Source organism: Chroicocephalus ridibundus, chromosome 5 (assembly GCF_963924245.1).
Source record: "Chroicocephalus ridibundus chromosome 5, bChrRid1.1, whole genome shotgun sequence".
In the NCBI taxonomy this organism is placed as follows: Eukaryota; Metazoa; Chordata; class Aves; order Charadriiformes; family Laridae; genus Chroicocephalus; species Chroicocephalus ridibundus.
This window is the reverse complement of record NC_086288.1, coordinates 4,563,600-4,707,778: the sequence shown is the minus strand read 5'-3', so window position 1 is coordinate 4,707,778 and position 144,179 is coordinate 4,563,600. Positions and strand designations below refer to the sequence as shown.

General features: G+C 39.6%; 2 long non-coding RNA genes across 4 annotated transcripts; both read right to left on the bottom strand.

Annotated features, from left to right (window-relative positions):
• Positions 1–61,608: 61,608 nt before the first annotated feature.
• LOC134516569 (uncharacterized) lies at positions 61,609–97,609 on the bottom strand. Of its 3 annotated transcripts, XR_010071361.1 has the most exons (12): positions 96,382–97,609; positions 95,163–95,569; positions 91,911–92,075; positions 89,146–89,423; positions 87,980–88,144; positions 85,589–85,798; positions 82,057–82,379; positions 79,557–79,754; positions 75,253–75,332; positions 70,082–70,286; positions 65,158–65,266; positions 61,609–64,028 (listed from the first exon to the last, which is right to left on the bottom strand). It is a non-coding gene; the product is annotated as an uncharacterized LOC134516569 (long non-coding RNA). The 3 variants fall into 3 exon arrangements; XR_010071362.1 differs by lacking the exon at positions 85,589–85,798; XR_010071363.1 differs by lacking the exon at positions 89,146–89,423.
• Positions 97,610–100,584: 2,975 nt separating this feature from the next.
• Positions 100,585–114,354, bottom strand: LOC134516570 (uncharacterized). The gene is made up of 7 exons (XR_010071364.1): positions 114,210–114,354; positions 113,568–113,697; positions 108,962–109,465; positions 105,237–105,367; positions 101,504–101,621; positions 100,824–101,237; positions 100,585–100,747 (listed from the first exon to the last, which is right to left on the bottom strand). It is a non-coding gene; the product is annotated as an uncharacterized LOC134516570 (long non-coding RNA).
• Positions 114,355–144,179: the final 29,825 nt, after the last annotated feature.

The window sequence follows — 144,179 nt, the reverse complement described above, 5'->3', positions numbered from 1 at the left end:
TTTTTTCCCTTCCTTTTCTTCACTGCCTTTCAAATAAAAATTTGCCATGATTTTCAGATTACCATACATTAAATTCTTCCATTAGTAACAGAATAAGTGCACCAGGTCAGCAACAGCGTAATTGTTTCCAGTGTATTTTTCTGATGAGTTTTAATACTAACACAAAAAAAAAAAATCAAGGCCAACACCTTCAGGTTATATCCAGACTGATTTATTTTTTTTTCTTTCTTCCAAGACTGACTGAATTGCTGCTAATTAGTGTCAGGTTTCTGCATGAAATATTTCCTGTGCACTGTTGGTCTCCAGTTCGTTTGCCCAGGTTTTCCATGAGGGCTGCTATCTGTCAGAGGGCCACTTAAGCTCTTCCCAACCAGGCTCCATTTAAATTTAGATGAAAGCGTAGCATCTTTCTGAATAATCCAGTCACTATGTGTCTTTAACAGAGAGGAAGTCATAGTATCAGTAGCATGACCTTGCTGAAGAACCAGAAATATCTCAGAGATTGAGCCACTGGTTTAAAAAAAATAAATATATATACGCATATACGTATTGGCATCTAGTTATTTAATACGTACAGTAGTGCCCCAAAGATCCATCAGTCTGCTAAAGCAAAATGAAAGCAACCAAAAAAAATTAAATACTTAAATTGGCAGAATTAAAACTCCAAAGTTTTGTTCGTATGTACATGTTTAAGCACCTTGTCGATGTTCAGTTGTAGCTTGGAAGAGGCCAAGAGCATCCAGCACTTCCACCTGACTTGAGGTTATTTATTCAGGAAATTATCAAAGATTTGAGGCTTTAAGTTTTAGACTTCTGTCTTTCTAAAGACCAAGACCTTTGGAAAATACAAACAGAGTGAGCATTTTTTTCAGTTGTTTAATAATTTATTTAAACCCACATCTGAATTTAAATGGATATGCTCTTTTGAAAAATTAATTAAAATTAAGGTTTTTCCAAAGGTATCCAGAAGAACGTTGTCTTTCAGGTTGCTCAGCTACTTCGTGTATCTTACAAGCTTGCCCAAACAGCTGTGTTCAGGTCCGTAAAATCGCTGTGTTGTCAGCATACCTTTGGGGTTTTGGCTAGTGCATGTTTAAAATGGATAACTCCACAAACATTAAGGTCCTCGTTTTGCACGGGGCAGAGACCCTGAGAGGTTGAGATGAAATGTAATGCAGCTACCTTCACACAGTTTTCTCTATTTTACCACTGTAGGTATAAAGTTTTATAATTCATGGATTGTTTGCATTTCATATATGTGTTACAGAAACAGCCTCTGGTTGATAGAGAGGGAGCTGGCAAAGATTATATCTTTATATGTATATAAACTGTTTTAATTGCTTTGCTGTACAGAATGACGACTAGTCATGTTACTGATATCATTGTTCTATTTTATCAATGTCTACGGTTGGAAGTTTCGAAATTCCTTCTAACTGTTTTTTGGAATATAGCTTTACTTTCTTCTGTGAGAACGGAACTGAGTCCCCATATAATTGGAGTCACCTTTGCTGTGAAGGGTAAATGAATAAGATCTCAGGCAGCAAATGGAAAAATAGCCCATTACAAACCATTCAGTAAAAATTTAATGTATTTAATACATTATATTGCCTATATCATAGTAATAACTACCATTAAGAGGAGGAGTTTTGCTTCAGCCTGATCTTAGTCTATAGCAATTCACTAGTACGTTCTGCCCTTCAGAGTTAGTCCAAACAAAGAATGCATGGGTAGGCTCAGATTCTGTATGAAGTGAAGGAAAACAGTAATGGATGCTCTTTGATATGCTGATGTTTCCAACAGCAATTAATCAGATGATTTAGCAGGTGATTCTGTCAAGTTGGAGGCCTGATCCTGTGGCTGTGGCATCAGCACCCAAGTCTGTACTATGGACCTGGGCACTTGTACCAAGCCGAGAGCAAAAGAGTATCTGCTATGTGACACTAATGAAACACAGCTGATAAAAATGGAAGAAGATTTAAAAGTAAACATAAAAAAACCCCCCAAAAACCTACCTGGAGAAATATTTTCAGGATTAGGTCATCCCCAAGTAAACTACTTCTAAAGTTTCTATTGTGCCTTTTGTTTTCAAGTCAGTATTGTATATCAGGCTTTAAGCTCCTTATTCAGTATATCTGGGCTCCTGATCTTTACTCCCTATCCTTCTGGGGAATCCTACTTTAGACAGAACAGGGAAAATAGGCATGTCCAAAAATCTTTTAAATTTTGGCCGTCTTGGCTCATTCTGAATCATTCTCAGAGTACTTGTGGCATCAAGATGGAGAAGCATGAAAGGCTAATGATACTGCTAAGGCTACAAATGCAAGCTTATCTCTTTTTTCTCCTGATCTGGAAAAAAGATTCAGTGAATACAGCATTCTGTCATTTTGTCTTATCTGTCACCCTGTGAGATTTATTCAGATATATCACATTCGTCACTGGTCACCACAGGCATCAGCTTCTTTCTGTTATACTCCCACTATGAGGGATGTGCAGCAGAAACTAACAATTAGGGAAGTGGGAGGGTTAAAGAAACCTAAGGATATTATTAGTAAAGGTGTCAGGAAAATTAATCTGGTATTTGAGTTCTGGTTTTGTCTGTTAAGATCTCCAGGAAATATTCAACATGTTATCTTAGCAATTTACACTTTTTTTGAATGTGATTTATCCTTATACATTTACAGCAGGGTTCCTGCTGTTCACTTTATGGTTTTGTTTTTCGTTGTTTTGGTGAGATATGACATTAATTTGCCTTCACATCTTTTATTCATTTTAAGTATACAAAAATTCTCTGAAATGTATTACCACATGAATTCTGGAAAATGCAGCATATGATTTTAGTAAACATTGGAGATAGACATATATATTTGTAAGAAACATAGAAATCTGTCTTGGAAGAAGATATGACAATATTTGTATATCTTAAAGTCACACTTTTTAAAATTAAGGTGAAAGCATCTGTGAACCATAATACCTAATTGATTTGTAAACTGGTAGGGTTTCTGTTCATCCTAGAGTGATATTTGGTGTCTGCCTTCACCAGCTCTCACATGAAGGTTGCTTTGCCATGTGCAGACATCCTTCCTGCTGGCAGCTTGCAATATGAAGACTTAACCCTTTGCAAATTGCAAAGGTTTGACCTGCAGGTATGGACATAAAGGCCTATAATCAAAAGAGAATTTGCACGTGAAGAATAAATTAATATATAAAATACAAAATAACACTGCATTAAAATTGATTTACTAGTCAAGTAAGTACATGATTTCAGCTTTTATTTGTGAGAAGCTCTGGTACCAAATGTACAACTTTAATTTACAGTTTTTGGCATACATGTAGATCCTGTTTAAATCTGAACTTAAACTGAATCTGACTGATTTGTTAAGCTGTGCTGTGTTCTAATACCTAATTCCGTACACTGCAAAAACTGAAAATCATTGTTATATTCTCAAAAAATGATAACCAGAATTTTGTAGTGTAAGGTCATATTTTGACCTTCTGTATAAGCGTAAGACACTTATAAACTCTCTTACTGCAAGACCCCAAGTCCATTCTATTATTATCCATGTGATATTAAACAAGCCCAGAGCAGCATCAAGACAGTAATGAAGTTTACTTACTGTTGTTTGTAGTAAACTTGTACGTAAGTGATAATTTTGTTTTACACTTTCACGAGCCAATCGAAAACAGTTGAGCACAGCCTTTTTAAGTATTTTTCTGCCATTCTATTTTCATTAAGTTCAAAAGTAAGATGGAATTTCAGTGGCGCACAAATATTTGCTTGTTAGGGAAAACAGTTTATGTGTCAAGGTTTGTGGCAGGTGTAAGTTGAATGATTCCATATGGTCTTAAAAATGACTCAACCACAGCATCAAATCCCTTGTTAAAAAGTTCAGAAAAATGCAGAACAACCTAATTTAGCATCCATCACTTTAGGAACCATTAGCTTCTCACTAAGATTGATGAACAGACGAACCGTGGCAGATCTGTTACATCCATGCTACTTTCACTGGAAAGCTATTAGGCTCCTAGAAATCATTTTGGAGTCCCATTACTCAAAAAGCAGAGTCTGTGTGAGTGTTCAACCCTCCAAAATGCAGCAGATTTTCCCCATAAGCAAAATACCATAAACATTTCTCCATAAGATCTCATATTGTGATGGTTGTCTCAAGTGTCTGCAAGAGCTAGACTCATCCTTAAGGCTTCCAAGCCAAATGTATGACCAAAAATATACACGTCAGCTTCACCCACATCAACTTCAGCTGGACCAAAACAGTAGTTCTAGATCAAAAATTCATGGCTTTCAGTTAAAGTTTGTGACCCTTATTCATGCACATGCAGCGTCTGTAGATCACACACTACAGATGCTTATAGGCTGTGTCATTCAGGATGTTTTGAACGTTTCCAGGACTTTAAAAAGAAATACATCAAAAATTACAGCTTTCATTTACTTTTGTGAGATATTAAAGCAGTTCGTAAAAACAAATTACAATGATGACCCATTCTCTGTTCTTTTTAACCAAATTTTGAGCAAAAATTTGGGGTTGTCATGTATTCATGCAGTGACTAAAATGTCAACGCAATTGTGCTTTACAATGCCAATTAATCCCCCTTTTAATATAGGAAAAATTCACTGTTACTAATTGTAGTCCTTAAAAAGTAAGAAAGTCTACTGACGGATTGAAACCTGCTCTTTTAACTGATGGATAGAAAAAAATGTTGTAACGCAGCTGTGTACCAACAGCCCAAGCTGAAAAAGTCCAAGGGAAAATTTAAAATCTGTATGGCTCTACTTGTTTTAAATTTGGTTGTTGGTGGAATGATTATATTGGTCCCTAAGATTTTAAAAATGCTCTGATCAGTTGTATCACCTCAATGAGGCGTGGTTAGGTCATAACAGCTCTCAGGCCTTGCAAAGCCTCTTGTGCACTAGTGCGAGGCCTTTGTCCAGTACTCACTGGAATAGAAAAATAAACAGAATCCAGAAATTGAAATAATTTAAATAAAAGTTTTCTCTTCACTCTCTCTGTTGGAGTGGCCAAATTGATAAACTAATCAATCTAAAGCAGCACTAGCAATAGCAAGACTGATTAAATTAAATCCTGTTACAAAGAAAGAACAGAAATGAGGAAAAAATAGGAGCCTCTCTTTTTAGAAACTGATGGTGCCTGTGCTTGCGAGTGAGGAAAATGTTTCCTTGCAGATGCTTCTGTTTCCAGTGGTGTGCCTGGTTGTTGGCAGATTTTTGGATACGGTACACAAGCATTCTCTTACATGCCCTGGCTCCTGATGATGGATGGTCATCGTTAACTGGATTTTGGAGATGTAGTGGGCTGTCTCTGGGCAAAAATGAGCTGAAAAAAGGACAGACAAGGAAAAAACCACATCTCTAGTTATGAATGTTGTTTGTTTTGGTGTTTACCAATCCAGAGCAAACTTCTGCGTTATCGTAAAAACTGGGATAAAAGTTTACCTTACTCAAACAGTGAAAATAATCTTCAGGCTCTGCTTTGGGTTAGCTGCAAATACCCAGACAGTTGAACATGGCAGATGGTCAGCAGAAGTTGGAGGTAAGGCTGGGTAAACCTGGAGACACCAACTGCTTTACTTTCATGTAGCTGGCCTGAAGGGCTCGTCTCCTCTGTAAGCTCAGTCCATGTCCAGGAATTAAGGTCTAGGTCTAATGAGGGATCTGATCTTGGAAATATTTTAATTCACAGCCGCCTGCCCCCGGAGTCAGTGATGGAAGAGCCATCCAGAAGCCCCATGCGGAGCAGAAGACAACAGTGCTGTGGGGAAACCTTCATGTGCTGCAATTTAGAAGTCTTCAAAAGAAGAACAAGCATTGCGAGGATCAAAACAAGACTCAGGCCTGAGGTAAGTACTTTTACTAGTGGCAAATAGAGTCGTAGTCATCTTTTTATTTTTCCTCTGGTCTCTGAATCTTGTGTTCTTGCTGCTCTGGGGCCTCAAATTTTCCCCTGTGGATTGGTGATGAGAGTGGGGACTCGTGTGTTGGGGCATCTGTAGGGAGGGCAGAGAGAACTGGGGTTTCTCAAGGTAGGTACTCGCATGTTTCTGCTTGAATGCCTCTTTGGTTAGATGGCTCATGGAAGCAGCTGATCTCGAATTCACGTGCCTTCACTTAGAGGTAGGAAGGATTTTAGGTGCTCTTTTCCCCATACATAGTATTTTCTATTCCCAAACTTGCTGTTTCTCCCAGAGAGAGCGCTGATTTTGCATGTGTTTTCTCAGCCAGCTGTTCCTCTCATTGATTGGAGTGAACTTGAGTGCTGACTCCAGAGTTCAAGTTTCAGAGGGGCAGAGCCATCTGAGGAGAGGACATTGTGGCACTCAGGGCTCACAGTTCTTTCAGGGTCTCAGTTTACTTACCCTCTGGCATTGGCAATTTTTTGAGCGAAACTAACCCAATAATTATTAAGTTTACTTAATTCAGAATCAATACTATTAAAGGCAATGGGACCATTTCTTAATGAAAAAAATAGAATAAAAATTATGGCTAGCTAGCATGTCCCAGCTCTCTGCCCATCAATACCTGTTTAGGTATTCCTGCCCTGCCTGCCACTGGCCACAATGCTAAACTTAGTTGCAAGTGATATTTTTTATTTCCTTGTTTAGCCTGAGAAATAATTAGGTATCTTATGTGCTTCTATGGACATATCCAGAATGAAGTCACAGGGTAGTCCATAAATAAAACTGGTAATAATTTGGTGTCTGTGATTGTATGATATCCTGCCTTGCGTTTTATGGATTATATTTTAACTCATGAACGAATTCTGCTCTTGAAATTTGGTACTTTCAAAACAATTTAGAAACCACAGTGCCAAGTTCTAATTTTCATCTAAAAAGGAAAAGTAGGAGCTTGCAATCTGCAGAGAAACACACCAGTGCACCACAAGCCTGCGCAAACTGATGCAATTGCTTTCCTAAGCAGTGAGAGAGGAAAATGTGACATTCAGTCATTTTTAGCTCACGTTTTGTTTCATTCTAACAGCTTTGCTTGATAATTTTTCCTCCAAAATACAAATAAATGTCACATTGATGGGAAGATTGCCAAGCTGTAGTAGAAAATGATTTGCTTTTTAACATAAAATATTTTTTTAAAGGAAGTGTATCAAGCGTCATTAGATCTCATGGAAAAAGTATTCAAGAAATGGTTTGAGCTGTACAGAATAACCTAAGTCCCTCTACGAAGTTTTAAGATGAATAAAAAATTAGGTTGTTCATATTCAATATTCAGTGTGTCAAACAAAATACATGTCAGTGACAGCAGCATAAATGCTAATTGATAGGATGCTGGGAATGATTTTGTATCAAGTGCTAACGTTACCGCTCAATAACTGACAACTTTAAGATTATCTTGGATGTGTTGAAAATCTGCTGTGCTTTCCAAGTGCCTTTGACATCTGTGGTCTGCAAAGAATCCAGAAAACTCAAGCAATAGGTTTCCATGTAGCCTATACTGAGTAAAAAATTTTTCATTTACCATAATAAGAATTGGGAGGAATACCTATATGGAATATTACATCTTATTTTTTGAAACTTACGAAGTTTAAATTTGTTCACATTATTGAGAAATGCCACCTTTCATTATTTCTCCCTGAATGCATGTGTTTCTTTTCTGTTATTATGATGCTGTAGCCAAACCAATGTAATTTATTTTTGTACAGAAAACTATAAAAAATCTTCTACAGGATAGACCTACACAGAAAACCTAAAACAAGTTTTTTTTCCTGGCGTCCTGCATCACTAGAAAGGAATGTGATTCAGCACTTTGCTGGCACGGGACTTCAAAAGTGTCTCTTTCTGCTGAGGTATTTAAATTAAATCCGTGGCATTCGCAATCAAGACATTCATTTTGCTCTGGTTTAAATACATCCATTCATTTTGATATTTGCTATTCGACACTTCACATCATTTTTTAAGTCTGAATAAAGCAGGAAAATTTCCTTGGAGTGGAAATGGCAGTGCTCAAAACCTGTCTCAGCACTGTGAGGCATCACCCCACCTGTACCATGACTTCAGTGGGGGCCAGGCAGGACACCCCCCATGGGGCACCCTGAGCCAGCACAGGGCCCAGTGGGTTGGGACCCACACCTGGGGTGGGACGTCATGGGTCCATCCCACCAGCCTGCAGGTATGGGGTGCTGGGCTACCACCTCTTGGGACCGGCTGTAGAAGGTGTTTAGGAGCATGTTTGTGTTCATTAACATTTCACAAGTGTCTAGTGTTTGGGGTATGTATTTAAAAGACATGTAGATGTGGTGATGAGGGACATGGTTTAGTAGTGACTTGGCGGTGCTGGGTTAACAGTTGGACTTGGTGATCTTAAAGGTCTCTTTCAACCAAAATGATTGTATGTGCATAGCATGACTGATATTGATCCTCAGTGTAGCTTAATTACAAGTCATTAGTAAATCAATAAACCACTTCAGTCCTGATTTGGTTTAAACTATATGAACTGAGCAGTTTTTCTGTCTGACAGATATCAAGAGTGTTGCTACTAAAGACTGTGACAAGTAGATAATACTTAAGTAAGCTGCTTTTGCAGAAATTTATAATTTTAGTATGGAGTATCCCAAAAGTATTTTTTTGAAAGGTATACTTTGGAAATGGTACTTGGAAACTCAAAATCTTTATTTTTGGACTGTTCCAAAGTGCCAGTAAGATTTTGCTAATACTAAGAAATAACGGGAACTATGAAAATAACAGAAACTATGAAATGGAAATATGACTTGAACCTAAAAAAAAAAATATTAAAAAAAATAAAAGCAATGCTAGAAAGCTAGCACATCGAAACATCCCAGCTGTCAAATTTCATAGCTCCACAACAAATCTCATATCTTGGCTTATTGTCTTGGGTTTGTAATTTTTTTTAATTAGACTTTGAATTCTAATAAGATGAAGATATGTTGGTTTTTTTAAACAGAAATTAGTTTTTAGCTATTAGCATATTTATATAAGTAATATTGAATGCGACCCTTAGTTAAAAATTCACAGTAAATTAACTTTTCCCTTAATATAAATGATATTTCAGATGTACTTTAATTATCCATAATAGAACACCACATTAGTCTGAGATAAATTCTCACAGGAAAAATATGATATATTTATATCAACAAACTCAGCTGTGTCAATTTGACTTGAAAGGAATACTTAAGCCTAGAATTCGGTTCAGAAAAAGTTTGAACATGAAACTCACGTCAGGGGAATGGCAGAATACTAAGCAAAAGAGGAATATCTTTTCTCTGTATAGTCAGATTTTGAAAGTTTATAAATGTGTCCAATATCTTCATGGTTAGATACTTAAAGCTTTCTTTTTAATTAGATTAGTGTATGTTATAATACATTAGAAAACAAAATACAACCAATGTGTATTTCCAATACTCTGTTTTGCAAACATAGAGATATTAATTTGAAAAAATAATTTATGAAATGCATTTCAACTACAAATGGCACTTCATAATGTCACAGAAATGAATAAAAATGCTGGCGTTTCCAAGAATTATGTAGGATTTTAGCTTTAGCTCTCCATCTCTTTCCCCACTAAGTGAAATGAATATGTAATGCCTCAAACAAAGTAGTTTCATATTGTAATCTTTGATACCAGTGTGATTAAGAAAAGCATTAAGAAAGGTTGCTTCGTGCACTGTGCTGAGAAATCAGTGCTGCTGGGGAGAATGATAAATACTGGAAGCTGCTATGAAAACAACAGTAATTACTGATACAGCTGTATATTTGTGGCACTATTTTTCATTTATGTTTTGCATCATTGCACATCATGACTACTTCGTAAAAATTCCAGATTAAATTAGTATTAGGAAAATTCTAGAAAACCAACCATTTAAAATAGTCACTAAGGTTGGACCTAACTCAGAAACCTATTTTGCTTTATTTAAAAATATAAAAAAAAGACATCATATGAAGTGCCCAGGGGTCAGTATAAATCAGGATTTGCTTTAGTGAAGTGAAGCTCATAGTTTTGAAGTTTTATTCTTAAGGAGCATGAATTTAACCGTGATAAACCTGCTCATCTTCTCTCTATTCAGATGTACGAAGGAAATGTTAGACGGGTTGGCTTTTTTGGGGATCTTAAAACCACTGCAAGCCCATGTGCAGTAGGAGATAGCTCCTAATTCCAGCGTGACCTAGAGATGTAAAACTGAGTTCAAGGCCTTATTTTACTTTCTAGCCACATGTGGTAAGAGAAAGTCAATTCCTTGAGAGCTTTTCTCGCTGAAAAGGCAAGGGAAAAAGGAGAGCAAAAATAAGCGCGCTCCTGTGGGACAATGTCCTTCGATAGCAGAAGAGCCGGACATGCTCAGCAGGTCCTGCTCCCTCGGAATTTGAACAGGAGGGATCACTTGAATAGGAAAAAAGAAAAAAATTACATTGGAAGAGCCATCTCTTACTCTGCCATTTGCCTGCTGACCTAGATTCACTCTCTGGTAGAGTTATGATATTAGAAAAAAACATTAGATATTACTTGGGTGTGTACTGGAGTGGAATTGTAAGCTACAAACAATTACTAGATTTAGACATGTGTATCTGGGTTACTTTAAAACTCTGGAAATTATTTAATCTTGGAATGGAACATGTTATAGGTTATCTTTCCATGTATACTAATACAAGGATTAGAGATCTTAAAATGCTAAATGACTCTCCATTAAGACCCAGACAGATCAACTTTGATCTTTGCAGGCAGAAGGAATAACTACTGGTGCTGTATGAGTTGAAGATGACATAAAAGCAATAACATTTTGGAGGCATATAAATTTGTCTGTCTAGCTATACATAAATCATTTCCTGTCTTTACTGGAAGATTGCATCAGTGTTAGAAGGACCAAATTATCTTTCTGTTAGTACTGAAGGGTCTAGGCACCAGAGATGTTGATCTTCTAAGGGTGATCCTTGCCTTCGGAGGAAGGAAGGTTTTATCTCTGCACCTAAACCAAAAGAGGAGAAGAAATGGTTTTCCCAGGTAATGAACATTTTTGGAGGCTTTACAAGTTTCTTAATTTGTGTAAGGAGGAAATGAAGTTTTTCTGAAGCTCATCACTTAGAAATTTTGGGCATTGGGTTATCTGAAAATTCATTCCTGAACCCAGACAGTGGCCCTGTCCTTAGTAGGGATGAACAAGTAACTGGGGGAGAGGAAAAAGAGGAGGGTAGAAAGAATTCGCTCAGCACTTGAAGTGTGAATGCGAAAAGTTACACTTCAGTTTAAGAAAACCTTTATGGAGACGGTAAATTTGAGAACAAGCATTTGATAAAAACACAAATGAAGTTTAAAAGAAAAAAAGTTAAAAAATATTTGCTGCAAGGTTGGAAACACTCATCCTTTAAATCACGTAAGCAAAGTTTTTGGCTTACCAAACTGAAATAACTTGGTGGTGCCGCTGCGCTGTTATCTGTAAGGCCAGCACTGACCTCTTGGGTTTGTTTAAGAAATAGGAAACTTGGGTTCAATTCATCCATCAGACTGAGAGCATTTGAATCCTGTCCCAGGAACTTGCTCAAAACGTGATGAAGTATCTCATTTAATAAATTAATATTTTTTTCTACGAAACATTCCTTATCAGCCTTTTTCTCATTGTGGAACATAGTGTTGGGAATCTATAAATTTTTTCTGGTTCAAGAACTTCACCATCTTCATTTTCCAACAGAAATCAGCATATTTTAATATTAAACAAAAATCTTGACTTAAATAATTTCCCTGTGTATTAAACTCGTTAAGAAGTATCAGGCTCTCAAATCCATTAATTTAATATGAGTAGTGTCGCCTGCAGTAAAGCTACTGAATTTATTGCTGAAAGATAACATTTGGATAAAGAGACCATTCCTTTACAGATGACTTCTGAAGGAAATCACTGCCCTTATAGAACCTAATTTAATTAATCTTCTAGATGAAGGCAGTAGTCAGTAGGAAGAATATGATGTTGTTTAGCTCCGCTCTTATGAATATTAATATTCAATAAAATGATTCTTCTGTTTATTCATTAATACTATAAATGTGCATTCAGAGCTCCAGCTCTAAAAGTTGCCTGTAGTTGTTTTTCTTCCTCTGTTCTTGTAAACAAAGACTCTTCACTTTCCTTCATTTGATTCATACGAAATTTTAACAACAGAAATTATGGTAAAACTCTCGTTTAAGGGAGAAAAGGATTAATGAATGTGGACCATGCCTGCCCTAAGCTGCACTTGGAGAACTGTACTGTGTGTCTGTGTGTATGACTTGAGAATTAACATCTGCAGCACCTGACATTTTAAATGGAATAATTATGCTAGAATACATAAATAGAAGTACAGTTTTTAGGTCCCTATGTGAACAGAATTTAATTTCATTATAAAAATCATATAAGAAGCCTTTCTTTAAAAGAGCAAAGTGAACCAGCCTTTATCTTTTCATGCTCACCAAGCAAATTATTTTAACAGCATTAACCCCGATACAACCAGCTCTGACCTGGCAGTGTCAAAGTGGAGATGTCACAGTTTAGGAGGGGGGCTGGAAGAGAGCCCCCTTTGTGCAGAGCCCTTCTGCTTCCTTTCAGAGCTCCCTGCTCACGGAGCCCGGGGGAGCCCAAAGGCACAACAAATTGGTTCAAAACAGTTTACAATCACTCGCTTGGTAACGTTGTAGTAAGCATAAAGGGAGGAAATATCGGTGGTGTAGTGTGACACATACAGTGCGAAACAACTTTTCCTAAACCTCTGGAGGTAACTGCTTCACGTTCAAGCAGAGAATTCTTGGTACATGACCTCTTCAGTGTTGTAGCAAAATCTTGTAAGATTTTGTGTTTTGTCTGGATTTATTTATTTCCCCCCCAGAAATACTGTATAAAGTTGTAGCTGCATATAGAATAATGGAATAGTTTTAGGTTAAAATGTATGTTGATCTACTTGATTTAAATAGAATTGATTTTTAAAGGAGACAATGTTCATGTATGAGTATACTCCGAAGCTTGGCAAATTGGTCATGTGTGCCAGCAGACCTGTAACTGAGCTAAAACATTTCTAGGAGGATGTAAGTTTAAATATTGCATCTTCTAGAAATATACTTCTGCTCTCATTACCGTGGCTGAAGTAGGTAAAGCACGTGAAAAAAAGATGATAGCTGGTAGAGAGGAGAAAAAGGGAGTCTCATGAATTTGGGCTTCTGAGTTAATCTAAGAGTGAAAAAACAGTTGTATCTCTGTTTTCAAAACGGTGTATTCTGGTACCCTTTAATTTCAGGGAATGTTTCTCCCAAAATCTGTTCTTCATTCCTTAATTATATATTTCAGGTACAATGAAGAATTCCTTCAAGCTTGATGATACAGCATCCTGAAAGGTAAGATGCAACAGAATTTTTTTAAATGGCTTCATTGAATGAGAGACTTTCCACTTGGGTACAATCTCACAAAGACCTGAAAGTCATTGCCTTGCAGACTTGGCTCTGCAAAGATGCTCTTTACAGGAGCTCCCATATTGTGCTCAGACAAGATAAAATCCTGATAATCAGCACTTTTGGTTATCAGCACTCCAGTACTTATGAAAAGAAAGAGCAACAGTTTTTCACTTGCCAGCGGCGGCAGATTGTTTGCCTGTCCTGCTGTGCACTGCACAGAGCACGCTGAATCTTCCACTTTGATACGATGGAAAATATAACTGCTATGCCATAAGTATAGCAGATACATGTGTTTCTGTGTTGCTGATTAATACAAAATATGTGAGGCCTGACCTAGAACAATACTGCAGCTTAATTCTGTATTTGCAGAGATTACGGTTTTTATGTCAAGGCGCTGAGATGTTTACATGATGTGGATGTTTTCCAAAAGCTAAGAAGTAATGAAAAATGATTTTCCCAATCTAGTGCAACTGTTGCAAGCAATGTAACAGCTGGTGATCTGCGGTTCCGTGAGAGATGAACAAACTGGTCTAGGCACCTGCAGAGCATAGATAAAAATTAATAAGAAAGTGGGAAGTTAAATAAATAATGAATTGAACATCCAAAGGGGAGAAGGTGAAAGACAAGCAGCAACCCATAGTGGTGCAATTAAGTTAGAAATTCCAATCAGTCATTAAAATAAAAGGTAAGGGTGGAAGAGTTTGCTCAGACCAAAGGTTTAGTGAAACTTGAGCAATGGCTTTAGATACTGCACTGAATACCTGCACTTTGCAGGCGTTGTTGCTTGTAGACTCACTTCAGAGTATAGCCATTTGCAGATAAAAGCTATTCTAAAGTAACAGTATGGAAATACAGACTGAGATTTTGCTTTTAGAACAGAACTTATATACATTTAGGCAGACAGGGATGGGATAAAGCACAAACACTTGAAGCCAAATACAAAAGCAGGGATTCTGGTATTCACCTAAAATTCCACACGTACCCAGAGCTGGCCAGAGCAATTACACTAATAAGCTCCCACTTCAAACCAGAAACCAGAGCACTGATAAAACACGCACCAAGAAAATTAAGCGTTATTTCAAAAGGCATTTGTGGTTGCTTCCTTTCTGATGCGAATCTTAAGGAACGGTTCTGTTGCTTTTCACACAGGAGTTTTGTATCTTGGACTCAGGCTGTATTCCCTTACTCTGCAAATGATACGTGTGGAGTCCAGCTGGCTAATCAGGCAGGGGGGTTGGGGCACTTTCCATCGCCCTTGTTGGAGCCATGCTGTCACACAGCAAAGACTGCCAGGGCAAATCTTGGCTGTCATTACACTAAAAGAGGGTACTCTGATTAAAATTAACTCAATATTTCTTTGAAAATGCTTTGCAAGTTACTTGAATATATCGCTTCCCACACTATTTTGACTCTAATTTTCATAATAAAAAAAAAAAGGGAACAAAAGGGAAATATTAACTATTCCTTATTTAATATGCAATGCAATTAAAATAGGATGTGCCATATGGTTCTGCTTTCCTTGTGAGAAGTTATGTGGCAAACTGAGGAAGAAGCCCAGAGTTTGCTTCCTTTCCAAGATGAGATGATGAGATTTTCATTCTTCCCTATCCAAGCCTCATTTGCCTTATACTGAAATGGTGTTTTCTAAAATGCTGAGGAGGTGACATTTGTCATTCATAAAGTTTTCAGGGCCTGAGCCAAGGTCCCTGCAGTGATGCAAGTATGCCCTTCCCTAGCCGTACACATTATACGCTCAGTGGAAAAACCTGTGACGAAAACGCCCTGTGCACATGTGGCATAGAGTTTTTCAAGGGTTCTGTCTCTCTGTAAGCCAATAAAAAGTTCATAAGACTGTTCAAAGGCAATTAGCTCTCAGTGAGGAGCCCTTTCATGCCAAATTTGTGCTCTCCAGCCCAGCTGTTGCAGTTGCAGATGTCTTTGGAAGAAGTTCATAACATCAACTTTCCAGCACAGAAAAAATGGTCTCTTCTTTCTCCTTTCACTCTTAGTGTGCAGATTGCAGGGTCAGTCTCTCAACAAATACTTATCTTCCTTCAGAAACCAACCCTGGTTTCATCATTTCAAATGTTGTTATAAACTTAGAGAATCTGGAAAAGGGCTTCATGTAAACTACACCAGTTGTTTCCACACACATACTGATAATAAAGCGTAATGGTTAGCCTTAGCTTTTCTAGTTTTCTCATGAGGTGAGTCAGTTGTGGTTCCCCATCCGGATTACATATAAATAAAAGTGGCAATTTATTTATCAGTTGGTAAAAGTGCAAGGCTTCTATTTCATAGATAAATAATTTTTGTTTATTGGTATGTGATTATTTGTATTAACGGGTGAAATACCATTTTTAAAATGTCGGCTATTTTCTCTGGCGTAGACAACATTTTGATCAAGCTGGAAAACTTTCCCATTAAATTCACTTCGAAAAAGAACCGTACGAAGACTAGATTTATTACTCAACAGATGCTCATCACATTGCTTAATGCTTTATTTCATGGTCCATATTCATCATCCTTTTCTGATTCTTAAATCTATACCCAATTCTTTTTGAACATCTGGTGTTCTTTCTCTTCTATGCTTTTAACAGAATCATTTGTTTGGGCAAAGTATTTCTTCTTATAATGCTCTTAATCCTCATGGGTGTTTGGAACACAGACAGGAGAATAGGACTTCGGCGATTAAATGTAAAGATGTTTGCAAGATTGTTTCATTTTCTGATAAATACAAATTTGTTCCTTCAATGACATCATCTGTTGTCAGCCTTTGACATAAATCTGCTGTCGCTGGGATCTGGGCAGAATGTCCTTGTAAAGGAAATTGTTCTGTGAACAATTGATTTGTGTGCAGACTTCAAGGTAAATTTAAAAAATAAACAAACTTAAATTTCTTTTTAGGATGAGCATTAAACTTGGGAATATAGTTTATTGAAAACTTGCAAATTGTTCAACGTATTTTCATATTACAATATGCTATATCATATTGATTTGCTTTTGGGTAAGCACATGTATCTAATGGGACTGCCGTCAACACATCATCTGAATGGCCGATATAGCAGTACTGAAAATAAAGGTTGGGTTTGTGGTTTGGTTTTTTTTTAAGTCCTAGATACTTTCTGAGAAAAATAAAACATGGATAGGAAAATTCCAGTAATTCATCATGGTGCCATACACCGTATCTGAAATCTGATCCTGTCTGCCACTGCATGCTCCACTCATTTCAGTGGAGTTGCTAATACACACTAGCCAAAAGAAGTAGGAAGGAAATATATAACGTGTACTATTTTTTTATTACCAGATTCCGGTAGTTTTTTCAGCTTCAAATTTACATGTTAACAGTATTGAAATTTCTTGTTAAATCTTCCAGGGTGCATTTCCTTTTCTTTAAAAAAGGAAAAAGAAAACAGAAAAAAAAAACAATCCTAGGAAATTCAGTGCCATAATGGTAATGGTTTTAGGCAAAAATATGGTCATTCAACCTGGAAAAGAAAATTAAAGCAGACACTGTAACTCAGCTGTTCTTTCTTTGATATATTGATATTCTTTCATTGCTTTGGTGACTCTAGGGAGGGAATGCTGCCTACACCTGCTCTCCAAGGAACTGCTGCCTTTGCCTGGAGGAAACATCACATCTGCTGAATTATACAGCTCTTCATTCTTCAGCCCAGGTTGCTGGTGAAAACTTTATACATTTTCCCTCGTCATTAATACTTCCAGCTGTTCTTCTTTCCCATGAAAGGAAATCCCTGTGTGGAGGCACAGCAGTCCTCAAGGTATGCCCAGATTTGCTTCTGGTGTTCAGACATCGTAGTGTGGGGCAGAAAAGTCTCTCGTCACAGTCCCAGCTCTGCTGACCTGCAGTAACACAGTTCCTTTCCCCTCAGCACGGGTATATCTAGTATGGTGCTGACAGTGAACTCTGAGTAGGCTTCACTTGCTGCAAGAGCAGAGAATAATGACAAAGTCCTCCACTGTTTCCCAGTTTGCTTACGTTATAGAAAGATTGACAGTGCTACCGTAAGTTATTGCAACAGCCCATTTATTCTGCTAAGAAGCTTTCTTGGAAATTTCACCCAGAAACAACTCCCAGACTATTTCTAAATCTCTTCTCTCTCACCTTAGCAGATGCACACAGCACTTTCTCTCAGTTTAGGACATTCTGAGAAGGATCCACATCAGGGAAACCTAACAGACCTTTTTTTGTCTTGGCCCTTGACTACCTCTTGGTTCGCAATCTTTAAAGCATGGGATTCGACTTCTTTGCTAGCATGCTGTATTGCTTCAAGATAGGACGTGTAACAGAGGCTGTCAAATGCTGGCTTGAGCACAGTGGATGCTAAGATCCACAGCAAAACTTGGAGGTTGGGACTAGATGCCTACCCATTACTGGAACACCTCAGAAACCGTAGAAAAAGTACCAAGTACTACATAGAATAAATTTATCAATTGTCATTTTTTGAATCAATCAGTCAAACATTGACGTTTCTCAAAGACTTTACCTAGTTGGTCTCATCTCTGAAGTTATCTTGGAAATACGAAGGAGCTACTGGGGACATGTGGCGTGTGCTGTAGGGAGGATGCCTTGTCGAGTAGGTGGTTTTAGCAGCACAAAACAAGGCCTGAACTTGAGGGCTGATCTGCTGAGAGTCTGTCTTGGGTTCCAGAGCTCCTGGGGCAGGACCAAAAGGGAGCTCCAAGAGCAGCCAAAACTCTCCCATGAACCCAAGTGGCTGCAGGAAGAGTTCAGGTTCAGAAAACACCAGTGTGATCCGAAACGGAGTTTTCGGGCCAGTGGCTGATTATGAAGTGCATTACTGACACACATGAAATTTGAACGAAGACTAGGAAACAGTTTCATTACATTGGAAAAATAATTACAGCCTGTGAGCCTTTGTTTAGTTGTTGCCTCTTGAAGAGCAGTTCCACTTCAGTTCTTCTGACAGCATGAAAGATTGCCTTTACTGGGAACAGGGTGAGCAAAGCAACTGCAGTCTTTTTACCCTCCGTAGGTCTGTCAGCAGAACGACTTGGGCATAAGGGATGTACCAGGCGATCTCTAGCTTTGCTCCTCTCTCCTTCCTTCTCATCACCAGCAGTCGTCTGCAAGCTTCATTTTGTGTGATACCATGAAGCATTAAGAGAATCTCCTCTTAAGAATAGGCAAAGCATTTGATCTTCAACTCCATGGTGAATTTCTAGCCGTACTGTTGAAATAAGCTGGAAGTTCTGTAAGTGTGGAAGATGATAGAGATGATAAAAATTCTGGAGTTTCTGTGCTGCGTTTTGTAACATAACCCCACCTACTACGTAGGTTGTCTGCTTACAGAAATCACTTACTAGCGGAAACAATTTGGCTATGCTAGGTCAATACCAGCGTCTGTCTGCACACCAGTAGTGCCACTGCAGCTTTTTGCCAACCTTGGGCTCTGGTTTCCATCAATAAAAAAGCGAAACAAAAGAAACCGAGTTCTTTGAAACCTAGGGCCTGGTGTAGGAGTGTGTAACGTTTCTGTGACAGCTTGTCCCGCTATGTTCAGGGAGAGGGTCTTTTAAGCCTAGTTTGGGTGGTTTTAAGCCCAGCCTATATCAACTTGCATCCCTTGAACAGGAGGGAGAAAGGAAGGGTGTGCAGACTGGGGGTCTCTGTTCCTCTCCAACAGCAGGTTAGCGAATATGATACATACTGCTGTTTTTCAGCATGTAGAACTTAAAATATGTGGCGCTGGAAATCAAACGTTAGCAGAGAATGTGACAAAACCTTTTCTGCCTGAAAGGAGAACTGAAAAGGTGGCAGTCTTGGTCTTTTTAGCCACCCTCAGGTGGACCCCTGATTTTTTGGGGAAGCACCAACTGTAACTTTTATTATTATGACAGCGATCACATGAAAACCCCGTGTTTTCGCAAAAATAGATAGTTCTGAATTATGTTAATTTTTAATTTTTTAATGTCATATTTGGTGAAGCACCAGAAGGCTGGGAACAGTGAAACCTCTTTACAACTTTTCAGCCTGCTCGTGCTTTGTTTTCGTGAAATATATAGAGATTTACATATATTTTCCCAGGAGGTTGCCATTTCTCTGACAAGTGTTGAAATAGTAGTTGACATCTTTAATAAAAAAATGGAGCCAGGGAGCAGAATGAGTGAATTAAAACAGCCATTAATTTGATTCTAGTTTTGATCTAAGAAAAAGAAGAGTAGTCTAGACATGAATTGGTATTCAAAAAACTGCTATGATTAGAAGTAGTCCTTGTCTGGAATCAGATACTAGAGATTATTTTGATGAGGCAGTCCAAGTTCAGAGTTCCACTGCTAAAAGTTGACATAAATAATTGGAAATCGGGGAGTAAAATAACTAAACGGTAGATGAAGTGGTTTATGAAGCAATTTCTGGGTACAGTTGTTTTTTTCTCAGCAGAGAGTAGCTAATCTGTTTTACCTATAAAAAAATATTAGGCTTTGTAGTCTTTTTCATTTTTTTCTGAGTTGATATTTTTATTTGCTTCTAAATTAAGGGGGTTAACTTCAGTAATTGCTTATTGATTGTTCATACGCAGTGTCTCATATGCAATGCTCATATTCTTTGTTCATATGCACATGTTTTCTGCCTTGTTAGATCAGTATGGATTTATTCAAAATCTTTTGCATTCTTGAGCTACCTGAAAAAATTAGGGTCGTCTGTAAATTTTGTCAGTTCACTGCACTATTTCTATAAAATAGCTGAAAGAAATGACGGCAACAGCATCTCTTCAGGTGGTTTGACATTCAAATTTTCATAGTTGTTTAACTTTATCAGTGTTAAATGGATTTAAAGTATCCAGGTGGGCTGTATCTGTTTGGCATAGGCCATCTTTTCCAAGAAGTCATGGTTTAGAGTGAGAAAACAGTCATCTGTAAAGATTCATCTACTTAAACTGAGAAACAGGAAAATGTATTGGCAATTTGTAAATATTTCATTTCAGTTGTAAATATTTCATTTGTAAATATTTCATTTTTTTGAGCAGGGATGTGAAATGGTTAGAAAATCTATTTGTATTAGGTGTGCTTTGTATCTTACTGGATAATTCATTTGTGATGTATGATCTGATCAAGTGATGTATGTCTCAACACCACGCGTGATGTGGAAGTGCTTGGTGCGGAGCAGGCACTAGCCCATATTAGTCATTACCTGGTAAAGTATTTGGAGAACGTGGATGTGACAGCAGACTTTTTCTTGATATTCTTATTGGAAACTCTAGTCCTTGTGAATTCAGAGAAAGGCTTGAAAGTGACAGGACCAGTTCTGAGAGACAGAAATAAGTGTGCGTTCCCCGAGTATGGTTTCTGGAGGTTCAACTGCTAATTCTGGGTGTTTGGGATTGCTGAAGGTTGAAATCGTTATTTAGGGATTTTTAGTTCCTTCCTGGGAGGTTTCTTGATCGTGCTGTATTCAGAAGTAAAGGAAACCTTTTTATGTGGATTCTAAAAGTTTGCATATTGTAACGGCAAAACGGGGAATCGTACTGAGACACAAATAACACGTGAAACAACTGATGCCTAAATGATGACCTCAGTGGTCTGCTGAAGACTGTCATCAGCTAAATTTCTGGTACTCAGTGCTTCAAATGAAGTCTTTGTAGACTATCGCGCAAGTTTCCAGCGAGACTTTAAAACCGGTCGGGGCTTTGAAACTGCAGCTAGTGAATTACCATAGCTTATTGCATTTATTTTTTAAATGGTGTAAGCTAAGTGAGTGTGTAACAGAGTTTCTAAATGAGAAACTGAACCATAACTTGGCACATTTCCAAAAGATCACTGAGGGGCAGAGTGTAGATCACTGAGCAACTTTATTAAATTACAGTTTTTAATTCCATTGAAGATTACTTTGCATTTTCAAACTCTGATGTCCTTGCTCTGATCTAATGCTTTCATTCTTAAATTATCTCAGAGCAGTAAATTTTAGTAATAACAGTACAAAGAACCGTTAACATTATTATTTTTTTCCCCATCATTGAAATTTGTTCAACCATTCTGTATCCAGTTCTTGTAGCTTTTCCAAGTCAGGTTGGAGGAATACAGTGGGCCTTGTTTTGATCTCTTCTACGTGGATCTAATACCCCTGTATTTCTTGCTTGTGAAGAGCTAAAAAAGAGCAAGTCTGTAAAGAGAAAAGGTAGTGAATGTTTTTTTGGCAGCAAGGATTAATTTCAATTTACCTGTAAAATTACGAGTTGAGTAAGATACTGATTACAAAGGAAAGTGGTATGGTGATAGCATTGTTTTATGGGATATTTCACATGAAGTTTTCTTCTTTTTTGCCCTCTAATAAAAACGTGTGTGCTGTTTCTGCTCCAAGGACCTATTTCCTTGTCTTATTATACCTGTGTGACTAAACCAGCCGCAAGACACTCTGGTTACGACTGAGTATCTGCCTGACCCAGCTGGTGTAGCTGACTTTTTCTAAATCTGCCTTCTCTCTTCAGGTTACTGTTCTTTGAGCAAACGACAAGTGAAAGAAGAAATCTAGAGATCCCTGACACTTCCAGCACAGGTTTAACTTCAAATTGAAATGGTGAGCCTTTTCACTGGTATGGCCTCTACTCTATCCCCTTGGGTATAGATGATCTTGGTTTTGCTTAACTGTTCTATATTTCACTGGATGCCACTGATGAAAGCTTGTATGACTGTGAGAACACTAATTTTGCTCAGAATATCAAACCCTGCCTTTTCTTCCTTTTCTCCGTTCTCTTTGGTGAAAATTTGTAGCAGAACTGAGATATGGCATTCAACATGCAATATGGAGAATTGTCACATAATTTAAACCAAAGCGTTGCCTTGGACTAAAGATAGCTAAATTAACCAAAATATGTGCGGAATCTGCTAGGATGCTTTGTATCAGATCCAACTTGGCACTACTCTAAAACAGTAACCATAAAGGTGAAAAGCAAGGACCATTAAGCAACAGGAAATTAAATCTAACAGATTGAGGTTAAAATTTTTTAATGTTTACAAAAACATTGACATTTATAAAATGTTCCTTCAGATGGCATGGCACAAATGTCAGGTAGAAGCCGTAATACATTTTCTATTCAATGACTTTTAAATATTTGAGTCCGATATTAACACATTGATCCCTACATGTAACACTGTATTCCAGAATGTCTACCTGGTGAGACAGTTGCAAAATTTATTTTTTTATATTTGTCTATTGAGTGATGCATGATTGTGGAGTCTCATGGGATATTTATAATTTAATTCCTAATACTGTTTGCCTGAATTATTCATTTGCTGTATTACTGCCATGATTTTGGGGCAAAGGTGATGTTTGCCCCATGATGATACAGCTAATGCTTAGCTGTGTTTCTACGAGTTCTTAAAAAATAATTGGATTAGAAATCATGCACTGAGAACCTGCTTATTATTCTTAATGGTTCAGGACTTATTTAAGTGTTTTAATCAAGCAGTAAATGATGTATATCTCAGACTACTTTCATTCCTGGTTTTTGAATCACAATCTGTAAGCACTAGAGCACAAGCCTTCTTCATTAGGAAAAACAAATTTTTATAGCATTTTGTCTTTCTCATTCCACGCAGTAGGAAATAAAACCCAGACATGAATGTTAGAGGCAAGTCATACTACGCTGTCTAAATAAATACACAAAATTAGCACATCGGTAAACTAACTTGATCATAATTAATCTAATACACCTGCAAAATGTCTTATCCAAATCACTCTTAATTGGTTGCCATTGATATTTGTCTGAATCGCTAATAGAAATAGAGCTTTTAGTGAGGAAAACAGTCTGGTGTATATTTTCATTAGACTTCCTGTGGCTGTATCGCGCTGCACCTGCCTGCTCCCCAAACGCTTGTTATAGCTGTCATATACTTTTATGAGGATGGGAGCGATGTTCTGGCAAGCTAACTTGACTCAAATTGTGTTCGGATATAAAACGTGAAGACCCACTTGTGATTGCAAAGGTAGTAAGTCTAATTTGATTAGTGCTCTGGTGACATGGCGTATTATGAACGTCATTTGTCATTTCTCATAACTACTCGTGAAAGGATCATTTTCAGTGAAGGCGTAATTGGAGCCCGTGAACACGTTTCAGGGGAAGAGCTGGGGAGAGGCAGGGAAACAGCAGTAGATCGTGATCAATATTGGCTTTAAAACAAAAAGAAACAGGAAAGGCGTCGGCCAGGAAATCCTGTTTTCTAAAATGAGTAAAAAAATCTTCAGTGGGAGTAGGATTTTCTTCTGAAGATTTACGTTACTGAGTCTTGGCTATTAAAAAAACCCACAATTTAAAACCTTAAAACTCTGTTGTTAAACAACTGGACCTTATTTTCTAAAAATTTTCTAAAAAAAAAAATTTTCCATGAGTTGCTAAGCAACTGGGCTTGAAGGAAAAGGGCAGATCCTCACTTTATGTGAAGATTTCTATGTATATGTTTGTATATAACTCCTCACAGACACAGATTTTTCAAAGATATGCATCAGGTTAGCCTGTCTGTCAGGCAGATTCAGTTGTGTACACACAAATCAGCTGATTAAATGATTTTACAGAGATGGCAAAAATTAAATGTTCTGACAGCGTCAGTACGATGAGAAAAATAACTTCCCGTGGAAAATTACAGAGGTTTTAAATATTTCTTTCTCAAGCATCCCTCTGGAATACGTGTTTAAAAATATTTGTTTTCTGCTTTCCAGTTTTTAAGAGTATTGGTATATAAACATTGCTGAAAGGATTCATTAGAAGGCTGTGAATACTGGGGGAAGAAGTAGGGTGGGGTCTTTTTTTTACAGAATATTCTCTCTCGTTGTCAAAAACATGACTAAGGTTAGTGTTAAGATAACAGTAGTGTGACCCCAAAGTGAAAGTAATTGATATTTGTGTCGTTTTTTATTTATACGATTAATTTCACAATCAAGGTACATTAATGATACTTCCTACTGTTGTACCTGGGAAGATGGAAGACTAATACAACTATGAACCAGGAATAAATTTAATTAATTAATTAATTTAATGGGACCAACCTAGTGAATCTAGCTGGACTTTGCAAAGCAGCGTTAATAGAATTACCTTCGGATACCAAACTATCTTTGGGTTCACTACTAAAATAATTGGAATTTCTGCCACTGGACTCCTATGAAAATATGAGCTTTTCAGGGAAATTTGGGCTCTGATTCAATTGCCAAATGGGATTTTCATAGTAATTTAAAGAAATTTAAACAGTTACAAAAATAGGTCACGTATGTATATTCTTTTCTTCTTCATTTGTGGTAAAAATGGACACTTGTATTTAGATTTCTGTATTTTAGAACAGCCTAGCAATCAAATGTATACAGGGACATCACTGTATCTTTTTTCTGAACCTTTTTTTTTTTCCCTCTAGAAAAGTATTGTTACACAAATAGCTTACAGATAACTCCTTGGAAATGCCAAAAAGAAGTGCTCACCGGAGGCGGCAGCTCTAAAGTGGGGGAAGGACCATGTCAGTGCAGGGAATTAGGAAAGGTCTGTAGTCTTTTTCAATATAATAAATATCGTTTGGGGATTTTGTCCTACAAGCATTATAGATAAATATAATACATGGTGCTGCTGAATTAGAGTTGCTTTGAGAAATAACTTGTTAAGGGAACAAGCAGAGTTAAGTGAAGAAAAAGTAGAAAACATTATCAATACAATGCCAATGTTCAGTTCATCTTCCAGTGGGGATACTGGTAGTGAAACAACCTTAATTCTTCAAAAACTGAGTAAGGTCTGCTGGGTTTTTTTAAATAAATGCATTATACTAGATATTATCAGGAGACTATTACGCTTTTTGAAGCCATGTGTCTTGCATTTTAATTATCACCTACCATCTAGTGCGTTGAGTGTTTTTGAGCTTGTTCAATCCATTAAAGCAGCAACTGTGTTAATAAATTCTAGTCACTGATTGATATTAAATGACATATGTAGCAAACAGTCCATCTGTCTCTGTTGTGTCGTTTCATGCCTTCTTTCATGTTTCCATTATAAATTCTGTAATAAATAGTCTGATCATTTTGAGTGACATTTGGGATCTTTATTGGACAAGACATTTCAAGTACATCTGTCTTTCTGCTGGTTTGTAGCTGACAGTTCTAACATCTATTACCTTCCAAAAGGCTGCATTTGGAGTATTCTCTATATTCCCCCTCCTGCTTTTTTTGTTTGTTTCAGGGTACATATTGCATTTCTTTTTTATTTTATTTTAAGAGATACTGTGAACATAACTGTTTGAGCTTGATTTATATGATAAGTAAATTTTGCACTCAAGGTGAGCAGTAACAGCTAAAAAATCAGCCCTTGTCACAGACACACCAAAGTTTGATTAAAATTAATTTTATTTTCAATATGGAGAAGTGAAAATAAAGTCCTTGCCTGTTTCCCTTTTGTGTGTCAGCACGTTTAGTCCAACAGTGAAGCATAGTAATTGTTAGGGACTAAACTGTAGTGTGATATATTAAATTCTGAGTTTGTAGTTTTCTACTTTAAATATTAATATTTCATTATTACAACACTTTATTTTCAAGTCTTATGGAGAATGCAGCGTCATAAATTTTTAACTTTTCAGCCATACACTTCCCGTATACACGCGAGTTTTAATAGCGTTTCCTTCTGTTTCCGAGGAAGCCCGAGCTGGTGGATTGGATGGCTCAAGGGGCCAAGCAGCAGCTCACGAGCTTCTCACCTGAGCGCCTGATCCACGCTCCGCTGGAAGCCACCGGAAGCCACTGCTGCCAGCAGGCTTGGAAGGAGCCCTGACTTTGGGGTCGGTCCCTGACGCCTGGGGAAGTCCCTGTGGCATCACTGAGATCAAATGATCTCCTCGCTTGCAGTCGAAATCGGGGCCAAGTGAACTACTATTAGTTTCTAAAGCCCTTTGGCAGCATTTAAGTGTTTACAGGTGAGATTTTGGGTTGACCCAGTCTCTTAAAAGCAAATGCTATGTTTTCTGGTCTTTCTCCCCTCATACACAGTCACGTCGTACAGTATTGCCATACGCAGTCAAGTGGATATAAAGCGAATTGTAATGACACCATAGGAATTCTTATGTCTTTTTTATTTATTTATTTATTTATTTTTCTAAAATGTTAACCGTCTTTAACCAAAACAATACATTTGCTTAAAAACGCAGCTGTGGGCTATTTGAGAATTTTCAGAGTGGCTCACCACGTTATGGGAATAAGCACCTCAGCAGGAGAACTGCCAGATCCTACTGCATTGTATAAGAAGAGCCTTTGAATATCTAAGTGTCTACAGGCACCTCTACGCTACTGTGAAAGCATTAAAATAAACCTCAGGCCAAAATGTCTAGGGTCCATCTCAAAATGGATGACAGCAAGTGCTGAAAGTTTTCAGCTTTAATCATCGTGTTTCCGTTTTTCCCTCTCCCTCAGAAGACAGCGACGGGCATGTGTTTAGAAGTCAAAGCGTACGCTTAAGTAAATAGTATATAAATAGGACTGAATCAAGTCACATTTTAAATCCAAGGAGCTCTAGTTCAAGGCCACATAATTTACTCAATTTTAGCCATAAATCTCCAGATCAATAGCAGAGGTGGAACCCGATGAGAAATATTTAACCTTTGGCAAACCCTTCTATCTGTTTTGTATAGACCTTGTCAACACAAAATCCCGGCTCCGTCTGCAGGCACAGGTGCCTACAGTGGTTACCCTTGGAAGAAACAGAAATGGCATTTATATTAGGCAAAACATAACATGTATGCAAAAATGTTCCCTTATTCAAAATTCTCAGTTTATTTGCCTGGTCTCAAAAATTTTTAATTTAAATTAAATTGAATTAAATTAAATTAATTTTTTAAAAAATTAAACACAAAGGTGTTTTTAAACACAAAAGTATGTATTTAAATTTGAAAGCATATGCAAAAAGAAAATAACCAGGATGGTTGACAACGGAGAATTAAGGGTACCATAAGATTTCTTATGCTATTATCTAGTGCTGCTCAGAAATGATTTATTTCTTTGGCTACTAAATTCAAAACTTAAAGCATTTTAATTAAGTATGACTCAGAGAGAGTGGCTTTTGTTATTGTCTTCCATTTCACTGAAGGAAAATACAAGTCTTAATACTTTGCTGAAGAAAAACACAAACCTTCACGAAAATTATTTTGCCATCTAGGATGTTGTTGGTTTTGGTCTAACTGAAGTGTTGTATTTTCAGATGTGAAAAAAAAGTTCAAGAAACGAAGTGGCAAACTCGCCAAACTCTTGTAGGAACCAATTGCTGTTGCTGCCCCTCTTAAGCTAAGAATTTCGGATTACTGATCTGTGTTCAGTGGATACTTAAGTTTTGAAAAAGAAGTAACAGAGCTCCGATATGTGGTGCCTTAGAGTGCCTACCAGTCCAATGAGCGGCACGCTTCCGTGGCAGGTGGAAGACGGTAAGTAAAAATACTCACAGGCCGAGAACTGGGATTCCGATTTCTGATGCTCTGACCGGAGAGCAGTATGATAAGAAGCAACCACAGCATTCCAATTTTTCCTTTTCTATTCAAACATTGTTCCCAACCAAAAGAACTGATGAGTTTGGCTTGAATTAGCAAATAGTGTTATAATGACAGATAAAATATTTTCTAGAAAAAAATGTTTTTCATAATAAAGTTTTAAAAAGGGCCGTCTTCTGGAAATACTGCCTTCAAGTAGCACTTATCTGTTTTGCATGTTAAAATGTAACCAAAATACTCTGTCTGGTCTGAAGTGGACAGAAAGTACAAACCAAGCTAGAGAGGCTGCTGAAATACTTGAAAACATGGGGAAAAGAAGAGAAATAAAAGGTAAAAAAATGCAGAGAGGCAGCAGAACAGACAGCTTGCTTGTCTTCTGACTTGTCAGGGAATATCTCTTAGTGGGTGGGAGATGTGAATAAGAAACACGATAAAGTTGTAGAGCAGCCAGTTTAATTTAAGTCGAGAAAAAACTTGGATGAGTAAATCAGAAATAAACAACAGCAAAAAACCAGAGGTGGATGTGGGAGGAGGGGACATGGCCTCCATGAGGATTTAATTTTAGTTTCTGTTATCTGTGTATGGCCCTGGAAAGAGTATTTGGCAGATGAACCGTGCAGGAGGAGCTCTTTCAGGTATCGTACCCTGAAATTTCCGCCCGGTAAAGGGACATTCAGACAAGATAAGGTGAGGACTGGAGAATCCAAAGTAAAGTTTACAAAGTAAACGTGATTCTTCCTTTATAAAACTTCCAGATGAAGAGAAAGGAAAGAAATATTACACCATAACCATCAACTCTTTTGGTTTTGGATGCAAGTATAGAGAAGTACAAGAAAGTCTACCTGGGTATGTCCCCTGCGGACTAACCTAAAAAGCGTGTTGCCTTTTCATGTTTGACTCCCAGCCTTTATGAGAATCTGGATGTTAAGAATCCATTTTGGCGTCACTAGTGAGAGTATTTTCAGGCCAATAAAGCCTTACTGAGTTCAGCTTGAGAAAAACAATCATTATGATGAGGTATGAGTGAGAGAAATAGCTACGTAGAAATATCACTGTCAAGCAAAGAAGGAAAAAGAAAAAAAAAAAGACTTTGGCTCTCATCTGTCCTATCCAAGCAAACGGGACTCACTGTGGACATGAATGCGTATTTAATAGGTTTGGAAGTGTTATTATCACAGGTGCAAAGCGGGCAGGAAGGTGTAGTTGCTTGTTCCTGCAAAGCCTTGGAGCAACGAGGTGCACTATGCTGTATCTGCCACCAATACTATCGCGTTTACACACATAACAGGAGGATCCAAAATAACCTCACGCATTTGCCATTAATCTTTAAAGTGCGAGTGCAATTAACTTACTCAATGGGAAAGCTAAAAATCACTTTCTGTAAGCAACTTCTTGCTGACATTTTGGCTTTGGAAGTGAAAAGGAAATATGGTGGCATCTATGTCAGTTGGTAATGAGATCGGCTTCAGGAAAACGTCCGTCTGCTCTGCTCGTTAGTCCTGATAGCTCCTCATTTGTAAGCATGCCTGTCTTATGGGTGGCACTGCATAGAGATTCAGAAGGTAGTTGGTCAGCCTTTCATGATAGGATTATCTGTATGTATTAGAAGTATATAATGCTTAACTTGAATTCATTAACTTTTCCTAGTAACTTGGAGCAACAGAGTTCATGAACGCATTGCTTCATTTATTTTAACTTCATCTCTCAGCACTGCAGAACCTTCAGATTCTCTCGAGCTTCTGCTAAGCATCATTCTGTGAAGCCCGGAGAGAGACCTGGTGAGCTGAAAAAGAAACAAAAACGCAGAAAGTTTTGATTGTTAGAACTGGTTGGATATCAGAAAGGACTCTTTTTAGGCAATTCTTTGAAAAAAATCAGTAACAAATTAAGTTTAATCTCTCTGACTTATGATCACACAAGTTATCTGAAGGGAAAAAGCGGGAGCACATCAAATGCAATTTGCAGTAAGTCCTGGGTGCAGCTTGTTCTGCCATCCACTGCAATCAATAAAAACCTTTCACTGATGTTAATGGTTTGGGATTGAGGCCTGCAAAGTGAACAGCTTCATCCTGATGATGGACTTGTGCGCTATTTCACCAAGTTTGGCAGATATTTTGAGCCAAAATAGGAAAAGTGACAAAACAAATGATTTGCAAAAGGTTAGAACAATAGAAATTCATTTGAAAAACTATAACTTTTGCTTTATTTTTTTTTAGGTTGCTATTTGATCGTGTAAAAAATAATTTGAAAATGTATATTTCTCAAGCCTAAAAACTATGTTTGTGTCTGAAGCCTTCTTAATCCTGTTTTGGGTCAATATCTAGTAGAAAATGCAAATGGATTTGCGTGAAAGAGCATTTGGCAGAAAACTTGCAATTAAATAGTAATATCAAAGATTCAAACAGAAAAGCTTTCTTGCACAAAGCTTTCTTGATTTCTAGAATTTCTCGCCAAATATTGCTACTGAAGCCAGGATTTTGCTGTTTGTTTCTGTCTTGTGGAACCAGGGAGGGCTTCCCAGGCACGGTCTGGCTCCATGCTGGAACCAGACCAAGTCTGATAAGTCGGATTCCCCCAGGAGCGGGATGTACATTCATTTTCGAAAGAACGAGCTCTAAAGTTAAGGTAAGATTTACTGAAGTGGGGTTGTCTGTTAGTTCATGAGCAACTTTAGAGATAAAAATTGTCCTTTTAACGTATTCAAAACATAGTAATATTGAGCGTGCAAAAGGAATCGGTGAGAGCGTTCTTGTCACTTTCTTGTAAGTTAATAAATGGGACTGTTTGCATGTTAACCAGACTTTGACTTTTCTCGTCACCGTGGCACAGCTCACTCTAAATATCATTTACTGTGATAATTGCAATATTTTCATGCATAAAACCCACGTGTCAAAAACCCTGCACCCCTTTTAAATGACCCAGTGCTTTAGAACAATTCTTCATATAACCGGGATCTTGCGATAATCCAAACTCAGAGGCAAGGAGGACTGATAAAGACAAAAGGGATTAGGGGCAGAGTAGGTAGATGGAACTGAGGAGGAGGAGGTCACAGAGAAAGCAGCAGCTCTGGAAGAAACTCCCTGTTAAAGCGCAACTGTTCTGAAACAAAGTTTGGGGTCTTGTAGGGTTAATATAACATTGGCTTGGCTACATAACCAGAAGAAAGGGCTACCTGCATAAAGCAGCATACCTTATGGATGTGGTCTGGAAACCTGTCTGGCAATGGAGGCGCAAACCACAAAAAACACAGTTTGCCTTTCTCATTATAAAAAGCTTTAATCTCTATGGAAAAATAATATTACAGGACTGGTCCGTGTTAACACCCCGATAATGGTTCAGACTGCCACATCTCTGATTAAGTCTGTTCTGGTATTTGGGATATTATAAATTCAGCAAAAGTGCATGAATGTTAGTCCAAAGCTTCAGTAGACTATTTAGTATACTGTAGTGAATTTCTGTTAAGGAAGTTGAGGGCACTTGATAATGCAATATTTCTAAGTGCTTTCTTTGCAGGCTATCATAGAAAATTCATTTAATAACCCAAAGTCTCTGAAAGATGACAGAAGTAGGAAGAGTGTAAGCAGATGGATTTCTGGAGGTCTGCTAGTGGTTTACAAGTTGTGATGGTTTTTCTGTTTGTTTCTTTTTTAAATCAAATTTCAATTGTGATGGATTTGCAGAATGCAGAAGATGCTGTGTTTATCCCCACTCCCCGCCCCAAAAAGTGGAGCATGCTTTTTGTTTGCTTATGCTCTCTGTTTCCAGGACATACAATGCCGGCAGTCTCACGGGCAGCTGGACAGCGAGTGAGCATCTTGCGACAACGTATAAAGGTGATTTTTGTTTTATTAAAATGCATATTACCCTGAAGCAGATCAAAGAGTCAGAGCAGATTTGACTACATCATACATATTAATGAAGTAGAAATCTTTTTTGGAAAGACACAATACATTGATAAATAGTTTTAAAATTCTTACACCCATTTCTCAATTTCACATGTCTCTTCTGGATATAAACAATTTTTTGTGAAAGAAGGTTCACATATTAATTTACATTATATTAAAAAGGGTTTATTCGTTTTTAAAAATACAACAAAGTTTTGAAAAAACAGCCTGTAATACTGGGGGGAATCATTAACTGATGATAGCAGTCACAATAAATAAATATGAGTATGTAAGCTCTCAGATGTCATCTGAGATACTAATATTGTCATTTTATAAACTTGTTAGGCTTGTAAGATGGAAGAAGCTGAAAATGGACATACGAGAGAGAACAAAAGGAAATGCAGTATGGTACTTCCAAAAGTAATCGCTCAAGAGAGAATTATTGCAAACCTAGATCCTTAATGGGAGGAAACTGCACAGAAGGCAGAAATGACTGAAATGACCTAGAGATGACAGTGCCTGTAACAATGAGGTAAGCGCTAATGATGCAGTACAGAGGGAAGAATGCAAACACACCACATTATGGATCAACGAATAGACAGTCCCCATTTATGTGGCACCATTGAGACCATCCGAAAATGCCTCGTTGGCAGACAGTAGTGGTAAAGAGAAAAGTAGTGATACAGAACGCTCAGTAGGAATTCAGAAGTGAAAAAATCCCAGGAAATTGATTAAAATTGTTAGAACTATTATTTTTTTTTTGTAGTAGTAGTAAAATTCTTTCTATTGCTTGTAGAATTCACCGAATCACTTATTTTGGAAAAAAACCCCACCAACAACAAATTCTGTTTTACAACTTCAGAATACATTATGAGAGAAAATACTTAAGTTTTTTTTTTGTTTTTAGCTTTGAATATTTCTTTTTAGAAATCATTTTTATTTAAGTAAATACTTTATTCTTATCAGAAAGAATATTTCTACCCCAAAATGAAGTCACATAAATATATATTGAGCAACCCGGTCTAGTGGGAGGTGTCCCTGCCCACGGCAGGGGGATTAGAACTAGATGATCTTTAAGGTCCCTTCCAACCCGAATCATTCTATGATTCTGTGATATGTGTGAGTGTGTGTTTTGTTATTTTTTATTTTTTTTTCCAGTTGCCAAATGACTGAGGTATTGAAAAACCACAGTGACTCAAGAAGAAAGGGAGACTAATGTATGTGATTGATATTTGTCAGTGGATAAAAATGGCGCTCAGCAAGGCAACTCTGATTCCCTCAGGCCGCAAAGCACTTGGAAGCAAAAAAGGCCATACAGTAAGTATAATTACAGGTTAAAAAAACCCACGCAACCAACAACCCACCCAACCAAAATCGTCTTTGTTCATGCCCTGTTTTTTTTAAGGCACCCCTATGTAAGATACTTGCGCAACATTACTCTTAGCCATTTCTGCACAAAGTGGGGTGAACCTGCTGGGGTGAAGCCAGTGGACTCCTGGGTTTCATTGCTTTTAAAGCACTAAGGTATTACAGTCTGGTAGCAGCTACTCTTCAATTTGGGGCTTATGCGCTTTGACAAGACACTCTTTATTTTATAAACATCTTGAATGGAAGTTGGAGGGAAGTCCGCTTTGCTTTTTGGTTTGGTTTTGGGTGGTTTTTTTGGTTGGTTTGGTTTTTAAATTGTTTTATTTATTTATTTATTTTTCCTTCTTTTTTTTCCTTTCCAAAGTGAGTATATAAGGCTCTCTCAGTAACCTCCTGAGACCCTCTCTTCCATGCAGCTGCGGACAGTGGGGAGCAGCGATTTGCCTTCCCCCCCCAGCAAGAAGGACCGGGACATAAACTGCCACCTGACAGGTATCGGAGTAGAGTCTAAGGACAGATTTGAATTTGTTTTAGAATATAGGTATGGCTCTGTTTAAGAACTTGCATAGGTTGCTGCTTTAGTTTCTGTAAGTTGGGGGTTTTTAATACTTTTCCTGGTTTGTTTTCTATAGCGTGATGGTGCTGTCGTTTGATACTGCTGCATTCCGCACAGTGACTATTGAGATGTGAAAGACCCATAGAAAAGCACTTGAGGCTTCTTGGACACAGATAAAATATTTAGGAAAAAAAAACCCAAAGGGAGTTACTTTTAAAAGTTATTTTTGGGAAGGAGTTTCATTCCAATAGTATCACTGGAAGAAGTGCGAACTTACCATTTTCTTATCAAGGTTTTGTGCTCAGTTTTCACGTGGTGTTTTGAAAATTCACCCCTACTGCCAGGTTTGAAATCATGTGAACTGAAGATAAAAAAAATGGATTTATCGTCAGCGATTGCTCAGAATCTGGATGTTACAGCAAATTCCAAGTTGCCCAGAGAAGTTTGAAATCATTCTGTCCACCTTTGACAAGGAAGGATTGTGACCCAGAGCTGAAACTACAAGTTGTTAAAAAGGCAACAGTGTCAAGCGTATTGTGGGGGCAAATATTGTGATGCAGCTGAATGTCGTTGGGAGGCAAGGTACTGTATATCAGCCCTACATAATGAATGCAAATTGTTTTTTTAGGATCCAAATGGGAAAGCGTGAAAGGCTGCGAAAGCTTTAATTTATGATTTGTTCATTTAAAGCTTCAGACCATTAAGTACCCATTAAATCACTATTTTATATGCTGCTAAGTGCATCTCTATCATGAGAATAAAAAGATTGGTTTAATTCACCCTGTATCCAATAAAACATTTTAATTGAGGGCATTTGTGATAACAAATTGACTGGAATTGGAAAGTAAATTAATGCTGAGCTCTGATAACAGGACATCTTTGTGATTTTGCTTTTAGCGTCTTGTAGGTGCATGAACAGTTACGTTACATATGTGTTTATTTGTGTTTAGATTTCAATTACAAGAATTCTACCCCAAATAAAATTTTCATTGCGCCGGTAGGGTTCCCTAGACTCATGTCTTTCATACTAACTTTTACTGATTTTTACAGATTTTTTACTCTTTTTAACCATTTTTACTGTGCTCTTGCCTCACTGCTGAGGGCCTCCATTATTTAGGCTGTGTCCTGAAAACGGGGGAATAGAAGCAAGTCGGTGAGAAGAAGTTGCACATTTTCCTCCCCAAGGGTATTTCAGTGTTTGCTTTCATTTCAAGAGAAGCTGAGGTTTTTAACACCTGTCTTCAGAATATGGTGATTTCCAAACTCATTCGTTTGGAAATGTTGACATACTTTGTTTTGGCATTTTTGATTGGAATTTTCTCTTTGGGGCTGAGAAGTACCCCTCCCAGGATGAAGTAATTGAAATATGTGTAGCTAGATAATGAACTACACGACTAAATCTTCTACAGCAACTTGAATCTCTTGCTCGCTTGTGCTAAAGACATCCAAATTCCCATAAGGCAATATTCTAAGAAAAAAATGCAGTTGCCAATCATTGATTTTCAAGCAAAATGTGTTGTCCTGTTTAATACAGTGAATTGTTCTGATTTGGTGAAAACAGACCCAAGACTCAATTTTCTGAAGAAAAATTTGGCATTATGAAAATATTTCTAAACATGATTTTTAGGTAAAATTACTTCCTAATAGTTCTGAAATTGAATTCTATGTCAATATATGCATCTGAAAAGGTCACCCTCTGTCTCTCAGGGACTGCTGGATTGCTTCTGTAATGACTCTTTCTCATTAATGGGGGGGTTCTCAACTGTGGGAAGGAGAAACTGGAAAGCAGAAGGGCTGACGAGAATACCTATAGCAATCTGCAGCCTGGAAAGACAAGTAAAGGGCAATCCTGCAGATCCTGGCGCAGACACGCTAGCCAGTTAAGCAATTACATTATCCTGGGCTTCTCGGAGTAGCTTTTTCTGCCAGCCCATCTGGTCTTCTCCTTAACTTCTTGTACAAGTTTCCTATTTGCAGCTTTTCCATCTTCCCCAGAGTTGCTTCTCCATCACACGTTTCTACTTTCTGGCTTTGTCTTTCCCCCAGCTTCTTCCCTATTATTGATCAAGTAACAGAAACTCATTGCTAAAAATTGCTAGACAAAAACTTTACGTTTTTATGTCAATCTTCTGTGATTATTCAGTATGCTGTTAAAATGAGCTTTTAAAATATGTTTATTTTGAATCTGGTTTTAGTGACCCTCCTGCTTATCTGTACGTGAATAATTCCTCTAAGAATTTTCAAATTCGGTAGCCTAAAAGTTTTCCAGTACTTAAAGGGTGGCTAGGAAGAGGAGGGAGGAACCACATGGAGACAACAAGGGGCAACGTGTACAAGTTGCACTGGGAAGGGTTTCCTCTTGATACAAGGAAGAAATTCTTCTACAGTGTGAGAAGAATCAATCACTGGCACAACCTCCCCAGGGATGTGGTGGGGTCTCCGTCACTGGAGTTTTCCAAGATGAGACCGGACAGGTTGCTAGATAATCTTGTCTAGGCTCCCTTTTCCATGAAAGGTTGGACCAGCTGATCTTTTGAGGTACCTCCCAACTTGGGCTGTTCCGTGATTCTTTTTTTTTTTTTAATAATTGAACCAAAGATAGAGGATGTCACAGGAAAAACCGAAGCACTTAAAGGAAGATGAAAGGCTACCTTTAAGAGGACTTGTGCACAAGTTTTGCAGCAGTGTCCCTCCAACACTTTGTGGGGTTGTTCTCTTTTATACCAGATCCTAAAATTCAGCAACTACAATACAAATTTATTCACATTTTCCAGGTATCATAGAAAAGACTTGGCTCTGGATTGCAGGGGTTTTGTGTGTTTTTTTGTTTTTTTTTTTCCCCCTTTAGCAGACCTTTTGTTTCTGCACATAGAAAATCAATCTTATTTAATGCATTGGGAAACTCTCTCTCTTAAGACTCACTGCCTTTCACTTTGGGTTATCCTCTCAGCCAAGTCCTGTGAGATTATAATTGATTTTAAAAGTCAGCAGCAAAAGTATTTGATCTTTAGGTGACAAACAGTCAACGAGGAGCCCTCAGGATCGGTGTTAAACGTCAGTGAAATTAGATTCATGCTAGGATAGGCAGATTAGAAAAATTCAAATCAGGCTGTAATAGTGACAGTAATAAGTGGAAACTCAGCAAAATGAATCTATTAGTCAACAATGTGTAATGTCATAAACTTGAACAAATGATTATGGAGCAGCTCAGGCCTGAATTAAAACCAAACAAGCTGAAACAAGCAATATCATTGAGATGGATAAGTAAATTTATTCAAGTGGATATCATGACACTTACATTAGAATAAAAGCCAAAGTTTTAACTCATCTGTTTAAGATAATCTGGACATCATCACTCAAAAGGGCAACAGCACCTGCGTGCGCTGCTACTGGTACCAGGATGTTGAACATTGAATGCTGAAGCCTGTTAGAGCTAGAGGGAGTAGAACGTTGTAGGCAGCAAAAGGTGTTAAAAATCTTCATCAGTTGTACTGTAAAAAACGTGGGATGGAACAAAGAAGTTACGGGCCGTTTTCTCTGTTGCTTGCAGGTAACAGTGGTGAGGCTATTTACTGTTGTGCTGTCATAAGCTACCACACTCAGTACCGTTTGGGCCAAAGCAAAAAAAGAAAATGTCAACTGACAACTAAAGAAAGGGCCAAAACCCCTTGTTGGTGGTTTCTTGTGGGGCTTTAAAGAATCTGTATAGAAAACTGTACAGAGCTTACTTAGGGCCTCAAAAATGTTCTCATGAAAACGTGCAAGGTATTTAGCATCAAGAACACCCCAAACAGTACTGGTATGCAGAACGGCAAGGCAACCGTAGCAAAAACCAAGGTCAAATTCAATTGACCTGGCATGAAGGAGCACAAAGCAGCCTGAAGCCACGTAGCCGCAGGAAAGATGTATAGGATACTTCAAACCTCTCGACGTAACCTCGGATAAAATAACCGTAAAACTGCTTCCAGGAAGAAAACCTTTCACGGCACGTAGTCTACTTCCTGAACCATAACAAATACAAATAATGAGAGAAAAAACACATTCTTTTGGAAAACATTAATGAATTAATTAAAAGGTATAGCACATCGTATTATGTCGTAGTCTTACATGCAGCTTATTTTCAAACAATGCAAAACATAGTCTTGGGGGATTTTAACGCTAGCTCTATGAATGCTATAAAATTTGGAATCTTTCTGTAAGGTCAAGTTTTCTAAATTATACCTTTAACATCTTCAGCAAATGAAGCAAAGAGTACAACATTGATTTTTCTGCAGCAAGAATGCTAAGTGAAAATACTGGAATTGTCCAACTGTAATATATAAATAGATTAAGAGATACATAATGCTGCAACAAAAATTTAAAGTTGTGCGTAAAAACGAATGCTAGCACTTAAGTCGTGCAAAGTTTTACCTTTTTTTTTGTTTGGCATAAATGTTAGCAGAAACTAAGCAATCATTTTCTTTCTTACAGGTTTAGAACAGCAGGTGACACTTACTAGCAGCAAATCCACGATGCCTCTGGATGCAAAGCAGCCATTCTGTTTAATTCATCATACCTTTTGGATCACCCTGTTGTAAGTCGAAAACATTTGCAAAAACAGAGCCTGTTTTATTTCTTTTCTGTAATCTGTGAGCCTCTGAAAATCTTGCTTCTTCCGATTGCCTATTTTTTAAGTGGAAAAATGGATTACTGAGCTTTATTTCTCACCCAAGATGTACTTAACTGGGATGGACCAGATTTCAGCTCATTCCCCGTTTTGTTTTTTTTTCCCCTGGATGTAGGAAACAGCATGCCAGTTCTTGCATATAAGTCCAATATAAGTCCACTCCTTTATGTGAAATCAGTAACTTCAAAAATATAAATACAGGTATAAAACTCAATCTAATGCGTTTAAATGAGAAGGGGAATAAATGAGTAGTAGCTGTGCAATACAGGAGTACAAAAGCAAGCGTGGATTTAATTTTCATTCCAGGCCCAAATATTTAATCGTCACAGACGAAAAGTAGTGCACTCCATCTAGTCCACTCGTGTCGTTCACTCAATGCATGGAGCACATTAGGGCCTGTCTGTGAAATACGCATTGTTCAAGTTAATGTAAAGCCTTCTACCACTGCTTAGAATGAGGTGACTTCTGAATCTTTTATTAGTGCTCTGAAATCTAGACCTTCTCCAGCCTCCATTAAAGCCAGTGGGAAACGTTTTATTGACTGGAGTAAATGGCTTGAATGCCTCTCTGCCCCCCTTCCTTTCCTTCCTTCCTTCCAGTTTTCATCTGGGTGGTGGCTTTCCTAGCTGTATCTCCAGGCGACGCAGGGAGATCGGCAGTTAACTCGGACACAAATGACAAGCCAAAATAAACTGCACAAATCCAGTTCTTTTATCTAACATTTTTAAGCTTGTGAGATGTTTTAGAGGGTACCTGGGTGACTTTGTGCCAGCTGGTGCCCTTGTAGCGCTCTGCCTTGGCCATGTTCTCATTTTCAAGGGCTTTCTGTTGTTTTTCCCTTCGTTGTACTAAAATCTCCTTGTTGCCTTGACAAATATTTGTTTCCGTTTCTGTGTAAGTAAACATCTAACATAAAATTGTTTCCGGATTCAGTATTCAGATGACTGCTGTGCTACTGTTTACCAGAGTTCAAAACCTGGGCAAATAGCAATTTGTTTGGGCTGAATAAGTAATACCTTATTTTAGAGGGCACAAATAGCCATGTAATTATTTTGAATTAAGAAATTACCATATCATTTCAGGCTCATTACATGGGTATTTATTCTCAGCAGATTATATGCAGACTGTTACAATAGTAACTAGTGTAACTTTTATTTTAAAAGGGAAATAGAGTAGGGACGTGCTTCTGGTAAGCCTTAAAGTCCTTAAAATGGGAGTTCCATGACAGAGTTGTGAAGTTCAAGTTGAAAAGTCTTTTTCAAGTTGAAAAGACTTATTATTCTTTCATACCGTTTTAGTAGAGAAGCAACTAGCCAGTGCACTTTTTATTTTGCCCTTTTTCATGTTGCGTGGCAAAAAATAGATGGCAAACCACACAGTCCTAATGAGGAAGGGCAGAAGCCCTTCAGATGGCTGAAGGAATCACTTATGTGTGTTTCAGCTATAATTTCTATAATTTCTAAAAAATATTGTTAAATCAGAAGTAAATTTCTGATGGCCATCATTCTAGTTTTTCCAATATCTTACCGGGAAACCAGCTCACCCTGAAAACTGTGACAATCTCGGAAGCTCTCTGTGGTAGCTGAGCTCTTGCAACAGAAGTGCCCTCAATTCACACAAGGGAAGCTGGGAGCTTTGGGAGCCGCAACTCAGGCAGAGGCTCTGAGGACAAGGAGCTGAGTGCCGGCTCCTCTTGATAATCTTCATTCCAACCTGGAAGTCAGGAAACCGAAAGCGCCCTCAGGACTTGATTCCTGCGCTCAGGCCCTGAGCACCACTCCCTGAACTCCTCAGATTGGTGATTTTATAGCTTTACTGTGAGCCACAAGGTTTGTGAACAATATGCATCGTTCCATCCATGGTTTCCATGTGAGTGATGGATTTCTCAATGGGGAGGGAGTAGTGATAATTCTGGAAAACCTGTGTTGTCAAAATACCGAAACAGTAAAGTAAAACCGTATCCAGACTGGGTAACGGTGTCTATGACTTGTGTATCCCTGGTAGAGAGTAAGTAGTTGTCATTCTCTGAGCAACAGTCCTGGTATTGTTTAGGATATCCATTGATTTTAGCACTCTCTAATAGAGCAATTAACTGGTTTGTTAATGCTAATTCCCTGCCATTTTCTCAGTGTCCATCACGTTCCTGTGCTAAACTGCACTATGATGGTGGTGTGTGCTTCCACCTTTCTAGCCCTCACCTCTCAAGTGGCGGCTGCAACTAACCCCCCACCTTACCTTCATCCAAGAGATGAATGGACCATGGAGAAGGTGGACCAACAGCCTCTGAAGGGCCTGATCCTGTGGACACAGTGAGTCTTCGGGCCTCTTGTTACCTTCCAGCTTGTGCTGCAGGACACACAGCTGGCCCGAGTCCTTCGCTTCCCCGGTCCAACTTCCTCAAACAAGAGCAGTGTTGCTCTTGGTTTCCTTTCATGGCTATAAATGCTTATTTAATCTTTCTAATCTTCTTAGCACCAGCTGAAAAGACTAGCATGCAAAAATGTGAGAAATATTTGCTGTGAGGTAGAAATTCACCTAGTCATAAAGTAATTGCTTCTAAACTCTTAGTCATTCATGGCATGATTTTAATTGCATTACACTTAAGGGATCATAATGAAACAGACTTACAAATTTACCCTGGAGCACTTTTTCTGCAGTATTGGGTTGGAAAGCTGTAATTTGAATAAATGGAATGAGTAACTGAAGACAGACTTGCCCTCTCCCCAATATGTCTCATTTAAAAAAAAAAAAAAAGAAGAAGAAAAGAAGAAAACTGTATCATTTAAGTAATTAGCAAGATGTTGACAAAATGCAGGAAGCGTGCAGTAGATATTTTGTATCTCAGCTGAAAGCAAATTAATAAAGCAGATTTCTGTACAGAGAAGCTAAGCTTGTTTTCAGATGGGAAAAATTCTTATTTTTGTACCATCAACTGAAGATGAAGAGGCAGTGAGAGAAGAAATGTCCATGAAAGCCTAGCAATAGCCTTGTTACTCATTTGCAAAAGGGAGAGCAATAATATTCAGAAAGCCCTTAGGTGTATTATATAGCTGTCAGACCTTGGGTCTTAGAATAGAGGAGATAATGACTGCTTTTGCTGCTCAGCACAAGAGAAACCAAAAGAGGTATTATTGAGGGGTGGCAGTATTTTGCTGTGATACGCAATAACAAGAAATTACTAAATTCTACCTCAGACCCTTCCCCGTTTTCTCCTCCGCTCTCATCAGGTTGCTCTTGAGCCGCTTTGCTTAGACATCGTGGCAGTTTCCTCGGTTTGCTCCCCATCGCGTAGTCAGGGCTTTGCTGAAAGTCACAACTTGCTGCTTATTCGGATTCAGCGTGTCTCCTCCTTTGGTCTTGTTCCTTTGTAAAGCTGGCTTGATTTCAGTTAGTTAATTCAGGTCAATGCCTTCCTTCCACAGATGGTTGGAAACAGGCTGTTTTCCAGAGGCTTTGAGAATGAGCGTGTCCGGTGAGATGGGGCTGCTGTTAAAGAGCTGAACGTTGGCCAACTCACCTCAATACAAGCTAATGAGGATCACACAACTACGCATCTCAGATGTGTTTGTTAGGTAAGTCATTTAGTGATGGACTACCCCTATATATCTGGATGTTGCCCTTCTTGTTTGAAAATTGACCTCTAAAATAAAAGCAGATCGTGCCTTTACCTCACCCTCAAAACTAGGACTGATATTTTCTTACTTCTCAAAATCACCGGTTTTTGCTGCTGGGAATGAGAAGCATTCTTTCAGTGTCCTTTTGTCACCCCTGGTATTTTACAGTACTCTTAGAAAAGGTACAGTGAATAGTTGCACTTTCATAGTGACCCTTCACAATGTATATCAATAGATGGCAGTAACTGAGTCTCATTGAAAAAAACATACCTGAAAAAATGTCATAATTGGCTTTTTCTCTAAGAAAAAAATGCACTCTTTATGGATTAAAAAGAATGGAAGTTATTTCATAAATAAGGGTCAAAGTACAATTTCCTTTTTTTTTTCTTTCATTCTCAAAAGTATTGATACCAAGTTGCTTAAAACAGCACCAAGCTTGCTGGAAGCCATAACCTGGAAGACTTCACAGGTTCAAAACACGGATCAGAAACAAGGATCAGTTCAAGTCTATGAATCCTTCATTGGAACCTAGTTGGAGACTTGTTACTCATGAACGAAGCATAAAGCTAAAGAAATTTGTAGTTGGAAGTTATCTCAAGAGGTCAGCTGATCCATTCTCTTTCAGTGGCACAGAATCAAGAAGACGTACATCTCACATGGTCCCTATTTCCTGACCGAAAAAGAAAATTCTGCAATGATGTTGCCTGGCCAGTGTAAAAAATAGTAATTGTCAAACAATAGCGAAGGTTTTCCATAACACCAAGCCACAGTCTTGTTCAGTGACAATTTATTCTTCTCCTCTCGTGACTTCTACTTATTTTACTGTAGTACAAAACACACAATTCATCATTGTATTGCTAAAGAAGTTTTGACAAAATCAAAATCTACCTTCTTCCAAAGGTTTCAGCATATTTATTATACATTTGAAGTGAAAACCCATTTTGAAACATCACATAGATTTTTAGATCACTTAGATTTTTCTCATCAGAAGCAAAATGTCACTAAAATCAGCGTAAGCCAGTAAACTAAAGCATATGGCTGCCGATGTATCAAAACTTCTTGAAGGGAAGAAAATAGCCCTCTGGCAGAAAATCTCTGAACACCATAGCATCTAAATTCCTGGGTTGATGGAGATATTTTGTGCTTTTTTGCAAGCACTTTTTTTTTTTTAATCTTGATCATGATTAGTTAAATTCTTTTGTTTCAGATTCAAAGATTTCTTTCTTCTCCCTTTCTGCCAAGTGTTTAAGTGATGCTACAGTGAGAAACATTCTGAACAGATACATTTTTGTGGTATACATTTCTGTTAGCAGTCAGGGGAAATGCACTTGCCTGGTCACTGGCAAACCAATATTTTAAGATTTCTAGTTCAGAGCATTCTAAAATGCTGGAAGCACCCTGTGCCGTGTTGCACCCTCCGAAAGAACCAGTTTTTCCATGATATGTAAGGTACGCTCTATCTGGATAGAAAGGTATCTGGATAGAAAGGTATAGTAAGGGCAGTTAATTTTTGTGTGCTATTATGAAATTTTGTACTTGTTGCTATATCATTTTAAAACTGTCATTTAATAATGTATTGGTATTACTGTTTCAGGCTTTGAAAAGTATGAAGCACTGCCAGACCCCATTGCGTTACAGCCTGCCCAGACTTGGGACTAAAATATAACTCCAGATCCCCAAAGCCCCAGTTTAATGCAAGCACATGGAAACGTACCGCCAGTGGACAGAGACAAGAAGGTAAGGAAATAAACTCTGCTGATTGGTATGATTGGTGGTTACCCCCGCAACTTTGAAATATTATTGAAACGCAAGATACTTCAGCTACGTTTACTGATCTATAAGAAGCAACACAGATAGCGTTTCTTTAGGGCACCAGTGGGAAGGAAGTTAAAGAGCAGAGCGTGTGTTGTTATCTACCCCAGTCTCCAGTTAAGCTAGAATGCACCAGTATTGCATACATATCTACTTAGATAATGGTTTTTGCACTCTTCGTTCTGATCTTTCTTTTACAATCTTGAAACTACTGAAATAGATGTCTATATGCTTCTGCCTGCAATCTAAATAAATGTAATTTTAATCCAAAAGTTAATCTTACTTGCATATCTACAAGGTGATATGGTGCATTCAGTTTACGAGAGATACATTTTTAATGACGAAAAAGAACCGTTAAGTAAATTGGTGAAGAATATTATCCATCATTTTCCCCAAATCGTAATACATTGTTTGATTCAAACCTTTGTCAGCCACACAGCAGTTCATTTTCCTAAACCGAACATTAGAGACAGCTGACTAACAGTAATGTTGCTCAAAGAAAATTGAGCACACACTGTTCAATGGGGCAAATAATATTACTGTTGTCAGCAGCGTGGAAGTCTAAATTCCTGCAGCTGTTTGCAGAGGTGTATCCTGGTGTCCCTTCCTCTGCTCACCCTGTGGCACTGGCCACAGTTTGCATTCCCAGATCCAAAAAAAAGAGGTTTTAAGTGGCACATGTGTTTTTTTCAGTTGTTTGAAAATCCAAAGCTCAGATATGATCCTTCCTGAAATCACATTCAACACGTACTGAAGTGTAAGGGTGGAAATGAAGAGATTTAGCCTAATTAGATTCATCTTCACCTGCGTATTGTATCTGTCCAGAGCAGAACCTGAGTCTGTAAGCTGTAACCAGAGCTCCATTCCCGTTTTTTCAGAGCAACGTAGAGTCACTGTATGGAAGTTTGTGCTCAAAGATCTGCTATGAAGTATTAAGCAGGATTTTTCTTTCCACAGTCATTTAATACAAGTAAGAAAATCTATCCTTACTTAATATAAAGGAAAGAATCCCCAAGCTGCTAGAGGAGAAGGTGGATTTCCAAGGATTAAAAAAAAACAAACGCACTTCATAATGGCTGACTTCAAAGAAAATTGTGTGATCCGTTTTTCCAAGATAACTTTTTTTTTGGCCATGGGGTTATAGTAATCCTTTTTCTATAGTAAAAAATTCTCATCCATAGTTGAGCCCTTTCTCCAGAATGTATACTCCACTATTGTGGTATAAAATTATTTGTTCTTGCCAGTAAAAAAAAAGGATTCCCCTTTAATCAGATGGATAATATTTATTGTACGGACTGAGACTATGGGGTGTAATGTTACATGCAGGCCTGTATTTCAAAATAAAAACTATAATTCCATTCCAAAAGGCTTGTTATTTGACAGATCAGGATTAAAAAAGATTGCTTTCGTAAATGGAAATGCAGGTGTATGTAGTCAAGGTGATGTTGGTATAGACACACAGCCACAATAATTTTGTACCTTTTAAAAATGTTTAAAATTTTAGCTGTAAAAGAACCAGAAGAAATATCCACCTGTTGCTATCTTTAATTTGGTCACTGTACCCACAGAAAATTAAATAGAGAAAGAAAAGGAGGTAAACTCCTAATACCATGAGTTATCTTCATTTCCTATCGTCTATTTCAAATCATGCTGTTCTTTAGCTTTGGAGTTACAGATGGCGGTTGCACTATAGAGCTTCTGAAAGCATCATGTAGGTTTAAGCACCAGACCATCAGAATCCCAGCTGCTAGTTAACAATCAAGTTTTGATTTAATTTAATCTAATCTTTTTCCTTTTTCTAATTATTTTTCCTTCCACTAGAGTGGAGACAAGTTTGGGTTGTTTTTTTTTTTTAAAAAGAGTAGTATAAGAATATAAAAGAAACATAGATACTACTACCAACGTTTTTTTCTTCTCCCTGGCCTCCCAGTGTGCAGAAGATTCACAGCCTCTATTTTGCGAGGGTTGTTGGGCTGATGAATAAATGCTCTGCAGTTTATTTTGCAGACTTCAAGTCTTCCCTCGGAGCTTTCAAAATAGTTGTTTGGATTTGCAAACTTTCACAGCACTTCGGCAGTACTTCGTACTTTTCTAGACAACAGAGGCCTTTCCCTAGACACGTTAATTATGCAGGCAAACCTAGCATATTATGAAAAACGCCTGTAGAGATTCTTAGAGATCAAACTATGAGGTCAGTAGAAGAGAAAGACCATGCTCTTGCCTCTTTTTGCTGCCAGACACCCCGGCCCTGACAGACAGCAGGTCACTGCATGCTCCTTTGCCCTCCTCTTTTTATTTCCCCAGCAAGCTGCACAAATATCCACCCCCCGCGTAACCAGCCGCAAGGCTGAGCAGGACACACTCGGTGTCGAAATATCCTTGTGGCCTAAGAGCGAAGCGTGGGATGGGCTTTGCAAGCATCTCTCTTGTGGTAGCTTGATGTGGCGTGTATTTCCTTACACTGACACACAAGTGGTCAGTGCTACAAAGATCTTAATAAGATCTGTCGAGTTTGTCCCGATACGCTTGGTGTGTTACTCTACTCATGGGAACTTACTAGGTTCCAACTGAAGGCCGAAAACCAGCCATTCTTGTACTCTAGTCTCTGTCAAATCACTTGAGTTAGTTTCTGATGACTCTACTGCGTTTTTGAAGGGGTGCACCCGGTCCACGTGCACCTGCTCTGAGTAGAAATCTCCACAGAGTAAAGGCAATCTGAATTTGAAATCTCAGAATAAACAGGATGTGTGGGAGTAATGACTTCTATCTCCATCTTTCTTTCTGAAGATACAGATGGTCCCCGGGGACTGTCCCTGCTCTCTGTGGGTACTTCTCCACCAGCAAACCCCAGAGGACCCCCGAATCCAGAGATCTCGGGTGCAAGTCAGCTCTTTGTTAAGGTGAGATCTCCTTTTCTCTCCTTTCCCAGACAGCCTTGGAAGGAAGACAGCAAATCAAAGTATGCTCCGAGCAGTCGCCTGGTAGGCGGAGAGGATCCTGGAGCATGCTGTGGGGGCTCCGCCGGTCAGGTGTTGATGTCCCTCTTGTCTTCTCTAGAGTAAGGACCCTTGGCTCACAGATGACTGCTGGCAGTGCTTGAAACAGGTGATGTGAATACATATGATTTACTAATGTTTTCTTCAACTCATTTGTTTGTCCTTTCCCCAGACTGACCTACTGTCATGCTTAATAGTGTCAATATGCTGAGTTTGCTTTCTGAAAATACGTTTTCTTTACAGTTACAAATTCACAGAGACCCTGCTAATGTGATTGTTTTAGCACTGAGGGTGTTTTGCTGTAGTGCTAGTTGTGTGCTGGAATACCCAGCGGCTGTAGAAGCAGTTCTAATATTATTGTTTCAATCAAAATAAATGCGATAAAGACAGAAAGAAACCCGTTAGCTAAGAACCTTGAAAACGCATTCATGCCTTCTGCTAGAGCCATGAAATTGCAGCAAATCTAAATAAATAGAGCAAATGAAAATTTTGCATTGTGATTAATTCAAGTATCAGAAGATACCTGTGGCTTTCCAGCCCTTAATTAAACCATAGGTGTTTCTTTGTTTCCCCTTCCTATGTGTGTTTTGCTTTTATCAAGGATGGACAGCCTAAAAGGCTTCAGGATTGTGCTTTGTCTCAGAAATGGCCCTGGCTGGGCACTCTGAGAATGACGGCGAGTCTGTGGTTTGCTGTGAATTAGCCTCGTGCGCTTGCTGGGACTGGAAGTCATGTACTGTAACTAAGGCGATAGACAATTCACGGCTTTAATTCTGTAAGGTTCAGGGAGCCTCCTGCGAAGTGCTTGCTTCTAGTGCATCTTGGAGGACTTGAAAGAACATGAGGTTTGCAGGAAAAAAAAAAAATGAAGAAAAAATACGCAAATTCTAATGCAAATACGTTGTTTCCTGTCAGCTTTTCTAAGTACAGACAGCATGTTACAGCTCATTGTTGATGAAAAGAGCTCAGTTTTCCAGCAAAATACCCCTTTTACATTTTCTCAGGCAGGGAAGAGATCTGTTTTCTGTTTCAGCTTTTAAAATGTGGCACGTAAGGGGAACTCCATTTCTTTTGTCAGGATGCAAGAGTAAATACTCTGTATTACATATACCCACTAATTATGCGGAGTCTCATGATTTTGTTTGATTCACTGGCATTTTAAAACGTAAAAATATTTCTTTCTGATATGAAGTTTAAAAAAAATACAAAAAGAATAAGAAAAAAGAAAAAAATCGCCCTGGGAGAGTTTGAGACACATGCTCTGTGTTTCTCTCCTTTGCATTTCAGGCAGGAGCCCTTCCTGGAGCTGTGAGCGTAGGCTTGGCTCATCCCTCCAAAGCCACGTTTGGATGCTAGCCCGCATGGAGCAGAGTTTAGCTATCTCTGCCACACAGTCCTTGACGTTAGGAGGCTTTTCTGAGTGATTTGAGAGGGCGTTGAAGAAGACCAGTGGAAGAGTTTGGCAGGCCAGGGAGAAACACAGATCCCAGCTGCACCCAACTGGGAATCTGTAAGCACAGCTTTTGTCTCCCTGCAGAAACGGCCGATTTCTCAGCTTCTGTTTTCACCTCTGTTTACAAACAACTGCACACGCTGTTTTTAGAAAGCTTGCAGTAAGCATGTACACCGGCCTGTGGTACGCTGTAGTGTTTCATCCATCTCCAGGAAAACAAAAGCCAAATCCCAGAGTCCTTTTCAGGAGGGAATCCTGTGTGGCATCTCAGGATCCAGAGTGCAGGTAGCAGGTAAGAAAAACGGTGCAAAATGGGGCATAATAATTACCTCCTAGTGTCTCCCCTGAAGTGTGATTATTCCTTGTTCCTTCATAGAATCCTCCAGTTTGGAAGGGACCGAGTCCAACCATTAAACAAACACCGCCAAAACCACCACTAAACCATGTCCCTCAGCACCACGTCTTTTAAATACCTCCAGAGATGGCGACTCCACCACTTCCCTGGGCAGCCTGTTCCAATGTTTGATAACCCTTTCGGTGTAGAAATTTTTCCAAATAGCCCATCTAAACCTGCCCTGGCGCAAAATCTCTCTGGGATTTATATGGCACTTTCCGAGACTTACAGTTGGTTTGTTCTCTTTGTTCATTTTTTCCCCTATCGGTTACAAACTCATATAAAAAACCCAGGCTAATTTAGAGTGTAACATAATCAGGGGTTTTGCTTATTCATAACAATTTATTAAGCCGTGCAGAGATACTTCTATTTTAAAAGTTTTTAGATTGTGTCTCTTATCTTCCTAAAGAGCAGTAAATGCAAATAGCTTATACAATCAGCTCTATCTGCTTAAACTTGCTAAATCATAAGGAGTCACGTTACAAAACAGCGCAGAGCTGTTCCAGGCAACACTCTAAATTTATGGTGCAATGATGCCAGATGACAATAGAATTGCAAAGGAAGTGCTTAGTACATCAAAAATTAATACCTAGTGAGTCCATTTTTTTATGGCGATGATTATAAGTATTCGCTCTGTGTTTGAACATAATCTGCTCAGAACAGCAGTTTACTAAATGTACTAGGGATTATTGAACAAAATACAAGTTGAGGTCGCGTTTGGGTTTTCATTGGGCAAATAACTATCATTTTCTTCTCAACCAAAACTAAAACTGCAATATTCCTGGAGTCAGTGCATACAAATGGGAAGTTGTTAACTGTGCTCTGAGCGATGCGGAGGTGTACAGGGGAAAATAAGCACATCGCCCCGTACTTTTCTTAGTTATGAGAATAAATGTATCCTGTGACTCCAGGAGCTGTTACTGGAATATTAAAACACTGACCAAACATCATAAGAGGTGGCGATGGCGTCATGGGCAGCTACCTTAGTATATATACACAATAAAGTAGGACAGTGACAAAAGGCCGTCATTCCTCAGCGGAAGATGGGAGGGAGGGAGGAGTTCAGCCTCTCTCGACGTGGGGCTGACTCAGTTCCTCCCAAACAGCAACCAGACCTTTGCACTGTACCCTTCACATAAAAGTTTCGCAAGCCTTGTAATTTCGCTACCTTGTAATCCCTTTGTTATATTATGTACCTATTTTATTTCAAGTAACAGATCGGTTATAAACATTTATTTTTAATAATGAGTCCCACCTCTGGGCATGCTGAACCAGAACTCGTGTATGGTTTACCCAGCACTCCCTGTGCAGCTCTTTCCCTCAAATGAAAAACGCGCAACTTAATCAGTTGTAACCTGAGCTATATACCAGGAGGGCTGTTGATCCTAAATGTGAAGAAATCACCCTTTTTTGTTGTTGTTGTTTATTTGTTTATTGTTTTATTTGTTTGTTTGACTTTGTTTATTATTTCAGGTTTCACAGTCTCATGCGACAGCCATATAGTTTATTTTAGCAGCAATCATAAAATTGAATTATTTGGTCCTAGGCATGCTCTTTGCTAATTTGTGATGCGGTGAATTTATTTCAGTCAATTTTGTATCTTTTACCACTGCTCCTCGTGTGCATTTGCATACAAACCCAGACAAACAACTATTAGAACTGAAAAAGCATTCGGCTGGGTTGTTTGTGGCATGTAGTGTACCCTGACTAATTAGGTCAGCATTTACTGTAGTTAATGTGCAATTTATTCAAAATGCAAAGGAGGTATAAAGAGGGTCACTAACTGTGTGCGTGTTAAACTATGAATTTCCTTCCTCTTTTTTGCCCCCTCTGATTTGGAAATTTTCCTGCCTGTGTTACGCAGGAGATAATGTGGATGCAGTGTAAGACATTAATGAGACCAGCCCAGCTTTTTTTTTTTGGCCAAGCCTCCTCCTAATGATCTGATAGTTTGTTGCTACAGGAAAGAGAGAGGGATGCATCTCTGGAAACTAAAGGTCAGACGCCCTGGGCTTGCATGGGCTGATCAGACCCGAGGAGAAAAGAGAAGGGTGATGCTTTCTCCGTGTTGAGAGTGGCCTCTCGAAAGAAATGTATTTGAAATAACAGTGGTCAGAAGCAGCATGTCACCAACCTCCCATTCAGTGGTGCTGGAGAAAAAAGGGAAAAAAAAAAAAAAAGCTCAAAACCTTGAATATTTAACGATGGCTGAGCAAACTTAGAATGAACTGAGGAAGAGGAAAAGTCACAGAAGTTAATGCTCCCAAAATACAGCAAAGCTCAGTAGTCCTTAAAAGCAATTAAAGAGCTTTTACCATCTGTTAAGTAATTACCTATCATCATTAGTTATTAGAAGTAGGAAATGATGTAAAGGGCACAAACATAATATAAAAAGAACAGCCAGATTCTTACGGGTTTCTTGAATGAGGTCATAAAAACTTGGTTATTAATACCGAAATAAAAATGACAAACATTTATGGGCGTTTTCGTAGCCGCTCCGCTTCAAAAATAAAAGCATTACATTTTTCCTAACTGTAAATATTTAACTTGATTCTTGCAGTTGTTACTAGTATGATAAGAAATTTATTATAATATTCATCTCCAAAAACCAACATAAGATGAAGAAGATTTAGGGTTTCTAAATTCAGTGCATTATAGCTTAGCTAAAACCAATTATGGGAAACACAATTTGAGGATCATGACTTGGAACAGATTAAAACCAAGTAACCAAAAACCCCCAAAGCTGTGTGTGCTTTTGAGCCGCGTGACTCTATGCATAAACATATGCACACATTCTTACTTGTATATCAAAATGGGCTTCTCTTTCCCTAATCCCGAATTCTAATTTCTATTTTTCCCCCTTCTTAGTCAAAATAGGTTCCCTAAAATGTATTTCTTTCAAGGTATTAGCTGCATATCTTTAAACTTTCTGCAAGAATTTAAGTCTATAGGTCTGAGGTTGCAGAAGGATCCTTGGGTATGTACTTTGCCAGCTTTTAGTCTTATTTCATTCAGAGAACGGGCGATGAACTATGTTGATAAATCTCACTGCAAGTTCATAGTGCACATTAGAGCTATATGAATGCATGAAAGCTCTGTCTGCACAATTTTTAAGATGTGCTCTCAGTTGTTTTTCATTAACTGGTTCAGAAAAACATCCAAAAAACGATGTGCTTTTCCAGTGAGGGAGGATAATTCTGTGTCAGTCAAGAAAACCCAGCAGGGTGCAGGTCTACTTTTAATGTACTTAAATCTGAAATTTCATAGTTGTAGCCATTTTTTCTCAGGTTCTTTGCTGGAAGAGTCCTTGCAAAGACGTTGGGCCTCCCGTTAAACTAAAATTGGTTGCAATTGGTTGCAATTAGCAAAGTTCTCCCGGGGGCAGCTTGTGGGGGCTGAGTTTGCCCATGCTGCAACAGAGTGAATGTCAAGAAAATGCCTTTTCCTTGACGAGATCGGTTGGCTGTTTGTGAAAAATCAAACAGGCGCATAGGTAGCAAAGGATGAGCCGTGGCTGCATCGAGGTACGCAGACAAACGACCTGTCCTGAATGTGTTGTCCGAGACAGCAGCGTGAGAAACTACCTATATCAAAAGCAAATACTGCCCAAGCGAGTGGCCTATCCTGGCCATATAATAGCACAAACAAAATAGAAATAAACCGTTGAACCTTCGTAGCCATGAAGAGAAAGTCATGTCCGTGCTGTCCAGGCTCACCCTGGTTTACGGCTGCAATATCGAGATAGCAGTGTGAGAAATGGACAAGTCTTGTAAATAATAGAACAGGGAGTTAGCAGATTGCTGTGGCCGATTGTCAAGAAAACTGTACAGTAAATACCAAGAAAGGGGTATCGGGAGAGCAAAACCAGGGCCACTGGGGTAAGAGCACGCAGGGCAAGCTGTGTAACTGGGCGAGAGGAGGGGTTTGAAAGGGATGAACGTGGTAAGCAGAATAAGGTAATAAAAGGAGTAAAAACCGATGCTGCTCCAGGGCTCCTTGCAGGCAGCTCCGTGCCTGATCAACGCCATGGTTCCCACCGTAATCCTGTCTGACTTGCTTCTCCATCCGGGAGGGAGACGGCACGTCTTCCCGGGCCTCGGGGGATCCCCAGGAGCTCATCCCAGCACCAGCCACAGATGGGAGCATCTCTGGGACTGCCCAGCATCATCTGCCCTTGTCGAGGTTTTGGCCGGATTGGCCGATCGGAACGACAGATGGCCCTCCCCGCCTTCTCTCCTCAGAGAGGAGAGGAAGAGATAAGGAGGTTGACGAGTTTAGAAAAAGAACTAAACTACTTTAATGAAAATAATAATAAATCAGGAAATAAGAAATAATAATAAAATAAGAAAAACCCTATACAATATAGACAAAACCGTATCCAGCTCCCAGGACGATGATCGCATTACCAGCAGACGCAGGGAAGGTCCCAGACTGGAGTCAGCGATGGACTGTTCGGATCAGTCAGGAATGCTCGGATCGGGATCAAAGGCAGACAAACAGACAGGGTCCTCCTCAGACGTCGGCCATTGAAGGAAAGCGAGCCAGAGCAGCCTGGGCCCTGTGATCCCTCAGCTTTTATACTGAGCGCGATGCAGATGGGATGGAAAACCTTGTTGGGCAGTTTTGGGTTACCTGTCTGGTCCGCCCCTCCCTATAGGTGGGACCCCTCTACGCTTCTCCGCTTCCGACCCTCTAACGGGGCAAAGAGCGAAGTGGGCTGCCCTTGGTTGTTACAGCAGGAAGTACAGGCAAGAGCCTCTGTGCGCACCGTTCCTTGGTGTGATCAGGTCTTACCGCTCCGAGAGTGGACCGTTTCTGAACAGTGTGCTGTTAATTTCAGACTTTAGTCAGTCGGAAGAGGCCCAGCTAAAAAGTAAAATTACAAAACAGAAGTTCGGTTCCGTTTCGCCTCGAATCAGGACTGCCCTTCCCGACCCGCTGCGCGAGGCTGGTGGATCTCCAGCTGCGGATGCCAAGGACTGCGATGTCCGTGTGTGCCTGCACTGCCTTCTTTCTTTCTGGGGGTCCGTTACAAAATCTAGTGACGAATATTAAAGTATTTTCCTTCTTAGAGTACTTTTTTGCCCTATGCAGATTTATATTACTTTTTGTTTCCTAAATGAAGTGTGCTATATATAAAACGTACCACATATTTTAAAAAAAAAAACAAACACAATTTTATTTCGGTTTTGGCAGCTGCAAGTCTAAACATTTAGGCAAAGAACAGAGGCATTAGGTTTCTGTCGCCAAAATGTTACTCATAAGGTACCCTATCCCATTGTTTTTTCCGTCTGTTTTGTCTCTTAGAGATTATTGCAGCAGCTTAAGAGGTTGATTTATTTCCACCAAGACATAGGAAGGGAATGTGAGAAGAGTCAGAACTGCTTAAAACCACAGTCTGAACTGACGAAATATTCTGTTTATAAAAATACTTTCTGAATTTATGTTCAAAACGCTCCACCTGATTTGCTGAACGAGGGGGAAGAGAGCGCAGGGGATTTTTCTCTGTCGGCTCTCCACGAGTACAGCTGTATCGAATATTTAAATCCGGCATTTGCAGTCAGCGCGTATTGTTAGAGGCTTTTTTCTGGTGAACAACAGCTTGTGAAAGATCGCATTCACCTTTTCATTCCAGTAAAAACAAAATACGAAACAAGTACGGAGTTATATTTTCCTGTAAGTTGACGTTATTTTCTATTTCAATCGAAAACTCCTTGTGACTTCCCTACCTTTGTTGCTTCCAACCCCGGCAGCAGTTTTGGTAGATGCGTTAAGGGCAGCGCGTTGTCAGATGATGGCGGCGGTAAAGAAACCTGGAACAAAGACGATACTTGCAAAAGCGAGCGCCTTTTCATCTGTATTCTGTAAGATCTGTAAAAGCTGGACTGCACGGTCCTTGAGTACCCAAAGACGGCCTGTGCCAGCAGCTTCATTCTGCGGGAAGGCTCTGTCTGTGCGGACAGGTTAATCCGCTCGCAGAGTCCCCGTGCACCTGAAGCGCGTCTCCGACCCATAAATCATAGCTTCGCGCTGGCGCAGAGCCTCCGTTCTGGAGGCTGATTCATGGACCTTCGGGAAGAGCGGGCCAGCCCCTCCGTGTTTTAGTATCCAGGAGGATAAGAGAGTGGTGAAGCTGAAACCCTGACCTTCTTGTGTTCGGGGGACTCTTGCTCCTGGGACGAGGAGGACCCATCCCACCAGCTCCCAGCCGCTCGCCCAGAAAACCACGCCAATTCCCAGTTCCACCTCCAGAGCTTTTCCAGAGCGCTGCCGGCGCTTTTCAAGTCTGTGTGCGTTTTGGTTCGGCGCTCCTGACGGCCGTTTCCTCAGCACCTAACAATTCAGAATGAAACTTCGAAGATGTGCAACTTACTCGCTTCCGAAACCTGTTCTCCGTGGACGGGAGCCGTGGGTCTGTCCCGACTTCTCAGCTGAGGCCAGGGCAGGTTGGGCTGTGTTAATGTGGGTGTGCTGTAACGTGCCATCAGACAGTGTAATTGTTGGGTCCCACTCCCTTCCTTCTGAAAAACGTGCAAAAAAAAATCTTCGGTTTGGGTTTGTTGGCGTTGTTTTCTAGAAAAATGGGGACAGCTTACGTGGAGCGATGGTTGTGGGGGGGGGGACTGATGGGGGCATCTGCGTGGCACTTGAAGATAACAAAAAGGCAACAGGGTGAGTGAATCCGTGAACTGGTCCCAGCGCCAAGTCCCTTGGTACGTTCTTCGCAAGTTAGAACTTGTAGCAGGTTTAAAGCTGTGACAAAGAAGGTGCGGCAGATAAAAAGTAAATACCAGAAGTGAAATAAAATAAATCTTTGAACAGACTGAACTCTTGAATAATCGAATCTCAGAAAAAGCGTTAGAAGCGAAGCAGAAATAATTGCTGGCGCTACTATTTAAAAGCTCTTTTTTTTTTTTTTTTTTTCCAAGATGTCAGATGTCACGTAACAGAAAGTTGTCGCCCCCCAGACTGGTATTTTTGGAACTGCTCAGCGTCTAATCAGTTAGTGAGAGTAGTTAACAGTTACGAGCCTGGAAATAAAATACATGTGAGGACCCCTGCGGCGGGCTGGGGCGTGCTGCCGGCTGGCTGGTTAGTGGGGGAAGGCGATGGGACCTGCAGCGTGTGGCGAGGGACCGAGCGTCGCCGAGATGCGGGAGGGGGCTCCCTCCTGGTCTTCAGCGCCCAGCAGACGCTCAGCGCGCTTGTAATTGCGCCGTAATTGCCTTTAAACCGTGGCTTTCAACCCCCGCTAGCAAGAATTCAGAGGGGTCGGTGGGAACGCACAGAAACCCGAATTGTGAGTGCTGTCCAGGATTTTAACCGAGAGGCACAACAGCCGTTGTAACATGGCTTTATAATTTTGTGTGGAAGAGCTTTTTTTTTTTTTTTTATGTTGAAAAAAAATGGAAGAAAGCATCGAGGTAAGAAGACGGTGTAGTCGAGAGTAAGGATTTGCGTGGAGGAATGAGGGAAAGCAGCGACGCTCTGTGACAGCGGAAATGAAAGCAGAACGGGGGAACAACGTTGGAGTCTATATCCACCAGAAACAACCACAATCGGCAGCTGCCACCCGTGGGGCGAGAGAGCCCCAGAGCTGCCCAGGGCACGGCTCTGTGGGGTGAGCTTAAGGCAGAATAGATCCGTTTTTTTCTTTTTTTCCTTTTCTTTTTTTCTGGGGTGTGTTTGGGCGTGCGCGTTCTATTGCTGGGGGGCTTTTCTGGCGAGTCAGGGAGCTGAATGAGCCCCCAGCAGGGTCGGACAGGAGGTGCGGGCAGCCCAGTGGGGACATCCAGGAGGGAGCACAGGAGAGGTATAAAGAGGGAAGGGGGAATGAGAAGAGCTGGGAGGTTGGCGCGTCCCAGCATGTGAACTTCGTCCTGAAGCCTGCTGGTGAAGAGGCTGCTTTGGTAGCCCTGGAGATGAGGCCTCCAGGTCCTTCCGTGGCTGGCTGGTGGCTTCAAAGTCATCACAAATAGTTGCGAGCAAGGTGGGAAGAGCACGGTAGGCCCAGCTGGCATCCACAGCTCCCATCCCAAAGAAGTGTGCACGCGCACTTCCCAACTGTTGGTAAAGAGGGGGCCAGCGGGGACACGGGTGTGCAGAATTCACCACGACGGTAGAGACTGCTCTGCTGTCTGTGGGTTTCTCTGCTTGTTGAGCCGTGTTCTCCAGCCTGCTGACCTAAAAACCTTGTGACGCGCGGAGAGTAACGGAGCGTGCTGACGCAGAAGGAGCCTCTGAAAGGCTGGCTGATGTCATCAGAGCCTCTTCATTCTTCCCTGCCACCCCCCGCTCGCGTCTGTCAGTCTTCCGCAGCAGAGAGAGGTAAGTGGGAAAAGCTGCCGAAGGAGAAGACGCGTCGTACGTGTTACGACAGTCAGGAGAGGGGTTAATGCTGGCAGCGCTTCCCGGGCGTTTCCTACGGCACATGATACGCAGCAACAGCGGCAGCTGCTCCTTTCCACAGTGCGGCAGAGGAAACGCGGCCTGCAGGAGCAGAACATCTCACTGGGAAGTTTGCAAGTTGGGAAGGAAGTGAGGAAGTAAGTTGGGAAGTGAGGAAGTGATGACCTATATAGTGAGGGAGGAAGTAAGGTAGGAACCTAGGAAGTAGCTTACAAAGTAACTCAGGACATAAGGAAGTGACGACCTATGTAGTGACAGAGGATGTGCGTTTGCAAGTTGGGAAGTAAGTTAGGAAGTAACTTAGGGATGGGAGGAAATGCGACTGTGCACCAGGAAGTGGGACAGGAAGTAACTTGGGACGGGAGGAAGTAACTTGGGAAACGAGGAAGGGGCGCCCTCTATAGCGAGGGAGGAAGTGCGACTGCGCGCCAGGAAGTGGGACGGGAAGTAACTTGCGATGGGAGGAAGTGATGACCTATATAGTGGCAGAGGAATTAAGTTTACAAGTTGGGAAGAAAGTTCGGAAGTGAGGAAGGGAAGGAGGCCGGGAGGAAGGATAGAAATTTACGCAGGGACTCTGACCTTTCCTGCTCTGGATCCATCTCTTTCCCCTTTCCATGTGACTTCCTTCTGCTCATCGGCAGCGGTTCCCATGTGCACATCCCACCTGTGTGCCTCAGTGACTCCTGACACCACATTTGTTCGTGTTTGTCCCCCTCTTTGCATCCCTACTACTCATTTGTCCTCTCGAGACTCCGAAGTACAGTCATACCAGCTGTTATTTCATGTTTTGGAACTCTTTTTTTATGTAAGAGGCAAGAACGTTTAGCTGTCAATGGTTCTTATGAATTAAATTAACCTTTACATGCGATTGATATTGCGTTGCAATACCACCCATCGAAAGAAAAGAAAAGAGAGTTTGGGTGATACACCAAACCAAACTCCCTAAGTCTAACGAAACTTTAAAAAAACGATGTCTGCTTTGTTCTAAGATATGGTCTGAAAAATCACAGCAGAAGTCCAATGAGTCACAGCTGAAATTTCAGTTGAGATTTTCAGGGGAATTCTTATTTAGTATCTTCATATGCTGCGGAATTTTCATGTGGTGGTCAGTGAATTTATCAGCAAATTAGCTGCCGTGGATGTTTCGCTGTCTATAATATAATCACTATCACCCCTTCTCCCCAGTTCCCCAAAGGAATGTCGCTATCTCAGTCCCTCTTTTCTCATCACTGAATTGGTGAAGTCCAACGCAGAGTTCTGCAGCATTGACTTTGAAATACGTGCTTTTGACTTTTGGATCTTCTCAACAAGCCTATCAACAGTGTGGATTTCAACAAAATCTGCCTCAGTAAGTACCTTTGGCTGTCACCGTTACTAAGATGTTCTAACTTGGATAATTTCATTTCAGTCCCTTTGTAAAAACTGATTTATTTTTCAGACCTTTTCTCCCTTGAGACCGCACTGAGGTAAATGGGAATAATGCTCTGTGCATTTATGCATACGCGGGTCTCAGAGCCTAGAGGCAGAATTTCCCATAAACATTTCTGTGTTTCAAACAAAAACAGGTTTTCACATTAAAAGCTCCTTTTCATGTTTGCAAGAAAGCGCTGCCTAAGCTGGATGTGCTCGGGCAAGAGCACTTCATTAGGTAATTCTTCTCTCAACTGCGTGCTCATGAACGATTCCCATCTGACCTCGGAGAAGGATGTACGTATGTGAAGTCAATGAGCTCTTGCAGTCCTAGGAGTCACCCTTTTGGAAACTATTAACGACTACAGTAACAAAAATAATATTTTTAAAGCTGCTTCCTGAGGTTAACAGCTAAAGGGCAGTTGAAATGCCTGCTCCATTTTCCATTTTATCATACTTTAAATAGAGCGGTGTGGTATCTAGTCCCCATGGAGAGACGCGTGCTAGCCGTAACAACCCCACCGCCGGTAAGTTTGTCAGGGGACTGGAAGGCACCGTATTGATACCCGCTATAAATAAGTTTGTAGTCATAACAGCGCAATGATAAACCGATAGCAAAGCAGCTTCTCCTCCTCTCTTCTACTCCCCAGCCCTCCGGAAAACCCAAGTCCCCAACCTTTCTTAGGTTTTCTAGTTTCTTCTGTTTTTCAGTGACGGCTGGTGCCACGGCTCGAGTTCAGCGAAACCGCCCGCTGGCTCTAAGTGTTTTCAACTGGGGAGGTTTGACTGGCTCAGTCAGCCTGCTTTATTTGGCTAATGAAGAGAAGGCTACAGCCAGTTTCATCAGCAAAAAGTAGCTCCAATTCTGTGTTCGCCCGCACAAATGCCCTGCAATGTCTGCACGTACAGCTTTACGTGCAGCCTGGCACTTGGAAGTGGTGGTGCAGTTGTTGTTCCCTGCCTTCACGGCATCGGTTTTAAGCTTTCGTTCTGCCTGGAATTGAAATGGTATCTTATCTTAATGGGAACGATATTTTAGGAGTAAAGAACAGAAACTGAAGAGATCCTGGATGTCGCTTTCACTGTTTTTGGTGGGTTCTTTTTGTTGTTTTGTTTTGTTTTGTTTTCCCGACTGTGAAAGTAGGGCTCTATTCAGCACAGCAAAGGCAGTGGCAATTCCGTGGGCTTCCCTCCCACCCCGGTGTTTCTGTGAGGGAGGCTAGGCGAATGGTTTATAGCAAATTATAGTCTCGACTAAACAAAAAAGCCAGCAGGTAGTATGTGTGTAAAGAACATTGTTTTTCCTAGTCTCATTGGCAATAGCGTAACTGCCGGACGGTGGCCAATCAGTATCAAGAGTCAAAGCTTTTATCTTTATATGCTTATGGCATCGTAGACCAATTTATAATGCCAATGATTTGGCTTTTGTCTATTTAAAAGACGGCTGAAGACTAATGAGCAACCAACTCCAGTGACCTTTCGAAACTGCAGGTATCTTCAGCCAGCTGAAAAATAAGTCCATGCTTTAAAAATCCAGAGCTGTTGTCTTCACGTGGAACAGAAAAGCGTAAGAGCATAAAAAGTCCAACCCCACGTTCTTAATCTCATCCTGTGGGAGTTATTCTTGAACATACAAGAGCCCACACATTATTCCTTTGGACGCTTACATCTGGCAGTCTCTTTTGTAATACGTCTGGTGTTATCATTCTTCTGTTTTTAATAATGACCTGCTATTAATCAGAAATAGTCGGGCTAAAGTGGTTCAGCTTCTTACAGATCAACAAAGACTGTGCTTTTTAAAGCTGAACTCTGTGAGTGCTTTTTAAAACCCTTTACTTTAAAAAAACCCTGATGTTCTCGAAAAATCGAGGTTGTACATTTGTTGTGACAATCTATATGCTGCTGATGCGTTGTGGGTTTTTTGTTTGTTTTAATAAAACGTCTTCCAAATAAATAGCGGAATTCCCCACAGATACTAGGGTCTCAGAAGTAGTGCTAAACATCTGGCTCGTCTGTGTAGACTGCACCATGTGGCTGCCGAAATATCTGGTTCGGTGCCGTGCCTGTCTCCCAAATACATTCAAAACATCAGCTTTTCTTGTAGAACAGTTGGTAAAGCGTCCTTCATTGCTTTAAGCCAATTCCCATGTAGCTATTACTTCTTCAAATCGATGTGAAATTATTTGGATTAGAAAAAAGTGAAGTTGTCAACATTTGCGTACAGAACAAGATACTGCATTGTAATTACATTTGTAGGACAAGCAAAATTCCAATAGCGTGTAATAAATTTTAATTCTGATTTTTTCCCCATATTTCTACCTTTAATAGAATATTCTCTGGTCCACAAGAGCCATTTTTCTAAGCAGAAGTATTTATATTACTGAGTTCAGTCAACCGCCCTCTCACACGCCACCCTGTCGGTGTGCTTTGGTAAAGAGATCAAGGTTGCACCATATAAAAATGATTGTGCAGGTAGCATCAAGAACAGGCTGAACCAAAACCCTTGCCTCTTTGTGGTGGTTAATGATGACCCACCCAATATTACCATTAATCCAAGACGTGATGCTTTTTTTGCTATCTCAGGTTAATTGCATGAAAAAGCACATGTACTGAATTACAACTGATACTGACCCAGTTACCAGGAGCCAGTGATGTCTTATTTAATCTCTAGTTAAAGAGAAGTTCACTTGTCATTTTATAGAAAACATGAATTCTGAAATTGCATAGTTTATTGCCTTTTGCTTTACAATTTACTGCGGCAATGGGATCTTTCAAAATCTGAGAGAGACTCACTGAATTACAAATTCTCTGCCGTTGCACTGTCTTCTGATTCAATTGCACAGAATAATATGACCCATTGCTCTTATCTGTGTCAATTTTATTGCATTATTTGTATGTCAGGAGCACGGTTTGTGGTTGAAAAGGGAATTGTACTGCCACAGTATGATAGTGAAAAAGCATAATTAAGAGATGAATCATGAACATCCTTTATTATGGTCTAACAGCCATGCTAATAGTCTTGCTTTACATTTATGTGCAAAAGGTACTTGAAGAGGCAGTATCTTCTGAAATAAAACTTAATTTTGACATCAGGATGGTGTTATAACTTAGATAACCTGTAAATGATATAAAATGGTTGTCTACCATATACTTTGACTTAGAGACACAGACAGCAAGAACCTTCCCTGGGGGGAAGCATCAATAACCATTGCTTTTAGTGCTGGGGTAACCTTTTGTACCTGGTGAAACAGTGTTTTTCCATTTAAAGAGCTTTTCCCCTTTGGGGTGGGGGATATTACTGCTCGTATAAACAGCAAAAAGAGGTTCTCACCCAGATATACACATGTGACTAAAAGGAAAAAGCCATACATTAAGCTAGAACATCTGCCTCCTGGAAATACGGCCCAGGAGAAGCTAGAGAACTCGTGTAGATATGAACCCTACGCCTGCACTTTAGAAAGGCCCTCACCCATCTGTTCATCACCCAAGGAATCCCGAGAGCTTTCACTGCTGTTTCCAGTGCCTATGGAAACAGAAGAACTAAAGATGAATGACTTAATGCGTGAAATTTCCTTCCAGGGAACTAACTGCAAATTGCAGTGGTCATTAATACAAGTAATTCAGGTCTAATCAGGGACCATTTATTCTAATGTAAGAATAAACATTTACTTTACATCCTGAAATCTACATTGGGGCCAGAAAACAAGAACTCTTTTTCTTCTTTTTGGCACTTGTTTTCATTTTCTTGACTTTCTTGTTTGTTCTGAGAATATAACGGAAAGAGGGAAGCCGTCTCAGGAAAAAGGAAAAACTCCATTGACACATGGGATATGGAGAATCAAGGTGAAGTCCGGGCTGAAAAATGGGCAGAGAAAGGGCTCCAGGGTCGGAGATGGGTGCCTCCACAAGGGATGTAGGTGGTGTTGGCTGTGACTTCCCCAGGTTTTTAGCTAGGGGTTCCCCCTTGTGGGTATGGCTGTACTCCTGGCTGCTGGTGATACTGGGTGGTCAGTCTCCAATTGGCCAGTATGTTCAATGTCCTACTTCGGTGTATGTCTTTGCTTAAATCGTGCCTCATGCCAGCTGACTGTCCAAGTGGGAGAAACTGAATACATGGTTTTGAAGTTATCCATTTTCCAACATCCAAAATATTTTTGGGCAATGGTGTTGAGTGCTTTCATTTAAGCAGCAGTTACATTTTACAGATGAAAAATAAAATGGTGAAAGTACAATTTCCAGTAGGTTCCTGCTGAACTTTGAACACGGACAAAAGGCCAAATTGTGATAATTATTCATGCCGAATGTTATCTTACTTCACATCATAAAATGCTATTTGATGCAAGCAATAGCTTCATATTCTGCTGTAGCACTGATTGACATGTTCCATTTGAAAGTCATATGGAGAAAATGTACAATACACATCCTACTCTGAAACAGTTAATTACCTTGTAATTGGCAATTAATTCACTCTATTGTATTCCGTAATGTAGATATATCTTTTAAATAGCATTCACCTTTAGTTTGTATTTTGCTAATTTTGTATACTTCTACATTTTACGTAGCATTCCTATTGACTGCCCAGGGTTACCAGTGCAGATATTTAGCAAGCTTCCCTTCCAACACTGTTTTATTTTTATTTAGGAATTTCTACTTTGTAACTAGTCAGTCTGTAATTCTGATACGCTGCATCAAGGACTCACCATGCCAGATCCTGTCTTCGTGACATTTTTGGAACTAGTGGACTCCAGGAATAGTGAGGAGTTAAAAATGCTGTCCAAGAAGACGCTGTAACATGCAGCTATCGAAAGAGACTGCTCTCTTCATAAATACAAAAAGTAATAGTATTTATTAAATTTGAGGGAAACTAGAAGCTGATTATCTCTTTGTATTTAATACAAGTAATTATGTATATTATTTTGATAGAATAGCTTTGATAAGCTCCTCGGATGGTTTAAACAGAATCGTTATACGCATATCTGACTCTGTTACTGTTGATTTATTAGTACAGTATTGCCTTACACTTGGTTTATTCTTTGGACATGTTTCCAGAGGGTTTAGTTTCACAGTCTCTTGGGCATCGCATTTTGTTGACTAGCCATCATCTAAACTTGGCCAAGAGCAATCAGATGAGCTTTCCGCCCAAGCTCTACAAGCTGCATCTGTTCTCAATAATTGACAACACACTAATCCTCCCCAAAAACTCCTCCCTGGGGCATGTTATATCCTCATCTGCCCTGCGATTTCATCATTAGCTGGCTCTGTAGATCAGTCACCTGCCTTGGACATTATTTGAGCCAAACTCCCAACGCTATGGAGGAGAGAAAGAGAGGGCATCATGGACAACAGGAAACCAAGACTACGAAAATCAGGGAACATTTAGCAGTACTAAGAGGATGCATCTCAGACAGCACAGGCCCGTAGTAGTTGCCCTGTTTTCCCCATGGAAGTCAAGGATTTGGATTTCAACTGGTCATATTTTCTGTACAGTCTTTGTACCATCATAGAGATTGTGTCCCTAAAAGAGGGCATCAGATGAAATTGCAGAGATTCAGTCACGTTTTCTGTTTTCTACTACCATGAGACCTAACACAGGGAAAAGAAAAGGAAATGGGTCACAGGTAACCGTAGCTTTGCTATTGTCATCTGAGCTGAAAAGCAAATTGTGGTAATTAAGAATCCAACGGGGAAAGAGAACGTAAACTCCTAGCAACAGAAAGGGAGATGGTGGGTTGTGCTTATGTACTCAGCCTAACAGAAGGTTACTTCATTTTAATATTGCATGATATAATAACAATAAAAGTTAAACTTGTGAAAAGACAGTAAAGTGTTTTTCTGTCTTCCCATAAAGTCAGACTACGAGTGTTCTGAAGATCAGATAAGATAACATTGTTTCACTAAGGTAACTTCACCCTTCTGCGTTTTCTCATCATTTTCTGTTAGTCTGGCTTTTATCTATCTATCTGAGGTGTTTGCATTCTTTCTACCTATATTAAGGGATTTTTCTGCGAGAGTGTGATGGCTGAAAAGCAACCTGATGCAGTGGCTACATAAATTTGGAAATCGCTTCTTGAAATCTGTGGTACAGCCCGTGTACTATTGTGTGTCCAAAGGGATTTAGTGTATCATAACGCTCCTAGAAAAACAAAAGGACAAAGAAGATGGGATTGCTAAGGGAGACATTAGATTTCATTTCACACTGGTAATAGTTTAGAGATGTGTGCTGAGCAAAATGGGATTCAATTCTGCAGCACTCCTCTTTTTTATTGCTGCTAAGTGATTTCAGTATCCAGTCTAAAGTGATATTAAGAGTGTTCGATAGAATGGGGATGAAATCAGGGAACGCTGGGAGCTCAGAGGAGGCCACAAATCTCAGGTTGACTGGAGAAAGCCTTTCAGAGCCATCCCACCTGACCTTAACCTGCCTTATTTAACCTGGAGGCTGCTGGTAAGTACCTTGCAATGTAAGATACCGCTTCGTGTTAAAGGGAACTACGCGGCTAGATTGCATTTTGGACATCAATTGGTGTTACCGTAGTTATGGCTTTGGCCATGAACTTACTGCTTTCAGAAACATTTATGGCTAAAAATTCATTGCCCATCTGTTGCTGCCTGGTAGACATATCGTAACTGGGAAATGCTTTAAACCCTGTAACCTTTCAATTTATGACTGCTGAAAGCAGATGAAGTTTGCTGTACAAACAAGGAGGCTTACCTGTAGTTCACAAGACAATGGTCACAGATACTGTATTTGGGTACCACTTCTCAAAACAAAGAAGCTCCTTTCTGCCATGATGTATATTCGACTTCTGATAAACACGCAGCTGAAAAAGGTGAGTGTTGTTACTTGTTTTACGTATTTAACAATATCAATTATCAGAGTAATTTCTCAGTTTCTTGAACGTTAACTCAACTGTTAATAATTTGCATTGTTTAATAGTGTACAGTGTAGGATCCTAAATCAAATTATAACGCTAGGAGCCTGAGGGGCACCAGTGGAACTACTGAGAATCTTTCTTTTGGCTTCTGCAGGTTTTGTACCGGAACTGAGGAAGAGTGAAGTGAGGGCAGTGCAGAAAAGTGCATCACACAAAGGCAGTTGCTTGGCAGGTGCATATATTAGTGAGCGTATCAAAATTCTGGTTTTGTCTTCAGTGTAACAGTGTCACACAGAAAAACAGTAACCAGTTTTTTTTCTGCAAGAAAGTCTCAGGACCTACACTGTTCTGTCCTCGCTATGCTTTTGGAATCATTCAGATTTCTAGACATGACCTCATTTTCTCTAAAAAAATACTGAGGTTTTGATCAAATGCCATGAAATTTAAAAAACGAAACAAAACCAACCAACATTTGAGAGAATTTTAAAGTCATGTCTCTGTTAACCAACCTTAGCTTTCTTTTTCTGGAAGCAAAGGGCAACTAACTTATGTTAGCATAAAATATTTTGTACTGTTTCTATGAGATTCTCTGAGAGCAACCTTCTGCTTTTGGTATTCTCCTGTATCTAGCTGCATAATTTTTTGGCTGAAAAATAGTTAGAGTAAATAATACAACAAACCAACCGTGGTTTGGTAAAGCCTTAATATGGCTGTATTTAGTACATGTTCTGTATTTCCATTTGAACGCGTAAATTGTGTTGTCACTTGACTCAACATGCAAGGGCGCGTAAGAAAGAAAAGTGAGCTCTCAACACTTCCTCTATTAAAAACGCCTTCAGCAGCACAGTGTAATTTTGGCTAGACGGCCATTTAGCTTTCTGTCGCTGGTTGACGAGTTTGCTGTTAAAAACCTTGACAGAAGAGGGGGGTGGGTGCTCCTGTCTGTTGGTGGCACTTCCAAAAGATGCGTCACCAGCTGGCAGGGCAGAGCGCCTGGCCGTCCTGCTTAGCCCGTCTTCCCAACCAAACCTACCTCCGGGCTACAGAGGAGCTTAAGACATTAATATTGGTTTCCCCACTAGGCGTTTATGTAAACTGACAGCTCTGGCGGCAGACATGACTTCTGCACAGTCATCAATGATTGCTTCTAAAATTTCATTAAAGTGTAAAACACACCGACAGCAGTGTACTCAGATTTGAAGTGGCACGGTTTCATTTTTTTCACATGTGAGCAGATAATCTACTTTGTGCTGAGATACTTTGCATATAGCCTGCGCAATAATTTATTGCCTTCTATAGCATCCAGGGACCTTGTTTTTTAAGAAGCAGAATGCATTTGTAAAATATGTGTTGCTAGTATTATTATTTTTAATTTGCTCTTGGCAACTGAATTTTCTTCTCTGCTGCAGAGAATAATGAAACGAGATGGATTTGCTGGATTCTAGTTTACTTTTAAAAAAACAAAATCACAATGGCAATTTACATATGTTTTACCCTTACATCAAGATTTTGAATATTTACCATAACTGGATTAGAATCTAGTTATGTGCAGAACTGACTGGAAAATAAACTGGCATCCTGATTTGCATTCATTCTGCACCAGTGGTTCCCCTGTCAAATTTGTTCAGTGTGGAAGATTTTGGCCAAGAGCTGGGTTTGTGTATTACCTGCTACTGCAGGCAACAGCCTGAAGTACGTGTTGACCCAAATCCCTGACATATACAAGGAATGACATATTGAGAATGGGAATATTTGAATTAAAACACACTTAGTGTTTAGTCAGGAAGAGGGTTAGGGGCGAGGATTTGCACCTAGATAGCCAGGAGCCCTCATTTATAGAGTGTGAAAATAGCTGGTGAATGGAATATGACCTTGGTGTGTCATTTCCAGGTATCTTCCTTATGCTATTCCTGCCCTACGAGGCAGAGATGTCGCGCCTAGGGGATGTGAACGGCTTGTGCTTTGTGACTGTGCTGCCGCTTGATCGGGCATCAAAAGAGCTTGCTGTCAGCAGCGTGCAGGTATGCTAAAATCTTCCCTTCCAGTTGAAGGTGTGTGATTTAGGGGGACAATAATTTTAATTTATCTTTCTTTGTACTTTTTCCTCCTTGCGGATTTTGTTTATAGGTGTAGCTAAATATGGGCAACAGTACTGAGTGAGAGTTAAGAAGCAAACGATGGTGTGTGCTTGTAAATTATGCCTTATTGCTCAGTGTTCTATGCTAAGAAAAGAATGTCCTTCCGTACTTATTGTTTCTCCTTATTTCCCCAGATTCATGCAAAACCTCTTTTCTCAGGTCTCATGCCAGACCACAAGCCTTGGCTTGCCTTTTATTCTTTGTTGTCTGAGACACATGTGACTCTTGCGCAGAACCCAGTCCTGTTCATTACGGGACATGAGTTTTTCTCATGTGCCTTAGAACATACTATTCTTAGAGCATCTGTTCAGGAGTTAAGTGTTTGTTACACCAGCCCTGGCATCAAGCAAATTTTGTGTAGAGAAGTTTAAATCACCCTTTACTCCGCCGTTCACTGTTGACATCCCTGAGCTGTCACATACAAACCCCGTGTCCTTATGTGCAGGCCAACGCTATAATCTCGCCAACAGATTTACGTTGGTATTATTGCAGATTTATATTTATAATCTGTAATTCCTCCTCTCTCCATCTAATCGAGGGCCTCACAGGTAGATTTAGTACCAACGTTTCAGCTTGAGCTAGGTAGATTTGTTAAGAGGCAGAACTAATAAAATCGGTAATAAAGCTGCGCTAACACAAATACAAAGTTCTCGAGACCTTTACTAGAGCAGCTACCTCAGTCTGCAGCATTGCTCTTCATGGATGCACATTAACACTCCTAAAACTTGGCCTGTCTGGACTGAAACAGAGAAATTTGGGAAAGCTGTCACTGATGTATTCTGGTGTCCCAAATCGTGATTATCTCTTGGTGCTGTCAGTTCATTGGCAGTGAGTTGTGTCACCTCCAAAATCGTGTGTTGATGAGGCTTCTCAGCAAAATCCATGAGATGTCAAGTGGTGCAAGATGGACCGTGTCCTCCTCTGCAGGGAAAAGAAGCCCTGAATTGTCTCTGGCCACCTGCACATGTATTTGAACAGTAGACAGACACATCTACTGTCCTCATTCTCTAGCTTTCCTTCGCAAGAATGGGAGAATAAGGTAAACAGAAAAGTGACCTAATCTGGGCTGAAGCAGCAGATATGGGAGGTTTTGCTTCCACACAGATTTATGCGAAAGATAACACAGCCCTCAAAACAGCAGCAGCAGAGAAAAAAGAGCTAGACATTTAGACGAGATTTGAGTGTCCCTGGTGGCTTCAGAGGAAAGTGAAGCACTGCACTCGTGTTTCAAACTATAAATAAACTTGCCGACTGCATCACTGCGCCGACTGCTTGCCGTAAAGGCTGCAACAGGCAGCCGTGCATCACCCTGTCTGCTGGCTGGAGCAATGCTGGGGCCGACGCACCCTTCTGCCCCTGTGCCTGCCCAAAGGTGTTTCCCACAGGCTCTGTACGGCGTTTTGGAGGGCTGGAGCCCCTGCACATTTAGCAGTGCCTGGAGGATGGTAGCCTAACTAGCATGGTGAGGTGCGCACAGCTCTGTGCTGTGATTCCCAGGGAAGTCTGGAACCGACTTACTAAAAATTATCTTTACTTTTGCATTTTTCTCTCGTTGGAGTTGTTTTGCAAGTGACATGAGAGATCGAGGTAAGAAAAAATGCACAAGAAGTTCACGTTATCTACATCACACATTTACATTGGAAATGTATGATAGAATTGAGCTATCATTCTTTAAGGAAAAGCGTTAAAAGCAGAAAAGTTCAGAAATAGTCACAAGGAAGTAAACAGGGAAGCAAAAAGGCTTTAGAAAAGAAGGTGGGGGTGAAAAGAGGCTGTTTGGGATGACGGCATCTTTCTCTCTGTCTCATTCTGAAAGTCCAGCATCCTTTCTCCCTTTCACCAGTGAAAAGCTTCCAAGACCTCACACCAAGGTAACAGCTCTGTCATGCGTCTGTGGGTGGTATCGTGGCCAGGCTTGTTTGCAGCAGTAGATTGGTTTGTGCTATTGTCACATTCCTCAAGGAAAATTACAGCTTTGGTATAGATTTGGTATAAATTCATGTATCACCCACTCCATTGGACGTATTTCATCAGAATAAAAATGAAATTAGGAAATAGGAGAATGAAATTGCTTCATTTTAGTATCTGAACTGCTTATCTGTGGTTAACATGGCAGTGACCATTCTGTTTTAACTATACTTACATTGGACAGCTTGGAATAATCTACCTCTAAGGAAAGTTGCTTCCTGACCGCGGGGAGTTAGCAGTTGTCTTTTGAGCGAATGAAAAAAGTAACCTGTAGCTAGCTGGGGACTGCAGAGAACCCAGCTACTGCTAAGGAGTAAACTGTGATTTAAATGTCCGCCGGACAGTAACCAGAGATGGCACTGGGTACAGTCTGCAGACGCTCAGCTGTTACTCGTGCAATGGCCATTTCTGGATTCCATGTGACAGGGAACAGAGGCAGGGGAGAAAGTGAGAAGACAGGCAGGTAAAAGCATATGAAAACAAAGGAGTTGGCTCACAGGATGGAAGTGCCAAGTGAGAAGGAGGAAGAGCTGAAGAAAGAAATTATTTTCTGGACATAGGGGAAAGAGAAAGAAAACAAACCAAAAAGGGAGAATCAATATACATCCTCCATGTAAATGACTTGTATTTTAATTCATACTTTGGATTCCCTCACCACATTCAGGTCTCCTGTGAAGCCCTCCTCCTTAAAAAGCATTTTTCTCCAATTCTGCCTCCTTTTGTTCCCACATGAAAACTGGTAGAGAAGTCTCGGCAGACAGGTGAGCGATACAATGACCAGCTGAGAGGTTTTTCTTCCTTGTAAGGTAGGGTGGTTTTTTTCGGTTGGATTTCATGGAGGTTTTTTTTTCTCCAATGACCTGTTTCAAAAGAGTACAGTATTGGTTACTGCTCACAGAGTACATGGATCAAAAGTGATGTGTAGGTTCCTTTCACAACAGTTCCCTAATGTGTTTGGGTAATCCTTCCAGAGCACAATTTTATTCCTCACAAATAATAAGGGGGGGTTTTAAAGAGGGAGTGATTTCTTGATAAGGAAATTACCGTTTTAGAAAGCGGCTGTAATCACGGGAGCTTTATAGCGGCAGTTTGCCCTGCTGTTAGCAGAGGAAAATAATGACAGCAGCGCTGGTGGGATGAAGAAAGAAAGTTCTTCACTGAGCCCTCTTCTTGCATCTTTTTAAGTATGTGTTACAGTTGCTCTGAGAGACAGGACACGCCAGTAGTAGGAACTCAGGGCTGATTCTAAATATAATAATTTATCTCCGTCCCTAACAGAGCCTTCACAGGCATTAGGGACAGACAGGCCTCATTAAACTCTAGATGATGCCCAGTTTTTCTGCTGTTCAAATACATCTACCTTGAGTTCAGTAGAATGGGTTGAAAACGTTTTAAATTAGTCATTCACAAAGTTCTTTCATCAAGAGGCAAAAGAGATCTGAACTTTATTTTAAAAGTCAGCTTATTGTGTTTCAGTTCTTAAGAAGCTGCAAGTGAAGTATTTTTTGAATACAGACAGTGAGCGGTTGCACATTTTTTTGTAACATGTTTAATAAACATTTGTACAGGAGCTCTTAGCTCCACACAGACAGCAAAAATGGTATCTGTATGCGGTCTTATAATGAATTATGTAGGTAGTACATAGACAACATATGATATCATTAGCAATATAATGAACCCCTTATATTCATAGAAGTCCAGAAGACTCAGGAGCTGAACAAATCAGTAAAAGCTAAAGAAAGTCTGATAAATGGTATGGTAATGATGTTTTGGTATTATCTGATGGCCAAGTGACCGCTTTAAGAGAACCTGAAGACCTCCTGAGCTCCTAATTGACAATGACAGATTGGTACTAATAAGAGAAGCGCGACACCAATGGAAAATGAATGGATGGGGACACACAAAATCTGTGACACGCAAAGGGGCACCAGGAAGGGCTACCTTAAGTAGAAGGACACTTCAGCAAAGTGAAAAAATGCCTCTCGTTGTTCTCATTTCTGCTCTTTTGGGTTTTTTTTGTTTGTTTTTTTTTATATATACGGTAATTTTTTATCCTTTCTATGTTATATTTAGTCTCACAGTATCAGTGTTCCAGGTGGTTTAAACAGAGAACATTCCTGTGACTTGTCTTAGAGAGAAAATTTTATGAATTTTCTAACCCTTTCCAAAGTTTTCCTAAAATTTACCATTCAATACCTGACATACGCAGACAACCTGTACACAGATTAGTCTGGTATCAGAGTTTTTCGTTGCTTTTGCTTTTATGTAATAAGCCATGCATGAGAAAAATTCTACTTAGTCATGCTGATCCTCTTCATGTTCCCAGTATAGCAGAATATTGCAAAGAAATAAAACCTAAAAATCATGAATTTCAGTAGCATGTCATTTTACTTTAGGCCACGTACTAGAATCTGATCTCCCTGAGTCTGGGCCATTGCCAAAAGGTAACTGATGTATGAAGGTACCAAACAAACGCTGTTGCAAAGATGTTCTAATGGTCTAGAAGTCTGCTCAGATTTTCTGTAGATGCAACAGAATTGCACAATGTTTTAATTATGTTTCAGCTGCGTGTATAAAGTCAGTCCTTCAAATCTAAAATGACTGATTCATCACATAGTGGCACGTTTTAATTCTCCAAGTAGGCTAATAACTTCATGCATTCATTGTTTAAGTAATTCCTTAAATCCTGAATGCTTACATGAGCAACTTCACTGGCTTATATTTTATTTTATTGAAATACATTACAGGAAATACCTAGGAGCCTACTTCATTAAGTTTCATTGTAAAAAGCTGTATGCCTCAGAATGAAAGAATACTAATCTGTAATACTTGTTTTTAAAGGGAGACCTCAATTCTTTTTCTGAAAAATTGCAGTCAGTATCTCTCAGCTTCATTAAGAACACCAATAGCTGCTCCCATCCTGCTGCTGCTGAAGTCAGTGAAAAAAGATTTCCCTTCCTCAAGGATCAGTGTAATACCCGGATTAAAATAAAGTTAATTAAGAAAATGTTGATTTTCCACCTTGAGTTAAGATAACGTGGAAGGTTGGATGTTTGCTATGAAATTACACGCACAGGAATATTTTCAAACCACAGTGTCCTCCAGATCTACAGTTGTGAGAACTTGCTGCAGCTCCCAGGGGTTACGCAACTTTGAGGATCTTTTTAGGATAATCAAACACCCACAATGCCACTTATTGTCTGGATAAAACAAAAATCCCCTGAATTCCCAAGAATTAGATTTGGCTTTTTAATTTTAGTATACAAAGACGGAACTGCATGAAGATAGAGCTGAGATGGAAATCGGACTCCGTGGAGTCGCATAGCCGCTTGTGAAACGCGGTGTCCTTTAAAGAGGTCCTATGGATTCGTAATGCATATAATTGCTTTCAGTGTTGGCGGTTAGGTTTGATTCTTTCGCTATAGTTGGTTTAGTAAAATTGTAAAAATCAGTGATGATGCTGGGTGATCTACCTTGGTGAAAATGTACTGATTTTCTGAAAAGTCCATTTTAGGAAATGTTCTTACACTGTTTTTTTTATATCTTTGCTTATAGTTTCATTGCTATACCTATAAGCTACTGCTCATCCTGCTGACGTAGCTTCAAGTGCCATATAAAGCTGTGAAAAGGTTCTAAAGAGATCTTTCAGAGAGCCCTGAAAGAAAACTGAAGTAAAGAAGGATTTAAGGTTTTTTTTAAAGCTAAATTATTTAGGATTTATGTCAGCTTGTTGCCTACACACCACTGACACTTCATCTCTTGACTTCATATTTGAGGGCTTACGCCATTAAATTATTGAGCTCAGTAGGTCAAATGGTGCATATTCAGGAGATTTCAGACATTTTCACAGCTAAAAAAAAAACCCATGAAAGAACAGCTTAACGTCTGTTTTAAAACTGCTAAACCTGTAGAAATTCCTAAAGCATAAAATGAAAAACATCACCTCTTGCTATGCTTGGCCTGCATCTCAGGGAAACTTTGTGATCGGTATAAAGTTAGCTTTTAACAGTGCCCCTCCCAAAACACTGCAGTTCAAAAAAGGCAGAGAGCTGCACAGCAAACGCTACTTGCGCGGGGGTTACTGTGCTCCCCGAGAAGATCATGCTGTCCTGCTGAAGAAAATAAATATAGGAATTTCTAAAATGCACACTGCATTGCACGGGCACACCCGCACTGCTCCTGTTTTCCAATGAGGAAAGGAAGGAAGATGGTATCTTCAAAGGTCTCTCCTCCATCTCTTTATTCTGAGCCTGATGATTTCAGTTAAAACGGGTTGGAAAAGTGGACTTTCCTGCCCGCAGGTGAGATGGGGTGAAAGTGGTTAGAAAACTGCTAGAAAAGATAAAGGGTATAATGAGAGAAGATTTGGGGGTTTCTATCCAAAAAAGCTGCATGCCCAGCTACACTTTTATTTCTTATCATGGCTGAAACATTGACTTTTTTGTTTGTCTGGCACAGAAAGTTGTACATGTCTCTCTTTGAACAGGGAATAGAGGCATGAGCAGAAGCCTCCGGTATCCTGTGAGGGCAGCCTGTGAAGGAGAGGTGACCAGGGGGAGACCTCAAAAGCCAGAGCAGGAAGAGCAAAGGGCAGAACCGGCAGCACAGGTAACGCTCTTGGAGAATTTCAGCCTCGGTTTCTTGCTAGATCCAGATTTATGCCGAGCCTGAAGTCTTTTTGGCTCTGAAAGTCTGAAAACTGGCAAGCACACTGCGTACGGCATGCTTTCACATGGAGGAGGGAAAGAGCAAGTTAAGAGAGAAATTAAAATAGATTTTTGATTGCTGTTTCTTTGAACCAGAGAATACCCAACAGGCCAAATTTAATGTTTTGGGGAAAAGGAAACATACCAGGAATTCCTATTACTACCTTTCTCTGCTTTCTGAAAATTCCAGTATGGATTGAGAAAATAATCAGGGAGCTAAAATACTTGCCGGGTCTAGAGAGACAGCTCTAGTTAGACAGACATCTCACATAAACTGAATTATGGCAAGATAGAAAAAAACAAAAATTCAGCAATGTGGTTACATATGTGGGTAAGAAAACTGTACTGGAAAGCTCTGACAAAGGAAGTGAGCACATGAGGGAGGAAAAATAATATTGATTGTACCATAAAAGTGTATATTATAAAACCAGTGCCCAAGTAAGTCAAAGAATGAGAAGGCAAAGGAGAAAGAGAAAAGCTGTGGAAGACACGGTGAACCACGGGGCCAGAGCTGTTGGTGGTACAGATGGAAGGCGCTATCTCCGGGTTGTCCCTACGAATGAGACACTTCCAGCAGGATCAGGACAGGCTTGCTCCTTCCCGGAGGACGTGGGAAATGTGAGCTTAGGGCTGGTGCAGCACTGTGCCGTCACAGGCAGGTTCACGAGGTGGGATGTGATGGTACCAGCTGGTGGTCTGCACAGAGGGACTCATGGTCCCATGAAAGGTTGCTATGTTCTTTTAATTATTTTTCAGTAGTCTTGAAATAGGTCTTCACATTCCAGGTGCCAAGAGTTCTGCTGTATTTTTCCTGTCATTCTAGGAATGATGCTGAAAATACTCTGATATTTGGGTAGTTAGGTCTGAGTGAAAGGTTCTGAGTACAACCTCTGTAGCTCTACAGCAGTGATTTAACATCTCCTAGGCTTATGTTTCTATTGAATAGAGCTTATAATGTATTTTCTATGGATAGGCTTTTCTATGGATAGGCTGTCTTGTCTGACAGAGAGGAATATCGCTCACAACACGTCAGCTTTCAGCAAGGAAAAAATCAGTTTATGCTTAATTTCAGGTATTGGTCTGGCTTCTTGAGTTTCTATAGGATTCACTGGCTGCTTACCTTAAAGCACATCGGTTACTTTTCTGTATTTTATCTGTATTGTATAATGCAGTGTAGGAGTAACGCACCTCTCTGAAGATCTGGCAAAAGGAGAAATAATGGAAGGATGTCAGAATAAGCACTTTACCCGTCCTATATTGTTAGTCTAAATTATTTTGTGACCTCTTCTGAAGAAAATACATCAGAATGTTAGAAATTATACGTGAACAGAAAAGAAAATCTATTCTCAAAAACCACATTTCTTAAAATAAATCCTCTAATAAGCCTCTAGTCCTGGATGGCTGTTTTCTTATGATTGTAATTCTTATGCTTTAAGGACTCAAGGTTCATTGTTGTTTTAAGTTAAACGGCTGATTATTGCAATTAATGCTGTCTGTGAAACAGCAGAGTAAAAGTTTTGTGGTTTATTGCTTTCTATTTATTAATAAAATGCATTCAAACTATTTGAAGTTCAACACAACAGCGTATTACATTGATTTGAAGTACCGTATCTCAGAAATAATGTATATGTCCAAAGACATGCTGCTGTTTAAAACAGCACACAAGGAAAGAGTCTTACAGCATCTGAAGGAAATATTTAGCAACACAGTGTTTTCAGGTAAGAAACAGTTCCTGGATGGTGGTACAAAAGTGCATGTGTGTCTTTTTCCTGACAAAATCCAGCAGAGAAGAAGCTTTCCAGCACCCATTTTGGGATTACCAGTTTGCCAGGCTGCGCCTGTTGAAAGCACAGTGGTTTTTCCTTCTACCCCTATCTTGGATCCTTGGGTTTTTCCCATTAACTTAAGGCAGTGTATTTTGCTAGTTACCAGTTTATAGCGATGTAAAGATAAGTAATGGCTTATGAATGCTGGAGAGTCATTAGTTCAAGAACTGTATTCACGTCAGGGACCTGACATAAATAGCCTGAATTTACCAGTCATTCCTTTTCACTATGGACAATTTAATAAAACATATGTTAAAGGTAAATAAATACACTTGAATTCACGCACCTGATGTGCTTCTAACAACTAGGTTTTCCTTCAAATTTAAAAATAAGCTTTCCCCCTTCATTAGTCCAGTCCATCATAATACAGTATTGTTAATGGATACAGACTTCTTCCTGAAAATATTTAACCTCGGAGCTTTTAGGGAATTTAAGCTTTGTTATTTTGCTATTATGATAAAACGAATTCAGTTTTTCTTTCAAAAAAAAGGAAAACAATATTAAACGTGTCTTTCTGAGCTGCAAGTGGAGAGGTTTCCATTTTAGCAGTCGTAGATGCAGGCATTTGGTCTGTGTGTTCCGCAAAACATGTCAGCAGCTGGCTGCCTTTTCATCAATAAAAAGGCTGCAAAGAACTGTCTGTAATACAATCATATATATATATATATACACATATATACTCACACATATGACTGTAAAGTTATTACTCTTCTTTGGAAAGGACGGGCATAGGGGCCTGGGTTGATATTTGTTCATAGCGTTACCATATGCAAATTTCCACTTAGTTGGCAAACGCTGTTATTGTTATCGTGGAAATTACTGTGATTATTTTATTTGCTTGGTAAGTCGTTTGCTAGGGAGTGCTTGCTTGGACTTTCAAGAAGCCCCACTGGTTTTGCTTTGCATTTGTACTTAGTCCTACGACTAAGTCCTACCACACGAGCTTTTGAAAATATAAGCTCCTAAACTTTCACGTTGGTAAATCCTGATTTATCATGACACAAGGGCAGGATTTTGATTCTCTCTCTGCTGTTGATAACACGACAAGATTATTGCAAGGGAGGACTCAGGCACAGGAGCTTGTTCAGCCTGGCAGGGAACTGGACAGCCAGTACAAGGAACAGCCAGCAAAGGACTTCCTAAAAAGCCCGATTAAAAATAAAAAAAAAAAAAAAAAAAAGAAAAATAGGCGTTTTGCAGCATCATGGACAATACCGTGGGCACTGAGAGCTGTACATGCACACTTTAGATAACTTCAGGGCAGCTGCTAAAATCTTTGTAGGTCCCCTGTAAGGGCAAGGGCGGTAGAAAGCGATTTTATTCTAACTACAGCTTCAAGAAGGGATTCGAATGCGTAACGCGGGGGATCTGCACTGTACAAGGCGCGTGGCAAGCCCATCTGCCGGGCTGCTTGCTCTCCTAACATACCTTCTTCCTTTGACTCCAATGGACACTGGGCAATCAAAACAAGTGTGAGTATGTCCCTGAAACTGTCTGAGCAGAGGAGAACACAAATAATGGCCATGAATGATGCTTACTGTATGAAAGATGATTAAAGCCATTTCTAATGTACTCTGTGCTTAATGAATGTTTTAATGTAAATATTTACCATTGATTCTCTTAGACAGGGTCAATCAGAAACACCCTGGAACTGTATGATGCGCGCTGCTGAGTACCTTCTTTTCGTGAAGTTTAATTTGATCGCATTATTTATTTCACTTTTGAGCATAAACTTCGTATGTCGATGCTTAAAGAAAATGAAGAATGTAATAAAAAGCTGGGGTTGAATAGCAGGATCTAACTCTGTTGAAGAAAAAGTGATTGAAACTGGGTATTTGGCAAACCTCCTTAGCAATAAGGGCAGGTAGATCAATTTTTAAAAGGCTGGCAATGAACACTCCATCTCTTTAAATCTTGAAAGCTGGGTCTGGATACCTTAGCTGAATATATATTCTACTTTATCCTAAAAGTTTTTAGATTTGAAGTAAGAATTACTGCATGACATTTTCTGGCCTCTGTTATATGGAAGGTCAAATCTGTCGATCACGGTGATCCCGTTGGGTCTTAAAATCTTTAAACCTATTGCAAAGCAGCTAGCTGCCAATTAACTTTTGTGCTTGGAGTACACATCTTCAGTTGAGAGCTTCACATGCCTGTGCCGATTTACCTTCCATTCCTGGAAGAGGTTGAGAATGTAGTTTAGTTGCTTCCTAACTGCACGGGACTGTTTCATTTAATTTGTGTTTTTTCATTCAGACCCATTTCTGGGTCTGTAGTTTTTGTCTTAATTATTTGCCGCAAGACTTTATTTTTATTCCATATCCTTTCAGCTTACAGGATAGTGAACAAGGCATGTGGACATTCATGCTGATCTCATCCCTACGCATTAGGATTAAAAACACCCGAAGTTAATTTTGTTTATTTGCCTTTTTTAATCTGCATTGGGTACTACTGTTAATACTAGGGTGGGGTTTTCTCATTTGTGGCCTTTTTTTATTTGTCTAGTGCCTTTAACATATCCTGCTTTATATATTGTTGAACCACTTTTTTGTCCATTACCAGCTCCCTGATGAATTGGGATGAGCTTGCAGATTCAGCTGACAGAAGGAAGAGAGGATTCATGTTTGGCGGCAGCATGGAGTTATGTTGGCTCAAGATGAGAATGACCTAACATTTGTCATCTGTTGTTTATTCTCTTGTCCTCTGCCGCAAGAGGAGATCTCTTTGTGGATGGCTCTACTGGAGTTTTTAATGTTTGTGTCACTGTGTATTTATGGAGTTGTTTTGCACTTCGTAGGGAAGGGAGTGAGGTTTATGTGACGATCCTTGGAGATGTTGCATCTTCAGCGAGGAGGTTTTCACAGGAGAGGAAAGAGGTGACAGTGTTTACTGTCAGCTTCACCCTGGAGCCCTTGGTACCAGCCACGGCCCCAGACTGAGGAGCAACTGCCCTAACAAGGATCAAGAGCACAAACATCTGCTCTGAAACTGTGCAGGAAGTTGAAGTGGGGAAAGGAGAAAACATCCCAAGTGGTCAAAACAGCTTAAGAGAAGAGGAAAAACCACACCTTATATAGTATATGTACGTACCTCAGTAACGTTCACTCTCTGGAGCAACAGACTGTATTTCATGGTCATGAGACCAAATTCAGGTCTTAGGACAAACGTTGCAATGTTTTACTGGTCATATGTGATAATATATACCATTGGTATATAGTCATTACAGGCCAGTGAATTACACACACAAACATCCTTGCAAACACTACTTTTTTTCATGGATATTTTGTGAGAGACAGGTCAGTCCACAACACCAAACCGGCAAAGGATTACTTCAGACCGTAAGGTAAGAGTGAATCTTCCCCTGAAAAGGCAGCAAGAATCTTTTTGGTTGAAAGTACAAAACAAGATAAATATCATGTTGCCTTTTGGGTCAACTGCCTGTGTAGGCGTCTGTCAGGACCGTTTCTGACGTTTATGCATCCTGCACAATTTGGCATCATATACCTTTTTTTTTTTTGCCTTTTTTTTTTTAACCTTGCTGTTCAAGATAAACTGTAGCAAAATGGGGTAGCACTTTGATTGCTGTAATCATACGTACCACACTTAAACATTCTGAAGTGTTCTTCATCTCCTAATTTTCGGCTATCAGTAGCGTTTATGACCCACTTTGCTCACTCTTGAAATCATAGCTGCTGAAACACAGCGCCCGCCGTAAGAGGGTTGTCAGCAGCCTTTTAAATTGTGAACTCCTGTTATTCAGCGTCTCAATAATTTTATTTTTTTTTGCTTCTTCCTTCTGGGGAGAAGAAGAGAGGAAACCGTTTTGGATCATGACTACTCCTTGGTCTTTCCAGACTATTCTTATTCAAAGACATGCTAAAATTTTAAGGCTAACATCAAAAAAACCTAGAAAATTATTTGGCCAATTCCTTCTTTAGTTTAATGGACGCTAACTATGAATTGCCTTTGAAAAACCAAACCTAAACTATTAAATGTTTTGGGTTTTTTTCTCCTCATTTGTCAAGTATTTTATCAACAAATTTAATTAAACTGACCACAAAAGAACCCAGAAATAGGAATACAAAAGACATTAGATTTTTTGACAGATATGAACGTGCTAATTAGCCTTCAAATCAGCCACATTAAAAAATGAAGTCTTTAGTACACATCTCTATTGCTTTTTATTAAAAATAAAGAATTAGAAAAATACCAAATCTCAAAGAATAGATAATAAAGTTTTCAGCATATTGAAACAATATTGGTAAATCTTACTGATAAGCTATTTATAAAAAAAGAAATAAAGTGCTGAAATTATAATGAGACTCTGCGTTGTTGAATCTGCCTCTAGGTGTGGGAACAGGGCTATTTATACTGTTTTCTAGAGCTATTTAAATTGTTTCTTTTATGTTGTATGCGTTGGGTTTCTTTTGTTCTGTTTTTGTGGGTCTGCTTTCTCCTTGTTTCTTATTTGAGTGCTGAGGATCATCCGAGCCAAAGCCATTAACTTTCACGTGGTTTTCAATCAAGACCTTTGCAAAATGGCCAATTTCACAATGGCTTTAATGGAAAATATAGATTGCTTCATATTTGATTTAGACCTCACCCCTATGCTTGTTTTCTTTTTCTCCCCTCAGGTTATAAAGCTTTGCATGATTTTCCTCAGTCTTTTCTGGTATGAGCATGTAACTTGCACAATTGGTCTGCCCCTAATTATTTTTAAACTGCACTGAAAATCATTAATGTTATTTCTAGTGATGTGCTCGCAGTTGATATCCTGAAAATTAAAACGTTCATTGGGAAATCCTGGTTCCACTGGAGTTAAAGAAAAATTCATGTTGAGTGAGCATTTTTGCCTATATATCTACGCGTGCAGCTCTAAATATAATTCAGTGGTAGATCCTGATTTCTCTCCAGATGATCTTTAATAGAAATATTGATAATCTTTAATAGAAATATTGATAATCTTTAATAGAAATAGTAACTATGGCTGTTATAGCTGATATTTTACAAACTGTTGGTTTACATTTTCCAGGGAGATTCTCCTATGTGGGATTTTCTCCCGTGTCAGTCCAATTGAAGTGAAAGCGACAGTCTTGTTTAGTGATTTTATTTCAAGAATTGGGACACTGAGTCCTTTTTCACTGGTGCCGGAGCCACTTTCTGCTGAGGCCATAACAGCGCCTAAAGCCAAGAGAGTTTTATAGGACCCGGGTTTCCTTAAAAGTATTTCCTAGTGTTATTACTGTCTTTTATTATTGTGTGCATTTTAAAAAATAGACTTTTCTGTAGTATCCAGACACCGCAATATTTACCTAACTATTAAACTAACAGTATACAATATATGGGCAAGCGACAGTATGGTTTTGATGGATGAGGTGGGTTTTTACTGCAGGAGAGGTAATTCCTACTTGCTTCGCTTACAGCTGTTGTCACTGCCTGAAAGGAAGAATATACAGAATAAAAAGGCGGTGAAGAGGATGTACAGATATGATTTTTCTTCGGAAATTATTTTGTTGTTCTTTTGGGCTGCAGCTGGAAGGAAGTGTTGCTCTTTTCAAACACATAATCTAAAAGCATCTGGAAAAGTGAAGGTAATGGACTCAAGAAAGACGTTTTTTTCAACCGCTCATAGTGAATATGACAGATATTTCTGACTGCATCGTTGAGGCCTTATGTAAAAATGGAAACTCTATTTAATTTGTGTCATAGCTGTGTTCTCAGAGCACTATTTCCAAGAGGTCCTAACACAGCAATGGGCAGGGCTGGTGATGGGAGTGATCTGTTTCACCCATCGTGAGTTTTTTGAATGTAGAATTTGCGTGTAATTTATAAAAATGCGAGTTTTCCTTACTAGAGATGTGCATCCCAGCCTCAGCAGATCTAACACACAATTATGCTTCACCTATCCACACCCAAACAGAGTTTGCATGTCGCGTAGATTCAAAAGAAGGGGAACAGAAATTGCTGCCTAAATAAAAGAGAATTAAATAGGAAAGAAAAAGAGAAAAAGAGAATCTAATATGGCCCACGGGTCCTTCTTACATTACAAAAGGCTTCTTCCATAGGCTCTTTTTGTGATTCGTTTCATTTTGACCCACCTGCATTTTGTCAGTCGCCTTCTAAATTTTGGCCTGAGAACATCCTCAGGAGGAAGAGCTTGGTGCAAAACTGATAAAGGCATGCTCAGAAGAATGGTAACTGGAGACAGTCTCTATGAAAGTCCCTTTTTCGCTTCACTCCCAATTTGTACTGCATGTCTTAAGAACACAATGGTGATTTTTGGGGTTTTTTTCACTCATATAGTTTTTCAAAAAGATGGCCAGCTTCGCTTCTTAGGTTTTCAGGAATGTGGGTTGCTGGCTTTACTTCATTTCCCCGGTGACAATATTGTGTCGCAAATGCATTCAGAGTGGACAGAAACCTTGAGAGAAAAGAGCAGATTTGTTTATTGAAAACCATCACCATGTTACTTTTTAGCAGCAGGGAAAATGTAACGGCAGAAAATTATTCAAGCCCCATGTGTCCTGACTGCAAAGTGGATTTGTAGGAATACAGAGCATAATAAGCAAACAGATTCACTAGACAACATCTTTAGTTCTTCTGCTATTATTTTCATTTAATCCTGTTTCAAAGACAGAAGTCCCTCCAGCTTCTCAAAGTGAGCGTATGGACAACGCATGGCTATCACGACTATGTCTTAATATCCAGCTGCTGTTCCTGTGTAAACTGGGAACGGCTGCATGGCTGGTTGGAATACACTGAATGAACCCGGTGCTTGCATAAAAATATTTCTGAATACTTTTAGTCAATCGCCTTTTAATTTGGATAGTTGCTGTTCTTGCCATAGATCGTTGAGACGTCAAGATAGGAGATAAAAAGCAGTTTGACTTAACAGAGGTATGGAAACTGTCTAGAGGGGGGGAAAGGAGCTCATTCTTTCTTCTCTGCCTTTACAGATCGAGGCTTGGGTGGACTGGGGTAAAAAATAAGTCTGGGTGGGTTTAGCATCCTTGAAAATGCCAGAAATGGAGTAACTGGCTGACCGGTACAGATTGCAGATAGGGCTCTTTCATCGCTGCCCTCAGTGAATGAAATTCTTTTCCTTCTACATTCATAGACTTTTTGATTTCACCCTGGACGGTTTCACCTTCGAGCTAAGCAGCAGCCTCAGTGGTAAGGTACGTATAACTGGAGCAAGCCATTCAAGTCCCTTTTAAAAGCAATATATTAAACATGCACAAATTTTAAAAAGGACAATTATAAAGAAACATCTTTTTAAAAGTGCTTTTTTAGTGAATAAAACAAAATTATTTCTTCATACTCTTGTGCAAAGTGGGTGGCTACAAAGCATGTGCATAGATTTCTGGAGATACAATGTAAAGGGGATGATAATAATAATCCTTTTCTGTCGCCAGAGAGTCTGCACAAAGATTCCATCATCATTTTGCACAGTATGATAAAAAATGCATTAAATCCTCGACATCAATGGAGGTTCAAAGTGAAACAGAATCAAGCAGAATAAGGTACCCATAAAGAAAAGAAATAGCTAAATGATATTAAGGAAGCCAAGATAACTGCAAAATTAACAACACAATAGCTTATAGAGTCTGCTTCTGCTAACAAAAGACAATCTTTACCACCTAGCATCTCCATTCAGTCCTGGAAAGAAAAGGTAATTACATTCTGGAATGAACAAAATAATAAAAGCATGGTTTTACGATGATAATTTAAAATTTGAAGTTAAGATACTTGAACTCTGACCTCTCCATAAAAAGAGAGACTTACTGTCTCTGCCAACACCACGATGTTGAATGATGCCACAAGCAGTTTGAAGTTGAGAACAGGTCCCTGACTGTGTTTCTTGATTTACTGTCATCCCCACATCAATGCCTCGATAGGTATTCTTGGGGGAGAAGTTTCCAGGCTGCCTTGATGCGGGCAGGGCCCTTTGGGGCATGGTTGCATGCAGCATGGAGCGAGCCATCAGGATACGGTACGTCTGTGCGACGGCACCAAAGGCCAGAAAAGGCATGAAGGGTTTTCCTGGAAAGCGGGATTCTCTCTGGAAAGACTCCCCTATCCCTTGCTGAAAATAAAATTTGGAAGGTTTCTTCACGTGCTGTGCCAGGACATGACTCTCCTCCAGAAGCTGACAGAGCCGGTCACACGTTTCAGTGTGAAATCTCAACACAAACAAACGTGTGCACATTGCACTGACAGCTCTGAAGTCATGAAAAGAAACTGGCCCTGGGGCGGGGGGCAGGCAGGGAAATGCCAGAAACACAACTCTTTTTGACAGGGCAGTCCATTAGCTTGCACAAAGGCCTCCCAGAGGCAGAACTGGGAGCCTCCCATCCAGCAGCTCTGAAACTAAGCAAGAGAAGTCCTTTATTAGCAACGGGTGGAGAGGCAGCCCCAAGAGGTCTCCTCCGTGACAGAAACCCCCCGTTATCGAACCCGTGTCTGACCTAAGCGAAGTCCTCCCACAGACTACAGCTTGCTGTAGTCAATGGGCTTGCTGCATAGTTAGCGCTGACAAGGTTGGTTTTGCTAAGACACCGTCCATCCGTAAGGGACAATAACCACAGGCTTCGAGCACCCACAAGTTGTACGCTACTCAGTCCAAAATGGAGTGGTGGCTTAAGTCTGCTTTTAGCTTAAAATACCCATGAATTTCTAAAACCCCAAACCCAAAGGTCTTGTGCTCAGCTACAGCTTCTCCGTGGGAACCATATTCTGGAGGCTTTTCCCCATGGAAGTCTCCTGCTTTGTATTTGTGGCTGAAGCCAATAGGCCCAGAAATATTTTGGGGGTTGCTTTTTGTTATTTTGCGGTTTACAGATACACATTTATCTTCAAAAGCAAAGGTCAGAAGCTTGTATTAATTAAAAATACTTCAAAAACATCTATCTTGGAGCTCTTCAAAAGCCAGAATAATAAAGAACAGGTGAAAAGAATTGCAGAAAAGGAGGTTAAGGAAGATGCAAACTACTTCATATTTTTTTTTAGACTTTTTTCTATTATCCACATCTCTTACATAGAGGGAAGTTTTAAATCGAGTAAATTAAACCTCTACACCGTTCACCTTTGGACACAGTGCATAGGTAGAAATGGCTCCTGAGGTGACTGTGCTACTGCAGCAGCCCGGCAAAAGCCAATGTAATTTTGTTTAAATTCAAAACATGTTCTGGCAACACACACCCATCTGCTAACCCTCTGGCAAAGAGTCAGGTCTGCAAAAGTAATATGAAGATGCAACTCCTGGCTTCTAGTATGATTTTTCGCCCCTTCAGATGCCTCCAAGAGCTTTTCAACTGCCTAAAATAATTTCTGTAGCAACCCAAGAAAATAGCTAACGAATGCAAGGGAGGAGAGAGGCAAATTAAAAGAAAGAGGGAAAAAGTCAGTCAAAGGAAGAAGGAGGACAGAGACAAGAAAAGCAGTTTCAGGGGGGAGGCTCTGTTGCTCGTTTCGTTGTTGGAATATAGGTGGGGGGATGGATGGGGGAAGGCTCCTGTGGAAAGGCCTAGGGTAGGAGGAGGATGTTACTGAGTTGGGGGGTTTAAAGATAGTGATACTGATTATTTTATCAGTAAAGCATTCAAGACACACTTAACTATTCTGATGTACCTTCAAATATTTTTGGCAGTTCTGCAGCGTTGGCATCCATCAGGCAAAAAAGGCAAACCCACCATGCGTTCCTAGGGATCGGTTCGTGTGCCAAAAAAAGAGGTTGTCTCCTTCATTTATCCTTGTTTTATGCTTATGTACTCATGTTGCAACATGATGAATTAATTGCATCTTAACAATGCTACAGGTTGACTGCATCAAATTGGATGACTGTAAAATATTTCAGTGCAGTAATTACCATATGTTTCAAAAAGGTTTTTCTGCATATGATATAGCACGTGTATATACGACCATAAGTAAAGAAGAAAAAAGAATATTAATACATGATTTTTAAGGAGAAAAACTTCCATGAGAAGCAGAATAACAGTTCTGATCAATAATGAACAGAAAAAATACAGGACAAAAGTAGAGAGAATCAAAAGTCAGTGTTGGGGAGAGCGGGAAGTGAGGGAGGCAGAGACAGCATAGCGAAGGCCTGAAAAATGCTAACAAACGGATGTTGAAAATGGTACGTTGAACCAGGTGTCTCTACCTGAAGAAGGGAGCAAGGGTTTTGCAGAGTAGATGTAAATATGCCTTAAGGACCTGAGCCAGGATCAGTAAGGCCCTACCAGCCACCACCTATGGCAATGGAAACAGAGATTTCAGTGCCTCAGAGGACGGTTGAAGTGATCAGTTTTGAGTTGACACCCTGAATAACATCACCGGGGGAACCGGCAGCAGGAACTGATATGCATACAAGTTCAGCCTTCCCTGGACAGAAATAGGTGTAAAGGTGTCCTTGGTCTTCCCATGAAGGGCCAGGGGCAGCAGAGCAGCTGGGCAGGGAAGGAAACTGAGCTTTCTAAGAGAACAAGGCGTACCATGGAACTTTGGGTTTGCAAGCGGAAAATGCACCCATAAAGAGGAATCTGTCTTTTTTTTCAGTCACTTGGGTTGCACTTGGTGGTGTTGGAGAACAAAAAATGAAGGGGGAATTGCACAGAATCATTTTGATAAAATGAATGTGTGGCAGCAAAGAGGATGGTGGGATTTTAACCTGCAGCTCAAGTCATTTTAAAAATGAAATGCCAAATACAAAACTATGAAGGCAGGAGAGTGTGTTTGTAGGTTTTTTGTTTGTTTTAGAAATTACATTTTTTCCCCAGTTTGGACTACAGATGGGTCTCATGGGATTTGCTTTCAAACATAAGGGAGATATTCAGGCTTTCAGATTTCATTACCACTTTCTTCATTATTGTGCCTCCAGGAGCTATAAATAACACATGGCTAATTTGTGAATATGGCACGTTCCAGGGGATGTGTGTATTTTAATCAGGGCACCTTCTGACATTTGGTAATTGGTTTACAGATTTGTTATATAATTTGATGATTATTAAGTTGCTAAGAGGAAAAAAAATCTAAATTCATGTGATCTAAAATCTGCCCTCATTGGACCCTTACAGCAGCTGTCCTCCTTATAGGTCTAACTGAGAACAGATTTTAAGTCAACGAGTACATAAACTGACATCTATTTTCTATTTCTTGTAATTTCAATAATGTAATTAGTCAGTATGTTATTCATGACAACTTTCTTATAATTAAAAATTTTTATTTGTGTGCATACCACTAAACTGCTTGCTTTTAGGATGTCCGTAAATTTTGTCTGGTAAGAAATGAGTTATTATGTGGGAAAGGTACATGCTTGTTGCTGGGGGTTTTTTTGACCCGCTTACACGAACAAGCATTGCAAGCGTTCAAATTGAGAGCAGTTGTCTTAGATGCTGCGAAAAGATACTCGGAAAATCTGTGCGAAGTGACCAGCCACAAACGCCACTTTATTTCTGGACGGAATGTAAGTTATTTAAGCGTTACATGTATAACAAATTTCTTTTTATGGTTTGATCCTTTGAATGGAGTGCTAAAATGAGTTTTACTCAGTCCTGGCCAGGAGGCAGCAGTACGGTCAGGTGTCTGCATAAGCTTGCTTTGCTTTGTACTCAAGGACATGGATTTAGGGAGGAAAAGACTCATTTTGCATCCTGTCTGAGCGTTTCCCATAGCTGTACCTCATGCAGAAAAGAAGTCATCTTGAGGGGAGAGGACGAGCTGTAACCATGGCAGCTGCATGTTGGACCTTTCCCAGCAAGGGCTTGCGGCCACAAACCAGCAGGGCAGAGCCAGCACCTGAAATTTGTGTGCTTCGTCTGCCAGTGCCTGTCATCCCACCTGGCTGTCACTTACATCTCAATACAGACATCTCACGGAATTATAGCCACTTGGGGGGATATCAACAGTAATTTTCTTTATATCTACGTACTGGCATTCGTATTTATGCATTAACATCATATGCCGCTGGCATATCTGTATTTGTTCTCTGAGAGCATTTGCAAGTAGACATTCAGTTATTACCTTTCCTTTCTTCAGCATTCAAAATCAGGTTTATTTTCAAAAACAGTTCTGAGGATGTCTTTTGTGTAATCCTGCTTTCCTGCAGCTGGGGCATGCAGTCCTGGAAACTGGTTGGGTAGTGATTGGGCTGGGTAGTAGAATGGGCTCCGTATGAGAACGCCCTGCCTAAAAGAATAGAGATCCGATGTGGATTAATACGGAACACTGTCTCCCATTCTTTGTACTATCAAAATCAAAAGTACAGACATTCACAGTGCAGTACAGAAAATTTATCACATTTTAGATTTCAGTTATCCAAGTACTCATTTTCTCTTTTGCACAAAACAAAACATACCTGTCTGGACTTCCACAGCTATCTTACTTCTCTGGCTATACTCATTGCCACATAATGTTTAGAGTAGCCGGTAGTTAACTAATATTTCAGCTATAGATTACTGTACTGTGGTTGCTCATTTACATTAGTAGCTCACTGGATAAGGGCAATATGTGCAAAACAGCGGGTTCAGATGTGAACATCTGCTAGTTAGCAGCTAGAAGCAGGCAAGCAGTTCACAGCAAGAAGTTCATGCCATTAATTTACTTTTTTTTATCATTCATAAAAAACCCACCCACACACTATGATTTTTAATACGCTTTTTGCTAATCTAAATTGTTTTAGAAATATTTCTTGTTAGCCCATGAACAGCCTGGAACTGGAATTCTGAGTACTTCTATGCTTACATTGTATTTTTCAAGTTATGCTGCACTTAACCAGTGCAGTATCAGCTTTTTGAGACTGATGCCGAGTAAAACAAAAGTATCATAAAAATCCACTAATGCCCCTGTCATTTCTTCCCAGTTCTACTGTTGTTTTGTTGCAGCAAGTATCCCATCAGCAACAGCCGCATCACAGCGTATGAAGATGCCATTTGTCTGCCCAGCCAAATGTCCCTGCATACGCTTCTACCAGCTGTTCACAAGTGGCACGAGCTGCCCCATCTTCTCATGTGGAGCTGCCCCATCATCGCATGTGGAGCTGCTGGGAAGCCTTGCTGTGCCCTGAGCCAGCACTGCTGACGGCCAGGGATGGACGGCTATGAAAGGCTGCAGATGGGGCTCTTGCTGTCCCATTAGCTGATGATCGCAGCCACCTGTGGCATGTTTGGACATTAAAAAATGCGACGCACCTGTGATAGACGTTAGCATCTGTCACTGCAGCATGAATTGAGGCAGCCTGGGCTGTACAAGGCTGGCTCAGACAAGGCAAGCTACCCAAAGTCTTGTCTTTCCTTTCCAGATCTTCACCTCTGCTGGCATATTGAAAACCTGCAGAGGCTCCAGGTGCTGTGGAGCCTGTATTTGCCTTCTGCAACTTGCTGCTGACATTTTATGATGCTTTACATCAGAGTTTCCCTCTGCCGCTGAGCCAGAAGGAGTGACAGGGGTGCTGAAATACTTGTGTTTGCTGCAGGGACAAGGACACACAAGGGGCACGCTTAGAAACCAGAAAGAGTCTCCCCGCAGTAAGGTGAGTGACTGCGCTGGTCCCAAGCAGTGCTGCCCAAGAAATGCCACGATCGCTCTCATGTTGCTAGATGCAGATCCTTGACTGTGGCTAGAGCCTGCAGCTTGGGAACAAACGAGAAAAGGACATTTCTGCAGGGTGCGATGGGGTAATAGCTCCAGCTCTCCTGCTGAGCCGGGCACCTGGCTCCGTGTCAGCTTCTCCTGTCAAATACTGGAGAAAGCATTAACTCGTTTTCCCAGTGGAAATCACTGCCCAGCGCTTCCCGAGGCCCTACTCCTTTGGACTCAAGTGTGGTATAGTCCGGCCACCAGCCCTTGGTAGTGTTTTCTGTCAGGGCTCTTTTTCTTTTTTTTTATTATTTTTTTTTATTATTATTTCACACGTGTCTGTGCATCACAAGGCTGCTTGGTTCCTATTCACAATGTTGTAGGGTTTTTTTTTCAATAAGTCCAAAGAAATGTCATGGATAAATCAGTCTGAGTTTTTTTCTTGAGAATAAGGCAGCATTTACTTGTCAAAGCCAATATTGATGATGTTGCTTTGCAAATAGGTTTTGTCAATTTCTGGGATCTTTGAGGCCGTCCAGGCAATCAGTGATGGGTTATATTGTGCTGCCTTCAGCTATGCAGTAATATAACTAGAAATACTGCAATTTTTTAGTGTACATAGCCATAAAATAGACTTTCCCATAAAGCAGATTAAGGAACATCTTTGATGCTTTCATTCAAAGAAATACCTCTTTCCATAAGGTGAGCGTTAACAAGACAGTAGTGTCACATTTTCATGACAAGGTTGCTAACTGAACAGATCATTAGAGAGAAAAGGATCAAAGCCGTTTCCACACGTTACATTTCAGGTAGACGTGAGTGTGTCACTGACAAAAAAGCTAAAGTAGCATGAGGGGAAGCTCGCTCCTCCTGCCTTTCTCTCCTTTGCAATTTCCTTTCAGTGAGTCACAAACTTCTTGAATTTTAAGAGAGTTGTGTTGCAATCCACCTGCAAGGGTTGATATAACTCTGATAAGAGACACAGACATCAGAAAAGACGCTGGCTCTCCTTCGTTACTAGTGGGCAAGACCCAAATACCACATTAAAGAATTTAGTGTTTAATTTTTACTGGCCTTCCAGGTCTTCTTGGTCTGGAATTGCCTTCTTTTTTAGTAAGGAAGAGTTAGTCATCTAACAAAAAAACCCTGAATATATTCACTAAGCACAGAAAAAATGTTTCTAGCCAGCGCAGTAAAACAAAGTTTCTGAAATTATTCTGCAAAATGTTTTTAATAACACTGTAGTCCCGAGCACAAAACTAACATCAATTTAAGTGGAAAAATAAGCTAATTTAGTGCGTAAGCCTACAGCTTTTCTCTCCCCTGTATCTACTGGTAGGACATTCAGTGCTTTCTTCCAGGGATACAGAATATATAACCTACATCCCAATGGCACAGGGAGCTGTTAGATCCTGATCGCAGGGTATTCTGCAGGCAAGAAAGGACCTTATATTACTTTATAAAGTCTGCTGAATTTGTTGGATCATCATTAATCATCTTTAAGTGCGGATCAGCTCCTTGTATATCTCAAAGATAGAAGGCGAGCCAGAGCTGCACTGAAGTTAAACGTTATACAATAGGATTGGAAGACGTGTACCCAAAGCGCTTCTCAAACTTTCTACAGATACTCCAACGCATTTGAAGCGTTTGACAGAAAAGAATAGGCAAGGGCAACAATGATTGATCCATGTTTTTAAGAAAAAAATTGAAGCCATATTTCCACCAGGGGGTTCAGACGGACATTGATATATTTATCGTGAAAGAGCCCATGAGCGCCAGCCTTTGCATCACTAAAAACGTAGCCTGCTGCAAGAATTTAAAGCCGTAATGTAAGATTCATAGCCACTCTCTTTATTTATTGGAAAAATCTCTTGCAGCTGAGTAAAGACATAAATACAAAATTAAATCACAAAACCAACTTTGAACTAATGCTAAGGATACTCCTTAAACTTAGGGCGCCCAGGCAACATAAAACTGATGTTGAAAAACAATTGAGATGAACAGTTTTTATTTACTCACCCATTATGCCAAACTTCACTATAGAGCTAATATGTAAAATCACCGATTATTTAAGACTATTTGCTCCGTAAGCATAACAGGAGGACTCAAGGACAGCACGTTAGACAAAGATAAGTCCATGAATTTCTGTCATTATGATTTGTAGCTTTCATGTTGCTGTAAAATTATTTTTGTAGTTTATTTTACTAGTGCATCATGCGAGAGAACTTTATACGCTCTTGAAAAATAGCTTCATAAAAAACAAATCTGTCACATGAGTTCTTTGAGTGCATAGATATGGGTATGAACGCCTATATTAGGTTAATATTATTTGTCCTCTTAGGTTACTGCAGATATTTTAAGTGTCCGGGATACTTACAATATTTCTGTGATGTGTTATGGACTGATGCGGGACTTTCTGCTTTCTCCGTCTTCCCACTTTTTCTGCTAGGACAGCTCGTAGTGATCTGAAGTGTGAAACTAGGGAATGAAAATTTCTTTTGGATGTAATCTGAATTTTCCTGGAGCATGCTATTCCCTGTAGCTGGAGAGAGAAAAGTATAAAATAGGTGACAGATGGGCAGTTTTGTTAGGGGGAAAAAAAAAAAAAGAGGAGTCATGGAGAGACATGGCTGTGTGGCCAAGAACCCACCTTGTGGCTTTGAGATGAATCACAGAATCATAGAATAGTTTGGGCTGGAAGGAACCATTAAAGGTCATCTAGTCCAACTCCCCTCTACCCTCTTTTAGTTTAAAACCGTTACCCTTTGTCCTACTGCTACAGGCCCTACTAAACAGTCTGTCCCCATCTTTCTTAGGAGTCCCCTTTAAGTACTGAAAGGCCACAAGGTCTCCCCAGAGCCTTCTCTTCTCCAGACTGAACACCCCTAACTCTCAGCCTGTCCTCACAGCAGGGCTGCTCCAGCCCTCTGAGCATCTTCCTGGCCTCCTCTGGACCTGCTCCAACAGGTCCATGTCCTTTTGATGCTGGGGGACCCAGAGCTGGACACAGCCCTGCAGAGGGGTCTCACGAGAGCGTAGCAGAGGGGCAGAATCACGTCCCTCAATCTTCTGGCTAGGAGACAGAGATGTGGCCATGTGTCAGTAGGAGGAAAATGTGAGAGCGAGCGACAGGGCAAGACCAACCATGGCTGGCACGGGAGAGGCTCCTGCGGCCGCTCTCCCAGTCACAGGCTGAGGAGTGGGAGAGCAGAGCAGCTTTCTCCTCTAGTGGCCAGGAGAAAGGGGACAAAAGAAAAAGCATCCCCAAGTGCAGTTGGCGTTTGTGTGTTATTTTGGGTAATGACCATCCATGGTTTCTACACAGGGACTTTTCATCTCTAAATCTTATAACTCTTTATCTCAATTTTGCAGGATGCAAAACTGATTAATTACACTAGCAGCATTAGTATAATTACTGCTGATTATTCTCTGAGCTCTCTCTTCTTCAATCATCCTACTTCTGAACCTGTTAATTGGAACTAAATCCCTATTTATCAAATAGTGTAGGTTTTGGCATCTGAAGACAGTGGATTTTTGCTTAAGTCTTTCCACCTTGAACTCAGGTATTGTTATAAAAGCTTTGGGAATATTTCTGTGGGATTTATACTGCTTATAACTAGATTAGGATTTGGCTTTTTTTTGGTTTATATCATTTGAGCTCTTTGAGATCTGAACATTCTGGAAGGGGAACAGAGGGAAGCAGCGGCACTACCCATGCTCAGATCGCACTGGTTCAATGTGTAGGGAGGATGAAGTGACTGGCTTAGTCTATCCAAGATGCATAACGGTTATCACACAAGATGAAGAGGAACTGTTTAATTTAAAGATTACATGGACAAGGGAAAGGCCTTTGCTCTCATCTTCTAGACTTCACGTCAAGACCTTCAGACTACCAGTATTTACTTCTTCAGGAGAAAATTGATGCAAATTATCAAAATGAGGACTCTGGTCTGTTTTCTGCGCCTGCAGAACCAGCACAGGAGATGCCTTGGTTTTCTTCTTCCTCTCCCCAGCAAGTTAATTCAGGGAGCTGTGAAGCCCGAAGATGTACAGTTTGCCCCGTGCCCCAGCCCCGGCTTCATTAACAGCTTTCTTTTGGGGCTTTTTTTTTTGCACATGCCACCCCCACCCCAAAGTGCTGTAAAAATACTAATAATGATGAATAGTATTTTCTCTTTCCAGTTTCCCCTATCCGAAAAATCCTTCTCTGGCATACATACCATATAAATGCCTACTGAGCTTTCTGACTTACCGTTGATCGCTTTAATTAAGGGTATTACTCATTTGCTTCTAACTGTTGCGTAATATTTGTATTAACAATCTTTTTTATTTCGAGTTGCTGTAACAATTCAAGGGTACAAGAGAGAGATGCTCAGGCATATTATATTGACCTAACAGCCAGCTGGGCGCAGCTCAGACAGGAACAGTCCTGGTGAGAAGAAGGGAGCAATGGACCAAACCTGGGAGTCTCTGGTGCGCAAACAGGAGAAGACCAAACCAGGGATCTGCTCCCAGGGCACTGGAAACTGGGAAACCGGTAAAATGCTGCTTCCTGTTCTTTGTTGGGTTTGGGTGGGTTTTTTGTTGTTGTTGTTGGGGTTTTTGTATCAAATTTCAGTATCAAAATTTACCAACGTTTTAGTATTTTTTTCTCTTAGTGGTGCTGCCATCTTCGCTGCTTGATAGTAGCAGGCTGATAGCAACAGGGAGTTTTCTTTCAGTTTCCCCCCTCAGTCTCATCATCATTCTCTAATGACTGGGAGAGTCAATGGAATTCTCTGTAATTCACGAGCTCCAGGCATTTTGCCCGTTAGGATCTTTTTTATTCATCATTTTGGTAGCCACAGCAACTCTTCTCAAAGTGAAAAGGAACATAAGGGGAAAAAGTCACATCCTGATCCTATCCTGACCCCCTGCTTTGGCAAGTGACTTGCTACAGATCTTCTTTAATGGTTCATCATACTTAATTGGAACAGGAAACATTTGGGGCTGTGCCAAAACCATTTCTGTAGCTGTAACCTGCAGTGTCTCCACAAACTTCTGCACACACCTTATACTCAGACCTGTATATAAAGGGATGATCAGTCCCTTTACAGTCAGTTCTTCGGCAGTATCCCCATTTTGGTGTATTTCCCCATACGCAGTCCTCTGAATCACCCACTGGCCCCATCTCGTATCGCTGTGCTATCTCAAATGTATGCACGCTTTGTTTAAACTCGATGATTAAGTTATTCTCATGATTCTGTCACTAAAGATATGCTTAATCTTTCCTCTCTGTGAAAAAAGAATATCATTTTTATATGGTGACTCATCCCCTGGATTTAGCATTACTATATGCTGTTGATTGCTTATTTAAATTGCATTAATATAAAATGCTGAATTTTGGTTTCAGTGACATTATTGAGTGGGGGGGGGGGTGCATTGATTGTAATATATGATGTTTAACTGAACTCACTGAAGATTTAGCATGTATTAATTTTTATTAGAGGAGAAATACTTGCCTGGCGAACAAGTTTATAGTGAGAAGGAAAAATTAATCTCCAGACTTACAGGATATTTATTAAAGGGAAAAATTATGCAGCTTTTCCCATCTCAAGTACTGTTTGACCATTTACCCTCAAGCACTTACTTGAGCTCCACTTGCCATCAACCTAAGTTCTCTGCTTCACTCCTTCCTCCTTTAAGTAGGCAAAGGAAACACATGGTCCTCTTTCAGATTCGTCTCTGTTCTTCTTCAGGTATAGTTTCTCTTTTTCAGAGAAACTTCATCTGTGGTTTCCTGTTTCTATCATTTGGAGATTTTTTTTTTGTGGAAGAACAAAGTCCATTTCTTTCAAGTGCTCATTTTCCAGTCACGATCTTGTGCTCTTTTCTTTCTAATTTTCCATGAGTCCAAAAAGTAATTCTTTTTTGGTGTCACCGCAAAGAAAAAAACCAAGCAGCTTCTGCTGAGGTTACCCTGTAAGTCTTTCCCATTGTAATCCTGATTATGAAGTCTGAGTTCTGTTTTCAGGCTAACGATCTCTCACCAGGTAACTGCAAAGAAAACAGAAAACAATGAGATGGGAGAAGAAACAGGAGATGGTACAAATGTATTTTTTTCTCCTGACCTTCCAAATCTAAAATGCTCCTGTATTTTAAAGTACAAGGCGTGAGCTGGGGGAGGGACCTAAAATGACACCATACATTCTACTAGCCTTTTATGGAATTTTTCTAATATTTCTAACCTTTCTGATGGCAGTAAACTTAGGTTTATGCTGTTGCTGGGCTTTTTTATTAAGTCTTACATAAAACCATACTATCTTTTTGAGTTCCGTTTGTTCTTACTGCAAATGCCATCTCATGCTTGCCTGCTTTATTAATTCCCACAGTAGCTGGCTTGTGAATCGTAGGCCATACCCTCCCAGCTTCTGTGTAGAGTCTATAAAACACCTCCATCCACACACGTGGATTAAAACGCTGGAGAAAGTCAGACTTTTGTTAAAAACACAAATGTATAATTTGTGGTAGGATAATTTAGTTTTTCCACAGTTGCTGGTACCTTCTAGTTTAAGATTTTAAAGGGCTTTTGGCTGCAGCAGTGGAGAACGCTTGGCAGGATCTGGTTCATAGACTGCAGCTTACTGACAACTGGGCAGGTATTTGTTATTGTCGTATGTAAAATGAGACCCGACATTGAGAAAATACAGAAATAAGAGTATTTTTTCACCTTACCCTGGATTAGTATTCACATTGTGGGGACATACAGTCCATTTCATACTTTAAAGCAGAACTCGTGACACTGAACCCTGTTAAGCTCCCGTATTACCTCTACTGACATAGAGCTGGCCCGGCTCCTAACGTCTTACCTTGCTTTAGGCATCTGAGCAACCGAAGAACTCTGTACAAGTAGCAAATTATCCAGTGCTGGATCCTTTGCTTAAATCGCGCATGTATTGAACTGTCTTCACGACTGTCTAGGTGTGCATTCAGCCTGTCTCTTCACTGAATCTGAACAGCAGGGCACAGAGGTAGGTAGGCACTATTGTTACCCCCCCACTGATCTCCACTGGGCGGTGGCACATAAGTGGGAACAAATTAAAAGGGAAACAGGGTGTTTTTCAGTATTAGTTGTAAAGTGGAAGCACAGGTGGAACAAAGACAGTGCTATTAATCTATCAGCCTAGGATGAAGGCAGAAATAAGAAAACTATTGATTATTTTTTTTTAACATTGTTAGAATCAGTAATGCATCACTTCCTTATGAGAAATGACCCATCCTCCTCCCTTCCAATCCTGTCACTTTTGTAATGAGTTTGTATTAGATAACCTATTTTCTGTAAATCAGATCTGCGATATTGTAGCCCAGACTTCTCAACAGACATCAAACCATCTCCTCGGTAAGAATCTTGTTAAATTATTTATTTCTACTCGAACAAAGCACTTCACAGGTGAGAAAGAACTGTAAGGGAAGTGATATTTAAAATAGAATTAGGAATTTAAAAAGTTTATTTGCAGTCCTTGGTTAAGTCTTCTTTGTTATACAAACCATTCATCTTAAATCTATGCTTAAATCTTTCTCATTTGGGACTTAATGCCAAAGTCCATTGGGTGAGGTATTAAAAGACTCATAACCAACTGCTAGGGGAGATCAGCAACCTTGAGAGAATATGAAGCAAGCAAGAAAACTTCAGATTCTGGAAGTCCTGAGTTAATTAATTATGGGAAAGAATGTGATGCTTTGGTTTGTGCCATACCAGTGCACACTGGACTTCAAGTGCAGTGCAGTATCAATTATTTAAAAACTTGTCACAAGGCAGAAGGTTCAGTAATTTCATCCTGAAACATTCCAAAGTTCTTACACTAATTCACCAAAGTTTGCAGGTTTGTACTTTACCCCCTGCAGTCTCTGCTTCACAGTCAGTTCTCAATGACCGTTGAAACACCTCTACCTTAAAGGCAGTTATCACCAAAAACCTTTGCACGATTTTGAACCTCAGTTTCACAGCTTATTAAAAGCTTTAGCAAAGTTTCTTATGGAATATGAGAGCTGACTTCCCGTGAAAATGACAAAGATTAATTTTATTGGGTTTAATTCTCTGAGGATTTAATTGGAAGGCAATTCTTTTTTCTTTTTTGTTTTCATCAACAAAATCTCACCACTTTATATTAAAAATAGATGTATTTTTTGAGAATAAACACTTCGAGTTGAAGACCTTAAACTGTAGAGAATAAAAGGCTGATTGACTGATCTGCGTTATTCACAAAGTTCCAGAGACCTTATGCCTTTTTCTTATTTAAAACAACAAGAATAAGGAACTAATCTTTCTCCTTATTGCCAAGCGTGGAGATGCACAGATGGACGGCAGGTCCTCAAGAAGTTTCACCATACAAAAGTTGTTCTGTTTGCAGCAGTTGTGGGAGACACAGAAGACGGCCTCAGAATCTTACTCCCTGGCCACGTTAAGGTTTGCTCCTAGGAAGAGAATTAATACGCTGTAGCTATTTTTCCATAAACTCTTGGTGGAGAAAAGGTCCTGTAGTTTTTTTACCCAAATGTAACCTGGCAAGGGTGATGTTTTTCAGCTGCATGGTATTAACAATCTCTGAATTCCTTTGATCTATTACGATTTTACAGGTTATCTGAAGTTCATTTGTTTTCTCATTTATATGAGGGGGAGGGTTCTAACATTTAAAACCTTTGGCTTTTTTTGTTCAGTATGGTCAAATATTTTTTGCTTGGGCACTAACCCTCCATTTTCTAGTCCTTTTTGGGTAGCCATCAGAACCATGTGAACTATTCTGCTCAAAATAACAGCATTAACAATAGCAGAGGAAAGGACAGCTTCTGAAAGAATGACATCAGATGGATTTATTTTCAGACTAGAGCTTTTAAATCATTTTTACTGTTCTCCAAATAATTCTGACATTATATATAAAAATAATCAGAAAGCATGCCATGTTTTATCAAAGGTACATGATCTTTTTATTATATTAATGTACAGTTTAATGGGAGAACACTAGAATAGGATCAGTCACATCATTAATTTTTAAAGCTATATTCCGTACATTGTCAGTTTTTGAAGAAAAGTAAAAAAGGTCTGTAGCTAATCTTTCCCCTATACAGTAAAATGCTTCTTATGGTTAGTGCCAGTTTAATCGGTAAAAGGTTTTTTGTAATTTTTTATTCTTCTGAATTGCATGGGTAAGTAGGTATCAGTTTCAATGAACTATTCATTACACACTGATTACAAGGAATATTTGGAATTACGTATAAACCTACTGCATTCTCTCAGTGCTTATAACTTGGTATTGAATCATTTTAATTCTTTTTATTATCTTTGTAAAGAGAATCATACAAATGATGAATTCAACTTTGATTCATATTTGCTACGGCATCAAAGCCTTCTTCCCTCAAGCTATTGAAAGTATGTTTATTCTGTAACAGGGCAGAGAAACCGAAACACTGTGAATAACATGCACAGTCTTCTTTGTACCTCTGCCCTGGGCTCAGATTTTTTGCTCTGTTTTAATGTTTTATGGTGTTAAAACCATTTCTTTATCTGACGGGATTCCTGTACTGAAGGATAATAATTAGGCTGGATATTTCAATCCAAATACCGGAAGGCTGAAGAATAAGATAAGAAACAGAAATGAGGATGCAGTTACTGAGCAGGTGTGTACATCCTAGGCAATGGATGTTAATGAACCCAGTAGCATGCTGGGATTCAAGGGTCCATAGTGGTAAAAAAAAAAAAAAGCATGCCACATAAATTTAAATCTACATTTGCACATCATATGAACTCTTATTCCGGGCTTCTCTAGGATTCTGGCTTGTCTTAAATGTTTTTTTGAACTGAGACTGTAACTGCGGCATAGGGAGCTGCTGCTGCTGAATTGTCATATTAGCCAGGCGGTGTCAATAAGGCACATTGAAAAGATACAATGTTCTTGGAGTAGATGAGCTAAGATAATAAAAATTTATGAAATAAAGGACCTAAAATATTTTGCACAACAAACACAGCTTTGTGCAATTAGGAAGGCCCAGCCACTTTGTCCTCGCTCCTGAGAAGTAAGGAAGGAGCTAGAAACTAGAGTTGACCAGCAAATTCTCAATGTGAAAGAAATTCTTGTTCTTGTGTATTTGAGCCCTACGCCTCTAACATTTCTTATCAGATTGATGTAGGAGTAGTCATCCAACAGGTTTTTTTTTCTTCTCAACTTTAGCAGCAGTGGAGTAACTGTCGCTTTAAACTATGCCTAAGTGGATTTGATCCTAAGGATCACTCACACCTGAGAGCCAGGGACAGGAGAGTTCAACACACGAATGAAGTCACAAGTAAACAACTGTGCAGGAGAACAATCTGTCATGATTTTAAAAGAAAACCGGTTTGTTGAATGTGAACTTTACAAAATGGACACAGTGAATGAAATTAAGGGGAAGTAATCTCCAGCTACAAAGGGCAGCGCAGGCAAAAAGGCTGACCTGTGTACATGGTTGGGGGAGAGTTCAGACAAAGACCACTAATCTGAAGAGCCCAAGTAGGCAAGCGAAGTGGGGAGAATGTGATGTCGGCAGATTAGAAAGGTCAAAATAATACATAACTTCAATTCATGGCTGCTTATGCTGAAAGTAACATGGCTGTGGATATTCATAGTATGGATTTGTTTGCAGCTTTTAAGAAAAATGGAGACTTACCTTGAGGCTTGCTCTGTCTCACGAGAAGGTTCGTCCTCAGACAGCTTTCCAGGGTGGCTCTAAGCTAATATCTTGGACAGGACTATTATTCATTGCAATTTAATAGGAGAAGAATAGCAAGAAAACTATCACCTGTTACCTCCTTGTTGTTAGCATTCACCGATTCCCAGAACAAATAAGGATGTCCTCCTCCTTGCGACTGTATATATCTGGATCAAGAAGATGGTGTCCACTTCAGACTGTGCTTTGAGTATAGCATGAGAAAAAACATCAGTGGAGACAACAAAGCGAAAGACATGAGCATCCTGTCTTAAAGCATATGCATCGTCTCACAATCTTAAAATATTTTGATGTGAATGTGTTACCTGAAATTACTGAAAATGATGATGCTTGGCTACTCTGGTCTGCAGGACTGTGGTGCGATTTCTAGCTTCTAGACTGGGGTGAGTGCTGGGACCCGTGATGCTTGTGGGATGTACGGGTGGGCTCTCACTGATCGGGGACCAGGACCGCAAGGTGGATACCCAGCTGTTTCATCTGCAAGAACCGCAGCAGAAAATCATGAGGACTGATAAAATCGGTAACTAAAGATGAGGTGCCAGCCAGCACTCACCTGTTGGAAAGGCTAGAGGCAACACAAAGACTGAGAAGCCCTGGACTAAAAAAACAATTTCCGTTTCCTTTTTTTATCCTCTGCAGTTTTCCGGGTTGGTTGCAAGGAAGGTTGCTCCTTCCTTGCCCTGAATCCTGACTGGCAGGAAGGCAGCTCTCGTGATGGTTACAGAGATCAACTGGAGACCAGTTGTGTATTTTTTCGCGGGGACCTGTAGGATGTTAAGGTTCTGTTTTCCCCGGCTGCTGCTGTGGGCTCCCAGGGCAGGGTACGGAGCTGACGGAGGACAGAGCTTCAGGCACCGCTGTGCAGAGGCTGCAGGGGCTTCCAGGCAGCTTACGTGAGCCCACCAGGCAGGATGCTGAGGTCTTGTCCACACATGCTCTTCTACCAGCTCTGCCACTGGGAATTTTCCTGAAAAGAAAAGGGGTTATATGCTTCAAATATGTCATATTTCTTCTCTTAAAAGTAAAGATGCAGCTGCTTTGCAGTTGTGTACTTTTAGCTAGCGCTACATGTTTTTATATCCCATCCTAACACGGTAAAAAAAGTATGGATGTGCAAAGAAAACCAGAAATATATAGGTTTTGGAGTTGTTAAAATTAGACACTTGTGGTAATCGTAGTCGCTTCTACTTCACTGCAATTTATAACATCTATTTTCAATGTTTTTCTTATTACCTTTAGAAATTTTCAGTTTGTTCTTCTTTCTTTTTTCCCCTCTTTATTTGGTATACCGCAAAGCAGTACGTGTGCTCTTTCTCTTTTTCTCTTTTCCTCTGTTTCTCTCTTTCTGTTTCTTACGAGACAGAAAAGAAAATGGAGAAAAGAAATATGAAAAGCAAAAAATCCTTTGAACATCATCCATTCCATTGAATCCAGCAGAACAAAAAAAGGAAAAAAAGAAGTCTGAAGAAGTATCAATGCTGAGCTTTCACACAATCTTCTTTCTTGAAATAAAATACATATATAGACCTGCTATCCTTCTTTTAGCAAAGCTGAAACTTACGAGAATGTGTTTGCAACCATTATGTCTCAGGGAAGTCTACAGTTTTCAAAGTCCTCATCTCTCAGGGGTATGTGCCTGAGCCTAACACACAATTTGTTCTTATTTTTCCAGAAGAATTAGAGAAATTTTAGATTGTAAGCTTGATGATTTGAACCCTTATCTTTTTTATGCAAGCAGCATGCACTTGCTTCAAGTCTCCGAACCTGACAGAACAACTGAGTAATTTTTTTAAAACATAAATAGGGAAAAGCTGTTTTTTAACATTTCCATTTTCTTGTCCATAAGGCATGTGAAATCAACACATCTGTAGAAATGCAAATAACTTTCATGTGAGGACAAGCTGAAATTTAGCCTTCTCAGGCAGATTATATTTATTCATCACCATTCACATATTGTCTCATCAACACATGTAGGCACTTCTATTTTTGAAAAGCCTCATTTATCACTTGTTGAATGTTTGAAGCTGAACTGCTTTTTCTCAAAAAAGTATTCATTAGATTGACAGATTCTTATGTTAACTAAAAAAACCAAAGAAAAACAACACCCCACCCCCCGCCCCAGCCACTGTTCTGTGCCTGCTATGCAAGGAGCCACGTTTTCTGCATAAAATCTTAAAATGTACATAAAAATGTAGCATTTCACTAGTTGGCTTATGGACTTAGATTCACTTCTAACAGTGCATTTTTAACTCTTCATAGGCTTTTCACTGCCTTTATATTTTGTCTCCTATTACAAACAGCTTTTAGGGTAGACAACGAAATAAAGATTTATTTTTAATATCGGATTAATCACGGTCAACTTGCAATATGTCCCTGCCACAAGAGTTAATGCTGTGCCGTAGGGGCTGGCCCAGCTGAGTTTTATTTTATTCCCTTTCTAATTAGGGAGTTGATTGCCACAGTTCAGTTATTGCCACAGTCTGGTTTTATAACATACTTGTATCCTGGTGCCCTGAAACGACCCTCTTTGACAAACAGCCAACCATTTGCCACATTCGGGGGCGTTTTGCAGCAAAGGGAGTTTCTCCTGCTTTTTATCCCGCGTCCTCTCCTTTTGATTCTTTCGGGCAGTGGGTCTGAAAATCAACTAGAGCCAGCAGAGTGGTGCATTTCAGATATTCAATAGTATAGATATGTGTCATTAGATCTTGAAGTTGCATATGAAATATGTTAGAAATCAATATTAAAGGTTTCCTGTTTAGGAAAAATTATGTAGTTATTCAATATACACATTTCATTTCCTGTTGGTTTTATAATTAGCTGTTTTGATCCTGAAATAATTTCCTTTTGGTTTTTTTTTTTTTTTTTTCAGAAGTTCATGTATCTTCTTTAATCCCAACATACATATTTATCTTACAGACAAATGCATTATAAGTTACGTATTTCATCACTGAGTGGCTTCCAGAAATTAATTTCCATATTGAGTGTTCATGAATCAGCAGAACACCTCTATAAATCTTAACTCCCTGTAAAGCATTTTTTATATAGAGGTGTGTCCTCATTCTGATGTTCTATAATCAGCTTTGTCAGAAACACTGTGGGCCTTTTTTCTTTAAAATATTAGCTTACTAAAAATTTAAACCACTATTTATAAGCAAAAGAGGGAGAATCCACATATTATATTTAAAATCATTAAAAGATTGATGAGCATTCATAACTGGAAAATCCTGGCAGAAGAATGATTTATTTGCAGCAGCCTGTGTAATTAAAGGGTGAATGAATATTGGTAAAAACATTACTGCTTACTCTTTTTCCAGTAACTTGAGATGGATCACAGCTTACAAAACTGTATTTCCCTCTCCTGTAATGGCACCGACAGGTGGGTCAATTCTAAGAAATCACAAACCACGGGGCTCAAATAGTCAAACTGAGTACTCAGACAGAAGAATGGGGTGCAGAGGTGTATTTTATAGCCACTTTTTGCACTAGCAGTGACTGAAGCAACAGTAACGACACAGGGGTGAGCTTCATCAGGAGGCAAATACAGGGTTTGTACAGGTTTGTGCACCTCTGCACTTACACAGGGTCAGTCACCTGGAAACGTTTAGGTAGATGCCTGGAGAAGGATAAAAATACTTTTTCTAGCAGTGGCAGAGATTTCTCCCTTTGGCCATGCTCCACCAAAGCTTCATTTCAGTAAGATGCATCCGAAACATTTCAATCACAGCTGCTTTATTCTGTATCAGCCCTCAGAACATAACTTGGTCTCTTGTTTAGCTAATAATGGTCCATATCATTCCACTGGTATTGCTTGGAATGTCTAACATCAGTCTCCTTCACTGGGATTTATACCCTTCTAATGCTTCTCTGTTCACCATGGCATGAAGAATAATTCTTTTCCTTTTTCTTTTTTAGCACTACCTTTCATGTGTTTGCATGTCAGGGAACATGCTGTCATATCCCTTTCTCACTATGTTCTAATCTGGATTAAGTAACTTCATTTCTTTCAAGCGTTCCTCATAACTCACCTTTTCTAGCCCTCTGATTATTCTGTGCCTCTTACCACTTGAGATTTAACACTGAAAACTACTGAACGCTGAACCTGTGGGCTTAATGATGAGTGGAATGGAAAGGAGCTAAGAAAGCATGAAAATGTAGGTACAGAAGTACGAACACCTATGAGAGTAATAATTAGCTAATGAAGGTCTATAGATGTTAGATGGAGTAATCTCAGCCAGTTAAATATATCTGATGAGACAGCATTGGTCATCAAGAGGGACGTGGATAGAGTGAGAAAAGCATCACAAAACAAGTGACGACTCCTTAGACAGGAGGAACGATATGGGTCTTCTTTGTCTGTGTGAGAAATATATAAAACACGCACAGATATGGTCACAAGTGGTCGAGGAAAAAAGGTGACATAGCCCTGTAGGATTGAAGAGGGACCCCTAAGTTCACTTATGTCCATAGGGTGGGTATTCTTCATGGTCGACTGAAGAAATATATGAGTATACTATGTCTGTACCCTAAAAGACTGGCTAAGTTATTGTGACTGAAGAAGCGCAGACTCACCCTAAATCTATTAACAGATGATTTTCATTTTTATTATGCAAGAAGAGCAATTCTTGTAAGAGTATGATATAAACTACAGGCATTAATGTTGTTAAAATTTATTGTTGTATGTATGAGAAGAATGTACATGCAGTGGCCACGCCCTTCAGCAAAACAGCTAAGCCAGTTTAAGAGTTGTTGTTAAAACAAGACTTATTGTTGTTTTTAGCAAAAGATGATGGTATCTGCACAAAAGCAGATGTGCCTTTAGGTTTCTTTTTGTACAGTTACTGGCATATGGAATAATAAAAGAAACGTTCAGTGGTTTAGGCCAAGACCAGCATCCAAAATAGACTTTAAATGACAAACAAATTGGAGCAAGCACTTACGTCCAGATGAGCCAAACCGTACTTACCTTTGACAGTAAATGCACAAAGTTACAGCTGGCTGAGAAAATCCCTTTGAGCTGGAAGTAACTGGCAGGTGGAATAGCACTCAGGGGAGTACCATGTGCTTGCTCCGTTCTTACTTGTCCTTTGACATCTGCTGGAATCGGGAAGAGTAGCAAGAGTAAATCTCATCTGACCTGGGTGCTTCTATGATAAAATGACTAGATTTGTGGACAAGGAGAGAACAGCAGATGTCATACCTCAACTTCAGCAAAACTAAACTGCAATAGAACTGTGGTGCTGGAAGTCAGACAGGAAATCTTTAAAGAAGGAAATTATATTAATGAAGTTTGAAACTCTCTGCTAAGCCAACGTAGGGGAAAAAAAAAAACCCAAAATAATCACATAAACCCCCACAGCAATTCAGTGTGGTGGTCTAGGAATCCAAAGCAAGTACAAACCATCTCACTTGATCTAACTGAGAAGCATTAATGTGGCTCGTGAAATTGTCCTGTATTGCTCATGACTGCATGGAGTCCTTCTTCCATTTGCCATTGCTACTGTAATCAGTTACACATATTCAGTGATGATTTAGACAAATCTTCTTAATACGCTCTGTGAGTGTGTGTGTATTTTGTATACATTTATCAGTGACACACATTCTGTTCAGTAATGGATTTGTTATACATTACAAAAAGGAGAAATTGTACTGACCAGAAGCAAACCAGTAGTGCCTTTCAATCCTTCTAGCTACTATCTTAAGAAAAAGGGAAACATTATTTTCATAGGTGTGACGGATAGTGGTGACACTTAATTTGCTTTAGTAAGCCTGAAGAGTTTAAACCATGTAACTGATATGAATTCTATAATTTCTTTCAGCTTTACTGAAAGGTTTATGCTAATTGTACATGTCAGGTTTGGTGGTGACTAGATACTGTGGTGATAGGCTCTTCGGAAGTGCTGAGAGATAGATAAAGTTAGGATAAACTGATGTATTTCACATTACGAGCAGCTGGATGAGCCCTGAACACCATACCCAAGTGATTAATTTCTGAATGGTGGTGAAAAGAGAGGGGGGTGCTTAAATAAATCAATGGTGATTTTAATAAACTGGGAGCTTCTAGGTACTAAATCTGTCTGCATCTGATCTGAATTGCAATTACCTGTCAGAAATTCATCCATCATTGCAAGTTCCACACAAACTTTCTGGCAGCAGATGTTTCAGGAAAGCTATTTCATATGGGAAATATATCGTTTGGTGTACAGCACTCCCAAGAACAAAAAGCAAAGGAGAAAACATTTCACGAGTAACAGCAATAACTTCCATGTCACACCTAAGCCTACTTTATCGGTGAATGTAATTTGTAAATGTGAGTTTCCAACATAAATCAGTCAATGAAATACTACTAATAATTCAGCTGATCTGAAATAGATGTAGTAATTAATTCAATATTTGTGTACTGTGAAAGCAACGGTATTTCTAATAACTTCTAAGTTCAGCATTATTAAATCCTGACTGTAAGGCTAGAAGACTGGTGCCTGCTTTTCAAAAAATAAATGTGGTGTGCCTCCGCCAGCTAGGCTATGGGAAGAGCTTTGAGAGAGAGCCTACAAAAATATGTCACACTCCCTCAGAGCTGTACTCAGCAGGTGTGGGGCTACCTCTGCAATCCACGTCTGTCTTATGCCAAGGCAAAAACTATATGAGGATGAAACTAACTTGGAGAGGATAGTATTGTTAATTCGGGGTAGAATACATTACGTAGGCATTCTAATTATTCTTCAGCCACAATCCTAGGAAGTTCCTAAATACTGTTAAGTTAAAACATACCTACAAATATGTTATAACATGGAACGTCACAGATGAGGGATCTAAGACTGCTTTCTGATTCTCAAAGGTACGTTAGGTCTTCCTTATCAATACTGTGGCCCTTGCTCATTTGAGATCATAGCCAGGCATGTCTCCAGCTTCCCTTCTAAACTGGGACTTGCTCTCCCAACTGTTCTCTCATGATGACTGAGATAATAAATACTAAAGGGGAAAAAAAACCAACACACCACAACCAAAAATCCAAAACCCAGAAGAAACTGGAGGACAGGGGAAACGCTTGCCTGCCACTTAATATGGGTTCATTGACTTCCTGTCATCAGAGAAAAGACTGAATTTGGACTGTATGAAGGATTTAAATTCAGAATACCTAAACTCCAGTTTTTCATTGACACCTGTTCCACCATCTGATACGTGACTGGTCCCTTCTTATGTGGCAAGAAGGCAACGTAATGAACATTTCTGTGCAGCCATCAGTGAAATTGTCATGTAACACTGCTATTTCTCATCTGAACGTGTACCTTGAAAATGACCTCTGAATACAGGCTGGACATATGATTAGAAGATTGCTATCCCAGCCAAATGATGCGCCAAAAGCTGTTCTACTGTCACCTCTATCAAACCCCTCCATTCTGTTTGCCAATTATAACAGCAGAATCTATCACTCTCTTCAATTTTCATTATATCAGGAATTTACTTTGCACATTTTCTTCCTCTATGTAGTACTTCAAAATCATATTTCATTAAATGCTGTTTCTAACATAATTGAGAGCAATTCACTTATAAAGTAACTGCTGACAGGTGGATCCATTTGTATCTTATACATGATGTGCTGGGCTTCTTATCTTGTCACCTGTGGCTGGTGTTTGAGAATTCATCTTTTGTATTAGTAGCTCAGAAAGCCTCAGCTTGATACACTATATCATGGGTGTTAATTTGAGCTGTACTCTCATGCTCCTGTAAAACTGACAGCTGACAAACATTTGGAGAAAACATCTTGGTTTGTCTTTTACTTTGCAAGACCTCATTTTCGAAACTCCTCAAAGCGAATGAATGCGTAAGTCCTCGTGGCCTCTTCCAAACCACACTGAAGTTAAGAGAAGGACTCCTGGTGGCTGAAGAAGCTGTCAGTCAGCCCACGACGGCCTTCAATAGACTAATAGCTTAATACACTGCGGACGTTAGGTGCTTTCACAATGCAGTCCCCCTTTTGGTTAGAGACACATCTTGCAACTCCTCCCACTTCCATTTTTAGCCCTGTTGTCCCCATTTCTTTCATTTATCAGTGCATAATGTCACGGGGGTAACATTTTATGTAGAATAATGCTATTAGGGAAATGTTTACATATCGCGTGTCCATTTTTCTCCTTTATTTCCCTGTTATTTATTTGTACAGCATTAGCTTGGAAGGACTGTGACAAGAGATTGTGTCCACTCCAAGGGCTTTACTGCCTCAGCACTGGTTCCCATTACCATCTGTCCATTCCCCTCTGCCAAAGACAAGAGAGGAAAACCGAAGCGCAGGAAAGAAATGGTGAGCCGCATGTAACAGTGTAATACATGGGTGCTTGAAACTGGCACTGCACACTAAACAGAGGAGAAAGTCCATTTCTGGACAGTAAATGAGAGGTAATAGGTAGAGAGTAAATAATGAGGAACCCTGAAAGTGAGGATAAATAATTTTCATCTAGTGCAGTAGAGAAGCTGGAAGCAGGAAAGGGAAAAATGGCACGGAAAGGTGAATGGCAAGGGAAGCGACGCTGGCAGGAAGCTTTATAATGAGCAGAGGGAAAGAGAATTTATATCCAGACCTGGGCACAGCAAGAACTGCAAGTGGAGGTGTGAGCCTAAAAGCAAACCTTTCTTCTCTTTACGCTCACGAAAGACTGCATTTTAGGAATATCAAAGGGAAAACTAACTTACAGTCTTAGAAGGAGCAAGTGCTTCAGGCTGAAGATGCCATTTGTGTTGCACGTGTCCCAGTAGAGCCATCGGCAGTGAAGCCAGGTGGAGCAGCGCAGTGTCAGTGCCAGAGGGTTGTGGGCTGGGACTTTTTTTCTGGGGTGAGTTGACGTTACAGCGTCATGGGATAGGCAGAGGAAACTGCTCTGCAGTGAAACGGTACGACCAAGAGTTGTGTCCAACAGGTCAATGTCGTCTTCTTGTCCTGGTGGGTTATTTACCCCCTTGTGCGAACGGTAAGGGTGCGATCCTGTCCTGCTTAGCTATCAGCTGGACCTGTGTTTCTCTAGGTGCTTTGATGAAGTCCTTTGAGATGACAGTGGATTCATTATTTTAGAAATTGCCAGGGCTTACCCTGGAGAGGACGAGGTGCCAGCACCACTGAAACAATGTCTAGTTCCTTGATTAGAAGCAAATTGTTTGAAGCTGGAATTCTTCCCAATTGGTGTTTTTAATTTAATTTTCCTGTGGAAACATTATTGAAAAAGCTGTTACAGCTACTTTGATCAAGCATTCCTGCAGCTTTAAAAATTAAAGTTCTAAGTACAGGCCACATATGTTTCAGGCCTATATACATAATATATTTTAACATTGCTAAGGCAGCTGTGAGCTCAGCACAGAAATCATTAGAGGGCATGTCAGAAGCTAACTAGAAGAAGGACAGGAGGTCTAAAGCTTAAAACAGGCTCATTAAAATGTATTTTTCTAAGTTTAACAAAATAACGAGAACCACGCCTTGATCCATTTTCCAGAACGCAGTGATCAAATGTTTTGGAGGCCAGTTTCTTTCTTCTTAATAATTTTTTATTAAGAAGTATGGAAAATGTCTAATGTGACAATTATGAAGGTAAGCACAGTCTTTTTTATTATGACCATGAACATTTGTTTCTGGGATAAAACTACCCTTAAGCAACGAAGTCGCCTAGTCTTGAATATACATGCCTAGTTCTACCGTAATGAAATACCTACTTCAGGTGGATCAAACAAACACAATCAAAATATCGTAGACCCAATACTGTGTGACCAGACTTCTGCCATTTCTTATTGTGTACTGTAAGCTTTCTTTCATTGAAGAGAACAAATGTGATACGTGAATCATTCAGAGGACTTGCAGCTATAGCACCTCTTTAAACTATCTATTGGTATCTACAGAAAGCAATTTAATCCACCTCTTCTTCTCACCCCACACAGCAAAAAGACAAAATTCTCAGTTTGCATTACATTAGCCTTCACGTCTTCTTAAAGATAAATAAAGTTCCCTGAAGGTTTACTTAGGGATTAAATGTCTTTATTCATAAGAACTCTGGAAATAAATTAAATTAAAGGAGTCGCAGCTTTTAGAGCTTTTTCTGGGTCTTTGTTTCAGACTATATTTTTGTTTCATCTATCTAGCGCTAGGCCGCAGTGGTGGTGCTCAATCTGCAACTTAACGCTGTCATTACTGGGTTTCTGTGCCATATAACCTGTGACCATTGCAAGCTCTTCTATAATGTCTGAAATAGATTATTTAAGTTTCTGTTCTACTTGCAAGATATAAATACTTACTTCTAAGCTTAGAGGTCTCAAAATCCAGCTAAAATATTCCCATTTTCCCCACCACTGTGTGGTCTTTCCAGATCTCCAAACTTTAGCAATAGCTAACCAAAGAGAAAAGGAAGGCACACTATGAAGCAAGGAAATGTTTCCTTACATGGTACTTAACTACAGCAGACAGCTTTTTTTTGTTTACATATGTGATGTTTTTACCCTTATATTCTTGAGACTTCTCCAAAAATTGAGAAAGCTAAGGACCACTTCCAAATTTTTTGCTCCAAGATGGCTTAGCTGTTTCTTTTATTTTTATTTCTTTTATTTTTTTCCATGGTTTTGGGTGTTTTGTTTGAATTACCACTGTTTTGCTTCACATTATGACTAAGTAGGCTTTTAATATTAACACCTGAGCACAAAAAACAAAATTAAGAAATTGTTCCACTTGACTTAAAGCATTATGCCAGACTGTTGAAACAGTAAGGGATACCTCAGCTGTAGAAATCAGGTGCTGATAATTGTGCATACTATCAAAGATTTCGGAACTAATTGTGTTTCTTCTCAGTGAGGGCAGTGTAGCGTTTGACACTGCTTGTTTCATTGAGTTTAGGCTGCTCTTATGGAACGTGAGTCATACAGAAAAGTGTACAGCAGGCAAAAAACCAGTAAAAAAAATAAAAGAAATAAGGAAAACTTCGCGTGATTTAGCAGCCTACTTGGAAACAGAAAATAGAATACTGTTTAGTTTTATGGCAGATGAAGAGAGTTGGTTTCTTGGTCTTTGAATTATATATATAGCTCTGAGGTAGCATAACAAGGTGATAACTAGCCCTGAGTGTAGAAAAGAATATTTCTGTGGTATATTTTCCTGGCTTTTTAAAATTGAAACTGTGTCACTTCTACTGGAAGATTTTTTCTTATCTAGCCTGCAACCTGTCCTCTTTCTTTCACTGTTTCAAGTCCACAGGCAAAAACCAGAAATGCTGGGTCTGTCTCGGTGCCAGAAGGGATTTACACTAGTAGGAAGGGAAACAGACACTGATTCTTGTTCCTTTTCCGCATTTGCAGCAATTGTCGGTGCACATGCATGAAGCTTCTGCTTGGGTAAAACATTAATTCCCTTCCTTTGTCAGGCAATGGACTTTCGCCTAAAGCAGATTAAAGCATATTCAGCCGCTCCCCCTCCAAATAAAACCTCCATCCGGAGGAACTGTGGGCAGATTTAACTGTGGCACAAGGGCAGTGAGAAACACTAGGGGTTGGCATGGTCTTTAGCAGACGGACGTGTTGGCAAAATGGATGTCTGGGTACTTTCATTAAACGCGTTTGGTGTCCAGCAGAATATGGAAGTAACCAACTGCTGCTCCTCTTTGATGTCCACGTGTATTCCTGATAGTGGTATGGATTGGGTTTTTTTCTGTCTGCATAGAGTGGCAGGCAGAGCTAATCTCGGAATGAGGTATTTCCTTCTCCTCATACTTATCCCTTCAGATTTTACAATGACAGCATACTAAGAGAGAACAGAAGGACTGAATAAGTGCAAAAATCAGTTTGGCACATCTGGAAAAAACGCCTGCGAGTTTCTTTCCTTAAATGTTGCAAACAGGTGGTAACTACAGCTGTCTGAAAAAAATACTTATTCCCATGAAGAATTTTGACTATTTTTTTGAAAGCATCCCCAAAGTGCGATTTTTCAATTTTGAGGTGGTTCTCATTTGCAACAAATACCATTTAAAAGGGGAGAGACAGACACTACAAAAAAGGATTAAAAAACCATGCAAACACAATTTTCTAAAAGAACAGACTTAAGACGGGAGAATCCTGCCATACCCAGGCAGATACGGTCTTCTAGCAATAATTTCCAACATCTCCATTGGCTGATATGCTGGAGGAATTAAAAGTTTTCACAGCTAATGAGATTTTCATGCTTTATTTCAAGGTCACAGTAAATTAAATACACATGAGCTTAATGGGAGGAACAGGGGACTGTCACCCCATAGGTGGTGGCCTGTCTTGGGGCTGGAGCTGCGTGGGGATCTCTGATCTGTACTCATAACCGTGAACTGTGGATTAATATTGAAATAATTTAAAATTCCTACAGCAGTGCACCCATATGGAGATAAATGACTTTAAATGCACCTTTAAGCAATTGTGGAAATTTCTAAGCTAAGAACTTATTCATATAAAATTGCAATAAAGCTCTGAACATGAACTGAAATTTGAAAACTGTAGCTTTTGGCTGCCTTTCAAGAAAGGCATTTTATTTTCACTCTGCACTTAGTAATCCAGAATGAAAATGTAAGTGAGATCGAAGGGTAACTGCTATGTGCCATGTTGCATTGATTGTGGAAGTTATTTTACATAGTTCTGTGAATGCACAAGTTGCCACAATCTTTTCATGATTTTATTTATAAAAGTCCTGCACAGTAAGGTGGCTGTCGGTAGATACTAAGACTAATGCATGAGACAACTGTTTACCTCGTACTCGCAAGAAAACAAGCTGGAATGGCAAGACTGTTTCGCATAAATGGTGCCCTCACATAGTTTTACCACTTCTCTGTCAATGCTGTCTTCGTTCCCTCTCCCTTTATTGTCTGACTTTTATGACTCATTTTAGTTTTAAAATTGCCAACGTGAAGTCTTTACTTTTCTGCTTGTCAGAAAAGCACGTGCAAACCTACAGGGATAAATACATAACATTAGTGATTAATGCTTAATCGGTTGTAGTTCTTGGCCTTAGTATTGACTCTGGTGCACACACCAGCCGCGAAACTGGCATTAAAAATTACTTCTTCTTAGACCTCAGTGTGGTGTCACACACCATGTGTGTAAACCAGCACTATGTGCCTATGGTTGCTTTGAACTATGGATGTAGTCATTCAGTTTGCACTATAAATTTTCCCTTCTGGAAGCTTTCGAAGAGGATGTCCTTTACTACAATCTATATAAATGTGTATCACAGAATGACTGAATGGATGAATTCAGTGTGCCCACCGTCCTCCAGTGTTTTTCCCTCGGTGCCCACAACGCTGGTACTCACAGCCGTGTCTGAGTGCTGCTGTGGATGTGCCGGTGATGGCAATCTCCGCGCTTCCCCACCAGCAGCCAGGCTGCTCTTCTTTCTCTCCTCTGCAGCTTCCACTTCCTTTTCCTGCTCTTCATTTTCTATTCTGTAACACAATTGTGAAAATCATATACAGAAAATAAATATACTAATTTTAGATTTCATTCAGTGAAGCTTATGGCCAGTCTTTCTTTCTTTCTTTCTTTTTTTTCTTTCTTTCTTTATTTCTGTAAGAATGAAGCTTTACTGTAATCCTACCTCTGCCTCCGTAAGTTTCATTCCTCAATTCACAGCAAGTTTGTAGGAATTTGTCCAGGTCCCTGACAGAGCACTCTGTAGTCCTGAGGGCACAGATAAGCAGCTCCATGCTGCTCTAGGTGGACCTTTTTCTACCTGTAATTTTCTACCTACTTCACCATGCCCTCTCTATGAGACAAGCTCTTAAGGATGGGGCACAAGCTTCTGTCAAGGTACCATCTTTGTTCTAATTAACAAAGAAAACCTTGTTCTAATTAACAAATGCTCTGCTGCAAATAAGCTCAATGGTTCAAAAAATAAACACAACAAAAAAATGGAGGTAGCAGTTAAATACTAAACAAAATAAGTGCGCATACGTACTTCATGGAAATCACCGGTTTTCATATTCCTATTGTATGCAAGTGAGTCTTCATCCATTGAGCTTCTTGGGCTAATGTTAAAATGCTTACATTTCCTCCAAACAAACAAAAAATTGTTCCTTTTAATTCCAGTTCAAATTGGTGAAAGTCTGGGGGAAAAGAAACAGACAAACAAAGAAGGAAATGTTTTATATTTGGGTTTATCTTTTCATTTTGTGGCAGATGGTTTGTTTTTTTTTAACAGCCACCTTTTGAAATCAGTATGTTATTTTGTCATTTCTTTGTTAAAGAGTAACAGCGCCGAATCTTTATCATATTGATCGTTTTACAAGTTTTCATCTGGGGTCCAAGATCATACACGGCATTGTTATTGCATTATTATTTTTCATTTGTATCCTATTGATTTGCTGCCAGTAACTTACAGGTCAATTTACAAAAAGATAGGGTATGATTTATTTTTTTTCTAGAAGATTATGCCACAATGGGAATGCTTTTATAAGGCTGTCAGATCTTTAGGTTTGGTTTTTTTTTCTCTCAGGAGCGCAACACATTCATAGATTAGTGGCGTGGTTCCACCTGGATTTACACCCAGAGGATCCATGACTTTCATATAATTCATCTGAATAAGTGGCTATACACAAGCCTACACTTAAATTGGAACTTTACTCCTAGGGAACGATTCTTTTCTCACTTCTCCCTGTATAACTCAGAAATAATATGAAGTCATTATAGTTACACTCATGTAAAAGAGATGGGCAGGAAGACTTTGCATGTCTAATGACAATAAGCTGCCGGTTTAACACCTCCAAATGACAGGTACTAAAAATATACATGAAAAATTATTTTTGGCACTGGCCAGGCCAGTGTTGGCACTGACAAGGTGTGTCCTTTCTACCCGGTTAGTAGTGCCTTGCCCTGCCCCGAGAAGCTGCAGCACCTTTCCCAAGTGTTAGCGTGGGACCACCAGTGAGCCCAGTTCAGAGCCCTTTGAGCCTGACCTGCCACTGGAGCAGGGCTGGAGAGGCCCTGCCTCCAAGGTCATATCTGTACCAGAAAGGCTACCATCAGGCCACACATATGCAAATTTTCCATATTTTCACCCAAATGCTTCCGAGCGATGTACTGAGGACACCAAGGTTAGAAAAGTCTGCCATACTAATTACAGTTTACTAGCAAGTAGTAGTAGTCCGGTTACTACCAACTTTGTACTTAGAAGGCACACTTTTGAAAGAAAGTAAGAAACCTTAACCAAATTTTCCTTATTATTTATACTTACCATCATTAGAATTTAGCTACTAGGAAAGCAAGGATTGTAACAGTATGTAGAATTGCACAAGTACACATATTCTTTTTTAATCCTTAAATATAAAACTCCTACTACACAATTTACAGAGGTTATTTTTTTAATTATTCAATGCAAAATGTGTTAAATGCTGTAGGCTGATGGATGTATACACCCGGATGTGTACTATTATTTTTCTCTGGAATTCATCCAGGTAAATCCAATCCACAGTGAGGAACTTACAGTTCATGTTCCGTCTACAGTGTATTGAATTTCCCTGGCATCTTTTCAACAGGAGCAATTTTGACGAGAATTTTTTTATAGCACAGAATGCCTTTTTCTGCCAGTGAAAATTTTCAGTTTTGGAACTGGTCTAATGTTTCATCCTGGTGCACGGTGCGGAATTGGGTGTTAAACCATACTCTTACAACACTGGATCACTTGAAAAATCTTCCTGGTTTGGGTAATTTTATTCTAAATTGCAGATCATTTCCTGAGCTCAAAAGTAAGACAGGCCAAATGAATTTCTCATTCATAATGTGTCCCATGACAAGAAAATAATCAAGTAGCTGAAGGTGATACCTATATGTTGTAGGAATACTTGAAAGAACGTTTTAGTTTGTTTTCTTCTCGTTCTTTCTTATGTTTTGTTTCACGTTTTGACACCATTGGAATACAACAGTATTAGACAGGAGAGCTGTCTTGCTTAAAAGGGAGGTATAAAGTCACAAAATGTGCTGTGTCTGGCTGTTAAATGCAACTTAAATAATATTTATAATAAGCATCGCTTCATTCTTTTGATTGACAAAAAGTAAAAAAGTAATGAAATACAAGTTACCTAAATGTCTGTCTCTAAAGATAGTTCATGTGCAATAAGTAATTAATGACACTAATTACATATTTTTCAGCAATAAAATACAGTCCCTCATCATAGGCTCATCATAGATATTAAACTCTTCTTCTGGAAGTTCTCTATTTAATGCACTTTTTATAGTTTGGTGTAGCCCTAGTCCTGGACAATGTCAAATGGGTCAGCTCCTGTCAAGGTAGAGTGCATCCTTCCACAACTAGTAGGTCTCTGAAGGGTTACTGATGCGCCGTCTGTTGACTTGGCTCTTAGAATGTGAATAATTCGTGGCAGGATCCCAAATGATGAATAAAGGTTCAAATCTGTGTTGGGGATAAACATATTTATCTCGCTTTAACGCAATTACTTAATTTTATTACCCAATAATAAGGTAGCTCTTTTGGAAATTTTGTATGTAAAGCCATCCTTACTTTTTGCTAAGTTATGAAAGTACATTACAGTGCTTTGGCAGAAAAACACCAAAACCTTTTATACAGTGCTATTACAGAAGAACTGCCCAAGCAAATCAAGTTATCAGTCTGCACACCAGAGCCTTATCATCCGAGTTTCGCTCTTGCATGGAGAAGCCAACGCGATAGTAATTCACATTATAATAACCTCTAATTTAAGTTCAGATGGCGTTGCAGAACCAGCAAAATGTTTAGATTTTGGTTTCTGATGTGAGGGCTTATCAGCTCAGGTTTTTAGAGGGCATTTGATGGCTAACCTTTGTCAATGCTGTAACTGTTTACTGCATAGAGCTATTGTGTTGGTTTTGTGGACAGAGAGATAACATTGCATAGATATTGTCAATGATCCCTTAACTGTCAATCAAAATTTAACTCCTTCCCATGCACCGGGGGTAAAACATACTTCTATAAGCTGTTTTTCTGGTGTAGAGAAGCCAAAATTTCATGCTAGATCAAATCATGTAGATTAAATGTCAACAGCCATAATCTCCAAGTAGGACTTGGAAACTCAATTACTGGATTATGCTGGAGCATTCTAATTCTTCATAAATCTTTTGTATGTATTTTGATATCGTTAAGGAATTTCTATAATGATAAATTGTTGTGTGCTTAAAAAATAGGACCCAATATTAATCTTTTTAATAAAACCTCTATTAGGAAGCAAGCGCTTCCTTAAAATGAAAATTCATTGTCACAATCTAGAAATGGCTGAAGTGATGAATAGATGCATTAACATGGAGAGGACATCCTACCGTGATCATAAAAGCAACTTCTGAGTGTTTGGTTGTGTTTCTGTTCCTACAGCAAATCTGTCATTCAGCAACATCAGGGTATTTTTAGCTAGGGCATCCTCCTGCTATACAATTTCATAGTGTAGCATGGCTGTCTTCACAAATAATTCTTTCATGGTATTTCATATTTCCAAATATTTGTTCTTCCATGTTGATTCAGAGTATTATTTACAAAATATATGTGTACATGCAGTTCATATTGCTAGGTTTGTTGGGGTTTTTTCCTTAGCAAAATATAAACTGTGTCAAAAGGCTACTTAACATTGACACTAAAAGGGGAAAACCAGGTGTCCTGACAGCTTCTTGGCTTGATGAAAGCCCATTAAAGACAGACTTATTTTTACAGATTTCAGTCGTGTGGCCACAGAGGATGCTTCTGGACAAAAGCTAAAAGTTTACGTGTATGTGACAATTGTTTTTCCCTCAGACTCCTTTTCTGTACATATCTCTAGCCCAGCAGTGAGAGGAGAGCAGTGATCTGTACAGTTTCTCTCTTCTGTCGTTATTAACCAAATTGGAAGTTATTTTTGGTCAGGAAAAATTTTAAAAGAAATTAATAGAAAGAAAAACTTTAATTTTGTTGTTTATGACATAACAATGGGGCTGACACTCTTATTCCACTGTCTCTGGTGCATAATCTATGATTCGGAAGTATGTCCTGGTACATCCCAGTCTCCCAGGTTTTCTGTTCAGGAAAGTTTTCTCTTTTTTGCATTCTGAAGCTATCTAAATATTACAGGAATGAATCTAGTTAGTATGATTTTCAACTGTGGGTTGCTTTTTTTCTATTTAGTAATATTTCAGAAACCCATTTTCCAGGGACTCTTAATTAGTTCTCTGAAAATTAAGCACACAGGCACCATAACTACCTCCCTTTCCCCCATGACATCCATCAGCATTATTAAATGACTCTAATAACACCATGGTTGCTGGAAATCCTGTTGAGATTTAACAAGTGGCCATATGCTACTCTCGAACAGAAGAAAGCAGGGGGGAGCAAAACACACCTGAAAACCTGTCAAATGTGGGCAGAGCTGAGAGCTTACTACGCTCCCCCTTTCGTATCCCATCTCCCTGGGAGATCTTTTTGCAAGGGGAGAACTCATTAGCAGCGAGCAATGAAGTGGCAATACTCTGTGAAAAGTTGGGATTCAGGCACATTTTCCATCATGAAGGTATTTCTTACTGGCAGGCAGACTATTAGTAATTCCCATTTGCTCCCTGCAAATCTCCCTGGGTCCAGAAGAGAAAAAGTCCATTTAGCCGGTCATGTGTGAACTTGTGCTGGGAAGAAGGTGCAGCGATGCACAGGTCATTTGCCTCCTCTGTGCCTGGTCTGCTCTCAGCGTGCTCTGTGAGTAGGAATCCTTTGGCCCCTGAACTGCCAGAGAACTGATCAAATACTGGGAAATTAAATTTTAAAAGATATAGATTTTAACGTGTCATCGCTCGTTTGTGTGTGTGTGTGTGTGTGTGTGTGTGTGTGTGTGTGTGTGTTTGCAATTTGTGTATGCATAATTTTCCCTGAATTCCTAAGCTATTTCCTAATTTTTCTTCTTTGAATTCTCAATGTATTATTTTCAGATTTGTGTGTTTCTATAAGTAAATATGCATTTAACCCGATACATATTTAATTGTAGGCTATTTAGTGTCTTATACAAATTATTTCACGTTCTTTTCCCCATTACAAAGAATTTGTCTTGGCCTTTGAAATGGAGAAATCTGTACAATGGAGGGAAAGTGCCTTCATCTGATGACGCTGAAGGAGACTGTGGATCCCAACCCGCGCTGTGGTTTGCAGTGTCATGGGAACTGGGATCCCTTGCCTCATCCAGTGGTAAAACAGCATCTTGCATCTTTGGGAGGCTACCAGCGTGTTTTAGAAGGTCTGAATGCACAAGCTTAGAAAATCCAGGGGGGAAAAACCCAACAACCTAAGCTCAGGAAACGGCATTTAGTTTTGTCATTAAATCCAATGAAGGTAAGGATTTGTTCCAGGATATTTAGAGAAGACTTTCTGAATCCTGTCTCTCTCTGGTGCATAATGCATTATCTGCACTTCCAATTTCTGCAAAGTCAGCTTTGTTCTGCGTATCCTGTGCCTGCAATTGCTTGCAAGAGCTAGTTAACTAGCCATGCAGTACAGCTTGCCATGTAATTTCTTTCTATATTGTGGAAGCCATCAACTGTCTGTGAAACCCCTTGTTCTAAGACTAGAAAAGCACTCGCTGTGGGACTGTAGAAACCTCAAAGGTCTTGACTGCCTGCTTTGGGAAACATCCTCCCTGTCTTTCAGGGAGAAGAGGTTGTGTATGGTCCTTGATTCAACACACGCCAGATTCTCAACTCACTGCCAACCAGTAGCATCCCTGCAGTTAGAGAAACTGAAGATGATCCATGGCTATTTCAGCACAGCTATATTCATCTTTCAAGACTGTCTTTTTTCTCCACAGTAGCTTTCATTCAGCAAATTAAACTGCTGGAAGTTGCAGCTGGACTTAGCAGCCAAGTCCATTCCTTAGTCTCTCGTCTGTAATGCAGGATCTTTTTTTTTCAGCCGGAACATTCCCTACTCTCTTGTTATTACTCCCTTTAGGAATATATGATCATGCTCTTCTTAAAATATTTATATCACTTCAAGTACCCATACCAAAAAATCCCTTTTCTTCTTTTTCTCTCTTTTTTGGCAGGACATCTTCCCAGGGATGATGTGTCACCACTTGAAGATTAATCTCACAAAGGACAAATCAATTCTAAACTGAGTCCTGGTGCTTCTTTTTAACAATTAACATTCCTGTTTCCGATGGCTCTTCCTTTTTAATAAGGGCTAAACATGTCAAGTCATTCTGGCACATTCCCTAAAGCATTTAACCACCTAAGGACAGACATGGGCATCTTCAAAAATTTCTGAAGGAAATACCATACCGAAGGAACTATCAGATTTTCTATCTTTCAGTGACTTCAGATCAGGAGTTGGTGCCTTGTTGGATATGCATATACTTAACACAAGATACCTGGATGAATTCCAGGGCCACGCAGTGAGGTTATTTACCATGTGTTATACAGGTGGTGAGTCTAAATGATCTAATGATCTTATGGCCAGAAAATCTCTTACTCTACATAATACTCTTGACCTTTTCCTCTGTCATTCATTTATCTGCACTCAGAAAAGTCTGGCATGTGGCTTATTTTATTGATGGCACGGTGTGTGTCCTAGGATGATCGTTAATGTGCTGTAATTCTTTATACGGTCATTACAGCACTATTAGAGACCTCAGTCTTGGTCTTTATATGGTCATTGGAAGAGTTTTACACAGGTTGTTGTTATTGTTGCACTGTCTTGCATTATTCAGTAAACACTAGGCAGCCATTACAGAAAGGGTTACTCACCATCAGACCTGTACACAGTTAAGTTGGTGAAATATGTTTCAGAGGTATAATTCACCCATCCACCAGAGCACAATAAAACACCGTCTTTATTTCTGATTTTATTGGTTCTGTCTGCTCTCATCTGGTGCCTGAACACTTTATCTGTTCACACTGTTTTTTTCTAATGCAATAAAAAGAGCAGACAGGATATTGCCCTTTATTTAAAATGTTTTGCCACATTTGGAGGTAAGTAACAGCCACTTTTTGTTTTATATATTTTCAGACTTATCAGAGAAAGAAATGTTTTGACACTAAGCATGCTCTACAGGATCCAATCCATGGTTTAATAGGAATAGTCTCCTCCTCACATCTATTTCTTTTGCTCTTATATGAACCTGTCTCTCTCTACTTCAAAAGCAAAGTAAGTCTCTTAGAAGTGGAGTGAAGAAACTGCATTTCCTTACAGTAGGTTTGTGTATTGAATCAGTTGTCAGAGGTCCCTGCCCCCTCCTCAATCTCCCCTTATGTCGTTTCCCCCCCTGCCTCCACATCACCTTACTTTGTCAACCTCTGCAGTTGCTATGGAAGTGGATACGTGAGCCCTTTTTCCTCTAGTTGACAGTTATATTCCTAAGACAGCAGCAGCAGCCATTAGGTCTGGTCCACTGAATGCATCCTGTTGCTCCTCCATCTGTTGGGAGAGTCGCCCTCCCCACTGGAAAGGTGGCAAAGATGGTGCCCATCAGCTCATGCCCTACTTGGGTGGTTTCCGAAGTGTGGTGGTGCCCAAATGTAGATCTCAGCCCGCAAAGGGGAGCTGAGAGTTGGGCATCAAGTCTTAGGTACTGTGTTCTCTGGCTTAGGAAGATACACCTCCGGGTGTCAGGCACCCGTGTCTCTTCATGCATATTAAAGGAAAAGGGAGAGGAAAGATTTGGCTCCCAGTCCCTACGTAAATGGAGCTTAAATCATCTACATTTGGAATTCAGTGAGCAGAGATCCTCACTTTCAAGCAGATGTGTCTTTTCAGAAACAAGCTGACACTCTGAGCACCAAAACAGATCCCGGGAGCTACAATAAAACGCAGTGTTCTGGCAAAACTAAAGGGAGAGGAGTCTGTCAGGGAGAATGGTGGAGCAAGAAGACTGGTATTATAACAGGGGAGGGGGGAAAGAGTTAAAAGTATAAGAAACCGGAAAAGACTTAAAGGGACGTAATGCTGCTTAATGGGGCAGAGACTGAGAGACAAGTGAATTACAAGCCTGTGTGATTAGCATTTTTTTCAAGACAATTTGTAAAAGGTGACAAGTTGTAGATTAAATGCTTTGATTCGCCTTTTTCTCACCCTGCCTGTGTACTTGTGTCTTTCATTTAATGTAATAACCTCTACTAAACAGTTATAAGCTGTAGCATATTTTTGTTGACCTTAAAATGAGGAAAAAAGGTATTCTGGAATTTGAAGCATGCAGTTCTTTACTGGCTAAAGAGTAAAATAAAGAAGTATAGCTGAATGAATTTTTTCATGTCACATTATGAATCAAGGCTCATGCATCATAGCAAGTCCAAAACAATTTGGTTCATATAACTTCAGCCTATGTCTCAATTCTAAAATTGTATTAAAATGAAAATCTTTATTCCTAATTCTCATACAGTGGAGCTTAGTTGAGCCTCAGATTTCAGGTATTCCCATAATGGAAGTTATGGGAATTATTTTGTTTGTGACACAGACATAACTAGAATGAGAAAGAGCAGCAGTTTTGGGGTTTCTTTCTGCTTGCTTTCCTTTCCTTATTCCCTTCTATCTGACATGGCAGAAATGCAATCTAAGGGAATAGCAGAAAAACACCCTACATTAAGTTAACAAGTGAGGGAAAAGAAGTCAATCTTTCAGGCTTTAGAGGAGCTGATACCAGGAGAAAAACTGTGCCTGCAATACAAAGCCAAAAGATATCAAACATTCTAAGATATGCTTTCACAAATCAACAAAGTACATAAACTAGAAAAAAAAAAGCCTTCCTCTAGACTGTGTCCCTAAGATGAGAAACTGTGAAAACCTGCAAGTGTAAAGTAAGTATGAGATGGTTGTCAGTGTAATGTCAGCTTCTAGCAGAACAGAAATAACTCAGAAGTCTTGGGATGAGTTCTCTGCTGCCTTGCACATTGTACAGTCTTTTAATCAAAACCCAGAATGAATAGTTCCTGGCCAGCCCCAAAATACCACATGTCAGACTATGCAGAAAGGGAACTACTGCAGAAATGGTGCTTTACCAGTATTTAAGACCTAAAACGAATACTGGGAGGGATTCAGCTTGAATAATGATCTCAGTTGCTTTCCTTTTTCCTTTTGCATAAAATATATTTTGGCTTGTATTTTACTTCAGAATGCTTCTGTAAATCCTAAAAGGATCCATCTTGGGAGCATTTACAGGATTTGACCTTTAGATATTGACAGAGGAGATGTGTATGCATGTATTCTCATGTTCTATGGTACGTATTGACGACAATGGCAGTTTTTCCATTTCTTTTGTAAATGGTTTAATTTTTACGTATTTGTATGTCTTCATGATATAGTTAGCCTTCCATGATATATAATATTTATGTTCAATTCTTTTATCTCGGGATTTAAATGCCGTACTGCACATTGATAAACACATTAAACCACTTAAACCAATATACTGCAAAAATGAAGAATGCACAATAATCTATGATGTGAGGCTATTAATTTATCCACAGAGGCAAAACTACATGCACTGCTTGACTGATAAGCCAGCTTCTGTCTCTTGCGGTCAAGGGTAATTCTTTTTCTGTATTAGCTGTGTGTTGGACCTTGGATTTACAGATTTTGTCGCTGGCGCCAGATTATATGTGGCAGCTTTGTCGCGTGGAGTATTCTCTAACGGGCATCGCATAGCCACTACCAAAGTAATTTCAATTAGCACTTTTGATTAAATGTAAAACTAAACTCCAGTGGTATTAAACAGTGTCTTATTCATTTAATTGTTGTGTGCCTATGGAATTTTTTCCTTAGAACTTTTTCAGGGAAGGATATGAGATACCTATGGTATCTCTCATCAAAGGGAGATGATTCACCTTTGCAAGCTCAACTACTAGGCCTACGCTTACTGAGAGGAATCCAACAGAAAAATATTTAATCTACTGGGCCCCTAGAAGCAGCATTTTGCCACAGTTTTTGGAGCAATACTTATGGTAATATTTTTATAAAATTCTCCTTTTAATTCTTGATTATGCTCAGATATTTCAGATTGATATGAAAACCCTAACTAACTTCACTAACCTCAGTGGAATGAATAAACTGTCTTCCAACTTTGCACCATCAAACCATAATTATAATTACATTTATAATTATAATTAATTATAATTATATCAAATTATAGCAGGTTATAGGACAGTCTGTTTCCTTTTCACTCAGACTCAGCAGTCTCTCTGCTTGCTTTGACTCACGTGTAAGGATACATGGGTCTCCAGGAACTTACTGGTGTAGAAATGAGGTAATTAGTTAACTAGCCTATTTTTGAAAGGCAAAGTAGCCAAGTCTATGACCCACAGGACTATGCTTAATGATGGGTCCATATAAATGTATTCCGTAAACTGAAATGCACTGAAATGCTGCATGGATGTATACGAGCATTAACAACCGCATTTACATTTTCATACACTCCCCATTTGTTCTTCTAACCATAGCAAAATCCGAATCAATGGGGTTTGTTCTAAATTTTTTTATGTGTATACATATATTTATTTTATATATTTACATAAAAAGGCATGGACAGATGTGACTATACTGCTGTTACATTAGTCAAGATTTAACAAGTGCACGGAAAGCAGACTGGCCAAATATGAAGAGACATTGTTATTAACTATACCAGTATCTATTTCAGATCAAACTCGATTATTCTTCTGGACACATATTTTCTCCCACTGAAGACGCCTGGAGGCATAGCACAAGTGAATTAATTGCATAGTAACAGTTACAGCGCTCTTTTTTAAGTTTCTTCAATTGTTTTCTCCTCAAGTTCAGGAGGACACAAAGGATCAACAAACAGAATAGAATAAATGAGAATATGAAGACGCAAACTTTATTCTTGTTTACCAAGGATGCATGACGGTGTTGCTGCCCTTGGAACAGCGTTTTTGGACCTCTGTTGGCTTTGCAGCATCAAAACATTTTATGGTATTGTTTCCTACCTTCATAGCAAGTCCTGAGTTTTGCTTGGGGATTTCAGCTTTTAATGATTTAAAGTCTGAATTAAGTTAATCTGAAGACTTAAAACTTTTCCTGCTATAGCTGCAATACTGAGTTACATTTAAATGGGGCAAAACTGAGCTCCGGTAAAGCCAGCCAAAGCTTTTCTGTTGACTCCATTAGGTTAGTTTTCCTGCAATGCCCCCAAATTTTAAGGAAAAAAATTCACAGACGCTTGTCTTGAGATTGACTCACGATACAAAATATTCAGTCATGTAGTGCATGATCCCATTAAGGCCACTGGTAATATCCTGCCTTTATATTACACTAGAACCGCATAATTATCAGTGAAGAAAAATGAATTGTGGATAATGATTACAGACAATGAAAACTACCCTGCTGACTTCAGTAGGATCGGGATTTCACTTAGTATAATCTTGTCTATACAAGATCATGGCATGTACACGGAGGATGTGTAGAGTTTTAGTTTATAAAGTTTTAATGTACTTGTATTTATTATGTTACTAGGACACAGATCTAACTTCCAATTGGGGTAAACAAGTTCTCAGGAGTAAGAGATCCCATTAACTTTAATGAAACCATGCTGATTTTCACTGCCTGGACACCTAGTTTATCGTGTATGTTTATTGCATTATTATGCCTATTATTTGTTGACCAATTCAGTTCCTGCACCATCCTGAGCACATATGGATGGTCAGGTTAAAAGGAACAATGGAGACAAAAATTGTGCTTGTTCCAAAAAACATCAAAAGGAGTATGAGCAAGCTACTTGAAATGTGAAAGGATAGGATCAAGAGAGATTGAATAACCGCACTGGTGCTTGCTCCCTTCCACTCAGTGACACAGGACAAGGACGTACGTTGCTTAGCATCAGCTGAAAGCAGCAGAAAATGTTAAGGCAGTTTATGGAGCTACAGCACCTGAGAAGGGCTGTGCTGGATTTCTAGAGAGTGGCCAGAGAGGAGAGTTGTTTTCTGGAAGCGTGAAATAGCAAGTAGCGGTTAATTTGCCAATATTGGTAAGTATTTGTGGAGAGTACCAGGCCTATTTGCACAGGTGTGAGGTCGTGAACCAGCGGTGAGATACCTCCTGAAGGACGTTTACAGCCCCGCTGCTTGCAAGGCCGTGTTTAGTCACATTGGCTTCGCAATCTGAATCGTCATGCTTAGGGCTGATAATAGTGTTTTTCTAGTATTTTCTTGATACAGGGACTGATAACTCCATGCTTCATAAGTGATCAAATGCCTGCTCTCCACAGCAGGGACTGGAACAAATGTAGCAGTTAAGCCAAATAATAAAAGCAGAAAAAAAGGAGCCAACTTTCCTTTTCTTACTATGACCTTTAGAAGGCAGTCAGATAGACTTTTTCCATTCGAAGTGTATTTAGGAAGGGACAAGGTAGTTTAGTTTTCTGTGAGTCACTTGAGCAGCTTTGACGTATTGCTCAGTGAGGCAGAAAGATGTATGCACCACATACTTGACATCTGTGGCTCTGCAGCTGAGGTCAGTGCTGCTTGCCTTTAGCCTCCACTGGTGAAGCTCTGGTTTTGTTTGCCTCACACGAGGGGAAAAGGGGCTATAACTTTTTGTTCTTTTTCAGATTAAGCTCAATGGGCAGATATTTACTATTCAAGTGACAAAAAGTATCACTTCAACCATGGACGGAGCGTGGGATGTAGATGTTAGGGCGCTTTGTGCTTAAGGGAACCCATTTCTGCAGACCATGAAGGACTGGGCTTTGGGCACAGGCAACCACAGGAACGTTTCATGTGAAGGCGCTCAAAGATGCCACCGAGGGCGCCTCTGTTTCCTTCCTTTCCCGTGCCACTCCTTGGAGCTGAAGGTACTTGCCCACACTGAGTGTTTAATAAGTGCGACTGTGTTGTATTTCTGTTAGTAGAGCTGCATATATGGAGATTTCTATTCCAAAAGAAGGCATACACTGCCACACAGAGAGAAAGAAACAAAAAAAAATGTTAAAAAATAAAAGGCAGCATTCATATGCCAGTGTGGCAACCAAAGAAATAAGTGAACAAAATACTGACAAAGGAGAGGGGAAGGTCACTGTCCCAAGGGAGAGCAAAGCCAGATGGCCACAAGCACAAATGAAGAATTCTGCAGATATGAATTTTACTCTCACCCTTTGATTTTTTTAGCATAATTTGCATTGCAGTTTCTTTTCATGGCCATTGGGAAGTTGGTAAAGGGCCAGATTGCTCTAAAGGGAAAATATTTTAATGTGTACATACAGTGGGATATTCAGAGATATCGTTAACATTAAACCTACTCAGATCATTTATGTCTACTGGGATGACAACGACAACAAAAAGCCACCTGAGGGTGTCTTACGTTTGAGATGTAAATACCCTCTTCCTTTCCTTGCATAATTATAAAGCATGTGTATAAAGATCTCCTAGATGTGGGCCGGACACCACTTGTGCTTTAATTTAACTATGTTTCTGTGCTGAATCAAAGATTTCAATGGCAAAGTGAGACATCTTGGCTTTGAATGAGAAGAGGAAGAGACGTTTCTTAATAACTGTGACTAGATGTTTCAGAAATAAATATTGACTGCACAGTCATTCCTGGCAAAAATAAAAAAACCCCTGACCTTAACAGGGAATATCCATAGCTGTACATTTGAAACATTTGCATTTAAAGAACCAGAGAATACTTTCTCCTCGCTACAGAAAAGCTAATGTGGCATAAAAAATAGCTAGGTAAACTGTTATTCATGTTTACGTTAATTCTATATAATTGAACAATTGGTGGTCCAGATTTTGTTTCACTTCACAACTTTTGAGTTTTTGTTCTGCTATATTGCGTTTATTTTCTGGACATATTCAATTTTCTTTCACAGGAGATAAAAATAATAAAAGAAAGCTTATGGTAGAACAGCAGGAAACAAATATAACTGTCTATGAGAAGTGACACTCACACATTTTTCATTGATCCTTGAAAAATTAGATGAGCCTCAGACTTACTTTTGGATTTTTCTATGCTGGTTGTGCTAATGCATTAGGGTGTTCCCAGAGCACCCTAAAGAAACAAATTCTCTGTTTTGCCTCCTATTCATGGTAGGAGCAAAGAACAACAAAAAAGAACTATCAGACTCAAATGCTTAATAACCTGATAAACCTGTAGGAGAAAGATGTCTTCTGCTGCATCATTTGTCATAAACGAAATTATTACGATTAAAAAACCAACCTTAGTGGCCTTTGCCAGAAATGGGATAGACACAGTAATCTTAAAACAGTTATTCCTTCAGTCTTTCTAATCTCTGAAGACAACTAAATTAACACAGAAATCACAGGCACCCTACAGCCAACTGTTCCCAAAATGATGAAAACACTTATTGATTCAATTTATTACAAACTCTGTCCTGAAGCAGAAAAAGTGACTCTGCGCTTATTTATTTAGTACTTTTACCCTCGGATGGAGGTTTGCTTTTGTCTTGCCATGGTCCCATTAAAGAGCAATGGAGAGCAGTAGCAAGGCTTACTTAATGTGGCCTCATAGAATGATAAAAGCAACTGCAGTCTGATATGTTGGGTTTTTTTTTTTCTATTCCTACCTACTGTATCAGAGTGTCTGGTCTGTTTATGTATTTATTTTTAATTCTGCAGTTATGGATTTGCCAGTTATCACATAGAACACAAATAGCAATATTGATGCTTTCTCCATGTTTGAAGTCTATTATGGATGTGGCTTCAGGTTTTTGTATTTACAAGCAAGCCTTAATTTATTTTCATACTGTGCATTTCAATTTATGAAACGGAGAAAAAAATCATAGCATCATTTAGATTGGAAAAGACCTTTAAGACCATTCAGTGCAACCATAAACCTAACACTGCCAAGTCCACCACTAAACCCCAGCCTGTGGGTTTTAAAGAGGTGTGTGGGCCTAGAGCAAGACCTTGCTCAGGGTGTATTAAAGGCTCTGGACCCCCCCGGCCATATCATTACGGGGCATGTGAACCTACTATTGACTTATCAGCTCTTTAAAAGTGACATAACTGAAGTCCGATTTTGACTTCAGTGTTGGGGTAGACTGAAAAACATTTCCAAGTCCCAGCATTAGCCGTGCCATGCCCTTGCAATACAGTTAAGCTAGCGATATTCACACCAATTAATTGTCTAGATTACATTTCTCCTCTCTGTGAAAGACCGGAGTTCAAGTTTCTAACCATCACAGTAACATTATAATACGTCACGTCATTAAGTGATACTCCATCCCTTCTCTTAAACATCATCATGCAATGCAAAGTCTCCTCCATTTGGAGAAGGGGACAGCAAAAGAGTCACTAAGAGTTACCTCTTCTGTGGTGCTCACTCACCTGCGACAGTTTGCAAACGTTTCCCCAATGTGGACAGCGTGTGAATACAGAGATTTGTCACAAGGCTGCACCAGCTTCCAGTAGCCTTCACTGAAGACCCCTCCCCTGCTCTTCTTCATTGCACCTTTTCAAATGCTTCTCACTTTCGAGGCATCTTCCTTTCCTTTTTTTGTGGTCTCCTCTCTCTTCCCAGTCCTGGCAGCGTTGTCCTCCTTGGAAAGTAAAACAAGTGAAGCTGGGTGGGGGCCGTTTCCTTTTTGTAATGACAGCACAGTATCCAAACACAAGTTAAAAAAACTTCCCACATCACGGGACTGATGTCCTGCCTATAGGTAACCAACTAGCAATCAGCAGAACCAAAAGAAGACATTTTTTATGCTGAGGACCATGAGACACTGGCCCAGGTTGCAGACAGGGGACAGGATATGGGGGCTCTCCCCTTCTCCCCCATACGTGTCCCCCAGGGTGGGACTGACCCCACTGTAACGCAGTTATCCATCCTGAGAGGGCCTGCAGCTCACAAGCTAACATCTCTGGAATCAAGAAATCTCCAAAGTGTTTCTAACAGTGTACTCCATCACTTCTTGTCACTTTTTATTCAGTGCAAGTAAAGCAATTTTTGAGATGGACAATGAAAAGCAATACGTAAAATCTAAGACAAATGATCATAAATGGCCCTGCTGAGAAACTAGATCATATGTAATTTAATGGAGGTAGAAGGTCATTCTAAACACATTAAATATAACAGTACAAAGCAAACAGTCAAAGCAGATCCTTATGTCACTGTGATGCTGAGATTGAAAGATCACACACTTAAAATAACTTCAAAGGAAAAAAAAAAGTGGGAGGAGGGGTTGGAAGATATGTTGTTAACTCTATTTTACGTTATGCTTTAAAAAAACCAAGTTGTAGTAGTTTGGCATATATTTGAGGAGACTGAGCCACAGGTATCTGCAAAATATTTACAAACTTTAAGTGCTTGACAACACCAGAAAGCCAGATCTTTCTATGTAAGTGCCATGCTAGGCATCCAAAACTGAAGCACCAAAGTCATCCATCACTCTCAGGAGTCCTGCATTCATCCTGTTTTGGAATGTACACCAATAATTCAGATTGAGATTAAGGACAGCATTTAATAAGGGAAGAAGAATGGGAGCTATCACCTATATTAAATATTGGCAGAGCAAACACCAGAGAGCACTGGGTATTTTATCTCCTTTAAGAGTTGAAGAGATAAATGTGCATGTTTTCAGAGTAGCGTTCCCAAAGAATACGTGTGTGCATTTTCAATCACACAGGGATTTTTTTTTAACGTAGTTTTTTTCAGCAATGTTTGAAAATGTTTCCTACAAATGAACTCGGCATGTTTCCAGATGTTAGACTATTATTTTAATTATGACAAAAAATTGAAGGAGTCAACGATAGTGGTATTTTATGTGGCAACAGCACACCTAAGACTATCTCTTAAGTCAGCTGTGTAGTATGCAACCAAACCTGCAGGCACTTTGTCTTCATCCACTGCCATTCAGTTTTGCATACGTAGCATATATGTAATTGAAGATATGAACGCCATTACCACATTTCAGGTGGGATGCTCATCTTACTGACCTTGTGTTGTATCATGTTTGGAAACCAAGTAGCTGTAGATAAATTATGCAACACTCTGATGAGATGTGACACATTGGAAATTTTCTAAATGTAAACGATCAGTGTTCCCTTAATAAGAAAAAAAACACAACACCAAAACCAACTTTTAAATCACTCTTTCTAGCTTTGTGATTTTTATCTAACAGCACTGCTCTGCAAGGGCCTAGTGACTACAACAGCTATATAGTGTTTCATCCAAACTCTGTGGCATAAGCACCCCATATGCACATGAGAAGGGCTGTTTGATTGTATACGTTTGCCGCAGCATTCCACACATTCACTTGAAGAGGAGCACAAAAGTATTAAAATGTTTTTCAATATCTGAACTTGAATTTTTCAAAAGTACGCCGCTCAGCCCCGAGTAGCGTCCCCTGCAGCTGATTTTTCAGAAGAGACAAAAAGGCAAGAAAGAGGCACAGCTGCCACTGTTGTGTACAACGCGTGCAAATGAGGCAACAGCCAGAAACTAGTAAATAAAGATGTGTTCCCTGTTTTCCTTAATTGCCTCTGATTTTCAGGCAATCTCTTCTACTGATTTTTATCCCCTAAAAATGTGGTTTTCTTAATTTGAACAGGAAACGCATATTTTCTATTTCTGTATGATTTTGAAAGAAAACTTGGCGTTAATCCAACCTGTGTAACTCATGATTCGCATCCCCCACAAGGAAAAAATCACCCACTTCTATTTTTTTTTTCATCTTTCCCTCCCATTTAGTGGTTTTTCAGACCACTCTGTTCCTCTGAATTGTCCCGTGGCACTTGCAGTGCGTCTGTCTTGAAGGTATCCACCGAGACACATGCTTTTAAAACCTTGAAGAATCAGATGTCTTCCCGTCAGGGCAATTTCTGCTTGAGTTAACCGGGCTGCTCTTTCCATGTTTTTCCCAGCATCGGGGGTCTGCCAAGTGCTAGCAAACTACATTTCTTTTCATTCTAAAATCTTCAAAATATTCAGCACGCATAGAAAGCCGAAGAGAAATCCAGACCTTACAGTCTTTGTATAAGTAGTGCAATAATACTGAAAAATATTATTTAAAAATGATAAATAAATTATAATTCCCAGAGTTTCACTATTTATGCCTGTTTGTCCAGAGTGGCACACCCTAAAGACTATGGAGTAACTATATTTTCTTTCCTCAATGGGATTTTTTTTCCCACCACATATGCTGTTTGAGACTGTGATTTAAGTTCATCTTCTTAAAATTTTGCAGGTTTCTAGATGAAAGCAAAATCTGAATCTGTTGTTTGTAGCTCAAGCCCATCTCTAATGTAAACATTACTGTGTTAGCGTATATTACTAAGAAAGCACAAGAGAGAATATTTAAAGTTACATTATGTACATTACGGTATCTAAAGTTTTCCCATGTGTGAATTTCTCCCTTAAGCAAGCGGCAGTGTGATGAAAACTCGTTGCTTCATTTCTGAATTTTGAGCTGGCATGCTATAATCAGTCTATCAATTCTTCTCACAAAGTCACATTGAATTTATTGTTTCCAATACACTGAGAAGCGTGAGACTTGTGTGAGCCAGTGTGAGATGAGGTGCCAGAGAAAAAGTTCAAAATAACTCAGATGGAACAGTTTTAAGAGGGGCTGTTATTTTCAACACCGAAAAAGATCAGATGTTTACTGCTTGAAATCAGCATTTGAATTTCTGCAGGAGACAGTAGAATGAGCTGCATTTAATTTATCTCAATGTCCACAGATGAGAAAACTCAAAAGCAGTTTAAAAAACTTGGTAGAATGTCAAAATGAATATAACATACAGACCCGGCCAGCCTCCTCTCCCTAAAAAGATACTCTTTATCAATAATGAAAAAGAATTTTGATCTTTCACGTTTTTAGCAAAATCTCTAGAAATTTAAACAAACAGTGAGAAAAAGTTATTTGGTATTTCACAGTTCTGGACATCTGCAGAGTGTTTTTTCCTCCTGCTTAGAGCATTATTGTGGGGAAGAAAACAAAACGTGGGAAGCTATGTTTCATGTAAACAACCACCAAACACAATCAAACAGCACAACCACCAAAAACCCCGAGATTTTTTTCCCTCAAAATAAAACAGAGTGCAATGGATCTATTTTCAACAGAAAATGTCAGCACCCTTTTTAAAACAGAAATCCACAAGTAGGCCCCGGCCACTGCTAAGGTACAGTTGAGAAAAAAGCAGAATGGTCTTCCATTTACTGGAAATTATTCAAAAGGCAGCTGACCGCATCGTATTGTCCCTCGCACAGTTCTTGCAGTGGCATTAAATAGCATCACAAGGACCACTTGTGGCTTCCTTAATATTTATTTGGCAAAGAGCTGTTTGCCAGCCAACACAGATAACAAAATACACATGGGAAACAGGAACTCGGAGGAGGTTGCCCTCACAAGACAGTAAGTACGTGATAAGATATAGTACGGTGTATTATTTCAGATATAAGCAATAGGCTAATTTGAGGTTATGAACTTTCTCAGGATACCATCAGTGAGGGTGCTGGTGGTGGCAACAGCAGCTCCTGACTTACTGATTTAAGGGCAAAGGTTTGTGGGCATGATTTCATTTCTCGTTCGGAGACACAGTCATGGAGAGCTAGGGAATGTTGTTAGGCTCCTACAAGGTTTCCGGGTGCCTGGCAGTGCTGTCAGGGCTGGCTCCTGCCCAGCCGTTCACACAGCTGTTTCTCAAGCAAATGCAGAGGTTGCCTGTACAGCATGGATACAAAAAAGTCACCTTTTCCCAAAATACCTGACCTAACACACCTGTGTGAGACAGCTGATGTCCTATGCAAGGACAGGTTAGTGCATCTAGAAAGCTCTTGTTTTCTATTACACAGCCTGATTTCTATTACACAGCTTCTGCCTCTGAGAAACATTGGATGGAAGTACAGCATCCGCGTATGGGATCTCAAAGTAGATCCCAGGCTAGTGCTGCCTCCTTTTAACTCTCCCCATTCCTCTCCCAGCCGGTACTACCCTACATTTACGGAGCACCCTCAAGTACCACCCATACACCAGTGATGAGTTCTCATGAACAGCAGGTGCACAAACAAGGATGGATAAGCTTCAAGTGTGTGGATGCCCAAGGGACAGGCTGAAAAACCTTCTCTCAACATTAAAGGGTACTTCAAACCCTGTAGCTTTACCTTCTGCAAGTTGTCCAAGAGATCCGTTAGTTCGAAAATGGAAAACCAAGCTGTAACCTCAGAAATGTTTGTGGGCTGTTGGGCCAGCTGGAGCAGAAGGATCCGCAGGGAGACTGATGCAACCAGAGGGGCTCAGCCATGGGACTTGACACCTCTGTGCTCAATCACACACTGTAGAATTTATTTCTCTTCCCTCAGCCAAAATCAGAGGAAGGATCTAGCACGTGGCCAAAGCTCGGTGTCACAGGCTAGCATTCACACATGCAATGGTTTTAAACTAAAAAAGGAGAGATTCAGACTGGATATAAGGAAGAAATTTTTTATGATGAGGATATGAGGAGGGGTGGGAGATGCCCCATCCCTGGAAACATTCCAAGTCAGACTGGAGCAACCTGATTTAGTTGAGGATGTCCCTGCTCATTGCAGGGGTGGGGCTGGACTAGATGGCCTTTAAAGGTCCCTTTCAACACAAACGATTCTATGAAATTCATTTGGTGGCACTTCTCTTCTGAAGCACGGCAGGTTTTGCCAAGAGGAGGAGAAAGATGCGGGTGCCCAAGTGGAGACTGGCACTGAGTGTGTTAAGCAGAGCCACATGGGCAGCCGGTGGTGCTGTTAGTGAGGTGGAGAACTTGCTCTGTATTCCTTAAGCAGTATTAAGACACTGGCCATAAGCGTTTAATATTCATTTTAGGTTTAAAAAAACCACAGCAACTGATACTGATATGCATTATGCAAAATAACCACAATATCTGCAGGCTTCAAAACAAAGATAAACAATGTTGTTTTCCCTTACTTTTTTATACAATTTTATATAAATAAGATTAATAATGCCTGCTGACATTTTCCTTCCTTAAAACTCTAGGCCAATATTATGCTACTAACAACATTTCAAAAGCAGAAGGAGATGAAAGTGATAAATTAAAAACGATGCCCTATCTTTGCATATTTAGCTTTCCATTACAGAAATCTATGTATTTATCCACATGGTCTTCTACTTGTATTATCTTGTATTTTGCCTCACTCTGATCTCATTACCATAACCTAAATCTAACCTGTTCTGCTTTTCGCGCTAAAGCCTGCTGTCATCTTTTCTCATGACATTAGCATGGGACATATTTTTATCAAGTAGATAATGGGAAAACAAATTGCATTCTGTGCTTTCTGCAATAAATAGTATCACCTAAAGTTCATAATTTTGGGAGCTGAAGCTGTGAAACAAGGTGATACAATTCATGAGTAGCTTTCAAAATGATGAATACTGAATTGACGGTTAGTTGCTGCTTGAAAACCCGTGAGTTTTCAGAATTCAGGATCAATAAATAGCTGTATTCTTTAAGGAAATTTATTTTGTCAGTACTTCTATTTTTGGAAGCCAAAAATATAGTAATGAGGGACAAAAAAAATATACTGCATGTTTGGCACGAGCTACTATATAGATACTTATGTATAAAGCCAAACTTGGATATTCTTTTTGATAACTCCTTTTCCCTTCTTTTTTTGCATAAACTGATGGGTTCATATAGCTCTACCTGTGTAGCACAAGTTCAGCCTGCTTTCCGTGATGTTCATTTCTATGGAGTCTGACTACCCTTGCTAAGGGGAAATCACATTAAAGCAAAGGAATGAAGAAAAAACCCCCAACATCCCTTGGCCAATGTAAAGATCAATTACTTATTAAATATTATTTCAATTACTTATTAAATATTACTTCCATTTCTAGAGCTTCCTCCATCCATAAGTAACTGATAACCACTGTATTAGATATTCTGCATAATTCCTGCAGCATCACTCTTAGCCATCCTCAGAAGCTGTAAAAGCCCCTGAATTTCCTGAAAGGGCAAGCTTATCCTGACTGATTGCTTATCCAAGGAACTGACTGCTAATTGCTTTATCAGATCTAAAAACTGAGCTGTTCTTTTTGAAGTCTTCACCTGTCGAAAATACATATTGTTGTAAAATGTCACCAAAACCGAAATTACCACTTAAGCTTTCTTTGCCCTTTCTTAACACACGAGGAAATAGCCGTCCATGGGGCTAAAGGGTCTTTCTTATTCCTACTTTTCGCTGGTCTTGGATCAGCCTATGTGTCATTTTAGATCTTCCTGATCCATCTGCTTTTTTCAGCGGAATCACAGCAAAGTGAAGTTAGAGTAAAGCAGAGGTGAGCCAAAGCCCAGCTGTTTATATGATCTTTCAAATGGTGCACCTCACTGGGAATTGCCTATTCCCTGTACCATCTCATGCTAGATCAGATGTGATTCAGAGGACAGTTAGAGGTTGCTGGAACAAATTAGACATGTCTGGACAATCATTCAACATGTGCAAGGCAAAACCTGTAAGTTTTGCACACTTGTACAATATGCTATTGGCCTAGAAAGGGCTAGCCTAAATTCGCATGGATGCACCTCATTGACTGGTGTATTAGATGTTGACTGGTTTATTAGATGTGTATTTCTGTTCAGGAAATCCCAAATCTTTCAATGCTGACCCAAGCAGAGGTGGGAGGAGAGGAGACAAAGACTGGTTTTCATGCTGATCTCCAGGCATTGCTGATGCAAAACCTGCTAGCCACAGTGCCTAACGTAGTCGCTGTAAATAGGCACACCTAGTCATGTGAAGCTGTGCTTTCTTTATACAAAGCAATCTCATGACTGTTACATTTCTAGCAAAAGCCATTGGATAATATCCTGGATATTCGGTTTTAGCCTTGCTGTGGCTCAGATGTACCAACCTCTAATCACCCAGCAGCACTACAATGTACTTTTAGGACTGCAGACTTCGCTCAATACGTAATATAAGACAGCCGAGCACCTGCTCAAAGCCTTTTGAAGCCAACAAAAAACTCTAATTCTCACTGATTTCAAATAGAGTGGAGGAAGGCCATGCTGGAGTCCACTCTTGCATATGTAGCTATGGCTGACCCATGCTGCATTGGGGAATAGGTCCTCCATGCAGTACGTGTGTACCTTTAATATGAGCTTTAATATTTAATACTTATTTTACATCCAGAGTTTTGATAACTGGAATGTGTTTAGAGCAATGCAAATTTTACAGTAAGCGATCTCTCAGCCTGGATGCTGGGTTTGTTAGACAGCATACCTCCACCTTTAAGTAGTTACTTACATCTGAACTATTACAGTTATCAGGAAAAGATGAACTAGACAATTTGAGAAAACAGCTATTGTTTGGGCACCATTTCACCAAGTACAGGGATTTTAATAACCTGATCTAACGAGAACCAACATGTGAGACTGAAGTAAAGATTTTTAATCTGACAGTAACAGGTTGTATGAATCACAGTATCCCTGGCTACATTCACATCACACCCTGTGGCCCCCCCAGAGGTGTGTGGGCACTTCCCTTAGGTACATTATCTCGTCTAACCTGAGGTGCTACTCCTATTGGCTCAAACAGTATTCTGGTTTGGCCCACGACCTTTCAAATAATCCAGGAGGAAGACAGATAAACTCAGGGATAAACAAAGGTCTCTTTGAAGACAAACTATTTATGTCGTTACTACAAGGTAAATTAAATAATCTTCTTATCTTCACGGTTTGTGTTTTATTCTGTTTACTTGGATTTTTGGTTTTGACTTTTGCCAGTCTTGGCACATTTAACTTTCAATATTTTCATCCTCTGCCTTTTCCAGGCTGCTTCTGGTTCGGTTCATTTAACAGTTGTTAGTTTTAGCATGATTTTCTTTAAATTTAGATAGCATCCCTTTCCATTTACCATCATTCCTAATTGCTACACGAAGGTGAACTCCCATCTGTAAACAAGCAGGGATTTGTTACCCTGGCCAAGAGAAGCAATCACTTGCGCATACATTTTGAAATGTCAGCTGATACTTTATAAACCTTTGTTTTCACAGAGCTCACAGATCACTAGCAGTACAACATTTGGGGAGCTGGAAGTCTGTCCTAATGATCGCTGCTCATGCACATGGTTACTGGAAAATCATTCATGAATATTGAATCCAATTATTATGAACAGGTGCAACCAAGTAACTACATTTCATGCTCACTGAGATATCACAAACACTTAAATTTGATAAAGTTAATACACAAATATATACTCTGGTACACAACAATAACTTCATGTACATTCATGAGAATGCAAATATAATGATCATGATTCTCAGTTTTGAGGTCGTGATCAAGATTCATTTTCAGTAATTTTAAACAATTATTTCACCTCACTGCTTAATTCTTTTTACAGCTGGGAATCCAATAAGCAGAGAAAGAACACAGTTCTTATAAGTCCTTTCCTGCTAAAAACTGAGGCTCATTTGGGTCCCTGAGAGAAAGAAGAGACGAGACTGGTTCATATTAAAAAATCTTTCTGAGCTGTACTGTGCTGAAATTGACAATAGAAAAAAAAAGCATTTCAGTGGAAGTGGGCCAAGAGTCAACCACTGGCACATACCTGAGCGCGTACAACATCTGGCTACACAGTTTTTACCAACAGTTGTGTTTTAGAGCATACAGGAATGGATAGCAGCTTCTGGGTGGCCAAAGCCAAACCTAGCAAAGCAGGACCCTGGTACCACCAGTGTCAAGCTGGACCCAGCAGGAAGTTCTCGATATTCAGCCTAAAATATTTTCCATCACTGCAGAAATTAGAAGGCCAGTCCAGAGACATGAGCAAACTGCTTTTCTGATTTTTTCCCCAGACTGCATTTTGTTTGCCAGCTTGTGTTTTATCTTGCATACTTCTTCCTACGTGTATTAAAAAGAATGCATATCCCTTTTTAGACTGCCTCTACCACACTTAACTTTCTGAGTGGCTTTCAGAATCATAGCCTTCCTTTTCTACCTAAAACCCTAGTAGCCATTCTGTACAAATGTTTTTGTTTGAATTCCTCTTTCCTGAGCAAGGATGACCTGAACTGGACACAGATTCAACTAGGGTGTTGTTCAGCACCATTAACACTTTTTGCTTTGGAAGCACAAATGGTGAGATGCTGCCACTGCTCTGCTGTGACTGCACATTGCATTCACAAGGGAAAGATGTCTTTATGAAAACTGGTCTCATTATTTTTATGCTTCATAGTTCTCACTAAAATTATTTTGACCAGAAATAAGACTGTTAAGCATCACTGAGCAGAAAAGGAAACGTTCTGCAATCCTGATAACCTTGTAGAAATTGTTGTTGTTGCTGACCTGAGCCCTGGGGTGAAAGTTATAATGATAACAGCAGTAATAATAGCAAAACTAATAACCTCTAATAATATTAGAAAACGTTTCTTCCTGTGTTTGAGGAAAATGTCTATAGGGAATCCCCAAGTTACATCCTCGATACTCACTTGGTTTCTATATAAATAATTCCTTATACATTCCTCACAAGGCTTCTACATCAGTTCAATCTTCTATCTGTTGGGCAATATTCTCCCTCATTATTTCCAAGGTGATAGTGAAGAACTTTGCAATTGGCCTTCACCGAGCTCCACTCACAATATCTCTCTCTCATTTTTTTACCAGCAAGGAGAAAGATTAAAAAAAAAACCACAAAGTGTTTTATGATCTACGCAAGGACTGAAAGTGGCCTAAAGAGAAATATTTTGGATTAACTCTGGTTATGTAAAACCAAAATCAATTAGGATATCCTCCAAACAAAATTAAAGGAGGAGATTATTAAACTTATTTTAATAGCCAGATTAAGGTCTGCTCCTTAAGGTTTTAGCTTTGGCACTTCTCTGAGCAATGTGAAATGCAGACTGTGAGTACTTGCGACAGACTGCACAAAAGAATACTTGGAAGATGAATTCATTCCCCCATCCAAATCAACACCCACACCCAATGTGCAATTGCCTTAGACGAGGACAGGAATGCACTTTAGACTGTCAGTACTGCCCAGTTACCGGAGGGTGACTTGGACTACCACCATTTGCCTTTCTAATATTTAGTGGGCATCTGCTGGACAGCTCTAAGATCACACCTTTTAAATTAAACTTTGTGGAATTGCTTAGAAGATGCTGTTTCTTCTTTTACATTTTACCATCTCTCCTAGAGAACATAATGCTATTACCCATATGTCATCTGCTTGTTGTTCTGGAATAATGCAGACCAGAGGACTGACTCCCCACTGGGGTACTTCATATTCACGCTGCTGTAATATTATGTTACATCAGTTGAAAATTGGAGTAATATAGTGGTGAATGAAACTATCCATACGTTACTGCAGCCTTCAACACATCTTTTCTATCAATAAAGAAAAGCCAAGTCACAGATGGTTTTTACACTCTTATAATTAATAATCATGGTACCATGTTAGTGTCATCTTAACGTAATAAAAGTGAATCTATAAATTGCATTCAGCATTTTTACAGCATCTACAATGACTGTTTTTTGCAGCAGAAGTGTATAGCTCTGACAGTAACTCTTTTTGAACTGCATTCGTAGAGAATAATTTCAATTTACTGTCTGTTTTCTTTAACATTATTTACGGAGTGACATAGTTAATTTTATCTGTATATCATTTTTAGATTGATCCTTTACAGAGTTAGATTACTTTTATTTTTTTTAATTCTGCATTTTCTTTCTCAGCCTTCAAAGCCAATCTATTCTAGACAGGATGATGTGTTGCATCACTTCTGAGCTGGCCTAAACTTTGAACAGCCTGAGGTGCACGGCACTCCCAAACCCAACACCATATTATCTTTGTGGGCAGCCCAAACCCTATTTGATATAAAAACATCATCTGCCCTTTTGAGGCTACTTTTAGGACAACGTCTGCAGAAAAATGGGGTCATACAAACCCAATATAGGTGTTGGTGAAATGTATCATTGTATGTGCAGGCATTTACTTTAGTGTTTTGCGATGATTCTGGTTTTTTTTTCTCTCTTGGCTAAAAAATCATGGGCACATTTCAAATTGAGCACATGCTTAGTCATTTTTCTGAATCAGAGCAAGATTATATCAAGGGTGGATGCATCTATGATACACTGTTATTTCTAGAACCTTTAAAACCATGTTAAATTTTGAGAGAAATCCCTTTAGATTTGGACTTGACTCTTAACACTCTTGTTACCACTCACAGAAACAAATCCTGCCGAGATGCTCTGCATTATTCCCAGCTTGGATCCTGACAAAAATTGGAAGTGAAATGGCAAGTTGGGATGTGATAAAGGATAGAGATGTTCTATCAGCTTCTTTCAAAAACTCAAAATTTGATTCAAGTTCCCTTCTGATCATGGCAAAGGATAAGTATATTTAATGGTTGGATACGATGATCTTAAGGGTCTTTTCCAACCTAAACGTTTCTGTGAGTCTATGATTCTATATTCCCAAACTCGTTTGGCTATTGAGGAGCCGAGACATACAGACATACTCGAGGGAAAGGACATTTTAGGAGTGTTTATGTAAATTACAATTATTTTTTTCCCCAACAGATGGACTATTTCCTACTCAGCATAAAAGAAATGTGTTTTCCTACACAAAAGCTGTAATTTACCTGATGTCATCTACCACCCTAAATCAGAGCAGTGAAGTGCAGCCACAAGAAGCAAGGAAAAATCTGTTGCCGTATCATTGGGTCTGCCTAGCCCAGTAACAAGTCTCTGGCAGTGGCCTGTAAGAGATGTCTGGAGAGTTTAAGGCTACAGCCACCTTATTGTGAAGACTGGCCTGGTCTCTCCTAAGATACAGTCCTCTTTTTATTGGAAATTTACTGCGTCATAGCAGAGATTTCTATTTAGTAAGTACTGATTTTTATTTTGTTTTTGTTTCCATGAATGTCTGATTGATTGCTCTTTAAATTCACGTGAGCTTCCTGCATCAGCATCAGCCTGTGGAGGTACGTTCAGTGGGTTACGAACATTTTTCAGCCTGTCACGTGATAATTTCATCTGGTGACGCTTAGTTCTTGAACTATGGGAAACAGTGAACCATTGTTCCTAGAGATGTTCCTCGTCGAGAGTTGTGGGCCATTTAGTTTGCCTGTTTCTTATCCCAGTGATCCGTGTTCTCAGTCTTTGTATCCATATTAATTTTACTGTATTGAACACACCAGCTAAACCTGCAAGGCCACCGTGGTCATACATGAAATATACTGAGTTTGTTCAGGGTTTTTTCCAGATTTTTTAAAATTCCTTTGTCTATTACTCAGATCCAGAAACACATTAAAAAATACAATGTACTTTTTTTTGAGCCCTTTTAACAGTAAGGTCCTTTAAAAATGTCTCTGTTCTGTTCTGGAGGGCACCTTTGCAGATGCAATTCATTGATGGAGTAATCCTAAGTGACTGTGAAAACTTGGCATCTGCCTTGATCCACCAATATTTTTCAGATATCACATTGATTGGTTTTACAGTCTGTTATAACGGAAGCTTAAGTTGAGCTTTTCACAGACTCAGAAATGCTTATGGTGAATATCCCCAATCAGTTTTCAAGAGCATTCTATCAAGTTCAGTTGATAAAGATGAGATTAACCTATTATGGATGTCGTTTTTCTAAAACACCGATATTTTCATTTGTCAGTTATCGCTGGCAAGAAGCAGGTTTGACCTTTAAGACAGGAATATGTAAGATGTTGTCAAAATGGATCAGAAACTCAAATAAAAAAGATGTGATAGAGCATTACCAAGACTGTAGTGTGAGAGTTCACTGATCCTTATAGCCCCCCAGAAGACCCCTTTCTCCTAGAAACATCAACAAATACCTGCTTTACTTAAATATATATTTTGGTGAATTTTAACATTCTTGCAAGGAAAGGGCTAACAATAAAACAATGGCTGGTGTAGACAAAGCACTCTATCCACCGACTTTCTGCAGTTTTGTCACTTTAACCTCGGAAGACTTCAGCTTTGGGACTGCAGATTGTTATGTGCCATATTTAGTGAGTTTGTAAAGTAAGTTAAATGAAATGGAATTCCCAGGTTTTTCTCTATATCTTTTTCTCCCATGCTATCGGGGCTAAAATTAGCTGATTTACTTAATTTCTTTCATGGACCACCTATGAAGATATGGAGCCAGTCTCAGCTTTTGGTAGACTGCAAGTAAGTATTTGCAGAATCACAGAATGGCTGAGGCTGGAAGGCGCCTCTGGAGGTCGTCTTGTCCAGCCCCCAGCTCAAGCAAGGTCCCCCACAGCAGGCTGCCCAGGACCGTGTCCAGCTGGCTTTTGAACAGCTCCAAGGATGGAGACCCCACAACCTCTCTAGGCAACTTCTGCCAGTGCTTGGTCACCCTCACAGGAAAGACATTTTTCCCTATGTTTGGACAGAACCTCTCGTTTTCCAATTTCTAGGTGACATTTGATACATAGTCTGTTTCTGAATTTAGGATATTTTGTGGTAAACAAGGAAGGCAGATCATTTTTGGACCACTTAAGGCTGAAGAGACAAATAACATGATGCTAATAGGTTGTAAAAGAGATCAGCACATATGATATTGCAACAAGCAAATGGTTCTCAGCTCATAATTTTAATAGTTTTGCACACCAGAGCTTCATAAAGAAATTCTCTCTTACAGTTTCTCACATTCCTTTTCTGCAATGCATTAAATCTTACTTTAACAAACAGAGCAAGTGACTGCACATTACTTTAACAACCAGAGGAAGTGACTGCATATTGTTATTGAAGAATTCATTCTCAATTTCAGTATCTTGGTATTTAGTATTTTAACTTTTAAAATGGAATTCCAGAGCTAGAAATACCGATAACATCACCATTAAAATGGCCAGTCCACTCTGTAGTGAGGAAGAGTGGAGATTAATATTCAACAGCGGAGTTTAAGTTCCAATTATACTCAGGAAACTATAGAGATCTGCAGCAGAAGATGACATAGTCATGTTTTCATCCCTATCCCCCTCAGACAAAGTTCTTCACAGCTGAAAATTTGACTTCATGTTGTTATTTTTTTTTAAAGCAAGAT